Here is a 121,896-nt window from a genome sequence, read left to right as displayed (position 1 = left end):
GTTCTAGGAGACTGATGACCTCAGATGTTAAGTCCCATAGTGCTCAGAGCCATTTGAACTATTTGAAGAGGTTACAGTGTTAAATTTTTTTTATAATAAATTCAGTTGGGCAGGGCATACCACAGAATTGCTTAAGTACCTAAACAAGTCTGTATTTGCAGTGAGACTGATGTCAGCTGTAGGATATTTAAATATAAAAAACTTGGATGCTTTGCTTGCTTTCATTCTATTACGTCATATGGGATCATATTCTGGAGTAACTCATGAAACCGAGCAAAAGTTTTTAGGGAGCAGAAGCATATGTTAAAAATAATTTGTGGTGTAAATTCAAGAACATCATGTAAAAACCTGTTCAAGGAATTTTGTATTCTAACAGCCACTCCTCAGTATATGTATTCCTTAATGAAATTTGTTTTAATTCCCAACCAATTACATAGTATCAATCCTAGGAATAAGAACAATCTACATAAATATCTAAAATCACTTGGTCCAAAGAGGGGTCCAGTATTTGGGAAAACACATTTTCAATAAATTGCCAGCAACCATTAAAAGCTTGGTTTCAGATAAAGTTGATAGGCAACTCCTACTACTCTGTAGATTCGTATCTCAACAGAGACTGTTAAGACAGCTTAAGTAAAAATGTCTGTTAAATTTCAGTTTTGTCAGCACTTGGTTACGACAATCAAGATTAGGTATTTTGTGTATGATAAATTCATTAATAGTGCATAACAATGTTTCATTCTGGCATCATGCTAATTCTGTAAATATTAACTGTTCCAGATTACCATATTGTAGACACCTATTTCAACAATCTCCTGACAAATGACCAGGGTAGATTATATTATATTATATTAGATTAGATTAGATTAATACTGGTTCCATGGATCATGAATATGATATTTCGTAATGATGTGGAAAGAGTCAAATTTTCCAATACATGACACAATTAACTTAATTTAACAACATAATTAAGTTAATATAACAACTTTTTTTTCCTTAATTTATATCTAAAAATTATTCTATGGAGTAGAAGCAGTTGTCATTCAGAAATACTTTTAATTTCTTCTTGTTGGTTATCTGTCAGACTTTTGATACTATTTGGTAAGTGACCAAAGACTTTAGTGGCAGTATAATTCACCCCTTTCTGTGCCAAAGTTAGATTTAATCTTGAATAGTGAAGATCATCCTTTCTCCTAGTATTGTAGTTAGGCACACTGCTATTACTTTTGAATTGGGTTTGGTTGTTAATAACAAATTTCAAAAGAGAGTATATATACTGAGAAGCTACTGTGAATATCCCTAGATCCTTAAATAAATGTCTGCATGATGATCTTGGGTAGACTCCAGCTATTATTCTGATTACGCTCTTTTGTACAATATATACTTTATTCCTCAGTGATGAATTACCCCAAAATATGATGCCATATGCAAGCAATGAGTGAAAATATGCGTAGTAAGCTAATTTACTGAGATGTTTATCACCAAAATTTGCAATGACCCTTATTGCATAAGTAGCTGAACTCAAACATTTCAGCAGATCATCAATGTGTTTCTTCCAATTTAATCTCTCATCAATGGACACACCTAAAAAATTTGAATATTCTACCTTAGTTATATGCTTCTGATTAAGTTCTATATTTATTAATGGCGTCATACCATTTACTGTACGGAACTGTATGTACTGTGTCTTATCAAAATTCAGTGAGAGTCCATGTACAAGGAACCACTGAGTAATTTTCTGAAAGACATTAGTGACAATTTCATCAGTTAATTCTTGTTTGTCAGGTGTGATTACTATACTTGTATCATCAGCAAAGAGAACTAACTTTGCCTCTTCATGAATATAGAATGGCAAGTCATTAATATATATTAAGAACAACAAAGGACCCAAGACCGACCCTTGTGGAACCCCATTCTTGATAGTTCCCCTGTTTGAGCAATGTGCTGATCTTTGCACATTATGAGAACTGCTTATTTCAACTTTCTGCACTCTTCCAGTTAGGTACGAATTAAACCATTTGTGCACTGTCCCACTCATGACACAATACGTGAGCTTGTCTAGCAGAATTTCATGATTTACACAATATAAAGCCTTTGAGAGATCACAAAAAGTCCCAATGGGTGGTGTTCGGTTATTCAGATCTTTCAAAATTTGATTGGTGAAAGCATATATGGCATTATCTGTTGAAAAACCTTTCTGGAAACCAAACTGACATTTTGTTAGTACTTCATTTTTTATAGATATGTGAAGCTGCTCTTGAATACATTACGTTTTCAAAAATTTTGGATAAAGCTGTTAGAAGGGAGATCAGATGGTAATTGTTGACATCAGATCTATCACCTTTTTTATGCAAAGGTATAACAATAGCATATTTAAGTCTATCAGGGAAAAATGCCCTGTTCCAGAGAGTATTACACAGGTGGCTGAGAATCTTACTTACCTGTTGAGAGCAAGCTTTTAGTATTTTGCTGGAAATGCCATCAATTCCATGTGAGTTTTTGCTTTTAAGCAAGTTTATTATTTTCCTATTTTCAGAGGAGAAGTGGGTGAGATTTCAATTGTATAAAATTGCATAGGTATGGCCTCTTCCATTAACAGCCTAGCATCTTCTAATGAACACCTGGATCCTACTATATCCACAACATTTAGAAAATGATTGTTCAAAATATTTTCAACTTCTGACTTTTTGTTCATAAAGTTTTCATTCAATGTGATGGTAATACTGCCTTCCTGTGCTCTTGGTTGACCTGTTTCTCTTTTAATAATATTCCAAATTGTTTTAATTTTATTATCAGAGTTGCTGATTTCAGACATGATACACATACTTCTGGATTTTTTAATAACTTTTCTTAAGTATTATATTCATATGTTTTATGTTTTTATGTTATACTTTCTGACATGTTCCACACCAACAACAATCATCTCATTGTTTTGGTCTATGGAATGAAAACTGAATCTAATCTAATCTGATCTCTCTAGAGGGCCTGTTTACCAGAAATATTGCTTGAAATTGAGCTAGTATTGGTATTAGTTTTTTAGAGCTAGAGTCATTGGACAACAACCATTTTTTGTGCTGTGTTTATTGTCTATGTCAACAAGCAGGTCACTACGAACATAAAAAAAATGGTTCAAATGGCTCTGAGTACTATGGGACTTAACATCTCAGGTCATCAGTCCCCTAGAACTTAGAACTACTTAAACCTAACTAACCTAAGGACATCACACACATGCATGCCCAAAGCAGGATTCAAACCCGCGATTGTAGCGGTCATGCGGTTTCAGACGGAAGTGCCTAGAACCGCTCGGCCACCAGCAGCCGGCTACAAACATCAAAGACAATATCTAGGCTACCAGGTGGAGGTCTGTATAGGCCTATAATAATTAAGTTCTCTTTCCCCTCTTGTAATTAATTGCTGCTAGTTCTATTACACCCTCAATGCTGAAAGTACTTACATCTGTTACATCATAGTTACTACCATGCAAGATAGAGACCCAACAACCGTGTTTCTCTTTTCTACTGAAGGCAAAGCAAAGGATTGTGGAGAGTTGCTTACATACACTAATTAGCTGTGTACCAGTGTTCACTTATAACTAAAACATCAGAGTTCTCAATTGCTGCAGTCGTATCCAACTCATTGTGCTATTATGGTAAGACTTTGAAAGTTTTGCTGAATTAATTTGTGTGTGAGTTTGGATTTTTGAACACTGCTTGGAGGTGTTACCCTACCTGAGCGATTGTTTTTAGGACTAAAAAGTTCCCCTGTATGAAATTAGGCCTGAGTTCCTTCTGCTTGACCATACAGAGAGATTTAGAGCTAACATGCTGTCCAGCAGGGTTAGCACAGCAATGGAAGGGGCTGGGAGTAAAATTTCCATCTACTTTACCACATAATCTCTCCACACACAAATTTAGGCAGGTGATGTTATGGTGACTATAGCAGCTACACGTGCTCAGTCTGTGGCTCCTTCCATGAGGCTGAGCTGAGAAAGGCTACATACTTCACTTCCCCTGGTCAGAATCATACACTGCTGCTACAAGAGAGTTCCATGCAGTGCAGAACAGGGAAATACATTTGGGGCAAAAACCAGCAAACATGGTTAGAAAAATGCACTTTTTTACAGTGTGGCAAGATAAAAGTATTCCTGAAGTGCCATTTCAGCCGCTGCCCCCTGAATAGCTGCCCCTGTTATAGATTAGTTAATGTTGCATGTTCCAGTACAACAGCTTTAAGCCATGTATTGTACAGTCATTGTCTTAGTTGCTGTTGCCATTTAATTTGGGTCTGTATATGTCTCTGAAAATTACTCAGTCAAGTGATTCACTAGAAACAGTTTCAATTTGCAGCTTACGAAGTGCACTAATTATTGTTTCCTGTTGTTTATTAACTTGTGATAAACAAGAACAGGACTGTGGGGAATAAATCAAGCCATCACCACATGTTTATTTCCCTAACAGATTATTGTATCATTCAGTTGTTAATGAGACTCCCATAAACAAAATGGTACATTTACTTGGGTGTTGATACGCATGAACGAACTGCAAAGTATGGTATTGAAATTAAATTAGAATATAATTGTTTGTTAATAGCTATAGTCTATGTATCAACAACTGTCAATATGAAAACACTCCTCTCCTCACCTCTACGTTCCACCATTTTATTTCCTCTCAAAAATTCAAATAAAATTTTTGGAATAACAGTTTGGCAGCATGGAGATGATAATTTAATAAAATATTATTTACAAGTAATTAACTTCGTAATAAGTTCAGTAAAATGTATTCATCTATTGGATTTCAGTTGTTACTACAATAAAGAAAACAATTATATTTGTATGGTTTTGCAATGTTATCGAGATTTGAAAATGATGTCATAAGGTTTTGGTGCAAGATTAAATCCCCCAAAAGCAGTAGACTTCAGGTCAGTACCATCAGCAGGAACAAGTTGAAATTTCTGCAAGATTCCAGCAAAAATTTGAAATAAACAACATTTTGCAAAATGCTCCCCCAAACATCGATGTCGACCTGAAAGACAAATTAAAACTGTCAGATATGAGCCACAACTTATATTACCATAACTCTCTCTAGTAACAGTAACTCACCCAGACCAAAAGGTAAGAATGCATCATCCTCTCTAAGTAGTCCAGTTTCATTAATGAAACGTTCTGATCGATAAACTTCAGGATCACCTCAGTGTTCTTTGTCCATATGCAGTGACCAGTTGTTTACCAGTACAGTTGTATTCTGCTTAAGAATGCGTCATTTATTTTATGTTAGCAACTATTTAAGGTTAGAAAGCATAATAAATACCTCTGTTTATGTACACTTTATTGACAGTAGTATCACTTTTATTGAACTTATTTTTTGGGTTATAAAGAACAGTACTATTAAAATGTTGTGAGTTTAGAAAATTCCATTTGCGACATACATTATTCAGAAAGAAATAAGACACACAGAATTTACCAACCCAATAGTTACACTTATACAGAAATTTTTCTTTGTGCCGGGGACAGTGAAATCACAACACCAAGGCAAAAGCCATATCAGGTAGCAAAGTTAGTATGAGATGTAATAAAATTGTTTGCATACAATAATACCCAAAAATAAGAATTGGAATGTTTGCTGACAAACTGTTTGATTTGTTGCATTGAGCCGTTGATAACTTGATCACATGTACATTAACAGAAGACATTGAACTATCTCAAAAAGTACATGTTTATAAAAAATTTATAATTCCAATTTGTTTCTCTTGGTGGGCCACATCAAATGATGCCACACTCAAACCAACACCCTACAACATGAGTGGGCAGCAGGGGCAACTTCGTAATCTTCAATGGGAACCCCCGTTTTTTATTGCAGATTACAGTTCTGTGGCAAAATCTACATACATTTTGTCTGAAGCAATTTCTTCATTTTTCCACTGATGGCATTGTAATTGGTGGAATAGAAATGGGTACAAAATTGTAATTTATGACATGCTACTCAATGACTCTTGAATATCCAATGGCACATACCACCCTGTCTCCATAGTACAAGAACAGGACAGGCCAGTATTTTATTACTTCCAATTGGAAACCCCATTGTCAACATCATATTCCTCTGAAATTTTGGAGAGAGGTCTACTCAATGTGCCATACATATAACCATAATGTATCATAACAGGCAGTACACTGTGACCAGAGCTCACATATCATGAGGACATGGAACAGATAGCGGCTCTAAACATTACAATACTTGCACATTGTTTATTGCCTGCATACGTACCCATCATATAGAGAAAAGATGTGCAAGTGGACAATGAGTGTTGCAGCATAGAAGAAAATATTGAAATGATCCTAATTTACAAAGAATGTAGGAGAAATGTTGAGGCTGCTACTGCCCTATATGACAAGTGCTTTCCAGAGAAAGCTCACTCTCATTCACTCTTTTACAAGATTGTGGACAGACTTATGTTGGATAGCAGTGTGCAGACCAGCAAAACAAAATGAATTAAACGTGTTACAGGAGAAGGTAATGAAATAACTGTACTAGTTGCAGTGCACCACAACTCCCAGATAAGCACCAAGAAATTATATTACAATTCCTTTACGTTTGTAGGTAGCATTTTCACAATACGGCATCATCAAAAGTATCATCCACACCATGTGTCACTGCATCAGGAATTTCATGGCACCAATTTCCATAACTGGGTAGTGCTTTGTGAATGGGCACGTCAGCAAAATCCAAATGACACCCACATTTTTAGCTGAGGTACTATTTTCTGATGAGTGTATGTTCACAAACCATGGCAGCATTAACCGGCTTAACATGCATTGCTGGAGTGTAGATAATTCCCACTGGTTATGGTGAGCTGACCATCAATGTCCTTTGTCAGTTAACATATAGTGTGGCATCATGGGAAATTAACTCATAGGTCCGTATTTTATCAATGGCACATTCATTGGGAGCAAATGCCAAATGTATTTGGAACAGAAACTACTGGTACTAGTGCAGGATGTTGCCTGGACATTCAACAAGGTATGTGATTTCAGCACGATGACTCCCCAGCGGATCACCCAACTGAAGCATGGGAGTTATGAGACCATGTTTGCACTGGTTGGTTGATTGGCAGAGATGGCCCCATTAACTGACCTGCTAGGTCGGCTGGACTTGAAGTTTCTGTATTTCTTTCTATAGGGATATCTAAGAGATAAGGTGTACCAGTATGTGCCAACAGGCTGTGAAGACATGATTGACTTCATCAGAAATACCTGTGCTGACATTTTGGCAGATATGCTTCTGCCTTGTGTATGGTCATTTGAAAAGTAGATCACTAAATGCATTCAAGTTGGTGGTACTATGTTTGAGTACTTACTGTACTTGGAAAAGCTGAGTAGCATTCACCTCAAGCCATGGCCACAGTGGCACACCGAATGGTCAACTGTTTGATATGTAGCAATGAATGGGGTTTCCAATTAGAAGTTATAAAATACTGGTTTGTTCTACCCTTGCAGCATGGAGGTGGGGTCCCAAGTGCCATTGGCTATTCAAGGGCCATTTAGCAACCTGCCATAAATTATGATTGTGTACCCACTTCCATTCCTTCTATTACAGCACCATCTGTGGAGAAACAAAGAAAATGCTTCAGACAAAATATATGTAGCTTTTATCACAGACTCATAATCTGCAACAAAAAATGGTGGTTCCCATCGAAGATTTCAAAGTTACCCCGCGCCTCCCACTCATGTGTTGGGTGGGAGATTGAATGTGGTATGTCCCTCTCCATGACAAACAAATTGGAATTATAACTTTTTTTTTGATCAGATGTGTGATGTTTGACATATTTCATGTGTCCAGTTAAAATGAGCACCATGCATAGGCCTATTTCTCAGAGACCACGATCCCTATACTGGTATATGCAGTGCTAACATGCATTTGAATGTGAATGCTGTGGAGCAATCCTGACAGACATTCAGGAGAAGTTAAGCATTTGGGTCTTCCCTGCATCATCTGAGAAGATTCTGTCTTATTGTGGTATACAGCTATGAGTTTATTATGAAAAAATATGCTACCTGCTGCCTAAAAGATGAACTGTGGCAGATACAGCATCCATGCCTAGTGAGTGTAGGACATTGACTGAATAGTAGTCAGCCCAAATTGAAGGTGTTTCAATCTGCACATAGCCTAAGATTGGATTAAATATACTTTATGTTTCAATAGATCTATAGTGAGGAGATCCTCTAGGATGTAAAAGATGCCAGAAAAACAGAAATACGCAAAAAATATTTACAAAGTAAAACAAATATGCTAATTTACTTTCCACAGATCTCAATTGGAATGTCCTCACAGAAGCTGACTAAGTAAAAAATACCTTAAATGTATTATTGTTTGAAAGGTAATAAATAACTTGTGACAAAATATGTAAGTACTCAGTATACGGAAGTGCGTATGGTAATTTTTAGGTTATTGTAACCATAGATCATCAAATAGAAAAATTAATTTACAGCACATCTTATTTACAATGATTACTTTACTGCACTGAATTTGTGCTAAAGTCATATTACACTATTTTATATTATTTGTAACACATACACAACTATTAGTCTACTAAGCAATTCATCAATGGATTAGGAGCTGGCAAGCAATAACTCCTTTAGGCTTATTTAAATAGAACTTTATTTGTACCATAATTAAACTTTTTATGGTTGCCAGTAGGTTATTGAAAATGTATGTTTGGGAATAACAGACACATTTCTGGACCAAAGTAAGTGACTTAATATCTTTGTGAAGATTATTCTAGTTTCCAGGATTGATTCCATGAACTGAGCTGTTGGTTTAAGAAAAGAGATACATCTGAAAGACGAATTTTATTAAGGAATAAATATATTAGGAAGCAATAGTTGGCATCAATAGTTCCCTAAATTTGCCTCTACAGGATGTTCTTGAGTACACCACAAATAACTCTTATTACACATTTTTGAATCCAGAAAACTTTAACTTAGCTTGATGACTTACCCAACACAAAAATCCTGTGTGACATTATGGAATCAAAGTAAGCATAGTATGCTAACATTTTTATTTTTAGGAGGAACAGAAATGGTCTTAAATCTATGCCCATCCTACTCCCAACATGCATCTTGCTTGTCAATACTGATACCACCTCCCTCTGTACCAAGGTCCCTAAAGTACATGGTCTGTCAGCTGCTGAACATTTCCTCAGGCAAAACTCACCTGATTCCAAACCTATGACATCCTTCCTACTCCCCTTAATAACCTTTATACTTACCAACAACTACTTCACATTTGAGGGACAGACATACAAACAGATCAAGGGTACAGTCATGGGAACCAGGATGTCTTCTTCCTACCACAATCTTTTCACCGGTCAGTTGGAGGGGGCTTTCCTGGGATCCATAAGTCTTCAGCTCCTGGTTTGGTTTAGGTACATTGATGACATCTTTACCATATGGACTCAAGGTGAGGCTGACCTGTTAAAATTCCTGGAATCTCTGAATTCTCCCAATTAAATTTCAAATGATAGTATTCTGAATCCTGTGCCACTTCCCTTGATTTTGATCTCGTCCTCGCCAAAAGCCAACTACACACTACTGTCTTATTGAAATCTACTAACAAACAACAGTTCTTAATTTTGACAGTTGCCATCCTTTCTATGGCAAACGTTCCCTCCTGTACAGCCTTGGCATTCAAGACAAACTTATTTTTTCGGATGAAGATTCCTTACAGCAATACACCACCATTCCCACCTCAGCCTTTACTGGACGTAATTACCCCACCTAATTCAAAAGCAGACTTGCAGGGCCATCACGTCCCATCCTGGTACTGCTGTTCCCTCCAAAAAACAACTTCGGAACACATCACTGCTCACCCAGTGTTATCCTGGTCTTGAATGTATTAATCAGTTAATTTGACAAGGCCATTACTTCCTAAAATCATGCCCTATAATAGGATCCATTCTGTCTGAAATATTACCCATCACACCTGCAACAGCTTTTTGTCACCCTTGCAATCTCCACAGTATTCTTGTGACCCTACACTCCCTCTCCCATCTCCCTATGTTATGGCTCCCACCTCTTTGAGCATTCCCACTGCAAAACTTGCTTGCCCTCCTACAACCACCTATACCAGATGTGTAACAGGCAAAACATATAGTATCAAAGGGGGACCAACCTAGGAAATGACACACGTCATATAACAACTGTAAAGAAACTCTGTTTCGACCTTTACATCAACAGGACTACCACAAAATTAATATTTAGGATGAATGGTGTAGGCAGAGGGTGTACACTGGCAACCCGTAATATCCTGTTGCAGAGTGTGCTCCACATGACAATCATGACCTTGGTGCATGTTTCACCATTCTTCTCCACCAGACACCAGTGTTTCAGAACTCTGCAGGTGGGAACCAGCATTACTACATGACCTTGGTTCTTGCCACCCCTGCCCTTAATTTACATTAATTTCTCCTGCCTCAGCATTTCTTTACAGTAACTACTCCATTCTTCACTCCATTGTAGTTTTCTACACCTTTCATTTTCTTACCTGTCTATTTTTTGCCCCCCCCCCTCAACCACGATGTTTAAGCAGTAATCTCTGTCTTGCATATTACCCCGTCTTCCACCTTTAAGTTCTCAGGTTTTCAAATCTCATCTGGTGCAGTCCCAACAATCAGTCTTTCCTCCTTATCCTGTCTCGTAAGGTTGATCTGATCCCGGTTCTGGGTGACTTCCCCAAAATCTACCCCTTTTTCCTAAACCTCTCTCCAGTTCTTATCCTTCACCCCTCTTCCTTCCCCTTCAAAACTTCTGCCTGAAGAAGGTGCCACTGGCTCCAGAGGTTTATCTAATTATAATCTTTTATGTGTGTTTTCTGCTGTCATGTGGCGAGTAGATTTTGTTTTACCTGTCCAGTTACCTTATTTTGACAGAAAACTGTTCAATAGATGTGCTATATTTTATCAACATTCATAACCAAGATCCAAGTCTAACCTATTAATAAGAAATAAATCAGAAATCATGTGGACTAAACCACTTGGTAGTGCTAGATATGTGGTACACAATGTATTTGTTTGCTCACAACTACCTTTTTTCATCATTACACCGTACAAAACAATTTCATCAGTAAAGAATTCATGGGCATCATTTTATGACATTTTACAAAAAGCAATTTTTTAGAAAACAATGCATAGCAGTTTTTTTGAATTGTTCAAAATAATACCATGGAAGGGCCCGCTGGGTGACACTAATGCACAGGAGACAAATTTTCTGTTAATGAGCCTAACTTTGACAACTTACAGCATATAAAAACCAGTGCTTACATTACTTGTTCCTTTTTACTCCTATTACATGTTACAATCGTTTCATAGGAAACACCTACAGACATTGTATAACCATATAATAAAGCATAAGCTGTAATTGTGCATGCTATAAACTGGGAAAAAATTAAAATTGTAAGGGGATAGAAAAATTGCTTTAGAATTAGTATATTTAAAACATTGTCTATAAAATCTTCTATCGTTCTGTTGCTATGAAATTGTGTTTCTGTAAATAACAAGAACTGCAAAATGCCATGAAGCAATTAAAAGAGGGAAGAGGAGCGAGCAAGGGTGGATTGTGGAGGGAGGGGAGAGTGGGTTGAATTGGTAAACAGGATCATCTTGATATCTTTAAAAAATATTTTAAAACTGTTTGGAATCCTGTGACTACAAACGTTTTATAAAATGAAGATTTTTAATTAAAATAATATGAAAACACCATGGAACAGGCACAGTAGTGCTGTTGTTGGGAGTTTTCAGTTCGTATCATGTAGTGCCAAGAACTAGGTAATAACTTCTGAATATTTTATTGGCCCATGACCAATATGAGCCTATGACCCTGCATGTATAGTGAACAATTAGGCAATTAGGCTGTTATTCATCCAACGTAAAAAGAAAAACATGAGGGCAAGTGACACAGAGGTGCATAGCCTTGGGGGGGGGGGGGGGGGGGGGGACATATAGAAAGGTTTGGCATTTATCACAAAAAGAATGTTCTGTAGTGGCAAACTTTATTGCAGCACCAACTACCAAGAGCCTAGGTTGATGATAGAAATGTATCTATAAGTTTTTAGTGAAACCTATTTGTTCATTTAGTATTTCTGTTGAAAACTTGTTACTCTGAAAAAATTCCAATTTCTCTAGTGTATTTAACAATAGCCTTTTAGGTGTGTTGTGCCGAGTTTTAAGATTGCTTTGAATTCACTGAACAAGTGTTTTTTTTTGTAGAAGATGCCTCTTTACAGAGCCTTCATTGTTGTCATGTGTTTGGTCTCTAAAACAATTTTTGAAGGACCTAGCAGTCCGTCCTATACAAAATTTTTCATGAGTAATGGTATGAGATTACTGGTTTGTGAATGGTAGCATTGTACGCAAACAGAAGAAGGTGCATTCATGCAGATGCTGCATTAACTATTCATCTCTCATGCATGTTGAAGAATGACTGCATCACAGACAGACAGGAATTCTGGGCAGAAGAACCACTGGACAGATTGCAGTAGTGGGAGGCAAAGACATCCCTGTTGATAGATGTCCAGTGTGGTGCTGGTCTAGGGGCAACTGTGAGATAGGAGAGTTTCATACAACATCTAAAGAAGACGAAACAGGAGAAAAACTGGGTGACCAGCAGATACCTAGGGCTTACATACTAATAGTAAACTAAACTGGTCAAACCACATCCTGGATCTGTGTAAAAGACTGCATTCTGCAACGTATGCTTTGCACATTGTCTGCTCTTACAGAGATATGGGAACCATTATATCGACTTATTGTGGCTATTTTTATGCCATTATGGCATATGCAGTCATATTTCTGGGAAATCAGGCACATGGTAGAAAAGTACTATGTGCACAGAAAAGAGCCATAAGAATCATGAGTGGAGTCCACCCTAGAGTCATATGCAGAAATCTTTTTAAGGAACTTGAAATCGTCAAACCCATGGCATAGTATATATTCCGTCTGCTGTGTTCCATAAGAGAAAAAAAGTGTTTCAAGTTCAACAGTGTGCATCATAGTCTTGATACTAGAAGAAAAGATATTTTCCATGAACATGCAAACTTGAGTATGATACAGAACAGGGTCCAATTTTAATACCATCCCTTCTGAAATGGAGAGTTTAGTGGATAATGATCTCTTGTAAGGAAAAAACACCTTAATCCCATTGCAAGTGTCATTTTACCCTCTAGAAGAGATCCTGAACCATAATGAACATTACTTCTGTACTTGTAATACTCAGGTTCATTTCCAGATCTTACGTAATATTTATTAAACCGTGAAATTTATTTTTCTCTAATAGAACCAAGCTGTAGATACTTCAATATGAAACTGATTAATGCTTTTACATAATATTCTAACAAATTTGTAAAACTGACATATTCTATATGCTGCGAAATATTCATAACATGGATTCACTGATCACTGAAATTTGCAATAAATAAATAAATAATAATAATAATAAAGAAACAGTTATATTCTACAATGAATTGGGAACATTTATGTGGTTTGACAATACTATTGTTGTTGTTTTTTATTGCAGTTCTCCAAGTTAGCTTATCCTGTGAAAAGATATTCATTTCTGCATACAACTGTAGACTACATAATTTTGGACCTGTTTACCACAGTGAAGCCCAGTGAAGCCTTGGTCATCATCTACAGGCTTTCTCCTTCCCCCCCCCCCCCTGCCCCCCCCCCCACCACCCCACATATCCCTTCAATGTGAAACTGATAATTTCTTTATGTCTTAGGAAATCTCCTGTAATATGTCCTGTTCATTAATCAAGTGGTGCTGTAAATTTATTTACTACCCAGTTTCATTCAATACTTCTTCATTAGTTATCTGATCTAACTATAAAATTTTCAGCAGTCTTCTGTAGCATCACATTGTAAACACTCCTTTGTTGGCTGAACTGGTTAACATCCACATTCCACTTACATGCAGGATTACACTGAAGATAAATATTGTAAAAATGACATCCCAGTATTTATATTTATATTTGATTAAAAATAATCTTTTTTCAGAAATGCTTCTTTGCTTGTACTAGTTGACAGTTTGTATCCTCTCTACTTCAGGAGTTGTCACTTATTCTGCTGTCCAAACAACAAAACTCATCTCTTACTGCAAACGACCTAGTTTTATGTTAAATTAATACTGCAGTGAAATTGTAAGAGATGTTGGAATTTTTATGCTGTATTTCTACTTTAGAAACATACAAGTAAACTAATGATATGAATATAATAGAGGGAAACATTCAATGTGGGAAAAATATATCTAAAAACAAAGATGATGTAACTTACCAAATGAAAGCGTTGGCATGTTGATAGACACACAAACAAACACAAACACACACATGAAATTCAAGCTTTTGCAACCAATGGTTGCTTCGACAGGAAAGAGGGAAGGAGAGGGAAAGACGAAAGGATGTGGGTTTTAAGGGTGAGGGTAAGGAGTCATTCCAATCCTGAGAGCGGAAAGACTTAGTAACGCGAAGAGAGGATATACTGAAGGGCAAGTTCCCATCTCCGGAGTTCTGACAGGATGATGTTAGTGGGAAGTATCCAGATAACCCGGACGATGTAACACTGTGCCAAGATGTGCTGGCCGTGCACCAAGGCATGTTTAACAACAGGATGATCCTCATTACCAACAAACACTGTCTGCCTGTGTCCATACATGTGAATGGACAGTTTGTTGCTGGTCATTCCCACACAGATAGCTTCACAGTGTAGGCAGGTCAGTTGGTAAATCACGTGGGTGCTTTCGCATGTGGCTCTGCCTTTGATCGGTACACCTTCCGGGTTACAGGACTGGAGTAGGTGGTGGTGGGAGGGTGCACGGGACAGGTTTTACACTGGGGGCGGTTACAAGGGTAGGAGACAGAGGGTAGGGAAGGTGGTTTGGGGATTTCATAAGGATGAACCAAGAGGTTACGAAGGTTAGGTGGATGGCAGAAAGACACTCTTGGTGGAGTGGGGAGGATTTCATGAAGGATGGATCTCATTTCAGGGCAGGATTTGAGGAAGTCATATCCCTGCTGGAGAGCCACATTCAGTCCCGGAAAGTATCCTGTCACAAGTGGGGCAAGAAAGTGGCATCAGTGGTTACAAGGATGGTTTCTGGGGGTAACAGATTGGTAAAGGATTCCAGACGTTCGAGAAAGTGGTTGGTGTCTTTGATGAAGGATGGAAGACTGCATGTAATGGGTTGAAAGTGTTGATCTACGTAGGCAGAGAAATTTACAAAGTCAATCATCAAAGCCAATCATCCCGGCCGCCCCATTGTAGCTGGTTACCAAGCCCCCACAGAACGTATCTTGGCCTACGTAGATCGACACCTTCAACCCATTACATGCAGTCTCCCACCCTTCATCAAAGACATCAACCACTTTCTCGAACGTGTGGAATCCTTGCCCAATCTGTTACCCCTGGAAACCATCCTTGTAACCATTGATGCCACTTCCTTATACACAAATATTCTGCACGTCCAGGGCCTTGCTGCGATGGAGCACTTCCTTTCACGCCGATCGCCTGCCACCCTACCTAGAACCTCTTTCCTCATTACCTTAGCCAGCTTCATCCTGACTCACAACTTCTTCACTTTCAACAATTAAAGGGAACAGCCATGGGTACCAGGATGGCCCCCTCGTATGCCAACGTGTTAATGTGTCACTTAGAGGAAGCCTTCTTGGTTACCCAGGTCTGCCAACCCAAAGTTTGGTACAGATTTATTGATGACATCTTCATGATCTGGACTCACAGTGAAGAAGAACTCCAGAATTTCCTCTCCAACCTCTACTTCTTTGGTTCATTCAGATTCACCTGGTCCTACTCCAAATCCCATGCCACTTTCCTCAACGTTGACCTCCATCTGTCCAATGGCCAGCTTCACACTTCCGTCCACATCAAACCCACCAACAAGCAACAGTACCTCCATTATGACAGCTGCCACCCATTCCACATCAAACGGTCGCTTCCCTACAGCCTAGGTCTTCGTGGCAAATGAATCTGCTCCTGTCCGGAATCCCTGAACCATTACACCAACAACCTGAAAACGGCTTCGCATCCCGCAATTATCCCCCCCGACCTGGTACAGAAGCAAATTACCAGAGCCACTTCCTCATTCCCTCAAACCCAGAAACTCCCACAGAAGAACCCCAAAAGTGACCCCCTTGTGACAGGATACTTTCTGGGGCTGGATCAGACTCTGAATGTGGCTCTCCAGCAGGGATACGACTTCCTCAAATTCTGTCCTGAAATGAGATCGATCTTTCATGAAATCCTCCCCACTCCACCAAGAGTGTCTTTCCGCCATCCACCTAACCTTCGTAACTTCTTGGTTCATCCCTATGAAATCCCCAAACCACCTTCCCTAACCTCTGGCTCCTACCCTTGTAACCGCGACCGGTGTAAAACCTGTCCCATGCACCCTCCCACCACCACCTACTCCAGACCTGTAACCCGGAAGGTGTACACGATCAAACGCAGAGCAACGTGTGAAAGCACCCACGTGATTTACCAACTGACCTGCCTACACTGTGAAGCTTTCTATGTGGGAATGACCAGCAACAAACTGTCCATTCGTATGTATGGACACAGGCAGACAGTGTTTGTTGGTAATGAGGATCACCCTGTGGCTAAACATGCCTTGGTGCACGGCCAGCATGTCTTGGCACAGTGTTACACTGTCCGGGTTATCTGTGTTTTGATTGGCAGGAGAGCGAACACCATGTTACTAGAGGAGGCCGAAAGGCACGCGTTTTAGCTCACGCAGGCTGGCGTGAAGTCTGGAACAGGACAAGGAAATTAGAATTTAGAAAAACGGACGTAGCTGGTGGAATACTTAACTTTAATCCATTAATGAAGAACGTCGGTCTTGACAGTACATGATTCAATAGCAATAGTAACTGATAATGGCGCCTTGCTAGGTCGTAGCAAATGACGTAGCTGAAGGCTATGCTAAACTATCGTCTCGGCAAATGAGGGCGTATTTTGTCAGTGAACCGTCGCTAGCAAAGTTGGTTGTACAACTGGGGCGAGTGCTAGGAAGTCTCTCTAGAACTGCCGTGTGGCAGCGCTCGGTCTGCAATCACTGATAGTGGTGACACGTGGGTCTGACGTATACTAACGGACCACGGCCGATTTAAAGGCTACCAGCTAGCAAGTGTATGTCTGGCGGTGATACCACAATCTGGATACTTCCCACTAACACCAACCTGTCAGAACTCCAGAGATGGGAACTTGCGCTTCAGCATATCCTCTCTTCACGTTACCCACCAGGCCTCAAACTCCGCTAATTTCAAGTTGCCGCCGCTCATACCTCACCTGTCATTCAACAACATCTTTGCCTCTTTACTTCCACCTCGACTGACATCTCTGCCCAAACTCTTTGCCTTTACAAATGTCTGCTTGTGTCTGTATATGTGCGGATGGATATGTGTGTGTGTGCGAGTGGATACCTATCCTTTTTTCCCCCTAAGGTAAGTCTTTCTGCTCCTGGGTTTGGAATGACTCCTTACCCTCTCCCTTAAAACCCACATCCTTTCATCTTTCCCTCTCCTTCCCTCTTTCCTGACGAAGCAACCGTTGGTTGCAAAAGCTTGAATTTTGTGTGTGTGTTTGTGTGTCTATCAACAAGCCAACGCTTTGGTTTGGTAAGTTACTTCATCTTTGTTTTTTATATACAAGTAACCTAAGTTTGTTTAAATGCTATCAACAGATTTCATTCCCTTTTGCTGTCTGATAGATGTTTTGCATGAACAAGTAACTGGTTATTGGGCATTCAGATTGTCTAAAATGAAGATCAAATAAAATGGTGAAACATGTTCACCTAAAAACAAACATATGAAATTGAGATCTATCAATAATTAAGTTATTAATTAAAAATTTATTATGTCTTGTTTGAATGTGGTCATGTTGACTGCCTGTTCCTGCAGTGAATGCAGTTGTTGTATCCTTCAAGTATTTACTGTTCAAATGTAAAAGTTTACCTGAAGATGGCTGATATATCATGTGATGTGCTCTGTTACTATTCCCAGTGGAAAAACACTCCAGAACTGCATGACACACTAAGTTTCCATGGGGTAAGGGCTGATTTAAGGCCCAAGTGACACAAGCCATCAGTTGGGGCCCAAGATAAGATGGGCACCAGAGGTGCCACAGTTGTAAGATTCCTACATATGACATACCACAATTAGTACTGGCCTCTTGGGGTGCCAGTCTTAGAGGGGCATCAAGGACACCCAATATTGCAAGATTTGTATGCAATGTGTAACACAATTAGTAGTGAAAACTGACACAGCTGAAAGTGTACAAAGGAAAACTGGGAGGAGGAACACTAAATGACAAGTTGTTTGTGTGAAAAAATGTTCTTAAATCACTCCTGTATGGGAAGGATCAATGTGTGAAAAGTTAAGTAAGTCAAATAATGTTTTTAATTTAGTTTTCTTATTTTCAGATTCACAGTCACAATGTACATTACCTGAACAAAAATAACTCAATGTCTATGACACTAATGTGGGATGTGCCCAACCTTTGCTTTTTTGGAGGCTTGAGTTCTGCTGGGGACTCTTTTAATGAGACGTCTGAGCGTCTTTTGAATAATGGCAGCCCATTCTCTCTCAAGAGCCAAAACCAAAGAAGGTAGTTGGATGTTGTGGTCTGGAGCGAATCAACAATCCAACTCATCCCAAAGGTGTTCCAGTTCCAACCAGTGCAGGTCAGGACTCTTTATGTAACAGTCCATTTCTGGAATACTGCTGTCCACAAAATTTATTATGGGCATGCTGGTCTATGACAGGGTGCACTGTCATGCTGATAAGAATAATCATTGTCTTCAGACTGCTCTCCTGCTGCACATAATGCACAACATTGTAAAATATATTCATATTCTTTCACATTTACCATTCCCTTAAACACAATAAAGGGGCACATCCTAACCAAAAAACACTGTCTCCTCCACACTTCACTGTTGCCACCTCACATGAATGCAGGTAATATTCTCCAGGCATTTGCCAAATCCAAACCCACTGGATTGTCACATGGTAGTCCTATAGCATGTTCATCACTACAAATCACTTGTTTCCAGTCATCCATTGTCTAGTGGTCTCACTATTCAATCACCTAAAGTACTGTTTAATACTGTCTACAGAAATGTCTGGCTTATGAAGAGCTACTCCAGAGTTGCCCCCAACTTTGTAACTCCCAATGCACAGTTATTGTTGTAGCTAGATAACTGGAACCGCTTTGGAACTCACAAGTGATTCTTCCTGCTGATTTCATGTGATGCTTTAGTTGACTCCCTGAAATGCTCAATAGTCCATATCTGTTAGTACAAGAGGCCTGCCCTGGTCTTGGTTTAGCTGTAGTTGTTCCTTTGCATTTGCACTTCACAATTACATCTCCAACAGTTGAATTAGGCAGCAGTAGAAGGGATGAAACATCCTTGATGTAATTGTTACCAATGACTTCTCTGCCTTCAAAGTCACTGAGCACTCCTGACCAACCCATTCTGGTGTTATTGCCTGTTACTGACAACACAATACTCCCTTCCACCTTTTATATTGGTGAGCCCATCTCTGGTTATATCTAGTGGCCAATTCCACACACATTTGATCAGCTGGTGTATTTTCTGAAGGTCAAAACTATCTTGTCCATCATAGGCTATTTAATTTCCAGGAACAAGTACAATATTTTTATTTCAGCATTTGTGTTATGTACAAATTCACTGTGGCTTGTGATTTTTTTCAGTTGCAACTGTAACGGCCAACATAACAAACATCAAAATTCGATATTATGTATGCATATACAAGTGGACACATGCTGCAACTTCCTTTATTCTAAATATATTCTGAAGTAAGATTTCAGCTTGTTCCAATAAATGAAATTGTGTATGGTAGACAACAAGGTTTTGACGCTGAAATCAGTCATCTTATGATGAACATGAGCAGAATACTACTCTGATTGGGAAAACTTGTGATTTATCAAATGACATACTTCTGTCCCTCTAAACTCTTCACCTGTTTTTCCCATACTCTCTTCTCCAAAATATGTTCTTTGTTCCATCATTTGCTACTTTAATATATCACTGATATTAAATATGTTCTTTGTTTCATTATTTGCTACTTTACTATTTCACTGATATTATCTCTGGTTTGTGTTCACGCACCTGTTCTGTTTTATGGCAATTTGTGCCTTCTGGGATGGCATTTTCTTTTATTAACAGTTTTCAAAAGAGCTTCGCTTTGTTATACTTCGTGATTATGCCACCGCTCTGAGACTCGTAACATGTGTGGCAAAGATGCTCAACATGTCTTGGAGAGGGAAAATAGGTAGACAGGTCTGCAGGGGTAAGACATATGCTGTTCACATCCATGCTGCGTTCACAAGTTCCCAACCCACATCTACAAGTCTTTTATCCAGATCTGTTGATACTGAAATTCTGTAAATGGCTTTAACCTGTTCAGCAGGCCAGGGCTCTTACACTAGGCTTGTGCTTGACCTAAACTTCCATCCAGTGAAGTTGGACCTTTCAATTTACATTGCATGAAGTGAGCAGGTATAGGACAATCATGATGATCTTTTAATATAACATAACCCATCATATTTATGATACATTCTATAATTTACAGTTAGCTGTCATAATTACTGAACATGTTTTTTTGAAATATTGTCGGAAGTTTGTCAAAACATTGGGAGTCAGATGACATTGTGTTAAAAGTTTTCATTACATCTTGCATGCTATTGAATGTTAGTAATATAGTTCATTTGCAAAATTTGTGTAAATTCATCATAAAATATAGATACAATGACATTAATGTGCTACAATTCTCAAAGTATTAAGTGTTGCAATGTGGATTTGTAAAATAATTTGAGAGAAATGGTGATAGATTCACTGATTTTACATTACTCTGCAAACTACTGTGAAGTGTAAAGCAAATGGTAGTTCCCATTGTACCAGCTGTTAGGACATCTTCCCATTCCATTCACATATGGAGTGCAGGAAGAATAATTCCTTAAATGCCTTTGTGTGCGCTGTAATTAGTCTAAACTCATTCTCATGATCACTATAGGAGTAACATGTTGGGGGGAGGGGGAGTAGTACACTCCTAGATGTATCATTTAAGGTGGGTCCTAGAAATACTGTAAAAATTGTCTACAGGATAGTTTGTAACTGTCTTCAAATGTCTACAAATTCAGTTCTTTCAGCGTGTTCATGACACTCTCCCACAAGCCAAAAAAATCTATGACCATTTGTGCTGCTGTTCTTTCTATTTATTCAATATCCCCATTAGCCACACTTACTATGGGTCCCACACACTTCAGCAATATTCTAGAATGGTTAACATGAGTGTTTTGTGTGCAGTCTCATTTGTAGACTGATTGCATTTCCCTAACATCTTATCTGTGACCACAGTCTGCCTGCTGCTTTACCCTACAACTGAGCCTGTATGATTATTTATTTATTTATTTAGCAGCTTTGTATGTACGTACAATAATCAGATCTAAGTAGATATTTGCATTGTCAGTTCAACACAATAATAATCACACACAAAGGGGTACCCATAAGAAACTGAAGTTTTTTTTTAACTTATTTATTCACATTTTGAGAACAAACCTTCAATCCCTTTTAAACTATTCTCTACTTGCGCTAATACACTTGTCTAGTCTTTTATACCATTTTTCAAAAGATTGTTTAAATTCATCTTTTGTGGTGCTTAACAGTACTTCTGTAGTTTTCTTCTTCGCCTTAGCAACATCAGCAAAATGCTTTTCTTTCATGTCTCTATTCATTCTAGGGAACAAACAAAAGCCACATGGGGCAAGGTCAGTTGAGCAAGAGGTGTGAGCAACAGGGATGACACCATTTTTGGTCAAAAATGGTGTGACCAGGGCTATTGTCATGATGTAAAAACCAGTCACCCAACTGTCCCAAATCAGGCCATTTCTGCCATGCACTGTTGTGCAAGTTTTTCAAAAGTTGCAAGTAGAAAGCAATATTGACTGTCTGACCCTGCAGAACGAACTCTGAATGGACAACTCCTCTCACCCTGAAGTAACAAATCAGCACTGTCTTAATGTATGATGTCACATAAAGAGCTTTCTTGGGGCGAGATCAACTTGAAGTCTTCCACTGGCTTGACTGTTGCTTTGATTTAGGATCATGAGCATAGCACCCAGTTTCATCACCTGAGCTAATTTTTGAAAAAAAGTTCTGATCATTTTGGGACTCTTCTTTTAAAGTACAACATGCTTCCACATGACCTTACTTTTGTCCAGCAGTCAGTAGTCATGGCTTGAATTTGGCAGCCACCCTTTCCATTACCAAATCTTCTGTCACAATTTGCTGTTCTGAACTCCAAGTCACTCCCAACACAATAGCTCCAAAATTTCTTTAATGGTCTGCTGTCAATCTTTGTTGATGATTTCACAAGTGTTTTAAATATTTTTATCTGTTTGGGCCATGGAAGGATAACCAGAATGAGACTTGTGATCAACTGACATTTCAAAATTTTTGAAACAGGAAAACCTCTCAAGTATGTTTTCACCATACCATAGTCCTTGTATGCCATTTTCATCATTTCAGTTTTTTGTTCCACTTTTTCTGAGCAAAAGGCAGAATTTCACTGTCACATGTTGTTCACAAAAATCTGTCATTGCAAAATTTACAATCACACAAAACACTTTTAAAGACACTGTATATTCTGTTCAGTTGCTCTTCCAGGTTTTTTGCTGTCTCTGACAGAATGACAGTGTCATCAGCAAACCTAAAAATTTTTATTTCTTCTCCATGGACGTTAATTCATTCTCCAATTTTTTTTGTTTTCTTTACTTCTTATATATTACATTACACTATCCTACATGGTGTTCAATAAAACATGCTGAACACATTGGATAGTGATACTTGTTTCTAAAAGCAAATGTAGCACTATTTTCTAATGCCACTTGATACCCTTCTGTATCATTGTGGCATATGACAGCATCTGGTCACTTCTGTTGATGCCAGTTTTTTCCGTTATTATATGTTAGTATCACCACAGGTTTGGCTTCAGGGGACAAGCATGATGTGTAGTGTCTAAGCTTGATCACAGAATAGGTGCGTGTTTTGTCGATAGCATCCTAACATCATGAATATCCCTATATTTTAGCACCACAGTAACATTTTCATCTTCATGTGCTATCATTTCACCTTTCTCCAATGAGTACAATATGCAAAATGGAACATAACTTTTTCATTGTACCATGCTGTTCCAATGACATACATTTGCTAATTCATTGCTCATGAAGTTATCAACAAACAATCTTTGTCCTTCATTTAGCACTTTAGCTGCAAGGTCAATGCAGACATTTTTGTCTATGCCAACTACCTTCCTTCCACTGGTATGTCATCCAGAATAAACTTTGGCAGATCATGTACACCGTTCAGTGGATCACAGTTTAAAAGTTTAATCCATACTTACATGATTTTGTTGGTATGTATAGCCTAAACCTTAGTCGCCCCCTCCGAGGAACCATTGTTTTGTCAACTACAGTATCTTTAGCTGGTGAAAAGATGTTTTGATAATTGTCTGTCAATATCTTTAGTAATAGTAAAACTTTCCAAGTCTGCTACTCTCATCTATGATTTTGTTATTTGTGAAATGCAGGTTGGTAACAGTAATTCAAAATGACTATGGGAAATCCTGCTGCACAGAAATGTAAAGCTGTAAATGTCTGTTGACCAACATCTAACAAACAGTGTCTGTACTAGACATATCCAAATCATCAGCCTGAGGAAAGTTTGTAATTTCCTCAGGTGAGGCAGGTTTCCATCTGTTCAGTTGAGCATGTTCAGTCATTTCATGTTGATGAAATTTTTGTTCTGCATATCTATTAGTGTCTGTGACTAAAAGGCTTATTAGTCATCCAAGAATAGTAAAAGCACTTCACTTGTGCTAATATCAGATGGAAAATCCGTCAGAAGCAAATCTTTTCTGGTGAAGGGAAATGACTGTTACCTGTTAGTGAATTCATTCCACTGTATGTTGTCCAATGAATCTTCAACAGAGTGCAGCTTCTCTTCTTCATCTGCAGCAAGTTCTTCCAAAATGTCATCAGGATCTTCACTTGCTCATGATTCCTCTGTATTGGGGTTTGAACTCAATGAAATTCTATTTATCATTTTTCGTCTAAAATGCACTGCTTGGTCATCACTGCTCTCCTCACTTACACTGATTCTTTTATGCCACCAAGGAATATTTTGAGGACAAAAATACCACTGACATATGTCTCAAACACAGTATGCTTCTTGACTCAGTGACAGGTCTGGGATAAATGCAGTGAGACCACAGGTAGTCCTCTAGCTGAAGTGCTTATCACTTTCCCCATTTTAGAAGCAAACATTTTGTTCTTTGTAATGAGTCAAAGACAGTATTGCAGTAAATCACTGGTAGTGGACACCATGTGGGATAGTGTAATGTAATATATAAGTAGTAAAGGAAACAAAAAATTTGGAGTATGACTTACAATCCACGGAGAAGAAATAAAAACTTTGAGGTTTGCTGATGACATTGTAATTCTGTCAGAGAGAGCAAAGAACCTGGAAGAGCAGCTGAATGGAATGGATAGTGTGTTGAAAAGAGGATATAAGGTTAACATCTACAAAAGCAAACTGAGGATAATGGAATGGACATGCCTGTAATAACAGACACCGTATCCATAAAAGTACATATTTCTGGCAATACCAACCATGACCTTCTTCTGAGCGGATGCGCACATATTACCCGAACTCTTACAGGACTTGGTAAGAATGTCTTCCACAAGTAATGAGTGTGTTGGGTAGGGACACTACGAATGTAATGTGTGGACATATAAGGCGAGAATGTGGGTCTCAGGGGAGGCATGTGTGTGCTAGTCCCTGCAGTCGCACTATCCTCTGTGCCCTCGGTGGCTCAGATGGATAGAGCATCTGCCATGTAAGCAGGGGGATCCCGGGTTCGAGTCCCAGTTGGGGCACACATTTTCATGTGTCCCTGTTGATATATATCAACGCCCGTCAGCAGCTGAAGATATTAATATATAATTCTAATAATTAATATTGGTTGATTAATTGATGTTTTAGAGAATTTGATTAAATGAATCAAAAATTTCTCAAAATTCTCACCAGTTATCCACCCTCCATCATGACAGCAGAACTCTGATCCTGGAGGAGCACCAACTTTCATTACCTCATGCATTCTTTCTCTAGAGAACACTTATAACACAACAAATTGTCACTAATGTTCCCCTTCTGTCAACATGAACTTTGAAACTTGTTTCTGTCCATTATCGGAAATTTTCTTTTCTGGTTTCCGGGCTGTGCTCCCTCCAGTGTCTCAGTATCATAAATGCTTTCAGGACCAAAGGCATGTTTGTCAAAAACTGTACTTAAATTATCGAAGAACTCCTTCACTGTTATTTTGTTAAAAGCTGTTGCTCTTCCTGGGCTTGTAGCTTGTGGAGTTCACAGCAATAATTTTTTCCTCTGCAGCATGAAACCATAGAGCTAGTTATGGCTGGTTCAAATGGCTCTGAGCACTATGGGACTTAACATATGTGGTCATCAGTCCCCTGAGCTAGTTATAACTTGCTGCTTTATTATCTTAGCAGCTGGTTTCCTGGTACATTGTAAATATTGGATTAGATACATTGTTAGCATTAAAGTCAATTTCCTTATCACATTTTACATCTTCAGCATATCTTTCCATTGACTTTCTGTCCAAATTGAAATTTGAGGTTTCCATAAAAAAAGCATTCTGACAAAAAGAAATAGAATATCATTAAAACTAAAGTGAAGTGAAAGTATTTGTTGGGTCAAAGCTCCCTGACATAACCTCTGAATAAAATTCCAATATAAGCAATAATATATTTTGAAATATTTACAAAATTATTATATGAAACTACAGAGAAATAAATTGCATTTAATCCCATCCTGGTTAATATTAGTTTGACTTACAGGTACCTACAGGTTTCCAAGTCAAATGAGAAATATCCAGTTTATTCACAGTAAACGAATAAACATTAGCTGTTGCTATACCATTCCTCAAAATAGTTTCTTTTCAAAGGTAATCTCAATATTTACCACCAGAAAGTACCATATTTTTCTGTTCCAAAGTTGATAAAACTAGGGAGGGTCAAACCTGCCATATGGTCAAGCATCCCTACCTTCCCTAAACAGTTGTATAGTTTTATTACCGTATAAGCACTACTTCTTTGTAGTATAGTTGTGTTGTGTCATGGAACTCTTAACTTATACTATTTGATGGCCTATGGTTATCTGTTCTTCTTGCATTAGCCATTATCCTGATGGTTATTTTTTGCAGTTTGAAAATTTTTGCATCACTCTATTGACCCCATAATTCTATTCCACAAGTCATGACAGTATTAAAATATACAAAGGGCATTCAAAAAGTTTTGCACAATAGTCACTAATTTTTTTTATTTTTTGCAGGAGGAGAATGAAATTTATTGTGAAGATATTGGAAACATTTAGCTATACATTGAGCCTATTCAATGTAACCTCCATAAGCTGTGATGCACCTGGCCCAATGTTCTTTCTGTGATGTAAACGCACTTTGGTATGTGTGATGAGTCTTCTATGCTCCTTCTAGTATTGTTACTAAATAGTACTGTGTTAGTCTTCTCTTCATTGAGAACTAGCCTATTGGTTCTTAGATACTGAGTGATAGACTCAAGTATGAATTTGCTTTTTGTTATGGTATTGCATAAATTTATACCAATTGTTATGCTGATGGTATCAACTGCAAGAAACATCCCTTCAGTGTTCAGAGATGTAAACAACGGGGGTCCTAAAATATGCCTTGTGGTACACTATGACTTATTTATTGAAATTCTGGTAAATATTTCTTTCATTCAACATGTATTTCCAGTGTTAGTTTCTTAATTTGCACATACATTTTAGTGACACTGAGAGGTCTTCCTCTGATCCCTTAGTGGTAAGTTTCCTTATTAAGATATCACAGTCAACTAGGTTGAAAGCTTTCAATAATTCACGAAATACACTAAGAGGATTTTGGCCTTGATCTAATCCCTCTGAGATTATATTTATACTGTCAAATTCTGGTGAAACTGTTGATTTTCCATTCTGGAATCCAAATCGAATATCATTTGGATATGTCTTTCAAAATATGACATAAATCTGATGTACATTATTTTTTTCAGTAACTTTTGAGGAAATGGACAGTAGGCTAACTCGCCTGCAGTTTCTGGAGAACAGTGGATCTCCTGTTTTCTATAATGATAAAATTCTGGTTATTTTATTCTAGTTGGAAAACTATTTTATTCTATCCATAAAACTACCTTCCATCAGACATGAATTAACTAGGTGGCCAAGTGGTTTAGCCATTTCATTTTTCACTCACTTTAAAATTTTATTTGAATGCCCATTTATGTCAGTGGAGGTTTTATTACCAAATTTCTTTAATCCCTTTTGTTATCTATCGCTCTGTTGTAGGATACAAATAGCAAGAGTTAATGGTGTAGTCTTGCTTATTTGTAAGTGTCTGTAGGGCTTTCAGAGGATCACTTTTGATATTTTGTGTAAGTCTTTGGTACACATTGGTAAAATATTTACTGAAAGAGCTACTAACAGCTAAAATATATTCTATTATTCTACTGTTTACTTTAAGCTTTAGAAGTTTGCTATTATTGTTTGACAATTTTCCTACTTGTTTGTTAATTGTCTTCCATATGCTCCTGACCATGTTCAGTGACTAGGTAATCATGTTTCCCAAAAAATAAAAAAAATATTTTGCTTTCTGATTCTTCAGGTGTCTTATTGTAAACTTTTCTGTAAGCATTATAATATTTGTCAAAATGGTGTGGTATGTATGGATCTTTGCTAATAGAATAAATATATTTTAGTTTTTTACAGGACACAAGTAAATCCGTTGCCAACAGTGGCACATGCCCTCCCTTCTTCACTTCCTTGTTTTACTCAGTAGGCACTCTTCTATAGATTTTAAGTAAATATAGAGTAAAACATTGTATCTCTCATTGATATTGTCAGAAAGGTTCAATTCTGGCCAGTTTTCATTTTCCACTTCTTTCTTTAGAAATTGTGTGTTACATATGTCAATGTCTGTAAGAAGCCAGTAGGCCTAGTGAGTATCAACCTTCACAGCATCATTTATGGTTACTGACTGTAAAAAATGGTGGTCTGATAGACTCATTTAATTTATCAGACATCCATACATATTGGGTTCAACATTTGTAGCTATAAAATTCTTGTTTATTCTAGTAATGTGTGAAAACCATGTGTTCTAAGTAGAGCATGAAACTCTATTTTGAGTCCGTATCAAATGAGAGATGATCCCATGGCACAGTCAACACAGGTGGATGAAAATGTGTTGAAGACATAAGCTGGAGAAACCCCTGGTGAGCAGCTACAATAGAAGTCTGATGTCACAGGAATGGAGACAAATATGGAAATCAGCAGGCAGGTGGTACCAACAACTGCTTTTGTTCCCAACTTTCAGGACAATGTGGCTTCCAAACAGCATTAAGATTTGGAAATGGGTGCATGACAACACAAACAAAGGTCACCAAAATGGTGAAAGAAAATATGTTGCACACCCTCAGATGACTGCTTTCTTCATGAATGAACACACAGACAATGACAATGCCACAGTAGAGAGTGCCGGGGTCTCCAACGATGACTGACATTACACCAGCAAATGTGATGGCCTTCTCTACACTGGTGAGACCTTTAAGACAGATCCAAAGGAAGTTTCATTACTCAGGATAGTAGAGGAAGACATGGTCATAACAGCTGAGGCTGAGGAGGTCCAGCCACAGGATTCATCTTGGCAGAACTGGGCATATGACATTGAGGAAATCCAGCCACCTGCAACTGTGGGTATCACGGCTGAGGTGCCACCGCCACATGTCCCAACCCTCCAGCCGCCTTGATGACAGTGACAGCTTTCAGTCTCGCAGGCATACATTCAATCACATGCTGGAAGGTTTTTTAGGGAATGGCAGCCCATTCTTCATGGAGTGCTCCACTGACGCAAGGTAGTGATGTTGTTCGGTGACGCCTAGCATGAAATCAGCGTTCCAAACCATCTCAAAGGTGTTCTATATGATCCAGGTAGGGACTTTGTGCATGTCATGTAACCACTCTGCCACAGGCCGTGCATTATGAACAGGTGCTCGATCATGTTGAAAGATGCAATCGCCAATCCTGAATTGCTCTTGAACAGTGGGAAGTAAATAACAAGGGGTGCAATCCCCCTCCATGAAAAACATGACCACACCATAACACCACCACCTCCAAATTTCATTGTTGGCATTACACACACTGGCAGACGACATTCACTGTGCATTTGCCATACCCACATGCTGCCATCGGCTCACCAAATTGTGTACCGTGATTCATCATTCGACAAAACATTTTTCTACTGTTCAGTCATTCAATGTTTACACTCCTTACACCAAGCAAGGCATTGTTTGGCTTTTACTGGCGTGGTGTGTGGCTTATGAGCTGCTGTTCAACCATAAAATCCAAGTTTTATCACCTCCTGCCTAACTGTCATAGCATTTGCAGCAGATCCTGATGCAGTTTGGAGTTCCTGTGTGATGGTCTGGATAGATTTCTGCCTATTACACATTACAACCCTCTTCAACTGGCAGCAGTCTCTGTCATTTAACAGACTAGGTCGGCCTGTACGATTTTGTGCTGTATGTCTCCCTTCAGGTTTCCACTTCCCTATCACATCAGAAACGGTGGACGTAGGGATGTTTAGGATTGTGGAAATCTCGCATACAGAAATGTGACACAAGTGACACCCAATAACCTGACCACGATAGAAGCCCGTGAGTTCCACAGAGCACCCCATTCCGTTCTCTCACAATGTCTAATGACTACTGAGGTCGCTGCTATGGACTACCTGGCAGTAGGTGGCAGCACAATGCACCTAATATGAAAAACGTATGTTTTTGTGGGTGTCCAGATACTTTTGATCACATAGTGTATCTGCGTGATTGCCCTTCAGAGACAGAAGGTTGGTGTTGGTTGGTTTGTCGATTCAGGGGGGAGAGGACCAAAAAACGAGGTTCAAAAATGGCTCTGAGCACTATGTCACTTAACTTCTGAGGTCATCAGTCCCCTAGAACTTAGAACTACTTAAACCTAACTAACCTAAAGATGTCACACACATCCATGCCCGAGGCAGGATTCGAACCTGCGACCGTAGTGGTCGCACGGTTCCAGACTGTAGCGCCTAGAACCGCTTGACCATTCCGGCTGGGCAAACAACGAGGTCATTGGTCCCATTGGATTAGTGAAGGATGGGGAAGGATGTCAGCTGTGCCCTTTCACAGGAACCACCCCAGCCTTTACCTGAAGCGATTTATGGAAATCACGGAAAAGCTAAATCAGGATGGCCAGACTTGGGTTTGAACCATCATCTTCCTGAATGTGAGTAGTCGCTCAGCAAGCAGCAGGTGTGGCAAAGCTGTGGCCTAAGGAAAATTAATGTGGTGCACTTCAGAGCTCCAGAGTGTCACCATGTTATTGAAGAAATCTGGCAACCTTGTGAAAGCATTGAGAAATATACCCTACTACATCATGTTGGTGGTTGGGATGTACCAAACCGGTGATATGGTGTGCACTAACTGCATTGAGGTATGAATATTCACAATGGAAGTAGCAGACTTTAAACCTCTGTTTCACAATTTATGGGAATGTATCAATCATGGCCCCTCTCCTTAATGGCAGGCTGTGGTACAATGAGCCAAGGCAAAAATTATTGCTGTTATATGTTCTTATCTGGGAGGAGCAATGGTCTGCACAAGGACACTACATTGACTCACGGGTGAATACCCATCGCTGCACCTTATCATTCATGAACATAAGTGGTGCTGAAGAACTCTAATTACATACCACTGACATAGAGGATGTCATACATCTGACTACATTAAACTACATAGCAAATGTCTTAATTGTCTACTATATCTGACTATACACAGAAGAATATGAGCAGATGGCCCTACAAGACATTACTGACATACTTTTTATAATGCTCAGTCAAGAGGCAGTGGCCATAATACTGGAGAAAATGAATGAGGACAAAGTGTTAGAAGCTATAGATAAGAGGGGATTCAATAGTCGCTGGGGCTGGACGAAATACCATTGGAGTTTTATCAGATGTTTCAATACTTGATGGCTTCCTGTTGGACTGAAATCTACCACAAACTAATATTTCTTAACGTGTCTCTTCCAACTGCCCTCATAGAGGGGGCGATGATCACAATACCTAAACCGTCAGGTGGCACACGACTCAGAGACTACCTCCCACTGACACTACCTAACAGTGATTTTAATATTTTTACCAGATTGTTGGTGGATTGACTTACAAGATTACTGCACCGCGTGATGTCACTTGACCAGAGATCCCTCAGCGGTGATAGCAACATCCAGATAGGACTCATTGAATACTTCAGTTCAAGTGAAGGAAGTGAGGGAGGGAGGGAAGGAAGGGAAGGAAGACTGGGTTTAATGTCCCATCGACTTGAGGTCATTAGAAATGGAGCACAAGCCCAGATAGTGTCAAGGTTGTCCTCTTGAATGCGAGTCCATTGTGCTAACCACTGCATCACCTCACTTAGTCATGTGATTTGATCACATTGGTGAAAGCATTTCAACTACACAGAGCTCTGATATCCTCAGAATTCAATCAAGCTTTTGACAGGATCAGTCATACCTTCATTATGGGAGTGTTGACATAAATGAAGTTCCTGCAGCCCTAAATCATCATGGTGATGTGTTACCACATGGAACCACTTCTAATGTGCTTGTTAATGGGTGGTGGGCCAGGCACCTTACTATTATGAGACTGGTCTGACAAGGGTGATCCTTACCCATGATGATATATGCACTGGCTCTCAAACCACTTCTCAGCAGTCTTTGCCATCTCTTGACAGAACTTAACGAAATGGGGACACACTTCTCAGTGCAAGGAGTATATGGAGTATTACTGGTGACGTGGACTGGCAATGAAAAATTTTCTGCATTGGATTGGATCAATAGATGAGGTGCCGCTACAGATAAGGGTATGGACGTTGACAAATTGGTCGCCCTGAATATTGGTGCTGGACAACCTGTTACTGCGACACGGCCTTCCAGATACTGGACAATGTAAATTGTCTGGGGATAATGTTGACAAATGATGTAAGACACGTGGTGGTGATGAGCTTTAATGTGTTTCTCCTAGCTGTTGAGAATGGTGTCAGAGCAAATAGCTTGTGTGCCTTAGATAATAAACAGTGGGTCACCCACATGAGTACCAATTTTGGATCACATACCCACCTATGCACAGATTCTTCTGGTGCTGCAGACGTCACTCAATGTATGCTGGTAGCCTTTGAATACTTTGTCAGTACTGGATTACTCTTCAAGATTGAATACAGTGCCCTAACCATATCCACTGGAAGAGGAATCCTCAAACATCTACACATTTATGATCGCATGGTGGCACTTTATATCAGTCCAGTGTTGAAGACATGGATGGGATACACAACAGCCGAGTCTGTCAGAACTCTTGACAGACGAACTGGCACCAGCTTCCCTACTTGTGCCCATGATAGTGAAAAGCATTTCTCAACCATTTCATCATTTCAGAGATTTTATCCTTGAATATAGCTATGTTATGGCAGATCTGCTGGCCAATAGACTGATGACAGCACATGACATTTACTGCATATTCATAACCAGGCACCTTGCCAACCCTGTAGAAACATGGCACTTGTTGATCCACTGGCCACTAATATGCTGGACAATTAACCATGTAGCCCTTTACATGGAAAAATGGACAATGTTGTACCTTATAGTTAATGATAAACAAGTCACCAGATCCCACCTCCGCCGGCTGGTGTGTCCATGCGGTTCTAGGTGCTTCAGTCTGGAACCGCGCGACCACTACGGTCACAAGTTCGAAACCTGCCTCGGGCATGGATGTGTGTGATGTCCTTAGGTTAGTTAGGTTTAAGTAGTTCTACGTTCTAGGGGACTGATGACCTCAGATTTTAAGTCCCATAGTGCTCAGAGCCATCTGAACCATCCCACCTCCACACCATAAATATTCTCAACTCCTCATTATACCAGTTAAGTTAGGCTGGAGATGAAGACACTCGCAGTCTCATCTGTAGCCCACCCACAGAAGTGTGGCATCTAGTGACGAAGATGACTTCCTTTCTTCTCCACACAGGACAACAAGCCTTGGATCCTATTATTGTTCTTTTTTTTCAAAACAGAACCTACTAATCATGCATCAAGATGAATGTATGGCTATGAATTCAAGCAGTGCATTATCTGCTTTGTGATGGCCTGAAGAAAGTGGACTTCTGGAACCTCCTGCATGGATGTCAAATTGTAGTTGTGTACAATGCGAAATACCAACAATATTTTTCTAATTTTCTGGGGAGAATGCTATGAGCTCCTCCACACAGCTGGAACATCATGGGTGTGAGAAGCTGATGTTGACCATGATGAAGAGGCATATGTTGACCGTGATGAAACTGTTACCTCCTCCAATCCACTTCTACAGGATGATGTGGTCAGAGGTAGAAGCACTGAAGAGGACTGCTCTTATACTCATCCACCAGCAGGATTTTCTTTTCTTCTCTCTTTTCCTTAGATATTCAAGAGCACATACAATTTCCTTAGTGAAGAGTGCCTGGTGTATGATTAAAAAAACTGGTGGATTTTGCTTAATCTGAGTTGTTTTCTTTTCAAAGGTGTTTTGATTCCTCTTCTACTTTTGAGTTGAAGAAGATAATTAAAAAAAAGAAAACAAAGCTGTGTAACAGTGTTTGTGATACTAAAAAGATAAAAATAAAAATAAAAAAGGTTAACACGAGACCTGGGATTGAATCCTGGTCTGGTACAAATTTTCAACTTGTCCCAATGATGTAACCCTATGCCAATGGCTGCTAATCTCTTTAATTCATTTGTGTCTTGATCGAGCCTGCCACTGAGGCCGAGTGGTTCTAGGCACTTCAGTCTGGAACTGTGTGACTGCTACGGTTGCAGGTTCGAATCCTGCCTCTCGCATTGATGTGTGTGATGTCCTTAGTTCAGTTAGGTTTAAGTAGTTCTAAGTTATAAAGGACTGATGACCTCAGATGTTAAGTCCCCAGTGCTCAGAGCCATTTTTGTCTTGATTGACAGTGGCTGCATGATCAAACAGGTTTTTGTTCTTTCTGATGCCTCTGAGAACACAGCAATCACTCACATACATATATTCGTTTAAAGTTGAGCCATAATTCATCTACATGTATCTTCCCTTAGCTTAATGTTTCAAGTTCCTTGTAGAGACATGATGCTACCACCTCTTTGTCTAGTTTGCTGAAAATATGGATCTTTCGACTTGTTTTAGTTGGCCTTTGTACTTTGGTAATCACAGTTGCTACAATTGCTTCACGATCACTGATACAAGTGTCAATGAGGTCTTCTTTAATGTGTCAGATCTGCTTGTTGCCATTAGGTCCAATCTACAGGGGGCCCATATTTAGCGCCCCTGTTTCAAAACGCTGTAGAAAGAGAACCACTGCACCGAATGATGTCAAATCTATGAAGCATATTTTTGACACTGGGGTAAAAGTCATGAAACAAACAAAATTTGATTAAAATTTGACCAATAGATGGCACTGTAAGCTGTAAGCATCGGAATATACACATCATATTTGTTCCTCATTTTGTGTCTGAAACGCCTAACATGATTTTCTCCATAAAGGATTGTGTGCTGCTGGTACACCTGTTTATAAGAATGAATGGGGAGTGTCACAGATGTGGCCACAGGATTGTAGATGGAGTCAAACAGTGGTGTGCAAGCATGTAGTGAATGGGGAACTGAACAAACATTGGACATGACAGCAAGCACAGTGCATAAAATCCTATGAAACATCCTGCATTGCTATTCATACAAAATCACTCATGTTCAGCAGCTGCTTACTGCTGACTTGCCAGCAAGATAATGTTCACTCTGGAATTTCTTGTTTGCTTGGAAATTGACAATGAATGGCCATGGAACATTCTGTGGACAAACAAAGCCCACTTCCATCTCTAATAACATGTCAATGTGCAGAATTGTAGAATATGGGCAATGGAAAATCCGCATGCACATTAACTGATACCACTTAATTCTGCAAAGGTGAATGTGTGGTGCTGGTTAACAGCATCGTTTATTGTAGGGTCGTATTTTTTCAAGGAAGTGAGTCCTGCACGTCCGGTTACATGTACCATCTCGGGTAAAAGCTATGAGAGTCTTCTCCAGACCAACATCGTTCCAGCTTTTCACCAGTGTGTATGTGTGGTTAGGATCATTTTATGCAAGATGGCGCTTCTCCACACTTTGCACAGCCAGTGAAGTGGCTGCTGTAGAGGCATTTCAAAAATGCTAGATTATCAGCCATCATTTCCCTGCAGCCTGTACATCCAGATCACCTGAGTAATACGGCAAGGGTGGCATCATCCCACTCTGCATTGTTGCCAAATTTATTCAAAATAGCTGATCCAAGGTGGCGGCCATAGATGTGGCATTGTCACAGAGACATCATTGCGGGAAGTTCAAATTTTGGCAAGAAAATAGGTCGACTGGGCTACCTCCTCTAACCTAACCCCCTCCCTCATCCCCTGCCCCATCTGGAAATTGGTGGAAAAAGAACAGTATGTGCTGGGTTGCTGGATAGGGCGGATGTAATTCTTTATTTTGCCTGCATTTCTCCCCTCCCCTCTTCCCATCAGGAAATTTGCGGGAAAATGACTGATACTGTGCTGGGCTGCCAGGTGGGTTTGATGTAAGTATGCATTGTTTGTTTAAACAATTTGAGTTGTTATAGACAGTAGCTCTATCCAGTGTGTTCTCCATGAGGTCTGGAGTCCGAGATCTAGTTCACAGCAGAGCCACCAAAGGGCACTGTCTTCCGTCCCCCTCTCATCTCCCATGATATAATCCAAGATAGCGCTCTGGAGAAAAAATGACAGGAAAAGGACTCAGTCTGTGACTGGCTGCTGGATTGGGAGGATGGACATAACTGTTTACTGTATTCAACAGATGAGATGTCTGTGCTGGAGGAGGAGGAGGAGTATATTGGCATCTGAGGCTGTGTCAATAATAATGATACTTGTTGAAGACAAATATGCTTGATGAAATAATGAAGGCGGGGCTGAGTTACACTCAAAACTCATGCTGATAAATGCATTTGCAGTAACCATAGATCATTCGGTAAAAGTTGATTGAGTTGGATTGGACACTTATTGAGCCATCCACAAGTCCGTACCATAGTCCTTTATTGGTTGTCCCTAAAACAGAGGATAAATTTCGACTAGTTTTGGATGCAAGACAGATAAATAAGATTATAGTTCCTATCTGCACTCATTCAGAAAATATCGATGATCTTACACAGAAGTTTCACGGCAAGAAATTCTTTTCAACATGTGATCTCAGAACTTATTATTGGCAGATAATGCTAAGTCCTGAATCGAGGAAATTCACAGCATTTGTTTATGCAGAGAGAAGCTATCATTTTAAAGTTCTTCCATTTGTCCTAAATGTTAGCTCTGGTGTGTTCATTCAGACATTGGATGCTGTGTTTTGTCGATGATATTCTCATTACTACATCTTCTTGGGAAGAACACATTAACCTCTTGGCCAGAGTGCATTTAGTAAAGCAGGTGTGACAGCTAACCTAGGAAAATCTTATTTTTCACTTGAATTGATCCATTTCCTTGGGCGTATAACAGACAATAAGGGAAAAATGCTGGATTCAGCAGAGGTGAGTGCCATCAAGAATTTTCCCACACCATCAAACTAGAAGTAGTTAAAATCTTTCATAGGAATGACAACGTTCTATAGGCCATTTTTAAACAAAAAGTGATGAATGCAGAGCCCTTACACCAGCTTCTACAAAAAAACATACCGTAGAGGTGGACAAATGACTGTGAAGTTGCATTCTTGCTTATCAAAGACACTCTTGTGGATGAAAAATTGTTACACCACCCAGATATGACTTTGGAGTTTGGTTTGATGACTGATTCATCAAGCATTGGTTTAGGCTGCTGTTTGTTTCAAATCAAGGAAATCAATAATCAGCCAATGTTCTGTCCCATAGCTTACGCAAATTGCATGTTATCATGCTGCAAGTGCAACTACAGAACTAGAAGCTGTGGTTGTTGTGTGGGTGTTTAAAAAATTACACTATTACTTGTTTGGAGCATTCACTACCATGTACTGCAATCATCAAGGTCTCACATTCTTGCAGCAATGTAAACTACTTCATGCTCATCTATCATGCTGGACCTGGGCTTTATAAGAATATAATTTCAAACTTGTATATATAAAGGTACAACATAAACATAACCAGATTGCAGATGTTTTATCTAGACTATCTGGAGGTTTGGAGAAAATTAGCACTATAGAAGATGAGGAGAAGCAACATAGGATCTTACTGATGAAAGATTTGGAATCTAGGAGACATTATTTATACGTGGGTAGTAACCTATCTGTACTCCAGCAACGAAATGGTCATTGGTCTATAATTTTGAATAAACTGAGTCAGCCAGACCAAGGGCAGCTTCGAAGATTTTTCAAAGTAGTTGATAATGTTTTGTTGTACAGAAGGTCTGATACTTCAGATAAGTGTTGTGTATGCATACTGGAAGATTACGTGGAGAAGCTCATACTGCACACTCACTATGTTTGAGGACATTTTGGCGTACTTAAATGTGCAAGCAAGATAGGTAGCTACTATTACTTTCCGAATATTCGAAGACGAGTTCAGCAGGTTTTGAAGAAATGCAAAGCTTGTCAGCTGACTAAGCCTTCTAACAAAGGTACACAGGATGAGATGCACTCAATCATTTCACATAAGCCCTTAGATCTAATCTCTGTAGACATCTGTGGGCTAGTTCTGAAGGCAAGAGGAGGTAGTAAATAATAGTTGGGTTTTTGGATATATTTTCTAATTACGTGAATTTGTATCCAATTCGATCAGCCACCAGCAAATCCGTTATCAAGAAATTGTTTTCTGATTTTATTCCATCCGTTGGGAAGCCAAGAACGATTCTAACAGACAATGCAATTATTTTCATAAGTTTTACTTGGAAGAAGGCTTTATGGAAAGTAAATATTACACATGTCAAAATGACATGTTACAATCCTGGAGCGAGTACCATTGAACATGTATCTAGAGGGTTAAATTGTTTTATGAGGACCTACTACTCAATGAAGTAAACGAAGTGGATTGATCTGTTGCAAGACTTCACTGCAATTGTGAATAACCTACCACATACAACTACTGGTTATACTATGGAAGAATTACTCCTAAATACCAAAGAATATAATGAGAAGGTGCAAGCATTACCGAAGATACCCCATAATAGGATCTCATGGGAAGATAAAATTCGTGATACTTACCTCAACATGAAAGAGAAAGCTCTTATGAGTAAGAAGAGACACAATGAGGGATTAAAGAGAAGGCAACATTATAATGTTGGAGATATGGTACTATTGAGATCTCACTCAAGATCTTCACTTTTGGAGAAGAGGACCAAGAAGTGGCAAAGAATATACCATGGACCATATGTTATTATAAAACTACCACATCCAGGTGCATCTCTGTTGGCATATCCAAAGACATTGAAAATAAAGGGTGTGTACCCTCATAAGGATTTAAAAATGTTCTGTAAATAATTACGTGCATTTTTTTTTTTTTATATTTGTGTCCAGATTTTTGTAAAAATATGATCTGTAAATTGTAATGATTTAAGTATGCAATTTGTTCCCTATCATATGTGTTGATAATATGTCACCATTGTGTGCCATGAACTGGTGCTCTAAAATGAGTGAACTTTCAATCCAGATGTAGGGATATAACTATGTGATTTATTAATGGTTACTTTCACCATGCTTGATTTTCTTGTCTGTTGTTAGTACTTGTGTTTTTTGAACCTTCAGATCATTAGGCAATTTTTTTACGTGCTGTTCAGGTTATGAGCATATATATATATATATATATATATATATATATATATATATATATATATATATATATATAGTTATAATAGAGGGAAACATTCCACGTAGGAAAAATATATCTTAAAACAAAGATGATGTGACTTACCAAATGAAAGTGCTGGCAGGTCGACAGACACACAAACGAACACAAACATACACACAAAATTCAAGCTTTCGCAACTCATGGTTACTCATCAGGAAAGAGGGAAGGAGAGGGAAAGACGAAAGGATGTGGGTTTTAAGAAGAGGGTAAGGTGTCATTCCGATCCCGGGAGCGGAAAGGGACAGGTATACACTCGCACACACACACAGACAGACACACACACACACACACACACACACACACACACACACACACACACACACACACACACACATGCACACGCATGTACCCATCCGCATATATACAGACACAAGCAGACATATGTAAAGGCAAAGAGTTTGGGCAGAGATGTCAGTCGAGGCGGAAGTACAGAGGCAAAGATGTTGTTGAGTGACAAGTGATGTACGAGGGGCAGCAATTTGAAATTAGCGGAGGTTGAAGCCTGGTGGGTAATGGGAAGAGAGAATATATTGAACAGTAAGTTCCCATCTCCGGAGTTCTGATAGGTTGGTGTCAGTGGGAAGTATCCAGATCACCCGGACGGTGTAACACTGTGCCAAGATGTACTGGCCGTGCACCAAGGCATGTTTAGCCACAGGGTGATCCTCATTACCAACAAACACTGTCTGCCTGTGTCTGTTCATGCGAATGGACAGTTTGTTGCTGGTCCTTCCCACATAGAAGGTTTCACAGTGTAGGCAGGTCAGTTGGTAAATCACGTGGGTGCTTTCACACTTGGCTCTGCCTTTGATCGTATACACCTTCCAGGTTACAGGACTGGAGTAGGTGGTTATGGGAGGGTGCATGGGACAGGTTTTACACCAGGGACAGTTACAAGGGTAGGAGCCAGAGGGTAGGGAAGGTGGTTTGGGGATTTCACGGGGATGAACCAGGAGGTTACGAAGGTTAGGTGGATGGCAGAAAGACACTCTTGGTGGAGTGGGGAGGATTTCATGAAGGATGGATCTCATTTCAGGGCAGGATTTAAGGAAGTCATATCCCTGCTGGAGAGCCACATTTAGAGTCTGATCCAGTCCCAGAAAGTATCCTGTCACAAGTGGGGCACTTTTGTGGTTCTTCTGTGGGAGGTTCTGGGTTTGAGGGAATGAGTAAGTGGCTCTGGTTATTTGCATCTGTACCAGGTCAGGAGGGTAGTTGCGGGATGTGAAAGCTGTTTTCAGGTTGTTGGTGTAATGGTTCAGGAATTCAGGACTGGAGCAGATTCGTTTGCCATGAAGACCTAAGCTGTAGGGAAGGGACCGTTTGATATGGAATGGGTGGAGCTGTCATAATAGAGGTACTGTTGCTTGTTGGTGGGTTTGATGTGGACGGATGTGTGAAGCTGGCCATTGGACAGATGGAGGTCAATGTCGAGGAAAGTGGAATGGGATTTGGAGTAGGACCGGGTGAATCTGATGGAACCAAAGGAGTAGAGGTTGGAGAGGAAATTCTGGAGTTCTTCTTCACTGTGAGTCCAGATCATGAAGATGTCATCAATAAATCTGTACCAAACTTTGGGTTGGCAGACCTGGGTAACCAAGAAGGCTTCCTCTAAGTGACACATTAACACGTTGCCATATGAGGGGGCCATCATGGTACCTATGGCTGTTCCCTTTAATTGTTTGTATGTCTGGCCTTCAAAACTGAAGAAGTTGTGAGTTAGGATGAAGCTGGCTAAGGTAATGAGGAAAGAGGTTTTAGGTAGGGTGGCAGGTGATCAGCGTGAAAGGAAGTGCTCCATCGCAGCGAGGCCCTGGACGTGTGGGATATTTGTGTATAAGGAAGTGGCATCAAAGATTACAAGGATGGTTTCCGGGGGTAACAGATCAGGTAAGGATTCCAGGCATTCGAGAAAGTGGTTGGTGTCCTTGATGAAGGATGGGAGACTGCATGTAATGGGTTGAAGGTGTTGATCTATATAGGCAGAGATACGTTCTGTGGGGGCTTAGTAACCAGTTACAATAGGGTGGCCAGGATGATTGGGTTTGCAACTTTTAAGAAGTAGGTAGAAGTTAGGGATGCGGTGTGTTGCTGGGGTCAGGAGGTTGATGGAGTCAGGTGAAAGGTTTTGTAGGGGGCCTAAGGTTCTGAGGATTCCTTGAAGCTCCACCTGGACATCAGGAATGGGATTACCTTGGCAAACTTTGTATGTAGTGTTGTCTGAAAGCTGACGCAGTCCCTCAGCCACATACTCCCGATGATCAAGTACCATGGTCGTGGAATCCCTGTCAGCCAGAAGAATGATGATGGATCGGTCAGTTTTCAGATCACGGATAGCCTGGGCTTCAGCTGTGGTGATGTTGGGAGTAGGATTAAGGTTTTTCAAGAAAGACTGAGAGGCAAGGCTGGACGTGAGAAATTCCTGGAAGGTTTGGAGAGGGTGACTTTGAGGAAGAGGAGGTTGATTCCTGCTGTGATGGAGGACGGAACTGTTCCAGGCAGGGTTCAATTAGTGTCTTGGGGAGTTGGATCATTAGGAGTCGATCAGGATTATTTTTCTTCATGGCAAAGTGATATTTCCAGCAGAGACTACGAGTGTAGGACAGTAAATCTTTGACGAGGGCAGTTTGGTTGAATCTAGGAGTGGGGCTGAAGGTGAGACCTTGGATAGGACAGAGGTTTCGGATATGTGTGGATATCCATCCGCACATATACAGACACAAGCAGATATATCATACTCATATGTCTGCCTGTGTCTGCACACGTGCGGATGGACACCTGTGCATGCGCGAGAGTGTACATCCATCTCTCCCCCCCCCCCTAAAGGTAAGTCGCCCCGCCCCCGGGACCGGAACCACCCAACCCCCCCTCCAGCCTCCAGTCCTACACTAACAGCTTCACATCTAACCGCCTGACTAGTCATTGCCACCGACCATTCCATCCTGATGTCTTGCAGCTTCTCACCATCCTGTTGTGCCATTGGCAACATACCATCAATATCGTACCATTATCACTGCATCATCGACATAATATCCACGATCTTGTGTTGTGTGAATAACTCTGTTTTCAAAGACTCTAAACAGTTCTGTGAACATTAAATGATTTTCTGTATTTTTTGATCCCTTACTAACTGTGTAACATTTTTCTTTATTCATGCTGAAAACCAACATGTTTGATTCAAAATTCTGCTGTTTTGCTAAATATGATAATTACAACTGGTCTGGCGAGACCCACTGGGAAGTTTTGATCTAGGGTTTCCTCCACCAACCACAACTGAATGGGTGAGCCTCATTTCCATTGTAAAATCCATTCCTGAGAAAGTAAGTATGATCATTTATGCCAGCCAATAATGAGAGTTGCCAAGAAACACAATGATTTAATCTCTATGTGGTCACTTAAAATATTTTTGCAAATTAAATGATTTTAGTGACCAAGAGGGGCCATGTAATGTTCCTAAATAATGTAATATGATTTTAGTATTCCAGCTGCAAGTACCAATGATGATGTGCTACTGTAATTTCATACGACAACACTCTTTGCTGTGAAAACAACGCTCTTTGCTCTGATAAAAAAGAGCATCCATGTTTTTTTTGTAATTGTTAGAGATAAAAAATGCCAATTTGACAGAGTATTTTTATTTTTATTTTTTTATTTTTATTTTTATTTTTTTATTTTGTTTAGGTCAGATAAGTTTGCATATAGAAGTAATTCAAAGTGCATATGTCAACTTGTAACTGCAATTATCAAGAATAAAACATTTAATTTATGAAAAAGAAGGTAAATATCATTTACAAACTATTATTTGATGTTGGATCACTGGACCTTCACAAAAACTATTAGTGTGTTTAGCGATACAGTACATAGTGATTTCTTTGCGAATTAACAATACTGGGCAAATCTGCTACCACCACGGTCCAAAAGATGTGCATATTTTGCCATCAGCTTGTGTGTTCAAGACATTCTCTAAGCGGCCAGTTTGTTAGTCAGACGGTATCATACTGCCACTGTTGATCAATATCATTATTCAGAAAGTGTTTCCAGGAAATAAAATCTTATGGCGACTGTGAATATTGTAGCTGCTAAGAGAGACGGCGTCTTCATTGTGAACTGTACGAGTTTTCTCCAACTTTGCCTGGCGTTCTATGAGAACCAGAGAAGCAGAAACCTCCAACAGTCAATTCATCCTGTACCTAACTCATTCTCTCCTTACAGCAGCCACCAAGAAAACACATTCATCTATAGTAAAAAATTTTCACAGATTTTTTTGAATTAGACAGGAAATTTTTTTATAATGTATGCATCTAGGCAAAAAATTAAAAATAGAGGTTTTTTTATGCAGTACCTGTCTCATCTGTGTCAAAGACAAAAGCAAATTATTAATTAATTAATTAATTAATAATTTTCTTCATGATGCAGCAATTTAATTTTATTGGTTTTCAATGTATTTGTATAGACGTTGCATGCATTGTATGTGTCTTTTGGAACAGTGTGCTTCGATGTGTATATAAGGTAGTTTCGACAGGAGAGTTTGTGTGTTGTACCAAGAAACATGGCCAGATGTGTAAGCTGAGGCATCTGCCATTAAAGTTATTTATTTGAATTTTGTATATCTTTATTGGTCCTGTAAATCGTGTTTAGGTACATATTTTGCACAAACGATTTATGACAAGTCAGGCTGGTAGGGTATATATAACATCATACACAACATTATTTTGAGAAGATAAATAATTAAAAATTATCCAGTACGTGTTGAATATTGATGACAAAATTAATATAATGAAATAAAATGATAGATTGGTTAAGAATATTTGAGCAGTCACACTATACTTTTCTGGTACTCTAAAAAGTCAAAAACAGAATAGAAGCAGTGGTCAAGCAAGTACTCTTTCAGTTTCACTTCAAACTTTTGTAAATTTTGCATCTGTTTCAAATAAGATGGCATGTGATTGTACAGCATTATGCCAGTATGATACACTCCTCTCTTGCAAATGTTTGTACTTACTGTATTGACATGCAAATAATGCTTCTGCCCAATATCATGAGGGTGGAAATCACAGTTATACTTGAAGATATTTCCATCTTTTAAAATACTTCCTTTTGTGAAATTTAGTATTTCATACATATGTAAGCAAGGAAGAGGCAGTATATTGAGATTCTTAAATATTGGTCTTCAGGAGTCTCTGTACTTAGCATGCTTTATTATTCTAACAATCTTTTTCTGTAGCCTAAATGTTTTGTTTGTACCTATGGAGTTCCCCCAAAAGATAATGCCGTACATCAGCAATGACTGAATACTGCTATGATACATTGTGATCACTGATGCAGGGCTTGTATTTTGTGAGAGGATTCTTACTGCATATGTAAGTGTGTGTTAACTTTTTATTTACATGATTAAGATGTGTCTCCCATTTTAGGTAGTGCTAAATATGTACACCTAAAAATTTTGTGTGACTCACAGATGAGACAGTTTTTCCATCAATTTTAAAAATCGGTCTTGCAGGATGTAGTTTCTGTGAATTGTGGAAATTGACTGTCACTGTTTTCCATTATTTATTATTAGCTTGTTTGTTCTGAACCATTGTGTTCAATTTTGTATTATACCTGTGGCTGTTTTTTGTAGGCTTTCCTCATCACACGATTTGATTAGGATACTTGTGTCATCTGCAGAAAGTACTGTTGTTCCTTTAGTTATTTTTTCTGACAAGTCATTAACATAAAGAATGAAAAGAATTGGCTCAAGGACTGACCCTTGAGGAACTCCATATGTAATGTTTTGTGCATTACTGTAAAAATTACATTTTTTGTGTTTTTGTGTCTTTGTATTTATTTGAGTGATCTGTTGACGGTCATGAAGGTCAGAATGTATCCACTTGTTTGGCAGGCCTCGTATTCCATAATTACCTAGCTTCTGCAACAGAGTATTATGATCAGTTACATTGAAGGCTTTACTAAGGTCAAGAAATATGCCAGACACATGTAATTTATTATCTACAGCAGTTAGAATTTCATTTAAGAAGATTTTCAGGAATTTTGCCAAAGTCTGACAACACTGATACAGGTCCATAGTTTGCAGCTTCATGTTTCTCCCCATTCTTGTTTAGTGGTGTCAGTTTTGTCATTTTCAGACTTTTCGGGAATATAGCACTCATGAATGATTAATTGGAAATATCCGTTAATGGTTCTATGATGGATGTTACATTTGCTTTGGTGATAATATCTGGTATTTTATCAGTACCTGCTGAATACTTACTGGGTAACCTTTTTATAATGACAGATAATTCCTGAGGTGTTGCAGGAGACATAAATAGGATTCTTGTAAGAATTTTTGTATCTGACTGGATTGTATTGCTGTCTGGTTGTGAGTTGTAATGTTTGGTAATCAGGTGGTGTGCTATGTTAGAAAAGTAGTTGTTAAATTTATTAGCCACTACTATGGGGTTGATTATTTTATTGTAGTTTTCATGACATTCTATATTCTTGAGGGCTAATGACGTTGTACCTGTTTCTCTTTTTATGATACTCCAGGTTGCTTTAGTCATATTCCTGGAATTCTTTACTGTTTGTCATTTTCCATTTTCTTTGCTTTTGTTATAACTTGTCAAAGTATTTGTTTACATTGTTTAAAGTAGTTGATAAGTACAGGATTTGTGGTTTGCTTTGAGTATTCATGTAAGTTCCTTTTATTCCAGCATGATATTTTTATTCCTGTTGTGATCCATTTATTTGGTTTGTGTACAGAATTTATAAGTGATGTTTGTTTAGGAAAGGCTATTTCAAAAAAATTGTTTGTGCATGACCATAAATTTATCAAACTTGTCATCTATTTGTTTGAACTGTAAACATCAGTCTAGATTTCTCTTCTCAAGAGGGAGCGAAAGTAATCTATGTTTTCATTATTAAACTTCCTGAGAATAGCTCTAGTTTTCTGGGCTTTTGTGTTTCCTGGAATAGTGATTGTTAGTATGAGGGCATTGTGATCACTAAAACCAGTGTTTGCAGTCTGTATGTTGCAGGTATATTTATCTGTATTTACAAACACCTGATCTATGGTTGTTGCAGAAGTAGTGGTTATATGAGTTAGGTTAGTTATAGTTGGTTTTAGGTTAAAACACTGCAGTAAATCTTTGATTTCATCTTTAAATTTACTGGATTTGGAGAAATCAACATTGAAATCTCCACATATGATAATTTTTGTTTGAGGGTGTTGAAATCCTCTAACAGCTCTTCCATATGATTATAAAAAACTTTTTTATCACCATCTGGTGACCTATATACACAGATTATTACAGAATTTCTAGTTGGCAGTTCTACTATTGAGAGTTCTATGTCTCTTTCTTTACATAAACTGTCAAATTTGGTTATGTTAGTGAAGTCTATATCTTCATGAATGTGTATGCAGCTACCACCATGCCTGAGTACTTCTTTACAAAATGTGCCAGCTAATTTAAGCTGAGGTAGGTGTGCTAGTTGTATCATGTCTTTATTTAGCCAGTGCTCAGTAAAGCATAAAGCAGAAATATCACTCATATTATTAAGCAAGGTTTGTATTTCATTCAGCTAATAGGAAAGAGACTGAACATTCTGTTGGAACAATGTAAAGTATGAAGCAGGGACTATACTTTGTCTTGCTTGGCCACTTACCTCTTTTTTACATCTAGTATTGTTAGCTGTAAAAAATCCTCCTTGTTTTGAGTGTGGGTGGTGTCTTCTTGCTAATGGTTCCCAGGATTCTGGGCCCTGCCTTTCGTGTTCTGTGGTGCTTCTAATGGTAATCCAATAACAAAGAAGTAGCTTATTCGCCATTGGTTCAGGTTAGTCTATTAGAGGAAACTGAATCTGACAGCTGTCAAAGAACGCGATATTTGTTTACATGCCACTTAACATCATATTTCCACTCATTGATGTTTAGATGTAAATTTATCTGGGTTTAACTGTTACTGGTAAGCAAAATTATAAGATACTGTGTCATTATTTACCAAATTAGCTTCAGAGTGTATTACTGTTCCACTATCGAAGGATTTTATTATCAGAATTTGAACTGGATTGGGAAACTTCTCATATCTCATCTGGAGGTTTGGTTTTAAACTTTCCTGAAGTAACAAGAGTTCTTAGGATTTATACAAAATTAATTTACTTCATGCAGTTTTTCTTTAAAATTTTTCTGATTACAATTCACAATCATAGTACATCTCCAGGAACCGTTTTCTTCACATATGTCGACCATGGAGTGACAGGACAGGGTATCTGGTGATGTCTTAAAGAATTTGCAATCTTTGAACAAAGTTTCAAAGTTAGTGGGAATGGTTTGTTTGTGTTTGGATCAAATAGTAGACTAGGTGACTATAAAAGAGGATGAATGGGTAGCCAGTTTTAAGGTGTGGGGTGATGAGCAAGGGGAAAATAAAGAACAGGAACCTGCTACGGAAAGGGTGGAAAAAGATATAGTAAGTAAGACAGAACCAGATACTGAGAGGGAAGTGAGGGAGAAAGTACAAATAGAAAGTATGTTTGCTGTACTATTAGTGGAACTGAAAGATGTAAAAGAAGGATTGAGTAGAAAGATGTAAACTGTTAGGAGGGAGGTAGAAGGTGTCAATAAATCTCAAAGTATGTGGGAGAACAACTGATAAATTTAGATATGAAATTTGAACATAGGTTTAAGAATTTTAAAAGGGAACTAGATGATGGGATAGAAATGAAGATTTCTGAGATAAAGTCAAATTTAGGCAAAGATTTTGACAAATTTAAAGATGATGTTGAAGAGCCATTTAAAGAAACAGAATTTGAGCTGGTGGAAAAAGTAACAGAGATTCAGGGAGGAGGTAAATGGAAGGGTGGAATGCTCAGATAAAAATAGTGTAGCACGAGGTGAAGTGTGTGATAAGAGAAAGACAGTAGTGAAGAAGTGTTGTGATAGAATGTTGCAGGAATATAGCAAGAAAGCTCAACCAGAAGTGGAAGAAATCAAAGGGTCAACTTCTGTGAGTGAGAAAAGAGTAGGGACTTTGGAAAGAAAGATAGAGGATAGGAATTGCACAGCTCCATCTGTGGTGGTACATGTGAGAGATGGTAGTAATTTTAATAATATGGTGTCTGATCCTAAAGGCAATGTCCATCCAGTGGCTTTTGTGAATAGTTGAAGAAGTCAGTTTACTGTAGAGTGGATTGTGAAAAATAAATTAAGGAGGGCTAGTGATTGTTTGAAAGTTGAGAGCTTAGATTGGGGGGCAGATGCACCAGATCAATACGAAACTTTTGAGGATGTTGCGTTAGCTTTTCTAGCAGAGTACTGGTCGAAGGAGAAACAGAGTGATGTCATACAGGCTTTTAAGGAAGCACTATGGTATGACAACCAAAATAGGGAGAGTATGAGAGAATATTGTGAGAGATGGACCAACAGGTCGAAACACTTGGATAGTACTTTGAGTGATTGAGATACAATACAGGTACTGATGGGGAAGTTACCTCTCGATAGGAGATGTGGATTAATTGGGTTTAATAATAATCTGAAAGATTTTCTGAATAGGGTAAGAGATGTAAATAGATGACAGACAAAATGTTCATTTAATGAAAAAACAGATTCTTGGAGGTAGCAAGAGAACAGGGATCAGACCAACAAAGTGAATCAAGTAAATGTGAGAGGTAGAGGAGAAAGAGGTCGAGGAAATTTTAGGGGTAATAATAGAGGTTATGATAGGAGAGTAAGTTTTAGTATTGGAAACGGTACACCGCAATAGTGAGGGCCCATGCTGGGGCAGGTCAAGTGTCTGGGCCTTCTAATGTGGTCAGTTGCTACAATGATGCTAGATGTTTTGTAGTGACCAGCAATAGTAATGCTAATCATGGAGATAGGGGTTGTGAAGGTCAGAGCTTGGTGATTTAAGAGATAGGGTCCAAGGTTAAGTGTGGGAATAATGTAGAATCAGAGAATCAGGGGGGTTAATTTATGGAGGCGTTTTCCCATATGTGTTAAAGAAGATGGCGGCGTATATGAATGTAGTGGCAAATCGCTCCGTGAATATCGGTAAATTACCGTCAGTGAATTGTATGCTATGTGCAAAAAAAGTGATAAAAGGTGTTAAAATATGTGTAGTGGCGCATAAATGGTATCATTCTTGTTGTTTCGTGGAAGCAAATCTCGGTCAACATAGGCCTACATGTGACTGTGGAACTGAGTGCAACGGTCTTGAAACTGCATTTGAAATGTGCAACGCTGGACTCGAAATAAGTGTGAGGGAAGAACTGCAAAGTGACTTAAGTAAAGCTAGACAATATGCAGAAATGCTGAAAAGTTTGATCGACTATATGGACCTTCCCACAGATACGCAAACAGGCAAACGAGAGTGTGTATATACTAGGCCTAAGAAAATCTCTCGACCTGTCTTAAATACCAATGTTTTTCGTGTTCCACTAATGAATAAATACGATGTTCTAAGTGCAGACAGCTCAGAATCACGGACAAAAAATCTCAGTGTAACAGGTAACTGCTCGGAAAGATCTGTTGAACAAAAAAGTGCCAGCAGAAACACGTTACCATCAAATACTATTAAACGAAAAAATCGTGTGAGAGCAACTTGTAATAAAACTGAACACGAGACAAAAAAGGAAACAGAGAAGAAGAAGGAAGAAATATACATATTTTCGACGAGTCATGGCAAGGGACTGGCTACAATCATGTCTGATATGCAGTCCGAATATAAAGTGATTGGAATTTCGAAACCTGGTGCTCCTCTACGAGAAGTGCTGAAAAACTGTGAAAGTTCCGTGAAAAGCGACGTCAACTGTGTCATAATCGGAGGGGGAAACGATGTCTATAAAAATGAAAGCAGCCTTGCTGTAAGAACACTGAAAGAATCGCTAGGAAAAATTTCACAGGCGAAGGTATTTGTTGTAAACGTTCCCTACAGACACGACTTAACGGACGACTCGTGTGTAAACAAAGAAATCATCGCGACAAATCGGAAATTCAGGAAGATTTGTAGCGGTTTTGTGCACACAACTTTCATTGAAGCAACGAGTTCAGTAAGAGAGCATTTTACTAGACATGGACTGCACAGAAACAACCTAGGCAAGAAAGTGCTGGCGAAAGAAATTCTCCAGGTGATAAAGACAGCAGGAGTGGGTGCCTATGTAAAAATAGCACTACCTGCAACAGGTTTTCTGCCAATGACAACAGAAAAGAAAAGTGCACCAACAGCATATGAGGAAGAAACATCTGCAGATACACCCTATGATGAAAAAATTACAACTGTGCAAATAACAGTAGCATCAACAGCAGAAGTTTCACCAGCAACAGTAACTATAGTGCCTCTAAAAGGAGAAATGAGAATTGCAGCAGGAGAAGCAGCATCAAGTGTTACGTGTAGACGGAAAACAGCACCTCCTGTCTGTCTAAATGATTTTTTAGTGGAAGGCAGCAGGATGAAGCAGCCCAGGAGATAAGTAGTGTAACAAATTTCACAACACCTCACCAAAACGTTCAATCTAAAATAAACAACAATTATGATCTTAAAATTTGCTATCTGAATGTTCAAGGACTAATAGATAAAGAATTTATTGTAAACAGTTTTGGACTAGATAATAAATTTGATATTTTCTGTCTGAGTGAACATTGGGTTACTGAGAGTGTACTTACAGTTGTCAAACTTGATAACTATAATGTAGCAAATAGTTACTGTAGAAAACTGCATATAAGAGGTGGTGTGGCAATATATATTAATCAGTCATTCAGCTGCTCCATTGTTAAGTTGGACCTAGATTATTTATGTGAGGAACAGAACTTTGAAGCCACTGGTATAGTTATGGACAGTCTTAAGTTAGTAATAGTATCCCTTTACAGGTCACCTAAGGGTATCATCAATGTATTTCTAGAAAAATTGGACATGCTGTTAGATGTACTAAGAGGGACCAGATGGTTGCATTATGACATAGTAATTGGTGGAGATCTGAATGCAGATTTTGATATAACAACACATAAACGTACTGTGACTGAGTTGAAAAACCTTTTAAGACAGTGCAATTTGCACTCAATCAATAAGAGGCCCACAAGAGATAAAGCATGTCTTGACAATATTTTTGTCAACTTTAAAACTACAGAAGAATCATGTGCTGTTACAGCGTTTCCATTTTCAGATCATGACTCTGTATCTTTAAACTATACAAGTAGGTTCTGTATTGATAATAGTAATATTCCTAAGCCTGTCCCAAAAGTTATAATCACCAGGCCTGTCACAGATGACAAAATTGTTCAGCTCTGTAAGTCCATTGCTGAGAGAGACTGGTTCAACCAATGTCATGGTGACACAAGTTATAGTCTTAGTGCTGATTTGTCAGGGAAACTATTATTTGAGAGATTTTTTAAAACATTTCTGACACAATTTAATGACAATATCCCCATAAAGAAATGCAAATTAACTGACAAAGGCTTTACAAACAGGGCTACAAACAGACAAAATTCATGGTTCACTAAACAGTTATCAAGTATGAAAAACCAAGTTATGGTGTTGCACAATATATGTAGCAATCAGAAAACAGAACATGCCAGATTAGCCTATATAAAATGCAGGAATGAGTATAAAAAAGCCATCGTGGAAGCCAAAAAAGCACATAATTTCAATACCATTGATAATTCTACAAATAAGTGCAAAGCTGCATGGAAATTAATAAATGGTGTTGCTAAAGATGTAAGAAGCAAAAAAATTAATATAAGTCCCCAAAAATTCAATGATTTCTTTATTAAATCTGTTGAAAATGTAGGAAATACTATAATCAAACCTGATATCAATTCATCAGAGTTACTTTGTAAAAATGTTTGCAGAACACCAACAGACACAGGTACGTTTATGTTCTCTGAGGTCTCACCTAGTCATGTCCTAAGCATTGTAAAACGGATGAAATCTTCAGACAGTGTAGATATATACGACATATCCTGTAATTTACTAAAGAAAGTAATAGACTATATTGTGTACCCCTTAACATTCTGTATAAATAAATGCATATCTGAAGGATATTTTCCCGAAGAACTCAAAGTGGCTAGGGTAATTCCAATATATAAAAAGGGAGATATGGACTCACCTTGCAGTTACAGACCAATCTCCATAGTCCCAGCTTTTTCTAAAATACTGGAATGTGAAATTTACCAACAGCTATCTGTCTATTTTGAAAAATTAAGAATAATTAGTGAATCTCAGTATGGTTTTAGGAAAAAGTTGTGTACTGTGGATGCTATAGACTTTGTAGTCAAATACTTACATCAAGTGTTTGAGGATAAGGGCTATGCTCAACTCACATTTTGTGATCTAAGCAAAGCTTTTGACTGTGTAAAGCATAAGCCACTCCTAGAAAAACTGGAATTCTATGGCATTAGACATAACAGCCTTAAATTAATAAAATCATATCTTCAGAATCGTAAGCAAGTTGTTTGTGTAGGGAGAGAAATGTCGAGTATAGAGCAAGTCAAGGTAGGTGTTCCGCAGGGATCTGTGCTGGGCCCCTTTTTGTTCCTGATAATGATAAATGATCTGCCGTCATTTATCAAGTCCACCACTGTGTTGTATGCAGATGATACAACATTTCTTCATGCTAGTGAGGATTTCAATAGCCTTAAAACTTGTGCAGCAAAGACAATTGACCAAGCATCCTATTGGTTCAAGGCAAATGGATTCCTGCTGAATGAAAACAAAACACAGCAGATGGTCTGTAGTCTTAGAGACAAGCTTCTGTCAGACGATCCAAGTTATGTCAAATTTTTGGGGGTATACATTGACGATAAATTATCTTGGGGTCAACATGTACAATATATTAGTGGTAAATTGTCTATAGTTATTTACCTGTTAAGGCGACTTATGGATTGTGTTCCCGAAAAATATGTTAGAACATCCTATTTTTCATTCTTTCAGAGTATAATAACATATGGAATTATTTTGTGGGGGAACTCTAGCTGTGTACATGACATATTAATACTGCAAAAAAAAGCTATTAAGATAATTACTGGTTCTGCATATAAGGCACACTGTAAACCATTGTTCTGTGAACAGAAAATCATGACTGTTATAAACTTGTACATATACTATGTTCTAATTTATACGAAGAAGAAATTACCAGAAACAAAAACCAGAGAAAATGTACACAGCCACAATACAAGAAGGAATAGGTGCCTCTATATTCCTTACCACAGGTTGTCAAAGTCACTCAACAGCTATGAAATCATGGGGTACAAATTATTTAATAAACTTCCTCAATCTGTTCAAGAATTACCTGAACAATTATTCAAACAAACAATTCATGACTGGCTAGTCCTCCACCCATTCTATGACATAAGAGAATTTATCAACTGTAATATAATACTATAATGTTAACAAGAAACCTGTTGTTTCTTTCAAACTATTAATTGTATTTTAGTATGTATATGAGGTTGTCTATTGCTGTAATGGCCGAATGACAATAAAATTATTATTATTATTATTATTATTATTATTATTATTATTATTATGAAAGAGAACAAGTAGACAAAGAGAAAGAGAATATAGTGATACAGTTGGAAAGTAGCGGAAGTGGGGAGGAAGAAACAAGCAGTGAGAGTGGTGATAGTGAGGAGGAAGAAGATGAGATACAGGAGGACATATTTCTTTTGCAAAGTAATTTTCATAAGAGTGATGAGGGAGATTATTGAGGGAGGGACTTCTACCAATTCTTTGAACCATGGTATAGATACTAATGAGGAGGAGAAAGTTAATGAGTTTATTATTGGCAAGGGTGAGGGTGTGGCAACTTGTAGCAAGGAGGAAGAGAGTTTATGTGTAATCAGAAGGGAGTCAAAAGAAAAAGACAGCTCAGAGATAGGTTCTAGAAAGTGGGAATATGACAATACTGAAAGAGATTTGTTACATGAGGATGATGATGTGGGGGATATTAAGGCAGGACAACTTTTTGTGAAAATAAAAGCCTACGGTAGGGAGCAAAATGCTCTTTTGAACACAGGGAGTGAAATAAGTGCCATAGCTGAGGAATTCCATAATTCTATAAGGGAAGTAATGAGGTAATGGATGTACCTGTGTTGGGGGTGAAAATTATGGGTGCTACGGGCAAATAGAGCAAAGCTGTCAAGCAACAGATCATTTTAGAATTTGAACTTACGGCATAAGCTTAGTACAAAATTTTTTGTGGTTCCTGGCCTCAGGGAATTCACTACACTTTGGTGAATATGTGATATAGCATGCGCAGGGCCCTGAGGTGTAGTAGTGCAATTTCTTCTTTAGTTTTATGCACTGCTGCCTACTCTTTTACTACTCTTTATATCTATCAAAACAACTCCTCAGTTGTCAATATATCCAGGATTGGGAATGAGTAAAGATAACCTGATATGACAAGTTTTACCTGAAAGTGACAGTTTTCATGATGATGAATTAGAGAGATAGAAGAGTGCTTAGGAATCAATGAGTAGAGGAAAATTGTTTGAGAACATCTTGTTGGGAAATGGTAGTGGGATGATGTTGGAATATATCTGGTTTAAAGCGTACAATTTATACAGGAATAACAAGGAATTTTAGGTATTTGTTTCTGTGTAATAGAATTATTGATTGAAGATATGAAGGAGTCAGTGATGCATAATAAGTAGGAGTGGAGAGTAACTAAGAAGTATGGTTCTTTTGTTGGTGTGGGTGAATAAAAGTGTAAGGTGTGAGGGCTGAAAGAAGTCAGTAATTTTGATGAACAGTGGTAAGGAAAAATATATATTACATAACTGAAGAAATGAAAAAGGAATCAATGGGAATAATAAATAGGGAACGAGGAATAAGTGAAGTAAGATGAGGAATAATAATGTGAAAAGTAGTGTGAGTATCAGATTAAGATGAGTTGAGGCACAGTGTATAATTTTGATTTGAAAGACAAGAAGGTAAAATGGATGAATGGGTAGCTCAAGACAGTACTCAGCATCTAGATGGATGACTTAATTACAATATTGATGATGTAATCGAAAGATATGGTTGAAGAGGAATTCTTGCATGTAGGATTTTTTTGTATTGTGATTTGGAATAATGAAGAAGTAAGCTCACAGATGGGGTGAGAACCTTGGAAATATGATGAGATATTTAAATTAGTATTTTGATAATCGAGTTTGAGCAGTTACATTATATGATGAGAAGCAATAACTTCCAAGAGATACAACAAGAAAACACATGCAGTGACTGTTTGTAAAGTAATTTAATGACTGAGAATTCAAATACACAAAAAATGCTATAAATGGGACTTGCTGATGTAAAGCAATTAGTTGAAGCAGTAGTAAAGACACTCAAAGGTGTGATGAAAAGTGTTGTGTAATATGTATTGTAGGTAAAGAACTGGTTGGAGATGTCTTCAGTTTTAGAATGGAAATTTATGGTAATTAATTATTTTGCCTGACTATTTGTACCAATGCATACGTTCCGTGTTACTCTTTTTAGGATCATAAACCCAATAACGTGTTTAATTCTGGAACTTTTGATATTCTTCAGTAAGAAGATTGTAATATACTCTTTCATTATTAGTGGATAAATTTCACACTTTTTGTGATATATTGGACTATTGAGGCTATAAGTTCTGAAATATAATTTTAAAATTTAAATTGACATAATCGAAGCCCATAACTAGTGTTAGGTAGATGCGAATCGTCTGTGTCAAGGGCATTTTATCTTGTGAGGTTCTTGGGAAAATCTCATGATAAAATGGTGGGCACATGTGATGCCATGGCTTATAAAGAGATATAATTTTTGTCCTTCCTCTTACTACCTTGACTCCATAGATATATTTCTGAAGACATAGAATATTTTTCATTTGGTTATGTAGTGTAGAACATGAAGTGCTTATGACTATGTTTACTGTGCTATTTTCCACACGAGTTCCTTATGTAAAGACATAGATTTTTTTCTGGTGATATTTCAAATAGTTTGATTAAATGTATTGTGTGAAACGGAATGCAGTAGGCAGAAGTTTTGTAAGAACTGCGGAGTGAGAGAGGTATCGATAGTTGTCAGGTTAAACAGTGTATAGCAGACAGTCGCAGATGATGCATGAGCATAGTGATACAAAAGCAAGTACTGTGTATAGTAATGATGTGCATTTAATGTGATATTAATACCAGATTGTCTGTGTTAGACCAGTTTGAAATTTGACTTTACGATCGATATTCTAAATGGACGTTGCATTACGCAAACCTCTTGGTTTTTCCAGAATTATGCTTATGGCAGTAACAATGCACTTGTGAACAGAAAGTATTGTTGTTGGTTTAGAACTGAGTTGCATTACCTAAACTTTGAATTTAATATTGCTTATTTTTCTTGACAACAAAATATGATGTGTGCCAATACACTAACTGCCAATGTGGAAACTGTGAACTGTGTTGCTATGTAAGTGACTATTTTTGCAGGACAGTGTTATCATGAACCATGAATATTAACTGTAGATGGTCTGTCTAACTTCGCAATTGGCAAATTATAGCAACTGGAATGTTAATTTAAACACGTCATTTGGAGTGTGCCAAACTATCATGTGTGAAAGTTGCAGCTGAACTAATGAGACCTTCAAGTGCTGCATAAACAGTTCCCTTGTTCCAGTCAATGACAAATGGATGCTGCACAACTTATTACCACCGCCAATTGAAAAGAGGATACACTAATGCCAGGGACACGACTGGAGGAACTTACAGGATTCATATCAGCAACTTCAAACAGCTTCTACTGCCATCACCACATCATGCCGACCCAGAATAGATAAAACTTAAAGCTGTTCCTCTGTTCAAGAAACCCAATTGTAACCAATTTAATTTCTCTCTGTTTTGTAATAGACTTCCTCTTAACGTTTCTCTCTGTAAATAAAAGTAGTGTATTATAAGGACTGTTCACTTTCAGTGGTTGTGGAGCCCACCACTAACAGTAGTTATTGCAATCATTTATTTGTTTTTGCTTTTCAGTGTATTTGTACCAGCAGTTGCATGCGTTGTATGTGCCTTTTGGATGGGTGTGCTTCAATGTGTGTATACAGTAATTTAGACAGGAGAATTTATGTGTTGTATTGTGAAATGTGGCCAGATGTGTAAGTTGAGGCATCTGCCATTGAAGTTATTTACACTGATCAATTATGAAGAAGTAGCTTATTTGCCATTGGTCCAAGTTAGTGTATTAGAGGGAACTTTGAATCTGACAGCTGTAAAAGTACGCAATCTTTGTTTACATGCAACTTAATGTCATATTTCCATTCATTCATGTTTAGAAGCAAATTTATCTGGGTATAAATGTTAGCGAATGAGATTCAGAGCATTTTACGGTTTTCCACTATCATAGTATTTTATCATCAGAATTTTAACAGGATTGGGAAACTTCTCATGTAGATGTTTGCTTTTGAAGTTTCCGGAAGTAGAACAGGTTCTTGGGGTTTATACAGTATTAATTTATTTCATGCAGTTTTTCTTTAAACATTTTTTGATTACAAATTCATGGTCATAGTAAATCTCCAGGAACCGTTTTCTTCACAATCGCTAAGACTGGCAGCGACTAACACAGAACATGCGCAGGCCGAAGTCGACTGACTTCTACCGAGTCAGAACTAGGCAAGCCTCGTTGATCTCTTTGTTAATAGACTACACACAACGCAGTTCTGCTTCTGACGTAACATCTGTCTCACTCTAAGCCTCAACTGCCATCACATGCGCGCTCTATCATGAAAACCGTAATTTGCATTGTAAAATTTGGTACTGGAAGATTTGCCGCACGGAGTTAGCTGAGCGCTCTAAGGCGCTGCAGTCATGGTCTGTGTGGCTGATCCTGGCTTAGGTTCGAGTCTTCCCTCGGGCATGGGTGTTTGTGTTTGTCCTTAGGATAATTTAGGTTAAGTAGTGTGTAAGCTTAGGGACTGGCAGTTAAGTCTCGTAAGATTTAAAAAAAAGGAAAAAGATACGCACAGTACTTGGAACAAAACGGGAAAATTCCTTATTGTTCCGGCTAAAACCATACGTACGGAAACCCTAGCTGCGAGAGAGAGAGAAAAATTTCTAAGTCCTACAGCTGCTGTGGTGTTCCTCAAATTTCTGAAACAATGAGTGGGCTTACTTTATATTTGCTGCTGCTGGAGTCAGGGACGTTATTTTTTCCTCACTCTTCGTAGCACACACTGGTGTCTTAGCACAGACGGAAAATCGGAACAATTACACAAACAAAATTCGAAGCACTGTCCTACACACAAGAAAAATGGCTGGAATTTTCTTTGTCCTACAGTAGGTGGTCTGGACATGCTCTAAAGCCACAATGGCGGATAACAGACAGCATCCTGCCAGAGGAGGGTGGTCTGCTTGAATGTCTCTCTGAAACTTGAACAAAGCAGACATCACGTTACTCTCAGACGTCAGGAGACACCTTACTGCCGTTATTCTTGAACCAGTCTGTAGACCTTCTATGCTCCGCACAAGTGATGTCTTGTGAATGGAGTATTTTCATTGGGACGTACTGAATTTACTTGCCAAACTGATCCTTGTGCCGGTGTGGGAACACTGTCCGCCATTTTTTTCTGCATACAGACAAATTATGAGACTTTTAAAGGCAAAACTATTTAGTACACACCTAAAAAAAAACATACGGCAGTCATATTGCACTGACTGATAAATCCTGCAAAAGTGGTCTACAGATCATGAAATATGGAAATTACCACCAAAGACACTTCCTCAATTACACTGCTGTGCTACTGTCGAGGAAAGCTGGGATGTGTCAGCGGGAAGTCGATCATTAACCACATACCATATCGGGTTCCCGGGTTCGATTCCTGGCGGGGCCAGGGATTTTCTCTGCCTTGTGATGACTGGGTGTTGTGTGATGTCCTTTGGTTAGTTAGGTTTAAGTAGTTCTAAGTTCTTGGGGACTGCTGACCATAGATGTTAAGTCTCATAGTGCTAAGAGGCACATACCATATCGATGTAACAGTAAACACAATTTGTATCGTGCACCATAGAAAATTACCACTTCTGCATTGTGCATACAGGTACTGACCACCAGACACTCGTACATCTTCACAGAAAACAAGTATAAATTGAGGGAGAAATACACCGAAATGCAGGGGTACCTGCACGTCTTTATCTTGTTGCCACATATGACTTGTCCTGCACCAAGCAGAAGACAGTCATGTACTCCCACATTCAGTGTATTTCTCCCTATATTTATACATTTTTCCTGTCAATTTTTTTCATTATTTTATGTCGCTTATTCTGACGCCATCATGACATTACTTTGCACCACATATTCCCAAATTGCTTCTAAATGTAGTAGGTAGTACAGTGGTCAACACCCAGTGCAAATGAACTATTTTTCTGGTCTGATGGTATAGTATAGCACTATACTAGAATGCAGTTGCAGCGCTCTTGCTCTGTTTTCTGTATTTCTGTGTATCACAGATGGATCAGGAGGGGGGGGGGGGGAGGAGGTAGAGTGGCTTCAGGTCTGCTGCTGGCTTCATGTGGTCATGAAGAATGAAGGCTAAGGTATCTTCCGAGAGACAGGATATGTGCCTAGGATAAGCACCTGCCCAAGTATGCGCCCTGAGCAGCATCGCACAGACCGGCAAAAGATGTGGGTTGCAGGCTGGCAGACAGTGGGGCGCTATGTGACCTTACCTAAAGGGCTTTGTATGACGAGCAAGGGTGACTTCAGTACACAACTACAGAATGGATCACGAGTTTTACTCTGTGCAGGACTGATTAGGTGTTTTGAACCCTAACAAACAGTATTTACAATGTGTTTCTCCATACTCCCTGCCAATCACCAAACAAACAATTGCGTTATGGCAGCATTCTATTGTATTTCTATTGAAGTTATAGTGATACACACGAGTTGACTGCTATCTTTGATGCTTTTCTGGACAAAAGAGAACCCTCTGCCTCTAAACTTATTTGCATCTGCGTTGAAGGATGACAGAAAGAGGATGGAGTGGTTGGTCAAGATGGAGTTGTAACAAGGTATGATTTAATGGTAGATTTATGATGCGTTCTAGAGAGAGAGGGAGATGTTGCTGCAGGTCATTTAACCATTTTTTCCGTTGTTCTCTCGGGGCACATCAGTAGTGTGGCATAAACTACATTCTGCGCCTAACTGCATGTTTTGTGTGTGACTTAGAGCTCTATTTACTTGTGACCGTTAACAGCAAACCTCTCAGTCACAGAGGCCTTCCATGTCATGTGTGATCATGATGCAAAATGTCCGTCCTGTTACGGCATTTTCCTCTACATGAATGAAGATTTATGCAATGTACTCCATTCTCGTTCCGCATCTTTGGCATAAAATCGAGTGTTCAGTTTCATGACTACAGTGATTCTAAGTTAGCGCCAGGTGTTTGTGAGATACTGCAATCCCCATGTATACATCTGCTTGACAAATGTCCTACTTATGGGAGTAGAGGGGGCATGACTGCTGCTATGCATTTATCTGCTTCCTTGTAAGAGATATTCTTCATTACTGATGATCATTTTCTTGGGGTGATGAGACCATAGTATAATTTCTGAACCATGATCGGATGTGAACAGTGGGTGCTATACACCTCTGGGAAGCTACATTGTGCAAGTGTCACAAAGACAATGTTTTAAGAAAGTAGGTTTTTCATTTTACAGTTTGTCATCATGGTTTATCATAGACTGACTTTGCAAGGAGAAAGTATATCATGCACTGCAAATGTATTTCTTACATTGGAATATTAACAGTGTTACACTCCACACAACTGATAGGTCGGAAACAGCAACGTGTTTTAAGTGCAGAAGCGTGTAGCCTTAGGAGTGTGTGTGCTTATGTTCTCTCTTACCAATACCTTCCTGGTAATGACCTCAGACACTAGAACAATACTTCAGTATTGAAAGTGCAGTTGATCTACGTAAAATGCTTCAAACGCCGTCTGTTTGGAGCTCCATCATGCACAGAAACCGCATGTTTCTTCTTCTTAACCGTCTATTACATTTTCTCAACAGTTTCATATCTACTATACACCGATAATGGGTGCTAACCTCCTCGACATGTGCACATCTGTCGAAATCTTGGTCTCTTGGATAGGTAACAAGAGTGAGATTGGTGTGGAACAGTGGTTACAGACTAGGCTCACTCTGCTCCTTCACTAGACGTGGAATTTAGCAGTCTACTTCTGGTCAGCTGCAAATTTAATCAGTGACAGAGTTGCAAGGAAAGTTGGTCAAAGACAATGTGAGGAGGTCTTTCAGTCTCTAACTTTATCCTAAGAATGCTCTGTACTTCGACTGGCATAGAGAAAGAGTATACATCACATGCTATGATCAAAGTGCTGGAAATATGTAGTACGCTGTCTGGTATACTTTGGTGTATACATTCGAGAATTTACGATAAATGGACGTACTGGACATTTATCTATGTACATTCGCAGTATGTTATATGGCACTTGCAAAGTAGAGAAATGGCGGTTTAGCGATGATACAGACTCTGAGAAGCATGCTGCCGCATAATTGGGCTGTTTTGAAATTACAGTAAAATTGCTAAAATTGATTGCACTACCAACTGTGATGCTTATTATTACAATACATGAATGGTGTCTTTTCCACCCCATCCATTCACTGGGTACACTGTTGATTACAACATAATGACTGACTGGCATCGCTTGATTGAGATGGAGAAAGAGTCTTGGTGGAGGGGAAACACCTTCCAGGGATGGTTAGCATCAAAACAGTGAGCACGTGTATGACTGTAGTATGAGGAATCAATCAAAATGGAACACCGAGCCATCAGCTATCCCGTCACTGTGAAAGATGAGTTTAAATATGGAGGTCGTCAATTACCTTCAGACAGCTGTTTGGGAACGCTCCCCAACGCCGCAAAACTCTTCCATTTCCCATACATTGTGACTTTCTTTACTTCATATCATCCTTTCAGTTGATCCAATGGATTGAAATATGTTAATGCCAGTTTAGAACCTGACACAAACATCGGATTCGTGGTGGAAGAAACAAAATGTATGGCAGTGTAAAAGCTGTGTTATACGCTGTTTGGACATGTTACATAAGAAAAATGCAATGTATCAGACAACAAAATAGAGACTCTCTTTTGCAACTAATAGTCTGTGGGATATGGTCCTCCTATAGTACAGGCCATGACACTTTACAACGGTCTGTGGAAACGACTTTGATCACTGAGGGGATCAACACCTGTACATTTAATAGGGTCGGCACATATGCTCAATGCCAGCACACAGACGGTATTTGTTATCGGTAAATATATATCAGAAGACAGGGACATGGTAATATCTTATCGAGTCCTCTGTCTGATGAAGTTAGCAGAGTTTTTACAGTTTGCAATTTTTTTATTCTCTGTTGGATGGTGCATGATAGAGAGATTGTTTGGGTGACAGACGTGAATGGACCCTGAGGGACGCAGATTTGCTTTGGACTGCAGTATGTGTACGTAGTTCGGAGACGTTCTGCAATGCAGTAGCAAAATCCTCATTCTTCTTTTAGTTCCCATACTGTCTTTTTATACTACAAGCTCGTCTTACAGGAGGAAGCTCCGTCTGGCGCTAGCCTCAAACGTTGTACACGGTTGGTGGAGGTAGAACATGCCCCCATTTCCAAGTGGTCGAGACACGGTTCTGTTGCATTAACTCAGCTTACCCCATTTCTGCAGGGGTAGCGTAAGGTGATACATATAGCGCTCTCTGATTTCTGCTCAGTTCAGACCTAAATTAGAACGATCACATGTACAAAGCTAGAGGCATGGCAGGGTAGAGACTGACAAGTAGTTACTGTCTAAACCCACATTGGAGTTTTACTGTAGCAAATACGTTCGAAAAATGTTACTCGTTTCGAGATATGAGTGTGCCACAAATATGAATCAGTAGTGGTTATAGTCATTAAATGACATCTCCACAGGGTTCGACGCAGGTATGTGGTAGGAGAGACTGACTTGATTCCAAATCGCAGGCACCATTTCTACCAGAAAGATCTGAAAAACTAGTATACATTTCTTACGAACTCAGTCCAGCATTGATTTCTTTTAAAAAGTGATTCGTTGCATAGCACACCGTCTACTGTATGTGGCTGTTCTCAATCAGCCATCGCCTATAACGCAGTGGATATCTCATAGGACCTCTGACATGGCATTGAGATGGAATGTATTACAAATACTGGAGAAATATGTAGGAGCAGCATGAGGGAGTTGCAAATACTGGCTACATACCATGTTCCATAGTCGAATCACTTTATAAATTCGGTCATTTTATTAGTAGCTTACTAGGCAGGTGACATTGACCCACACTTTTGGTCTGTTAATACACACTGCAGCGATCACCATCTATATTCAATGCTGTGGTATTTATGTGGAAGACCACTTCATTTGGAAGCAATACCATATCTCGATTTATAAAGCCAGTATAGTTTCAAAGATAGATATTTGCATGTGTCGGTAGAATCAAGACCGCTTATGACAGTAACATAGTCGATACAATCGTGTCTTTAACATGTGGTGGCTTGTAAGACGATGACATCTCTCTTTCTAAGACAATGGCGCTATTCGCAAGAAAAACTTATGAGACATGTCCATTCAACGCGGATTTTCGCTCAGTATTGTTTGGTATCGTCAGCATTTAGCATTTAGTTACTGTGCTTAGTGGTAAGGCGTTGTGATAGGTTAGCTGTGGTCTTATAAAGTATGTGTGCAAAGAAAATGACTATGTCCTGTCATAGGGAAAGTACCGATTTGACATGGAAAACTGCAATAGTTGTAGGGGGAGTAAAAGACTTTTTTACGTGTAAAATTAGGTCCAGACATAAGAATGGTACAGATATAACTATTTCCAGGGCCACAGGTGACACGAGCGGGTATTTCCAATACTTCTCTCATTGTTGAATGTCGTCAAATTGGGGCTGCAATCGTAATATTTAATTGTAAGTAGAGTGATATATGTTGCTGCCTTCCTAGCACGAGTCTGTCTGAGGTGCGGCATTAGCTTGTCGCTGTAACGATTGACATTTCCAGCCTACGGTGTGAGCTGTCCAGAGTGGAGCAGCTGGCTGTGGTACAGGAATGTAGCTGACCCGAGGAAGTCACCCTCTAGACGGCTGAATAGCGAACTAACACTCAGTATGTGTTGGAAAACCTTCATGATCGCTTGTGTTCTCCATGCAAATTTGAGAAGATTCAGTATGCACAGGTGTTTGTGCTGAGCCATTGTTCCCCCCCCCCCCCCCCCCCCCCCATGTAAATACTCCAACTGACCACTTCGACGCTTTTCCTCGTCATTATTTGGTTGAGAGAACATCGATTGTTTTGCTTCCAGATGGTGAAAGACGGGTAGAAGACATGTTCACTGGCTCACTAGACATGAGAGACATCTTAGTTGACTTTGTAAAGTAGAAGGATGATTTGAAATCTGTTAAATCACTTACATCGGTATTTGTGAGTAGAACTATAATTTACCTCAATTTTTTTGAGTTGTCACAAAGATTTTCGCAGTTATTCGGTGGTTTTCAGCACGCTCCACCTCGCTGCACCTCACTAAAGTTTTGGGTTTGTAGAGAAATAGTTTGTGCTCTTTATCTTCGGATTTATACTGTGCAAGCGATCGGTAGCATACTGCTACGCGCTTGATATCGAGAACTACCGCGTAAATGGTATGGTATTCTGGCAAACCATACATGTGTTCTTGTAAATCCAGAATATGGAGATGGGTGTAGAAATCAAGAAAGGAACGACGTCAGGGCCACAAATGGTAATGCCTTTGTACCGAGGGGAACCGACCTAGCCTTTGTGCAACAATTCGGAGAGTGATCACAGTTTGCTGAGGGTGCTCTGATCGCATATCAGGCAAGTGTGTGTGGAGGCAGTTGCCTTGTAATGATTGACCACGGTGGATGACCGACCTACCTCGTGGGAAATATCTAGCGCTGTGAGGATTATATATAGTGCATTTGCTTTTTCTGTCTGTTTTCACAGAATACGTACGAGTGTTTGGTGGTTGATTGCTATATGCAGGATGTAGAAGTGATGATTTTGTATGGAGCAGGATACAAACTGTGTTTACTACTACATCGATATGGTGTGTGGAGATACTACCCAGTTGGAGTCCGGTTTAACACTGAAAAATACAAGCTTCCCTCAACAGTAGCAGAGCAATGTAATTGTGGACGTGTCTTTGGTGATAACTTCCATATTTTACGATCTGTACCCCACTTTTGCAGGATTTAACTGTCAGTTCAATATGACTGCCGTATGATTTTTTTTGGTCTGCCCGAAATAGCTTTGCCGCTGAAAATCTCGTAATTTGTCTATCTGCCAAAAAACTGCTGACAGTGCTCCCACACCGGCAGCGCATTGGTTTGGTGGGTAAATTCAGTAAGAGCCAATCAGTATAGCCCATTCACAAGACATCCTCTGTGTGGGGCATAGGAGCCTCTACAGACTGATTTGAACATGTCAGGGAGCCCGCAGCTCGTGGTCGTGCGGTAGCGTTCTCGCTTCCCACGCCCGGGTTCCCGGGTTCGATTCCCGGCGGGGTCAGGGATTTTCTCTGCCTCGTGATGGCTGGGTGTTGTGTGGTGTCCTTAGGTTAGTTAGGTTTAAGTAGTTCTAAGTTCTAGGGGACTGATGACCATAGATGTTAAGTCCCATAGTGCTCAGAGCCATTTGAACCATTTTTTGAACATTTCGGGATAAAGTGTCCATGAAAGTCCCATGACGTCTGAGAGTAACGTGATGTCTTCTTTGTTCGAGTGTCCAGAGGCACGTCCAAGCAGACCATCCTCCTCTGACAGGATGCTGTCTGTCATCCGCCAATGTGGTTTTAGAGCATCTCCAGACCAGCTGCTGAAGGACACCGAAAATTCTAGCTGTTTTTCTCATGTGTAGGACAGTGCTTCGAACTCTGTTTGTGTAATTGTTCTGATTTTCCGTCTGTGCTTGGACACCAGTGCGTGCTTCGAGAAGTGAGTAAAAAATAATGTCCCTGACTCCAGCAGCAGCATATATAAAGTAAGCCCACTCGATGTTTCAGAAAATTGATGAACACCACAGAAATTTTTCTCTCGCTCTGGCAACTAAAACTTGAAGTGTGGTGAGCGTCCTGTTTTTAGATTTACACAGATATTTATTTCGACTTCCAGATTTCATCGTTTTGGTGTGTAAAACCAGATATAGCAGCTGATATGGGTTTCGGAATCTGTTTCCCACAAAAGTATCTCAAGAAGTTTTTACAAGTGTGTGGCGATCTGTTTTTAGTCAGTGTTCGAATGTGGCGGTATACAATCACAAAATTGTAGCAAACTACTGTTCAGCTGTGTTTCTGGAAAGTGTATTTACAGACGTATTCAGCTGGATTTAGTAACTTCTGAAGCAGATTGTTCTGAAAGACAAGGGTATTTCCCACAAAAGCGCACGAAGTGTCTCAGGGACGGTTTCGCGAGTATGTCGCGATCTTCTTTTAGAATAGGTGTTCAAGTGTAGCGGTGGTGGTATTCCTCTGAATAAAACGCGTAATTGTCTAAATATTCTGACGTCATCCGCAAAGCTCTCTCTCTCTCTCTCTCTCTCTCTCTCTCTCTCTTTCTCTTTGTGCTGTGGTACATTTACTTACTGTGATATCTTTAAGTTATGATTGTGACAATATTCTGCAACACCAGATGCAGTAACTCCTGAAGCAGTTCATTTTAAGCGACAAAGGGTACCTGTGCATGGGGGATGGGAAGGAGGACAGCCTCGGGTATTTCCACCACGACAGGAAGTGCTGAGTGCATGGCCCGGCTGCAGCCATGTGACTGTGACATAAGCAGGCGGGCTACCTGCCCATGCCGTAAGCCGGCACGTTGCCTCTCTTCCAACTGGGCGTAGAGATTCTGTGGGTAAATTATAATGGTTGGTTGGTTGGATGGTTGGGGGAAGAGATCAAACAGCGAGGTTATCGGTCTCATAGTATTAGGTAAGGATGGGGAAGAAAGTCGGCCGTGCCCTTGCAAAGGAACCATCCCGGCATTTGCCTGGAGCGATTTAGGGAAATCATGGAAAACCTAAATCAGGACGGCCGGACGCGGGATTGAACCGTCGTCCTTCCGAATGCGAGTCCAGTGTGCTAACCACTGCGCCACCTCGCTCGGTAGGTAAATTATAATGCCTCTCACACTTCGGAAGTCTGACTGACTCGTCTTTTATCGAGTTATCTACGGTTACACCACACACATTTGTCACCATGAGTTGCAAACCATAACTTAGCCCCATCTTCATTATTTCATTAAGCGTATTTGTCTTCACCAAATTTCATTGCTATCGACTCAGTCCTCAGATGCTAATATACTCTTCTTTTTCCAGCACAGACATCTCGTCCGTTGAACACATAAACAATTATGTCCATCCCCCCAGTCCAGCAGCTAGGCACAGAGTCTTTCTCCCACGATCTGACCCCAGATCAAATGGCGAGAGGGCAAGGACGACAGAGTCATGTGGTGACAGTGCTGTGAACTAGGTCAGTAGGACTACGGACCTCATGGTGAATGCACTGGATGGAGCTATTGTCTATGACAACTCAAATTGTTTAAATAAGCAATGCATACCTACATCAGTCCTATCTGGCTGCCCAGCACACACTGTGTCCTTTTCCGCCAATTTCCAGATTGACCTTCAGTCAGCTGTTCGGAAACGCTCCATTATGCATCAAAGCAAAACAATCATCCAATTTGTGTGTTGTGGGAGGAAGCTTTGTTTGGCGTTGGTCTTACACATCATAATTTTGAAAAAACTCACTATATCCAGTTCTGTACACAGAATAGAGTCACACCGACAATTGATGTAGAATATGAACAGGGCTCAGTTAACAGGGTAGATTTCTCCAAATTTTTGAGTGTTCACATTGATGACAATTTGAACTGGAAGAAGCATATTACTGAGCTTCTCAAACAACTAAGTTCAGCTTCTTTCACTCTTCGTATAATCGCTAGTCTTGGTAACAAACATATCGGCCTCCTTACGTACTTTTCATATTTCCATTCAATAATGTCTTATGGAATAGTTTTTTGGGGTAACTCACCACTTGGACATAAAGTATTGATTGCACAAAAGAGAGCAGTGAGAATAATTGGTGGTGTTCACCCAAGCACGTCATGTAGGCACCTTTTCAAGGAGATAGGTATTTTGGTTCAAATGGCTCTGAGCACTATGGGACTTAAAATCTGAAGTCATCAGTCCCCTAGAACTTAGAACTACTTAAACCTAACTAACCTAAAGCCATCACACACATCTATGCCTGAGGCAGGATTCGTACCTGCGACCGTAGCGGTCGCGCGGTTCCAGACTGTAGCGCCCAGAACCGCTCGGCCACCCCGGCCGGAAGTTAGTTATTTTAACTGCACCATCAGAGTACATATATTCGCTAATGAAATTCGTTACAAATAATCCATCTCAATTCGCGAAGAACAGTGATGTTCATACGTACAACACTAGAGGGAAAAATGTCCTTTCCTGTCCTTCATTGAAGCTGTCAGTTGCTCAAAAAGGAGTACATTATTCAGCAACAAAAATCTTTGATCATTTGCCCAACAACGTAAAGTGTCTGGCAGGTAGCAGATCAAGTTTTAAATCTAGCTTAAAATCCTTTCTTTTGGACAACTCCTTCTACTCCATGGACGAGTTTCTGTTTCAGAAATGGTAAAAAAATGTACCTCTAAATGCAGTTGCATGTGTAGAACTAAAAATTTCAGTAATATTAATATTAGAACTATTCATATATATCATATCGATAAAATAATCGGGAAAATGATCTAAGGAACATGGCATAACTAAAACTAAACTTAACTATTGGGGAAACTACGACAACATGTTCCCATTTCCACCGAATCTTCAAACCACGGTTTTGTCGCACTAACTCAACTCACTCTGTTTCTACACAGGTTGCAGAAGGTGGTAGATATAGCGCTCTCTGACTTCTGCTCAGTTCAGACATAAACTGGAACGATCACATGGACAAAGCTGCAGAGACTGAAGAACAGCTACAAGATGCATAGGGGCTACCTAAAAACTACGTTGGAGTTTAACCATAGCAGATACGTTCAAGAAAGGTGACTTGTTTCGAGATATGTGAGTGCCACGAATATGATTCACTAGTAGCTCTAATCATTAAGGGACATTTCCATATCGTCCAATGCAGGTATGTGGTTGAATGGGAGGACTTGATTCCAAATCGTAGACAGCATTTCTACCAGAAAGCGTAACACTATACATCTGAAATGCCAGTGTATTGGTCATAGGATTTTGTCCATTTCTGACGACCACAATCTAGCGCTGCATTCTTTTTTTAAGTGATTCTCTGACGTGGCATCGAGATAGAATGTGTTACAAATACTGGAGAAATATGTGGCAGCGGAATGAGAGAGTTGCAAATACCGGCTTCATACCACGTTCCTTAGCCAAATCACTTTCTAAATTCAGTGATTTTATTAGTAGCTTACATCGCAGGCAACGTGCACCCACAATTTTGGTATGTTGATACACACTCCAGCGATCACCATCTATATTCAATTTCGCGGTATTTGTGTGGAAGACCACTTCATTCGGAAGCAGTACCATACCTCGATTTCCTTGATTTATAAAGCCTATATAGTTTTCAACTTGGATATCATTAGCAACACTTGTCTGCGCCGGTACAACGAAGACTGCTTGTGACAGTAACATAGCTGTTGCAATCGTGTTTTCTTAATAGCTGGCCTCTTATAAGACAATTACGTCTCTGGTCTTAAGACACACTGGTACCACTCGCAAGAAAAACAAATGAGATATCTCCATCCATTCCGCATTTTCACTCTATATTGTTTGGTATTACCAACTTTCAGTTATTAGCGAAGTATTGTACTTTGTAGGGGATGTGTGATAGATTTGCTATGATCAGCTGGCTTGTAAAGTATGTATGTTTTCCGACATAAGCAAAGGAAAATGACCATGTCCTGTAGTAAGGAAGGTATGGATTTGACGTGGAAAACCGTGACAGCCGCAAGAGGAATGAAAGGCATTTTTATGTGAAAAATTATGTTCAATCGTAAGAATGCCATAGATATTTATATTCCCAGAGCCACAGTGGTCAGGAGAGGGTATTTCCGATACTCCGCTCTTTGTCGAATGTCGTCAGATTGAGACTGCGTTCGTAAAATTTTATTTTAAGTATAGTGATAAAATATATGTGGCTGGTTCCTTAGGGTGATTCTGCCTGGCGTGCGATGAGTGAATATCGGCTGTGACCGGTGGCCAGAACAATCGACATTTTTGGCTTACTGTGGGAGCTGTCCAGACTGGAGAAGCAGGCTGGGGTACAGAAATGTAGCTGACCTCAAGCCGTCACCATCTAGGCTGGTGAAAAGTGAACGAACTAATGCTCAGTATGTCTTGGGCAGCCTTCACGATCGTATGTGTTCTCCGTGGAAATTTGAGAAGATTCATTGAGGGCGTGTGTGTATGTACTGGACAGTACAGCCGACTGCTTCTACACATATCCTACCATTATTTGGTTGAGAGAACATCGAGTGTGGTGTGTGTTGGGTGCATCTAGGTGGTGAAAGACAGCTGGAATACACGTTTGCTGGTTCTCTAGACATGAGAAACACCTTAGTTGACTTTGAAAAGTAGAATGATGATTTGCAATCTGTTATATCACTGATATCGGTGGAACTACCAATTTCCTCTTTTTTTCGGGTTTTCACGTAAAGGTCTTCGCAGGCGGGATAAGTTTCTAGTCACTCAGTGGTTTGCAGCACGTTCCACCTCGCTGCACCTCGCTGAAGTTTCGGGATTCTAGAGAAATAATTTCCACGCTTTATCTTCGGAATTATACTGTGCAAGGGATCGGTAGCATATCGCTATGTGCTTGACTTCGAGAGCTATGACGTAAATGGTATGATATTGTGGAAAACCATGTGAAAATACATGTGTTCTTGTAATCCGAGAGTATGGAGATGGGTGTGGAAAGAAGCATGGCAGTAATCTAGCAAGTAAGCAGGGAGGGTCGGAAAAATTAACGCCTTTGTGCCGAGGAGAACCAGCCCAGCCTTTGTACAACAGTTCAGAGAGTGACCGCTGTCTGTGGAGGGCGCTCTGATCTCTCATTGGGTCGATGTCTGTGTGGGGGCTATTGACTTCTGTTAGATCTGTTTGTCTTTGTGGTACATGAAGAGTACGAGAGTATGATGGTCGATAGCTGTATGCAGGATTCAGAAGTTATGATTTTGTATGGCACAGGATACAAATTGTATGTTTACGAAATCGATATGGCGTGTGGTGATATTGCCCGGTTGGAGATCGGTTTCATGCTGAAAAAAAGTTAAAGCTTTTCTCGACAGTAGCAGAGCAGAGTAATTGCAGAAATGTCTTATTTCCGTATTTCATGATTTGCAGACTACTTTTGCAGGGTTTAACTGTCAGTGCTAAATGACAGCTGTATGTTTTTTCGATCTGTACAAAATAGTTTTCCCGCTAAAATTCTCGTCTTCAGAAAATGGTGGACAGTGCTCCCACACTGTCAGCAGCAGCAGTTTGGCAGGTAAATTTAGTAAGAGCCAGTCAGAATGCTCCAATCACAAGACATCCTTTGTGCGTGGCTTAGAAGCCTCTTCAGACTCGTCCAAACGACACGGGAGAAACGTATCTACGGAAAGTTCTGTGACGTCTGAGAGTAACGCGATGTCTTCTTTGTTTGAGTATTCAGAGACATGTCCAAGCAGTCCATCCAGATTTGGTGGGTTACTGTCCCGCATTTGCCACTGTGGCTTTAGAGTATTTTCAGACCAGCAGCTATAGGACATAGAACATTCACCGAAAATTCCAACCATTTTTCTTGTCTGTAGGACAGTACTTCGAATTCTGTTTGTGTAACTGTTCTGATTTTGCTGTCTGTTATTACGCACCAGTGTGCGCTTAGAGAAGTGAGGAAAATAACGTCCCTACCTCCAACAGCAAATATAAAAGTAAACCCACTCAGTGTTTGCGAAAAGTGTTGAATTCCATAACAGCTGCAAAATTCAGAAATTTTTCTCTCTCTCTCTCTCTCTCTGGCAGTGCCTTCAAACAAGCAGATAGAGCTCTAAAAGTGGTGAGCGTTCTGTTTAGAGTATCAGATATATGCATTTTGACTTCCAGATATCATGGTTTTGGTGTGTAAGACTTGATACTGCAGCTGATATTGGTTTGAGGATCTGTTTCCCACAAAAGTGTGTGAAGTGTCTAGGCAGGTTTCACAAGTGTGCAGCGATCTTTTTAGAATCCATGCTCGAGTGTGGTGGTATACATCGCAAAATAGAGACAAACTGCAGTACAGCGATCTTTTTTGGAAGTGTATTTACAAATTTATTCAGTTGGATTTAGTAACCCCCGAAGCTCGTGCTCAAAGACAAGTGTATTTCCCACAAAAACATGCTAAGTGTCTCTGAAGCTGGTTTCACAAATGTGCTACGATCATTTTAGAGTATGTGTTCAAGTGCGGCAGTGGTGGTAATCCTTGGAATTGTTTACATATTTTCGCGTCATCTGTAGGCTCTTTCTCTCTCTCTTTGTACTGTGGTAATTTTGTCCCTGTGACATCTTCAAGTTATGTATGTGACAATATTCCGCAACACCAGGTATAATAACTCCTGAAGCAGATCATGTTCAATGACAAAGAGCATCTGTGCGCCGAGGATGAGAAGGAGGAAAGCTGCGAGTATTTTCAATGCGTGGTCCTGCGGCTGTAAGCCGGTGCAGGAACTATTGGGGCAGGGAGCCCGGAGCAAGCCTCTCTTCTAGCAGGGTGCAGAGACTCAGGGATGAGCATCTTGCCTCTTGCACTTCGGGAGACTGACTGACTGGACATATATCGAATGATCTACAGATACAGCACACGCATTTATCAGTATGAGTTGTGAAGTGTAGCTTAACCCCATCCTGCTGCATCTTTGTTATGTCATGAAACGCGTTCATCTTCATCTTCACCAAATATAATTGCTATCGACACAGCTCTCAGATCATGGTTACAACTAATATACTCCTTTTCCATCTCCTATATCACATCCATTGAACACAGTAAACAATTACGTCTGTCCTCCCAGTCTGGCAGCTAGACACATACTGAGTCCTTTCGCCGCCATTTTTTCCCCAGACCGCCAACTTGGATTACGTCATGGGAGGATAGAGAGGGAGGGCCGATGGAGCCCTCTGGTGATGGTGTTGTGTACTAGGTCAATTGGTGTCTGGACCTTATGGTGAATACACCCAGAGGAGATAGTGTCTATGACAACTAAAATCGTTTAAATAAACAATTCATACTTATGTCCATCCTATTCAGCAGCCCGACACAGACTGAGTCCTTTTCCCGCCAATTTCCAATTGGGGGAGAGAGGGGGTGGGGGGCAATGCATACAAAATAAAGACTTACATCCATCCAATCCAACAGCACAGCACTGACTGTGTCCTTATCCTGTCAATTTCCAGTTGAGAAAAGAGCGTGGGAGGGGAAGGGTTGGGAGGTGGGTTAGGTTAGTGGAGGTGGCCCAATTGACCTATTTTCCATCCAAAATTTGAACTTCCCACAAAATTTGAACTTCCCGCCATGACATCACCGTGTGTTGCTGCCATCTTGGACCCGCCATCTAGAATACATTTGGCAACAATGCAGAGTGGCATGATGCTGATCTTGCCCTACTACTCACCTGATCATAACCCATGTGACATTCGTCTGCAGGATTATCTGAAACATGTTGTCTTCAGTGCTCCATTTTCGAATGTAACTGAGCTGAAGGCACGCATTGCATATTGCATTCCTATCTGTTGTGGAACATGCTGTTTCTCGATTTCATCTTGTGGCAGAAAATGGTGGAAAGCATACTGAACATGTCTTGCACCAGTTTCATGACAGTTAGAAACCGTCGTCATCTTGCTTTAAAAATTGACGTCATTTTGCTTTTTATGCAGTTTTTTGCCTCAGGACCATTAAAACCAGATTTTTCCTATCCGATGTAATACGATCTTGGATAAGCTCACCTGTCTAGCAGCGCCATCACTGTTGACTGCTGAACTTGTGCAGTAATACACATTGAACAATACAGATGGTGTAATGTGCAACTACAACCACAGCCATCGTATTGCGAGTCATCGGTCACTTGTAGCCGACTCCGTTTACAGTAAGACTCTTACAGCGACATTTACTGGTAAAACTTTTGTTAATTTTTTTTTGTTCCACGGCGTTTCACCCTACATGAACAATATGATGTTGAAATATGACGTCATATGTGATGTGGTTCTCTTTCTATAGCGTTTTGAAATTGGAAGTTTAATTATGGACACTCTGTGTTTTAACCAGAGCGCGGTTCTAAACTACCTGGAACAGGTGGTTTACAAACAAGGTATTTAATAATGTTTAGCAGGATATATTGTCATGTCCACCATTAAAAATTTAGTAATGATGCTAAATGATTGCTGAATGATGAGTCTCCTGCAATTATTACAGTGTGCTTGAGGAATTTAGGTACTAATGAACTGAGGTTCGCTTTATAATTTTTGAATAAATCAGGATAGCGAGTCTGGCGGTCGAGAGAAGGATCCAGTTACAAATGTATACCCACAGACAAGTCTGAATCTTGCAAAAACATTCTCACATGCAATTTGCATTTCTGTCCTTGTGGGTTTGAGTTTCTTGTCTACTAAAACAAACGTAAACCTCTTTTCCCTAGAAGCCTGTCCCATTGATATACACTTTCCCACAAATCTCACTGCTGTCATTTTCAGGTTTTAATTAGATTTCTGTAGCTAGTATTATCTGAGCTTCACTCGTTTTTAGGAATGTTTCAAAATCTGGCACTTTGTTGCGAATGATACAGCAGTTAAGCACTAGGATTTTAATAATCTACCCTGAGAGGAGCCGGAGTGGCCGTGCGGTTCTAGGCGCTGCAGTCTGGAGCCGGGCGACCGCTACGGTCGCAGGTTCGAATCCTGCCTCGGGCATGGATATGTGTGATGTCCTTAGGTTAGTTAGGTTCAATTAGTTCTAAGTTCTAGGCGACCGATGACCTCAGAAGTTAAGTCGCTAGTGCTCAGAGCCATTTTTGAGAGGAGCGTTACTCTTGATCTTACGCTGATACTTCTGGGTCTCTTACAGCTCTTACACTGCAGAATCAATGAAACTGGTACACCTGCCTAATATCGTGTAGGGCCCCCGCGAACACGCAGAAGTGCCACAAAAAGACGTGGCGTGGACTCGGCTAATGTCTGAAGTAGTGCTGGAGGGAAGTGACACCATGAATCCTGCAGGGCTGTCCATAAATCCGTAAGAGTACGAGGGCGTGGAGAGCTCTCCTGAACAGAAAATTGCAAGGAATCCCAGATATGATCAATAATGTTCATGTCTGGGAAGACTGGTCACCAGCGGACGTGTTTAAGCTCAGAATTGTGTTCCTGGAGCCACTCTGTAGCAATTCTGGACGTGTGGGGTGTCGCATTGTCCTGCTGGAATTTTCCAAGTCCGTCGAATTGCACAATGGACATGGATGGATGCAGGTGATCAGACGGGATGCTTAAGTATGTATCACCTGTCAGAGTCGTAACTAGACGTATCAGGGGTCCCATATCACTCCAACTGCAAACGCCGAACACCATTACAGAGCTTCCACCAGCTTGAACAGTCCCTGCTGACTTGCAGGGCCCATGGATTCATGAGGTTGTCTCCATAACCGTACACGTGCATCTTCTTGATAGAATTTGAAACCGGACTCGTCCGACCAGGCAACATATTTCCAGTCATCAACAGTCCAATGTCGGTGTTGACGGGCCCACGCGAGGCGTAAAGCCTTGTTTCGTGCAGCATCAACGGTACATGAGTAGGCCTTCGGCTCCGAAAGCCCATCTCGATGATGTTTCATTGAATGGTTCACACGCTGACACTTGTTGATGGCGCAGCATTGACACCTGCAGCAGTTTGCAGAAGGGTTGCACTTCTGTGACGTTGAACGATTCTCTTCAGTCGTCGTTCGACCTGCCCTTGCAGAATCTTTTTCCGGACGCAACAATGTCGGAGATTTGATGTTTTATCGGATTATTGATATTCGCCGCACACTCGTGAAATGGTCATAGGGGAATATCCCCACATCATATCTACCTCGGAAATGTTATGTCCCATCGCTCGTGCACCGACTATAATGCCACGTTCAAACTCACTTAAATGTTGATAACCTATCATTGTAGCAGCAGTAACCGATTTAACGACTGCGCCATACACGTATCTTATGTAGGCTTTGCCGACAACAGCTACATAGTCTGCTTTTTTATCTGTCTCTGTATTTGAATACGCATGCCTATACCAGTTTCTTTGGCGCTTCAGTGTATTATGTAGACTGAATGGAGAGTCTGCTACACTAAAAGAACTCATGTGCATCCAACACATATTCAGGTACACTCATTCATCTACCTGGGTAGCAGCCTCTGATGTGTAGAGGATACCCAAACCACTTAGGGGGACCCTACATTTCTCAACGGTACGGGGCAAGTCTAAGAAGCAGCAGCCTAGCTTGTCACAGAACCTTCACAGGGACTGGATTAAACCTTCCATGCAACTCAGAACACGATGGCCATTATCAGTTCTGGGAACAATGATGAAGATTGTGAGATTCACTGAAAGTCTGTGAACAAAGTTGGTATTCTAGCCTTTTCTGCTGGTTGCTGGAATGATCTAAGTTAGACATCAGAATCCAGACGACAGACATCGTTTCCACCAACGAACGCCGACTGCCAGCTGCCGAAATAACTCTTCAGCATGTCGAATAACATCCACAGGTAGCTATACTGAGCGTACATGAGGTTATTTCACATCTCTTGCTGGTAGTTCTCTAAGTGGTAGCATTATGTGTCACATGTTTTTAACTGCCAAAGATTATTAGAGCTCTACCCTTTTATGTTTCCCTCCCTTTGACTCAGGATACAGGGTTTCCCAACAGATTAAGTGAGTCTTACTGGCTTAGTTTCTGTTTCAATGGATGACAGTGCCTCGAACTTGTTGCTTAAGGGGACTGATGTAACATTCTGAGTTGTCCCTGGTCCCCAGTCTCCCCTGTACAGGAGTTCACTGACATGCCTCTCACAATCAGATGGACAAGTAGATCCGATATTTTCCGTAGAGAAGACGCCATTCACAGGAGAGGATAAAATCTGAGGTATCATTGGTATCTCTGGTACATGAGTTCTGATACTCCTTCCAACACACCCGTTCGCAGCAGCTTCCAATCACATGACAATAGTCAATGTCATTACCAGCTGCTTACAAAGAGCAAGTAACTCATCCCACGCTAGAGAACAACAATATAGTGGGGTTCTATCATGGCACTAATACTGTCCTTTAAACTAATTTTTAGAGCAAATATTCCCAGATATACATGCGGATATCGGCATCGCTGTGGTATTTTATCGGCAAAGTAATTATTAGGGGTGTGGATATCCGGGTCAGTGCCGTCCTGTAAATATAGTAATTTGGTTAGAAAAACACAGTTTCATTTTTGATCAGTTACCAGGGCACCCCAGGGGAACTTGACAGTGTAAAATGGAAATATATTGGATTTCAGTTAGTCATAGATGCAACAACAGAGTGATCAGGAAGTACAGTTTTGGAAACGAAGTTGGTAAGTATGGCAAGCGGGAGGGGGAGGGGAGGAGGGGAATCATCATCAATGGCGGCTTTTATAAAAAATCGAGCTTGACAATAGTTATTAAGACAAAGTAATTAGTGGCTGATGTAGGTTTTGGTAGTTGTGACACATTAAATATACAAACCACTGGGAGTCTATAGCCGTGTAGCGTGGTGTCTTCGAGAACCCGCCGAAATCCACGTATTGGTAACACGTAAGACATTCTCTGTGACTCCATTAGGGCAGCTCTGGTGTAAACCAACCTAAAAATAATGAAAGTTTTTGCCATTATATTACTGCTATGAATTCTCAGGCTTCATTTTTATGGGAGGTGCATCAAAACATGTGATAAAGGTCAATGCCTAAGTTATTTATCTATCAGTTATATTCAACTAGACTATTGAAAAAGAATGCATTGGTAGAGTAGTACTTTCAAACAAGCAAATAAAAGTATTTCTAACTCAGGATGACTAAATATCGCATGTCGTATAACCATTTGAGTGCTATTCCTCGTAAGAATAAAGTGTTGTTAAGATGTTTATTGATCATGCCACCAAATCGCCAAATCGAAAGATGAAAAAACGGAGCCTGAAATATTCGATTCACAGCTCTCGATACTGCTTCTCCGAAGAAGATCACATCACAGTTTCTATTTGCGATCGTTGCATGGGTACAGAAATGACGTGTAGTGGAACTATAGCTCCATCTCAGTGAGGATAATCTGTTATAAAATAAGGGACCAGTAAAGTTTGTAGGGAGTATAACAGTTTACGTTGAAATCAGAATGAATGTCCATATTAACAATTAAGTGCAAGAATAGAAGCTATATCTTTATAAATTGTCATGCACCTATTAATTATGATAACAGAAGAAATTTTCAGAAAGTAAATCAGTTTTGGGGTCTTTTGGATCTGAAATCTCCAACAGACCTAAAAAAATGTTAAAATAATTCTCAGCGGCTTCAATGTGCAAGTTGGGAAAGTAAAGAAATTTCAGAATGCTGTCGGCGAATATCTAGCACACCTGAGAACAAACGGTAATGGCGAAAAACTGATTAGTATGTGTAAAATGTTACAGTTAAAACTTATCTCGACACATTTTTGCAACCTGTCCAGAATAGCCAAAACTTGAACATCTCCAGCTCCAACCTAAGAGAATTTCAACTGGATCACATAGCCATATCTAAAGGAATATCATGGAAATCATGAATATTAAAGTAATCAGAACTGGGGAATTTAATTCAGATCATTATCACTCTAAGATCAAAATCCGATTTTTCCCATATAAAAAAAGTACAGCCAAGAATATAATCAGATACAACTTCACTACAGTTAATATTACGAAGCAAAATATAGAAAAATTTAGAGACGAAATTGAGACAACAAAAAAGGTGATTGGCAAGAACTCCATGTACAAATTACTAAAACAGCAGAGAAAACTTTAGAACTGGACAAGAATAAAAAGAAAACATGGTGGAACAGAGAGGGAGTGAAACTAAATCAGACGGAAGGTCTAATCCCCCAGCCAAATGCTGCTTTTAACAAGAGAAGAAACCTTTTCACATCCAGCAGGATAGACGAACATCTCAGGAAAAATCTCATAAAGACGTTTGTTTGGAGTGTGCTTATGTACGGAAGTGTAACACGGACACATGATAAGCACAGAAAAACATAAAATAAAAGCCTTCGAGATGTGGTGGTACTGTAGAATGCTCAAGATTTCCTGCGTAGACAAAACATCAAACGAACAGGGGCTCCACGGAGCGGAGGAAACCAAGCCTTGTCTTTTGAAGTTCATCAGGCCCAGAAGGAACACATGGGTCGGCCATCTGTTGAGACATGATGGTATCATAAAAGTATCATTGAAGAGACAATAGAAGGGAAAAATACAAGAAGCAGACCGGGACTAGAATACATCAACCAGATCTTGAGGATACCAGCTGCACCATCTATGCAGCCCTCAAGGGGAAGGCCGAAGACAGAAATGCATGGAAAACTGCTGCTAACCAACCTGATGGCTGAAGACATGAGAAGAAGAAGAAGGTAGTGCTATTACCTCACAGTGGAGCACACAAACTGCTACATTGCACGAAATACAAACATAATTTTCCCCGATTTCTGAGCCCTGAACTGCCTTACTGACCCATGCGACTGAACACAGGTTTCGTCTACATAAAATAAAAAATAAAAAAATTAAGAAACGTCGGTTCCTTAGGTAGTGAACACGATCTTTCTTTCGTTGAGCAGAACCTTTCCGCTTTGGAAGAAACTATTTAATTTTCATATAGCAAGTTGCGTTTCACGGAATACAAAATCTCCACCTTCAAGAAGAAGTTTTTATAAGTTTGTGCAGTTCTCTACACAGATGAATTTCACTTTTATCATTTCCTCGCTGTACAGCAACCCGCAACTGCAGAGAAGCCAGGATATATTTGTTCATACGAAACGAATTTTAATTTCAAGTAGAATATCCTTTTTAAGATTTGCAGTTACAACTGTGTTTTAAGAAATGTAGGTCTTTTAGTTTCACAGAAGGAGATATTGTCAAGCATTATATTATTAAATAAAGAAACAATAAAACAATGATGAAGCGTTGAAGCAAAGAAGGAGAGTGAATTTATGGGCTAAAAGAGGAGATGAGCGGCCCATATAAAGAAGAAGAAAAAATAGAAAGTTGGCAGCGCACTCACTCGCGAAAGACAAACGTACCAGGTTCGAGTGCCGGTCCATCGTACAGTGTTAATATAAAATTTCATGCTTTACTATTGTAACTCAGATCAGGAAATATTCCTCATGATAGTGATTTTTTTAAAGATAGTGTATATCTTCTGTATTAGTCGTTCTTTTCTGACACACGGTTAAGTTTCTACTACAAACCGTCCTTCCTCGAATAAATATTGTAATTAGATGTATAGATAGTTGTCAGCAGCTTTACTGATACCCAAGACTGTAAGTTGAAGAATCAAGAAGAAAAACAAGAATTCTAGTTGTTTCACTTTCAGAAGATGATCAAAATAGAAGTATGGCATTGTAATATATGGGTATGGAAGAAGACTGTGAATTCAGTAATTACTAGGGACATTTCATAAGTAATGCTCATGTTGGTATTACTGTGGATTGTTTGACGTAACAACAGTGAAAATTACGCCACATGTAGCCGGGAGCTTGAGGAAGAAGCATGTGCTTTTGTTTTTTCGCTTTGCACTTTAACATAAAATTGCCAAGAGGCAGAAGTAGACCCTGCAGGGGCCTCGGGTACTGTGTCTGTTGACAATCAGGGGTCGTACATCAAGACAGAAACTTTACGTGGCCAAAACCCAACAGAAATCCAAAGTGCGTTAAGTGAAGTTTTTGGTGTATTTAGAGCGGACCGTAGTACAATTTCACGTTGGGTTAATCGTTTTAGTGGTGGTCGTATGAGCATAGATGATAATCCAAGATCTGGAATGCCAGAAACGCAAACAGATGAATGGATTGTGAAACTTGTGGCAGATGCTCAGGGAAGAGATTGCAGTGCAATTTGTGAGGAACTCTCTGAAGCCACGGCAATTCCCCCAACATCAGTATTTCGTATGATGACAAAAGATTTGAAGAAGAGAAAAATTCCTGCGAGATGGATCCCACACAGTTTCACTGCTGAAGAGAAGCAGAAACGTTGGAACCATGCTCAGACAACGATTCGTCCGTGAAAGTAAAGGATTCTGGTGTCGAATTGTACATATTGATGAAACCCAGGCTAGAGACTTTGAACCGGAGTTGAAATAACAGTCCAACGAGTAGAGACCTTCAAAGTCAAAGCAAGTAATGATCACCAAGGATTCATCATGACAGATAGAATCCCATGTGGAACAAGTGTTGCAGCTGTGTATTATTCTAACTTCATGCAAAACCTACGCAGAAAAATGCACAAAACCCACACCTCAGCTGCTCGAGCCACTCATTCTTTACGACAATGCTCGCCCGCGTATCGGCAATGTTGTTGCCCGAAAACAGTGCGAAAACGGGTGAGAACTGTTGCCGCATGCCCCCTGCGGCCCGTACAGCCGGGACATGAGACCAGCAGACTTCAACTTGTTACCGAAGTTGAAAAAACCTATGAAATGTCACTCGTATAATAGTAAACGAAGAGGACAGTCGTGGTACTGATGGTAGATGACAGAAAACTGAGATGCTATAAGAGTATGAGAGTATTTTTAAAAAAATAAATAACTGTACAGGTAAAGCAAAGCACACAACAAAGAAACTGTAGAGAACTGAAAAGCGAGACGACGTTTCAAAATTAATATTGTAAACAGTCAATGCTACACAGATAATGGTAAATCTCAAGTCATTTCTCGAAATGAGGGTTTGTGGGTTAGATATGTCACAAAATTGCAAATTCTAGATTTCAAGTCTCATCAGTTTTCTGCTATACGTTTAACGGTAAAAAGTTTATCCAAGTACCTGTCTTTGTCTTCGAGTGTTGGAGGTCTGTCAGTACCAACTGCTTCTTTTATCTCATTGTGCACTCGTTCTTGGACATCGGGATGCCGTAACATCATAAGAAAAGCAAATTGAAGAGCGCTGCTTGTTTCTTCCAAGCCAGCAACTAACATGTCGTATAACACCATGAGAAGCTGATCCTCTAGAAAATAAAGAACAACATAACAAATTGGTCGCGAAGAGATTATCTAACTAAAATTCCCAAGAAAAGTCTTGTAGCACTGGTGTACCTGTGAAAACATTTGGAATTAGATTCAAGGGGAGCAGTGATTGAAAGACCAGGCAATATGAAAATAACACAATAAAAACAAATTAGTAACAAAAGTACAGGCAATCCCTTGGAAATAGCACGTATGTGAAATCAAAATCTGCATCAGGCTAACATTCAATAACATGTTGCTGTTCACCACACATAGCAACATGGTTTGATCCACTTTGGCTCATTGTGCACGTTAGTTGCAGCTGAAGCCTATTTCAGTTTCCGATGGCAGCATCCCGAGTAAGATTCCCACGACTATGCACTGATAGTTTCAACTTGTTCCAAGCATGCTCAGTCGGATTCGTGTCATCAAATACCGTAGAACAGGTGTGGCCAAGATATCAGCTCGTAGGCAATGCCCGAGTCCGAGTGCCAAAGCGCTCAGCCTCACGTCACGGTACCCCCGCCGCTGCGCCGTGCCGGAGGACAGGAAAGAGGAGAAAACAGTAACCGCGCCGCATTGAAAAGGCAGTACAGTCGTGCTGCATATGACGTGGCCTTATGTTTCATATTTGTCAACAACACAAATCACAAACAAAACAAGTTTCCAGTGTAAATTAATTATTTTTGGCGCTCTGAAGATGTAATATAATTTTTATCTGGTAGAAACAGGCTGCATATGGACAAAAGCAGACAATTTCACAGATTTTCACAGTCAGTTTGCCACGTAACCGTGACTTTGTTTAGTGTCGAAAATAGCTCTTACACACAAATATGTCGATCGAAATACTGCAATGCTTTTGCAACTTCATTATGAAGTCTCGGAAAACCTACCTGAGAAAAGCAATTTAGATGTCCTGGACCCAGTTTTGACGTAAAAAGATTTGCAATTAAGAGTAGAATTACCTTTCAGTTTAGTCAGTTACATCTGCATATGCATAGGGGCTCTTCCAAGTGAAACGGCAAATGGTCTCTAAAACACGCCGAAAACAGTTGTAAGGTTGACAGTGTCGTCAAAAGCTCGATGGAGCCACAGCGAGTTCGTCAGACCACGCGCTTTCTTTAACGCCATTTAGTTTATGGAATTTGATTGTCTTTGTCAGGATGAGTAACTTCTACAATGCGATTTTCTTTTTAAATGCATCCTAATCAAATCAGAAAGAAGTTTTCTTGCAATGTCTTACTGTGGCCAGTGTGCAGTTAACTCCATTTAAAATGCGAGGTCTGCAATCCATTGCGGATGTTCTAATTTTCGTTCCTGCGCTCCTTTTTCCTTCATAAATTGAGCAATCTTCTTCCGCTTGATCCTTGGTCCCGCAGTTTCCGCAGGGTCGGCACTGTTACAATCGGATTTGACATGGTTAATTAGAAGGGGTGGCCAGATGCCCTTCCTGTCACCACCCTTTACTCCCTGCGACAGAATCAGTGTACCCCAGCTGTCTGCTCCTAGGGTAAATCGTGAAATAGTGTGGACGTGTTTCAGACGTCTGCGAGTCGTGGAACTGAAGCAGGACTTGGGGACCAGCCCGGTATTCACCTAGTAGGATGTGGAAAACCCCTAAAAACCATATCCAGGATGGCTGGCACACCTGCCCTCGTCGGGGCGGATTCGATCCGGGGCTGGCGCGCCTACCTGAGGCCAGGAAGCATCGTATTAGCGCTCTTTGCTTACCTGGCAGGTTTTCATAAATTGAGCAATAGCGAGATTTAAATCGAAACATCGTTCCAGGCAAGCCCCTTGACTTAACCAACTCAGTTTGCAGTAATATATGAAGTCCCCACACTCTTCGTTCATTTCCACTGAAAATTGTGGCAACTGATAATGGAATAATGGGTGTGACTTCAGAAATTTTACTGTTCATATCACCACTTTCTGAAAATGCTGTATGCATTCACATTTAGCACAAAGTGCTTTTTGATGTACAGAACACTTAATCCCGTTTGTCGATCGTAATAACTTTTGCTCTTTCATTGTCCTCTAAAAGATTAAAATCTCTCTGCGTGTTACTGTAATGTCGTTTCGTAGCAAATAAGCAGTACCCGTCGCTTATGCGAATTGAGAATTCTCATCCATTTCTTCTGTCATTCCCATTCATTTGAAAGGATTGTGACGATAGATCGCTAGACTGCTCCTCTTTGTGCAAATAGGCACTGGACCTGTGAACGTCCTTCACACCACAAACAAAAAGCGAACGGTAAACAGCGCTGATACTACCATTCTGCCGAACTCGAATATTTGTGCCGAACGCAAAATGCCGCCGCGCAATGTTAAATGAAATGTCGCGCTGTTCCGGGTACTTGCGAGAAGCGCTGAACAAAGCCGAGTGACAAGCTGGGCCGCACACGATGCACGCATGAAGTCATGAAGTTTGGTATGCCGCAGACCATTCCATTCAGTTGATTCCTGCTCCCAAAGAGCTGGGTTTATGAGATGGGTGCTGTATAGCGGCGCACTGCCGTCGTGTAAAACGAAACTGTGGGTCTGTCTCGATACAACACAGCCTCCAAATTACCCTCGATTGCGACGAGAAGCGTCCGAAATTTGTACCTGGTACCGGTCCAAAACAAAACTGACCCAACCCCCCCCCCCACCCCTTAATCCCTGGGACTACACGCATTGGTACCTTCGCGCCTCCTCACTCTTCGACGACGACCATCAGGTGTAAGAAAAATCCTGCAGTCATTGGTGAAGAGAACGTGATGCCGTTGATCCGCATTCAATTCCAAGTTCTACTTTGCCCAGCTTCATCGTGCATTAGCTGCTGAGGTGTTGGTACTACTGACCATAATGGACGTCTAGAGACCAAATTGAATGTGAGGAGACAAATGCGTACAGTCTGCCTCGATGCAATTTGCCTTCTAACTGTTCTTCATTAACTATTCTCCATGCCACCATTTTCCTCTTGGCCATCGTCGATTTTAAAGAGATTTTCGCGAGAAATTTAGAAAAAAAGGAAAAACCAAAGGTATTTGAGTCGTGAGAGTTTATAAGTAGATATTAAAGCTCGGTTATTTTTGCCGATTGATATAGGGCATTTCTCTGGTGTGCCAAAAGGGCGCTGGGTGAGAGGTTTATGAAAGGTGGCCTGTCACGAGAGAACTTCGTCGCTCATACGGAATCTGCGGTACAGAGAACAAACTTATGGTGAGCAAAAGCTGAATACGTGATATGTTCTCGAATGCGAATATTTCCTCGGTTGTCGGAAGATTCCAAGACGTGTTGTGTGGCTCAAGGTGACTGTTGCCTTTGAATTACACTGAAGAGTCAAAGAAACTGATACACCTACCTAATTATCTTGTAGGACTCCCGCGAGCAGGCAGACGTGCCACAACACGACGTGACATTGACTCAGCTAATGTCTGAAGTAGTGCTGGCGGGAACTGACACCATGAATCCTGCAGGGCTGTCCATAAATCCGTAAGACTACGAGGGGGTGCAGATCTCTCCTGAACAACACATTGCAAGGCATCCCATATATGCTCAATAATGTTCACGTCTATAGAGTCTGGTGGCCAGCGAAAGTGTTCCTGGAGCCACTCTATAGCAATTCTGGACGTGTGGGATGTCGCATTGTCCTGCTGGAATTGCCGCAGTCCGTCGAAATGCACAATGGATATGAATCGATCCATGTGATCAGACAGGATGCTTACGTACGTGTCACCTGTCAGAGTCGTATCTAGACGTGTCAGGGGTCCCTTATCTCTCCAACTGCGTACGCCTCACGCCATTGCAGTCTCAATTAACTTGAACAATCCCCTGCTGACATGCAGAGTCCATGGGTTCATGAGGTTGCCTCCATATCCGTACACGTCCATCCGCTCGATACAATTTGAAACGAGACTCGTCCGACCAGGCAACATGTTTTCAGACTTCAACAATCCAGTATCGGTATTGACGGGCCCAGGCAAGGAGTAAAGCTTTGTTTCGTGCAGTTTTCAAGGGTAGACGAGTGGACCTTCGGCTCCGAAAGCCCATATCGATGATGTTTCGCTGAATGGTTCGAACGCTGGCACTTGTTTATGCCCAACAGTGAAACCTGCAGCAATTTACCGAAGGGTTGGTCTTCCGTGACGTTGAATGACTCAGTCATCGTTGATCCCTTTCTTGCACGACCTTTTTCCGGCCGCAGTGATGTGAGAGATTTGATGTTTTACCGGTTTCCTGATATTCACGGTACACTCGTGAAATGGTCGTACATCCCCACTTGATCGCTACCTTGGAGATGTTGTGTCCCATCGCTCGTGTGCCGACTATAACACCACGTCCAAACTAACTTAAATCTTGATAACCTGCCACTGTAGCAGCAGTAACCAATCTAGCAACTGCACCAGACACTTGTCTTATATAGGCGTTGCCGACCTCAGCGCCATTATTCTGCCTGTTTACAAATCTCCGTATTTGAATACGCATACCATTACCAGATTCTTTGGTGCTTGAGTGTATAACGTTCTGCCGTGATAAACGTTCAGTCCGTTCTCAATGGAGGAGCTACAACATTGCAAAATAATATAATTGCATCTGCACTATCTATCTCCGTTTCTCCTTCACCGTTCACTAGCTGCATCCATGTGATCGCTGAAAGCTTCGGTTGTAATGTTGTTTAAGACGATATTTGTCTGTATCTGACGGTGGATTAATCTGTTGTAGTAGTGGTCAATGTTAAACGTAACTTCGGATTGTAGTGGTTTTGCGAGGGGCTGGTTGAGCCGCCATGGTAGGCTCCCTCGGCCAGATGTAATGAGAATGTGTAAGCCCACGAGGGGCTATTGGCTGTAATTTATATTCTGGTTCATCTTAATTTTGATACTAAGTAGATATAGCGTTATCTATTCAAGATTTGGCTGTATGTAACTGTACCTCCTAAGTTCATTTCTATTGGTTTCATGACTGTATTTAATGAAGTTTTCAAAAAAGTAATTATTAAAAATCTGGTATTGGCATTGTGATGCCGTCTCATATGAGCGGTTTAGCTCAGCAGTATGTAATGTGATAAATTACTCCTGAAATCAGCTAATTCCACAATTAATGATAACTCACTTAAAAATTCTTTAAAAATCATTATTATTGCTATTTTAGCGCTGTGTCTGCTTTGATAATGAATCATTGTGTCTCCGGACGAAATGTGTTGACGAACACAAAACTAAAGACTCGAGGATCGAGGTATGATCAACATCAGAGCACACATTATGCTAATTCGTCTCAGGCCAGTGTGAGGAGACTGGCCAGTGTATCATGTTATAACTCGCTTCTTTCCTTTCGACTCTTTCTTCTAGAGAATCACTCCACTGCCGTTCAGCCACTGACATATTACAAACACAGAAAGCTGAGGACCACACATTCACACAGAACTGACACAAATTAGAATATCCATACAAATTGTTTCAACTTGTTTGTCAATTAAATTACAAAATGTACTGATCCTGTATAAAAAAGTAGTCGTTTGCATTAGTAACAATGACTCAGTTGTTTAAGATGATTTGTTTGGTTTTTAACAAATTTTAGACCCTTTCTTGAGAACAGCTGTAATATTTACTTTTATTATGGATAGCAGAACTCTTTTTCACCGCTTTGCAAAACAACGCAGCGGACAAAGTACTAAGTCTAAATTCGTCGAGAAAGAGTGTCACCAAATCACTTTGGGTATGTTATATCCATCTGAAGTCACTATAGTCCGATCGACGAACGGTGACGGTTCGTGCAGGTCGATGAAAGGAGGAGATTAGCATTAAACGTCCCGTCGAGTATTACTGAAATAGATGTGAAAATTATGCCCTTTAAATATGACGAGGCACACCTGTTTTATAAAAAAAAGCATGTGCTAATATGCTGGAGCCATAGTGGCATCGTAAAATGCTAAACAGAAAATCAGTGCCAGCGTCACCACACATGTATAAATTACGGTATATACTATGGCCATCTCGTCAGCAGTGCAAAACAAACTGCCGTTAAGTAGCCGCAAAATGTTTGTCTCGCATGCTCGCCAGATGTCGCTACTGTACGTGTACACGTATTCTTCAATAATGAAATTATACGATGTAGAGTAAAAAGAAAAATACAATCGGTAAAGTCTGTAGTAGGCTTACCACGTGCAAAAGTCATTACAGTAACAAAATGCAATAAATTAAGACACGACAAAAGTTGGATTGTTAAAAAGGAAAAAGTTAAGCGATAATAATTCTGGTACACTCTAGTGGCGAATTATGGATGAAAATATAAAGGCGTAAGTAATAACCAGCTTACGGAGTACACAGAATAATATAAAAATGACAAAAACAAAGAGCGGAAGAAGCATACTGCAGCAAATAATCAGCGCCCTCTGTTGGCGCTACCTACAGAATGCCACATAGGCGAGAAGGTGTTAGACAGTTAGAGGAACGTAAGCGCCAGAGGTCCGCTCGTACCCTGTGACGCACCATTGCAAGAAAAGAATGATAAAACTCATTACCAGTCAATTAACAAGATTATCTAGTTAGTGAAAGATGTTATACAAACCGAGAAGGGAGAAGAAAACGCTAGAGTTATTCGCTCAACGTGAGAAAAACGAAACGAATTAGTAAAGCATTCTGTACTATGTCGTTTTAGGGCAGACGAAATTGTAGATATGTAATGTCTCAGCAGGAATTTGTTGCTGAGCAATATTCGTTAAGACGTAATTAACATTTTTAGTAAGTTTAACAGCTGGATTTGACAACTAAGTCAACGTATTTATGTGGTTACATAATTAGCTTTTCCATCTACGGAGTTATGTGTGGTAGTAGTAAATTCTTTGGGAATATTTTATCCGTTATCGTGTTCAATAGCTTCAGTAAAGTTGTGAATATAATTTTTATGTCATAACTAGATTTTTTCGTAGAAATTTTGTGTGATTTTGTGTGTGTGTGTGTGTGTGTGTGTGTATATCGATTTCTATTTCTTCTAAATAATCCATTTTTGAGCCCTTTGTTGTTGTGTGCAGAATTTGCATCGTATTTTCGATCTGGTTTGCACTGTGGTTTTCTGTTCGCATGTGGCTGAAGCCTGTGGATAGGTTTGTGTCACTGTTTCTGATATGTTCTAGGTATGTAATTTTGAAATTTCTGCCTGTTTCGCTTATACATAAATTTTCTTAATAATTACAATGTAAACCAGGTCGGATAGGCGAAGACAATGCTGCGCATAACACCGAAGAGGCCAGTAATGAATCTTTTAGAATAAATATAAATCTACATAAACACACGTAAATATCCCAACAAAATTTTTAACGAACGAACTGACTAAAAACATAAAAACGATATTCACAACTTTACTGAAATCACAGAACATGATAACGGATAAAACAGGCAAAGACAACAGCAACAAACATTAGCAAAGATTTACTACTACCATACATAACTCCATAGTTGAACAAGCTAATTATGTAACCACACAAAAGAGGTGACATAGTTGTCAAATAAAGCTGTGAAACTTACCAAGCACATTAAACACATATTAACGAATACTGTTCAGCAACAAATTTCAGTGCTGAGAAATTACATCTCTGTAATTTCGTCTGCGCTACACCTTAGATACGCAGCAGTACAAGGTATCAGACAGCGATAGACATACATAAAACTGTTATTAGTTACAAATAAATACAGATACATGCACTAGCAACTCCATATGTTTTGAGCTTGATAATGGCTACGGAGCCGAAATAAGCTTATACCCCTAAGAAATAACATCGTAATAAAAATTCTTTGAATATAGAAGCGTTTTAGCTTACTAAACATGTAAAATTCCGTAGAGCTACCAAACTGCAGTGAGGCTGATTGCTACGTTACACAGACTGTTCCAAATGGTCACAGACATTTTCCGTGCGATTAATACTGGATGATTCATAGGCCCAGTGGAGGACGCCTGACCCTCAAGAGTTCCTTAGCAAACCTTTTGATGAAAACAGAGTTTTAGGTATAATATTTTTGCCGTCCTGGAAAAACTTATACATGTTTCTGTTACGAATCATTCACGCTTAATAAAGGAATGTTTGCATCTAACTGTGATAATGGCCATTTTAGAAAATTATAATGATTGTAATTTTCAATGTCCGCATAGAGGAGAGAACTTCGGAGACTGTTTAAAGACTCTGAAGACACTTATATTAGCAGATGCAAAATCCGGCAGGGATGTGTAACATCCAACACCCCTAATGAACCATATTTTAAGTAGAGGTGTGAGATAAATTTTATTGCGCATTATGATGTGTCACCCGAACAAGACACAGCCAGGGCAAAAGCACCACAGGCCCAAAAATGCGAGCTGGTGCCAATGCCATAGAGACTCACCACTTGCTCGAGTTCCACCAGAGCCACGGGCGGCTCTGAGGATGAAGATATCGACTTCGCCTTGGTCAGTTGCCGGCCGAGTACAATCCGCCAATGACCGGACGACAACGTACAGAGCCCTACTTGGAAGATAGAAGAGCAGTTCTCGCCCACATGGTTATAAATCATCGTCCAGGGCTGACTTAGACAGGGAACTTCGTTTATTGAATTCTTGGAACTGAACAAACAGTTGTTTTAATTGCATTAGCTATGTACTGTGAAGTTTACCTACGATCATTAGCACTTAGCTATTTAGGGCCTTTTTGTGTTATATTACAAGCAGTGTTGGAGACTTCAATATTAAACTAGTCACAAAGATAAGTAAACCTTTCAACTCATCTGTGTGACTTTGTTACTAATTTGTTGGAGTGTTGTAGAACCTTCGTTCTCCTATCCTGTTACCTGACCCTGGGGCATAGCTGTGTAATACTGGCAGGGAGAAATTGTCTCTGCGGTGTACTGCACCAGAAGCCGTTTAACGAACTTACAGACTCGGCCTGCAACTGCAGTGGCAACTTGGCCTTCACAGCAGTAGCGACGAGGCATTTCCAAAACTGGCGACGAGGATTTACAAAACATTACTTACCCGTAAATGTTGTGTTATCCTCTTGGGCATCTTCTGGTTTTGCAATTTCATACAAATATGCATCTATGAGATCTCTCTTCTTCCCTGGAAAATATGTAGCCTTGTGGTCTTCGATAAGTTTCTGGAAAACAGTAAAGGATTTTTGTTAAATATAATTGCGTAAGTTTTTACAGACAGAGTAGTAACTTAACATAAAAGTTTCCTGAGTATCGTACCTCGTCATAATATGAAAAAGTATGCTGGAGGAACCAGAAGAGTGCCACTGTAAGCGCGGCCGAAACGTTGGTTTCTCCAGCATACCTTTTCTTTACAATATGGCGCGGTATGATGGTATGATACTCAGAAAACTTTTGTGTTAGCAGAGAATAAATAGTTGTCTCTGAGTACACAGTATCCACGCCAATAAGAGCAATAAGAAAATATCTTTCAGATATTTAATGAACGTATTTTTTCCTTTTACGTGTAACTGTACGGCCTTGTCAGTAACATCTGCGAGTTTCGTAACACAGTGTACAGTGAGCAATCATCTTCGAATCTTTCGTTTACCAGCAAACTGTTTCCCTTTGACGACGCTGCTATGTTATTATATCAAAAATCTCTCTTGCTTAATGCGAAGCAATGGTGATAATTTGATTTCAACAAGTATTTAGCAGTGAGAGCACTGGTTGCGACACCGGATTCGAATTCGGTTTAGGTACGGTTACGTACGTCGATCGCTCAGTTTTGTTTAGATTTTCCATTATACTTTTTCTAAATCAGTTCACGAGACAAGTAGGATGATTAAGCGACAAGTCCACGATCAATATATTACATCATACTTGTCCATTAGGGCTAGTGTCCAGTCTCACACATCCACTAGTCGAAGGTAGATGAAACCTGGGTAATTTCTAGAACTGCATCTGCATATTCTGCGGGACACTATCGGGAGGGTATGACATATAGTTCTTTTTATTGCTGTATTCTCAGATAGAGAGCGTGGAAAGAATGATTGCTACCATGGCCCTGTTTTCTTTATTATTATTTCATTCTCATATAGGGGCGGTCTGGTAATAGCTGTTTCCACTCTTCAGCCATAGGATTACAATTTAGTTAGAAGACATTACAAAATTAAAGAGTTAAATTAAGTGGCTAGGAGAAGTGACTCAGCATAAAAGAGGGGAAAAAGGATCTATTTCGGCAAGATTACTGAAACTGGATGTAGTATTTCACTAAAAATGAGATGTTTGTAATAGAAAATCGTTCTCTAAAAATGTATCTTTAACAGACAGTTAATGGACCAGAATGTTCTTAAGCATCAGAAACATTCATTTTAAGTTCAATAAAAGGAAATAAAGAAATCAGTGATACGGAAAGACACATTGTAGGGTAGATATTAGGAAGTAGAATGACAGTATAGAAATAGTCCCATACTCAGGGAATAAGTGTAGGGGAAGGAGATGCAGGAATCCTGCACCGCTGCTCATGGCAATGTCCTAGTGGAGGTGACTGGGCAAAACGACAGTAGTAACATTTAAATTAAGAATTAATATAGAAGAACGTAATCATGTAAAAAAAACAGACAAATTAGGAAAAAAAACTAATGTTATGTCGTCATATACAAAGAATGAGTCGTAGCAGACTGACAAGAAAGTACAGCATTCTGAAAAATTAAAAGGCAAACATAACTGGCTTAGCAAAGTGCAGATTGGCTTCAATATGCAGGAAACTGGAAACAGAAGAAAATGCAGAAAAAATTAATAGATGGGACAGTATCCAAGCCAAATCTGTTCCAAAAATTCTCGGAAGAAAATGGACAGCGGAAGAGGGGGAGGAAGAATGTGAACAGAAGGTGTACTGCAGAAAGCTCAAGCTAAGTTAGTGGCTTAAAAGTGACACTTAGCTGATCTGTACCAACAGAAGAAGAAGTAACCAAAAGATGATTGTTTAATATAAGCACTGTGCCATTTTTTGCGTAAGTTTAGCTTACAGTCGATTATTTTACGATCTGAATGCGGTGATGTTGAGGTTCTTCCTTGTTTCGGAGATGACGATACTAGTGCCGATGCTGGTGGAGACGGCGGTGCTTTTTTGTTGTTCATTAAATGAATGTGAAACAAGCAGCGTCATATTTTCGATACAGTGCAGAATTTTAACTACACCTATGATGAACAGTCTGTGGTGTGCGGCAAAGCTGTCGACCTTTGGAGGAAGACCTGCATACGATATTTTACAATTTCACGTAATTCATAGCCTGGTGCAAGAAAATAATAAAAGTAACCTGATGAGCTGGTTTAAGAACGGTTGAGTTGAACTTAAAATTACGCAGAGTGTTATTAGTATAGACACAAAATAGTATTGTTTTTGAGTTACTCTGTCTAACAGTACTGAAGTGCGAATATATATATATATATATATATATATATATATATATACACTACACCACTACACCAAATGCAAGATCACATCATGCGCAGCGAAACCACTATGGGGGGGGGGGGGCTGAGCTGTTAGCAGACATGAGCCATGTGCCCTGATACAAGTCCGAGGGAACACACATGCCTACCCATCTGAGGGATCTTCCTTTGTTTTCGCAGCCACAGTGTGGTGGCATTCCATTGACCAGGAAATTCTAGACTCACTTCCTGTCTGTCCACTTCCTGTCTATCTGTCTGTCTCTCTCTCTCACGGATACTTCCTGTTTGTGTGAACACCTGCATGAACCAAAATGTCCAAATATGCAAACTGAGGTTTTCATCCCTCCTCAACATACTGTGTTCCTATTGTCTAATGCCGAATTAGTGAACCGTGGAACTCAGCTCGCTCTGTTCCATCATGAGATGTCGAATTTAGTGGCTATAGTACCTTCTACTTCTCGTCAGTTCCAATTTAAATCAGAGACGCTGTTGCAAGGAGGGTTAGCCAAAGTCAAATATATCGCTCGTAACACTCACAGTGATTCTTCTTCATAATAAAACGTATTTTTAATATTTGAGAATCACACACTTAGATTTTGCAAATCTAGTAATTACATTCCGCCACAAATAAATCATAGTGATCAATATATATGAGGTCTTGTATACACTAATGTTTGAGAACATCCAAGCACCCTCCTTCAGATGCTGCCCTACTCTCCGCCACCACAGCGTTTCCACCTTACACTAAACATATCTGGCAAAAAAACCTTCAGATTGCCCATACACACGTGATCACCAAGCGCGTGCCGTCCGACAACTGCAGGAGTGCCCGGAGCTGCAGCCACCAAGGCAGGGAGAGGACTGGAATCGGCATGTGTGCCAGTCATGCCTGTAGTTATGTGCCATTCTCCCAGTATCCAAATGCTGGCTGTACCAGACTCTCAGAGACTGGAGAGGCTGTCACTGTGACTCCCAGCCAATAACCAACCAGTGCAAACACTCGCCATATTGAATCTTTTCAAATTTCCTCAGAAAAATCAGTGAATACATCCAACACACATGTCCACGTCAGTTTTCGTTCAGCCACTAAGAGGGTGCTGTGAGTGCCACCGCTGGGAGTTGTCCCTGCAGCTGTGGGCAAGAGCGAACTAAATGGAGCCTTTCTTTGTACCTAACCGCTCAGTACAGGCTAATCCATGACTTCTGATCAGGACTGGCCATGAGCGGGCCTTGCTAATCCTTAGCACACTGTGAAAATAGCAGGGGTAGATTGGGCGTAGAGTTCTAACTTCAAAGCCACCCTCACCAAAGAGTTTCCCCAGTTTAAGAAATCCGCTTTACCAAATTCGAGACAGAGATGTTGTTGTCCATATTCCTCGAATTTCTCACGCTGAATGTAGATTCCTTATTTGTATGTGTTATTTTTACTAAGCAAATTTGGTAATATAGCTGATTTTCTTACGATGGCCACCTCTCCCTGTGTAGGTGGGAGACTGAAATGCCGGGCGGAGTGGTCGATCGGTTCTAGGCGCTACAGTCTGCAACCGCGCAACCGCTACGGTCGCAGGTTCGAATCCTGCCTCGGACATGGATGTGTATGATGTCCTTAGGTTAGTTAAGTTTAAGTAGTTCTTAGTTCTAGGGGGCTGATGACCTCAGAAGTTAAGTCCCAAAGTGCTCGAGCCATTTTTGAGACTCAAATTTCGTTAAAAGATTTCGTCGCCGCGAAAAAACGCCTGATTACTGCGCTCCAAATACAGAATCGAATCTGTGGTATTCTTGCCATGACTTCCACCTGGATAGTGCCATTTCATTGATATCAAATTGATTGACTAATTCGTTAAGTTGATAATGAGACTCCTTCTGCATGGTGTGTAACTTTTTTCTTGCAGTCGAATTACTCTCGCCAGCTACCCATTACAGATGCTTCTGTGAAGTTTTCAGAGGTTTCCTATAGGCCTGTTATTCATTTCCTCCAATACCAAAATGGATGATAACTGTCATCAAATAGTTGAAGATCTTGTTGTTGTTGTGGTCATCAGTCCCAAGACTGGTTTCATGCAGCTCTCCATGCCACTCTATCCTGTGCAAGCTTCTTCATCTCACAGTACCTACTGCAATCTACATCCTTTTGAATCTGCTTAGTGTATTCATCTCCTGGTCTCCCTCTACCATTTGTACCCTCCACGCTGCCCTCCAATACTAAATTGGTGATCCCTTGATGCCTTACAACATGTCCTACCAACCAATCCCTTCTTCTAGTCAAGTTGTGCCACAAACGTCTCCCCAATCCTATTCAATACCTCATCATTAGTTATGTGATCTACTCATTTAATCTTCAGCATTCTACTGTAGCACCACATTTCAAAGGCTTCTATTCTCTTCTTGTCCAAACTATTTATCGTCCATGTTTCACTTCCATACATGGCTACACTCCATACAAATACTTTCAAAAACGACTTCCTGACACTTAAATCTACACTCGATGTTAACAGATTTCTCTTCTTCAGAAACGCTTTCCCTGCCATTGCCAGTCTAAATTTTATATCCTCTCTACTTCGACCATCATCAGTTATTTTGCTCCCCAAATAGCAAAACTCCTTCACTACTTTAAGTGTCTCATTTCCTAATCTAATTCCCTCAGCATCACCCGACTTAATTCTACTACATACCATTATCCTCGTATTGCTTTTGTTGATGTTCATCTTGTATCTTCCTTTCAAGACACTTTCCATTACGTTCAACTGGTCTACCAAGTCCTTTGCTGTCTCTGACAGAATTACAATGACATCGGCGAACTCAAAGTTTTTATTTCTTCTCCATGGATTTTAATACCTACTCCGAATTTTTCTTTTGTTTGCTTTACTGCTTGCTCAATATACAGATTGTATAACATCGGGGAGAGGCTACAACCCTGTCTCACTCCCTTCCCAACCACTGCTTCCCTTTCATGACCCTCGACTCTTATAACTGACATCTGGTTTCTGTACAAATTGTTAATAGCCTTTCGGTCCCTGTATTTTACCCCTGTCACCTTCAGAATTTGAAAGAGAGTATTCCAGTCAACATTGTCAAAAGCTTTCTCTAAGTCTACAAATGCTAGAAACGTAGGTTTGCCTTTCCTTAATATAGCTTCTAAGATAAGTCGTAGGGTCGGTATTGCGTCACATGTTCCAATATTTCTACGGAATCCAAACAGATCTTCCCCGATGTCGGCTTCTACTAGTTTTTCCATTCGTCTGTAAAGAATTCGCGTTAGTATTTTGCGGCTGTGGCTTATTAAACTGACCATTCGGTAATTTTCGCATCTGTCAACACCTGCTTTCTTTGGGACTGGAATTATTATATTCTTCTTGAAATCTGAGGGTATTTCGCCTGTCTCATACATCTTGCTCACCAGATGGTAGAGTTTTGTCAGGACTGGCTCTCCCAAGGCTGTCAGTAGTTCTAATGCAATGTTGTCTACTGCCGGGGCCTTGTTTCGACTCAGGTCTTTCTGTGATCTGTCAAACTCTTCACGCAGTATCATACCTCCCATTTCATCTTCATCTACATCCTCTTCCATTTCCATAATATTGTCCTCAAGTATATCGCCCTTGTCTAGACCCTCTATATACTCCTTCCACCTTTCTACTTTCCCTTCTTTGCTTACAACTGGGTTTCCATCTGAGCTCTTGATATTCATACAAGTGGTTCTCTTTTCTCCAAAGGTGTCTTTAATTTTCCAGTAGGCTGTATCTATTTTACCCCTAGTGAGATAAGCCTCAACGTCCTTACATTTGTCCTCTAGCCATTCCTGTTTAGCCATTTTGCACTTCCTGTCGATATCATTTTTGAGACGCTTGTATTCCATTTTGACTGCTTCATTTACTGCATTTCTTCTGTTACCCGAGGATTTCTACTAGCCCTCGTCTTTTTACCTATTTGATCCTCTGCTGCCTTCACTACTTCATCCCTCAAAACTACCCATTCTTCTTCTACTGTATTTCTTTCCCCCATTCCTATCAGTTGTTCCCTTATGCTCTCCCTGAAACTCTGTACAATCTCTGGTTTTGTCAGTTTATCCAGGTCCCATCTCCTTCAGTTCCCACCTTTTTGCAGTATCTTCAGTTTTAATCTACAGCTCATAACCAATAGATTGTGGTCAGAGTCCACATCTGCCCCTGGAAATGTCTTACAATTTAAAACCTGGTCTCTAAATCTCTGTCCTACCATTATACACTCCTGGAAATTGAAATAAGAACACCGTGAATTCATTGTCCCAGGAAGGGGAAACTTTATTGACACATTCCTGGGGTCAGATACATCACATGATCACACTGACAGAACCACAGGCACATACACACAGGCAACAGAGCATGCACAATGACGGCACTAGTACAGTGTATATCCACCTTTCGCAGCAATGCAGGCTGCTATTCTCCCATGGAGACGATCGTAGAGATGCTGGATGTAGTCCTGTGGAACGGCTTGCCATGCCATTTCCACCTGGCGCCTCAGTTGGACCAGCGTACGTGCTGGACGTGCAGACCGCGTGAGACGACGCTTCATCCAGTCCCAAACATGCCCAATAGGGGACAGATCCGGAGATCTTGCTGGCCAGGGTAGCTGACTTACACCTTCTAGAGCACGTTGGGTGGCACGGGATACATGCGGACGTGCATTGTCCTGTTGGAACAGCAAGTTCCCTTGCCGGTCTAGGAATGGTAGAACGATGGGTTCGATGACGGTTTGGATGTACCGTGCACTATTCAGTGTCCCCTCGACGATCACCAGTGGTGTACGGCCAGTGTAGGAGATCGCTCCCCACACCATGATGCCGGGTGTTGGCCCTGTGTGCCTCGGTCGTATGCAGTCCTGATTGTGGCGCTCACCTGCACGGCGCCAAACACGCATACGACCATCATTGGCACCAAGGCAGAAGCGACTCTCATCGCTGAAGACGACACGTCTCCATTCGTCCCTCCATTCACGCCTGTCGCGACACCACTGGAGGCGGGCTGCACGATGTTGGGGCGTGAGCGGAAGACGGCCTAACGGTGTGCGGGACCGTAGCCCAGCTTCATGGAGACGGTTGCGAATGGTCGTCGCCGATACCCCAGGAGCAACAGTGTCCCTAATTTGCTGGGAAGTGGCGGTGCGGTCCCCTACGGCACTGCGTAGGATCCTACGGTCTTGGCGTGCATCCGTGCGTCGCTGCGGTCCGGTCCCAGGTCGACGGGCACGTGCACCTTCCGCCGACCACTGGCGACAACATCGATGTACTGTGGAGACCTCACGCCCCACGTGTTGAGCAATTCGGCGGTACGTCCACCCGGCCTCCCGCATGCCCACTATACGCCCTCGCTCAAAGTCCGTCAACTGCACATACGGTTCACGTCCACGCTGTCGTGGCATGCTACCAGTGTTAAAGACTGCGATGGAGCTCCGTATGCCACGGCAAACTGGCTGACACTGACGGCGGCGGTGCACAAATGCTGCGCAGCTAGCGCCATTCGACGGTCAACACCGCGGTTCCTGGTGTGTCCGCTGTGCCGTGCGTGTGATCATTGCTTGTACAGCCCTCTCGCAGTGTCCGGAGCAAGTATGGTGGGTCTGACACACCGGTGTCAATGTGTTCTTTTTTCCATTTCCAGGAGTGTATAATCTATCTGAAACCTTCGAGTATCTCCAGGATTCTACCATGTATACAGCCTTCTTTCATGATTCTTGGACCAGGTGTTAGCTATGATTGTGTTCTGTGCAAAATTCTACCAGGTGGATTCCTCTTTCATTTCTTAGCCCCAATCCATATTCACCTACTACGTTTCCTTCTCTCCCTTTTCCTACTACCGAATTCCAGTCACCCATGACTATTAAATTTTCGCTTCCCTTCACTATCTGTATATTTTCTTTGATTTCATCATACATTTCTTCAATTTATTCGTCATCTTCTGTGCTAGTTGGCATACAAACTTGTACTACTGTAGTATGCATGGGCTTCATGTCTATCTTGGCCACAATACTGCGTTCACTATGCTGTTTGTAGTAACTTACCCGCTCTCCTATTTTTTTTATTCATTATTAACCCTACTCCTGCATTACCCCTATTTTATGTTGTATTTATAAGCCTGTATTCACCTGACCAAAAGTCTTGTTCCCCCTGTCACCGAACTTCACTAATACCCACTATATCTAACTTCAACCTATCCATTTCCCTTTTTAAATTTTCTAACCTACCTGCCCGGTTAAGGGATCTGACACTCCACGCTACAATCCGTAGAACACCAGTTTTCTTTCTCCTGATAACGACGTCCTCTTGAGTAGTCCCCGCCCGGAGATCCGAATGGGGGACTATCTTACCCTCGGACTATTTTACCCAAGAGGATGCCATCATCATTTAACCATACAGTAAAGCTGCATGCCCTCGGGAAAAATTACGGCTGTAGTTTGCCTTTGCTTTCAGCCGTTCGCAGTACCAGCACAGCAAGGCCGTTTTGGTTAGTGTTACAAGGCCAGATCAGTCAATCATCCAGACTGTTTCCCCTGCAACTACTGAAAGGCTGCTGCCCCTCTTCAGGAACCACACATTTGTCTGGCCTCTCAACAGATACCCCTCCGTTGTGGTTGCACATACGGTACAGCTATCTCTATCGTTGAGGCACGCTAACCTCTCCACCAGCGGCAAGGTCTATGGTTCACGGGGGGAGCTGAAGATACCCAAAAGTATTTACATTCTATCTGTCAGCTGCCTTGTCATGCTGCTGGAAGTAAGTCGCTTACAATCACAGTATACTACTCCCAATCTAATCCTGCTGAGACCTGTCAGTCCAGGGGAACATGAGAGGTTTCACTCTCTCCTCCAACCCTGTGCCACCTCCAGACCCATCCCTGCCACCGCCACCGGTTCGCTTGCGAACACTGGCACCACCGCCACCGGGTCGTGAATCTCTGCCCGCACGTAAGGTTTGTACTGTTACCAGCTGACCAGCCACTAAATACCAAGATTTTGAGCATACGCTTACCCTCTCCCACTAGCAAACCGAAAAGTTGTGAGGAGTGTTAATGTTGGAAAGGCTGACCCAGTGAACAATAACAAAATACCTGTCTGCTGACCACCCCTTCCCAAACGTGTATGAGCTTACAGACCCAGGTTTCTCTCAGAATACAGCTCGGAAGAAGCATTCCTAGTGGCTCCCGTCAAATTAGTGGGTGGTTGGGTTGGACGGCGATGTTCTTTTCGAGAAACGCTATTGGGAACCGACATTTGAAGATGAGTTCAGAAGGATTGCACTGCCACCAACATACATTTTGCATAAAGTCCATTAAGATGAGAAACGAGAAATTAGCGCTCATATGGAGGCATATAGACAATCTTTTTCTTCCCCTTCACCCTATTTGCGAATAGAATAGGAAAGGGAATTACTAGTAGTTGTACAGGGTACTCTCGACCACGAATCGTACATTGGCTTGCGAAGTACGCAGACAGATGTAGATGCAAATTTAGTCTACCTATTAAGATGTCAGTCCAACCATTTATTGGCACACAAATCTCAAGGAAGATTGTTGTCTCATTCTTACTGAGAAAACAAAAGACAGAACTTCTGTTGCTGCTTGTCTCTCGATCAAAATCTTCGTATTAGCCCCTACTTTCCCCACTGGAGTCTTGGAATCTTTAGCCTCATTCCGTTTACGTTTAGCAGACGTAGACTAAGATGGTGATTGGTTAATTGTGAGAAAATTCCCCATGACTGCCAATTTCTCAAATGGCTAGCTCACCTGCCTTTGGTGGCTGTTCACACCTCAAGTCACATCTCCTGAACCACTGACAAAGGGACCAATTGGCAATTTATGAAGGTAACAGTCCAGGCAATCATCCCTCCATGGGCCTGGCCTGTACCAGGAGGTACGTGCGAACCCTATCTGAGGAACCAGGGCTGGAAATTACGCGTTAACCACTCACCTGATACGCGTTAGATGCATGGGTCGGCCTTCATGAGGGCACAAGGAGGAAGAAGAAACAAAGAGAAAACTCAAACGCCGAAGCGGAGAAAGGACAGGAAATGGAGAACGAAGAAAGAAAGAAAGAATGAAAGAACAGTGAAGGGACTGTTCTGGTATCAGGCTACGAAAAATTTTTCAGCTACATGGATATTCTGCAAATCACACTTAAGTGCCTGGCAGAGGGTTCATCGAACCACCTTCACAATATATCTCTATTATTCCAATCTCGAACAGCGCGCGGCGAACATCTATATCATTCCGTGCGACCTCTTATTTCCATTATTTTATTATGATGATCGTTTCTCCTTATGTGTGTCGGCTCAACAAAATGTTTTCGCTTTCGGAGGACGAAGTTGGTGATTGAAATTCAGTGAGAAGATTCTACCTCAACGAAAAATGTCTTTGTTTTAGTGATGTCCACCCCAAATCCTGTATCATCTCAGTGACACTTTCTCCCATATTTCACGATAATACTAAACGTGCTGGTGAACTTTCTCGATGAACTCCATTAGTCCTATATGGTAAGGATTCCAAACCGCGCAGCAGAACTCCAAGAGAGGACGGAAAAACATATTGTAGGCAGTGTCTTTAATAGGTCTGTTACATTTGCTAAGTGTCCTGCCAATAAAACTCAGTCTTTGGTTTGCATTCTCCACAACATTGTCTATATGTTCTTTCCAAATTAAGGTGTTCGTAATTGTAATTCCAAGGTATTTAGTTGAATTTACGGCCTTTAGATTCGACTGATTTATCGTGTAACCTAAGTTTAAATGATTCCTTTTGACACTCAACTGGATGACCTCACACTTTTCATTATATTGGCTCAACTGCCAATTTTTGCACCATACAGATATCGTTCCTAAATAGTTTTGCAATTTTTTGTGATCTTGTGATGACTTTACTCGATGATAGACGACAACATCATTTGCAATCAACATAAGACGACTGATCAGATTGTCTCCTAAATCGTTTGTACAGATAAGGAACAGCAAAGGGCCTATAACACTTCCTTGGGGAACACCATATATCACTTCTGTTTTACTCGATGACTTTCCATCAATTGCTACGAACACTGACCTTTCGGACAGGAAATCACGAATCCAGTCACATAACTGAGACAAAAGTCGATAATCACACAATGCCACTACAAACCGCATGTGTGGTACGGTGTAAAAAACCTTCTAGAAATCTATAAATACGGAATCGATTTGAAATTCCTCGTCTGTAGCACTCAACACTTGGTTTGTGTAAAGGACTAGTTGTGTTTCACAAGAACGATGTTTTCTAAATCCGTGTTGACTATGTGTCAATAGACCGTTTGATCGTTCTCTTCGATGCAATTCACAATGTTCGAACACAATATATGTTCCAAAGTCCTGCTGCATTTCACCGTTAATCATATGGGCCTATAATTTAGTGGATTACTCCTACTACCCTTCTTGAATATTGGTGTGAACTGTGCAATTTTCCAGCCTTTGGGTACGGATCTTTCGTCGAGCGAACGGTTGTATATGATAATTAAGTATGGAGCTATTGCAGCACCATGCACTGAGAGTAAACTAATTGGTATACAGTCTGGCACGGAAGACGTGCTTTTATTAAGTAATTTAAGTTGCTTCAGTACTCCGAGTGTATCTATTTTTAAGTTACACTGTTCTTGATTAGAACTCTGGAATATTTACTTCGTCTTTCTTGGTGAAAGAATTTTGGAAGTATGTGTTTAGTAAGTCTGCTTTGGCAGCACTAACGTCGTTAGTATTTCCATTGCTATGAAGCAGGAAGGCATTGATTGTGTCTTGAAGCTAGCATATTTTACATACGACCAGAATCTCTTTGGATTTTCTGTCAGGTTTAGAGACTAAGTTTCGTTGTGGAAACTATTATAAGCATCTCGCATTGATGACCGCGCTAAATTTTCAGCTTCTGTAAAAGATAGCCCGTCTTCAGAACACATTCCCAAAAATATCCCAGACATGTGCCCCAATGAAGGGGAAAAAGAATAGTAAGACGATAGACATGCAGCACGGAAAAGGAAAAGTTGCTGCAAAGGCTGTGAACCCTTGGTGGCCAAGCACGAACTCGCCAAAGAGTGGTGAGCCTCCTTGGAGTCTGTTGATGCTGGAGGAAATATTGATAATGATTTAATTTGGCACATACTTGTTGGTTAATTGTCTCTTGATGTACGATCGTTGGATAAGCTTGAAAGAACTGGATTTGCTTTTAAATAAATACGCATACTTTGCATAAATACGCATACTACACATAGGCCCACTACCCTGATCGATATACTCTGCTCTAAACGAAATACAGCATCATGGTCGGTCCACTATCGAACATTGTGTGGGGGTAAAAAGTGAGCAATGCTGTGATTAAGTCCCGGGTCTCGCTCTACTCTTGCAGTAGTTCTGAATTATGCGTGGAAGTGTGAGGCTGTTGTGGCGATGTGGATGATTCATAGACAGTGTATTTGAAGCACAGTGAAATTATTTAAGTCTTATTATGGATGTACGCTCCATTTGAAAAAGGGTGAATTTCTCAGGCAGTGCCGTATTTCCAGAAGAGTAGTCATAGGAATACCATAAAGGAGATTGCCGTGCGGGATTAGCCGAGGGGTCAGAGGCGCTGCAGTCGTGGACTGTGCCGCTGGTCCCGGCGGAGGTTCGAGTCCTCATTCGGGCATGGGTGTGTGTGTTTGTCCTTATGATTATTTAGGTTAAATAGTGTGTAAGCTTAGGGACTGATGACATTAGCAGTTAAGTCCCATAAGATTTCACACAAACTTCGATAAAGGAGATTAAGGCACCTACAGTGGGATGTTTAGAGTCGATCATTCGATATTGACGAATTGCTCTTATGACTCTGAATTTCTTTGTGTTCCCCACATACTTTCTGAATGGTTGCGACTATCCTCTGTATGTTAGTGTGCTATGTTCCTCACTATGATAGCTTTGTACTTAGTTAGCGATGGGTGGAAGACTAGACAGCCTTCTGACTAACGGAATAGTTCAGCCGGAACATAATAGAATTTCAAGAGAATCAGCAGGCGTCAGTGACTTGGCGGGAGTCATTTCTCACTCTTCAAAATCAGGTGGATTTAAATGATATACGTAGAAGACGAGAAAATTAGTGAGAATATGGCAGGTAAGCGCTACTCTGAAGAAAGAGGATTTGAGAGGTGAGTTCCATACTGTTTCTGCTGTTGTGGACAAACATATTATAATCACTCACACACGTCTAACGAAGTGACTTCAGTGAGAAAATTAGGAGCCAATACAATGATTTTTACCAAGAGACAATCAGTAGCAGACGTTCCGTCTTCAGTTTTCTCGATAAATAAGAGACAACATTGTTCTGTGAGTTTTGTGTGACTATAAATGGATAGACTGATATCTTTTTAGGAAGACTAAATTTACATCCTCATCGAAATGCATATTTCACAAACCATCGTACGGCACGCGGCAGAGGGTACTCTGTACCGCTACTAGGCATTTCCTTTCTAATTCCACAGGTATTTTACATTTGTACATCCTGTCAGCCTCTTCTGCATAAACGCATCTCAGAACGTTTCAGTTTTCAGATGGGAGGAGCTGGAAGTATATTATTCAACATCTTGGTACTTACCTCAGTGACGTTCAAGCACGCAGTCTTGAGAAGGACAGGAAAACTACTGCGAGTCGGGAATACAGAGGGGTCCAAAAAAATGTACCCACTGTTTAAAAGTCCATGACTGGCAAACTAATTGACGAAGTTGTCTCACCTTTGGTAGTGTAATAGTTTGTAGTTCCGGCAATCAGCACACAAGCGTTTTATTGCGTTGTTTTGTTTTGTCAGATGACAGTCGCCAGATAGTCAGTGTTCTGATCTTAGTTGCACCTAGCTACTCGAGTAAACATGGCTGGCGCAAGGCTTACATTCGATGAAAGGAAGTCAGTTTTGAAGTGGTATTTTAAGTACAAAAACATTAATGAGGTTCAATGGCACTGGCGAAATGAGCATCAAACAGAGCCACGACACGTTTAACGATTCGTCGCATTCTAGACAAATTTCTACATCTACATCTACATTTATACTCCGCAAGCCACCCAACGGTGTGTGGCGGAGGGCATTTTACGTGCCACTGTCATTACCTCCCTTTTCTGTTCCAGTCGCGTACGGTTCGCGGGAAGAACGACTGTCTGAAAGCCTCCGTGATCGCTCGGATCTCTCTAATTTTACAGTCGTGATCTCCTCTGGAGGTATAAGTAGGGAGAAGCAATATATTCGATACCTCATCCAGAAACGCACCCTCTCGAAACCTGGCGAGCAAGCTACACCGCGATGCAGAGCACCTCTCTTGCAGAGTCTGCCACTTGAGTTTGCTAAACATCTCCGTAACGCTATCACGGTTACCAAATAACCCTGTGACGAAACGCGCCGCTCTTCTTTGGATCTTCTCTATCTCCTCCGTCAACCCGATCTGGTACGGATCCCACAGTGATGAACAATACTCATGTATAGATCGAACGAGTGTTTTGTAAGCCACCTCCTTTGTTGATGCACTACATTTCTAAGGACTCTCCCAATGAATCTCAACCTGGTACCCGCGTTAACAACAATTAATTTTATGTGATCATTCCACTTCAAATCGTTCCGCACGCATACTCCCAGATATTTTACAGAAGTAACTGCTACCAGTGTTTGTTCCGCTATCATATAATCATACAATAAAGGATCCTTCTTTCTATATATTCGCAATACATTACATTTGTCTATGTTAAGGGTCAGTTGCCACTCCCTGCACCAAGTGCCTATGCGCTGCAGATCCTCCTGCATTTCGCTACAATTTTCTAATGCTGCAACTTCTCTGTATCCTACAGCATCATCCGCGAAAAGCCGCATGGAACTTCCGACACTATCTACAAGGTCATTTATATACACTCCTGGAAATGGAAAAAAGAACACATTGACACCGGTGTGTCAGACCCACCATACTTGCTCCGGACACTGCGAGAGGGCTGTACAAGCAATGATCACACGCACGGCACAGCGGACACACCAGGAACCGCGGTGTTGGCCGTCGAATGGCGCTAGCTGCGCAGCATTTGTGCACCGCCGCCGTCAGTGTCAGCCAGTTTGCCGTGGCATACGGAGCTCCATCGCAGTCTTTAACACTGGTAGCATGCCGCGACAGCGTGGACGTGAACCGTATGTGCAGTTGACGGACTTTGAGCGAGGGCGTATAGTGGGCATGCGGGAGGCCGGGTGGACGTACCGCCGAATTGCTCAACACGTGGGGCGTGAGGTCTCCACAGTACATCGATGTTGTCGCCAGTGGTCGGCGGAAGGTGCACGTGCCCGTCGACCTGGGACCGGACCGCAGCGACGCACGGATGCACGCCAAGACCGTAGGATCCTACGCAGTGCCGTAGGGGACCGCACCGCCACTTCCCAGCAAATTAGGGACACTGTTGCTCCTGGGGTATCGGCGAGGACCATTCGCAACCGTCTCCATGAAGCTGGGCTACGGTCCCGCACACCGTTAGGCCGTCTTCCGCTCACGCCCCAACATCGTGCAGCCCGCCTCCAGTGGTGTCCCGACAGGCGTGAATGGAGGGACGAATGGAGACGTGTCGTCTTCAGCGATGAGAGTCGCTTCTGCCTTGGTGCCAATGATGGTCTTATGCGTGTTTGGCGCCGTGCAGGTGAGCGCCACAATCAGGACTGCATACGACCGAGGCACACAGGGCCAACACCCGGCATCATGGTGTGGGGAGCGATCTCCTACACTGGCCGTACACCACTGGTGATCGTCGAGGGGACACTGAATAGTGCACGGTACATCCAAACCGTCATCGAACCCATCGTTCTACCATTCCTAGACCGGCAAGGGAACTTGCTGTTCCAACAGGACAATGCACGTCCGCATGTATCCCGTGCCACCCAACGTGCTCTAGAAGGTGTAAGTCAACTACCCTGGCCAGCAAGATCTCCGGATCTGTCCCCCATTGAGCATGTTTGGGACTGGATGAAGCGTCGTCTCACGCGGTCTGCACGTCCAGCACGAACGCTGGTCCAACTGAGGCGCCAGGTGGAAATGGCATGGCAAGCCGTTCCACAGGACTACATCCAGCATCTCTACGATCGTCTCCATGGGAGAATAGCAGCCTGCATTGCTGCGAAAGGTGGATATACACTGTACTAGTGCCGACATTGTGCATGCTCTGTTGCCTGTGTCTATGTGCCTGTGGTTCTGTCAGTGTGATCATGTGATGTATCTGACCCCAGGAATGTGTCAATAAAGTTTCCCCTTCCTGGGACAATGAATTCGCGGTGTTCTTATTTCAATTTCCAGGAGTGTATATTGTGAAAAGCAATGGTCCCATAACACTCCCCTCTGGCGCGCCAGAGGTTACTTTAACGTCTGTAGACGTCTCTCCATTGATAACAACATGCTGTGTTCTGTTTGCTAAAAACTATTCAATCCAGCCACACAGCTGGTCTGATATTCCGTAGGCTCTTACTTTGTTTATCAGGCGACAGTGCGGAACTGTATCGAACGCCTTCCGGATGTCAAGGAAAATAGCATCTACCTGGGAGCCTGTATCTAATATTTTCTGGGTCTCATGAACAAATAAAGCGAGTTGGGTCTTACACGATCGCTGTTTCCGGAATCCATGTTGATTCCTACAGAGTAGTTTCTGGGTTTCCAAAAACGACATGATACTCGAACAAAAAACATGTTCTAAAATTCTACAACAGATCGACGTCAGAGATATAGGTCTATAGTTTTGCACATATGCGCGACGACCCATCTTGAAGACTGGGATTGCCTGTGCTCTTTTCCAATCATTTGGAACCTTCTGTTCCTCTAGAGACTTGCGGTACACGGCTGTTAGAAGGGGGCAAGTTCTTTCGCGTACTCTGTGTAGAATCCAACTGGTATCCCGTCAGGTCCAGTGGACTTTCCTCTGTTGAGTGAATCCAGTTGCTTTTCTATTCCTTGGACACTTATTTCGATGTCAGACATTTTTTCGTTTGTGCGAGGATTTAGAGAAGGAACTGCAGTGCGGTCTTCCCCTGTGAAACAGCTTTGGAAAAAGGTGTTTAGTATTTCAGCTTTACGCGTGTCATCCTCTGTTTCAATGCCATCATCATCCCGGAATGTCTGGATATGCTGTTTCGAGCCACTTACTGATTTAACGTAAGACCAGAACTCCGTAGGATTTTCTGTCAAGTAGGTACATAGAATTTTACTTTCGAATTCACTGAACGCTTCACGCATAGCCCTCCTTACTCTAACTTTGACATCGTTTAGCTTCTGTTTGTCTGAGAGGTTTTGGCTGCGTTTAAACTTGAGGTGAAGCTGTCTTTGCTTTCGCAGTAGTTTCCTAACTTTGTTGTTGAACCACGGTGGGTTTTTCCCGTCCCTCACAGTTTTACTCGGCACGTACCTGTCTAAAACGCATTTTACGATTGCCTTGAACTTTTACCATAAACACTCAACATTGTCAGTGTCGAAACAGAAATTTTCGTTTTGATCTGTTAAGTAGTCTTTAATCTGCCTTCTATTACTCTTGCTAAACAGATAAACCTTCCTCCCTCTTTTTTTTATTCCTAATAACTTCCATATTCGGGGATGCTGCAACGGCCTTATGATCACTGATTCCCTGTTCTGCACTTACAGAGTCGAAAAGCTCGGGTCTGTTTGTTATCAGTAGGTCCAAGATGTTATCTCCACGAGTCGGTTCTCTGTTTAATTGCTCGAGGTAATTTTCGGATAGTGCACTCAGTATAATGTCACTCGATGCTCTGTCCCTACCACCCGTCCTAAACATCTGAGTGTCCCAGTCTATATCTGGTAAATTGAAATCTCCACCTAAGACTATAACACGCTGAGAAAATTTATGTGAAATGTATTCCAAATTTTCTCTCAGTTGTTCTGCCACTAATGCTGCTGAGTCGGGAGGTCGGTAAAAGGAGCCAATTATTAACCTAGCTCGGTTGTTGAGTGTAACCTCCACCCATAATAATTCACAGGAACTATGCACTTCTACTTCACTACAGGATAAACTACTACTAACAGCGACAAACACGCCACCACCGGTTGCATGCAGTCTATCCTTTCTAAACAACGTCTGTGCCTTTGTAAAAATTTCGGCAGAATTTATCTCTGGCTTCAGCCAGCTTTCTGTACCTATAACGATTTCAGCTTCGGTGCTTTCTATCAGCGCTTGAAGTCCCGGTACTTTACCAATGCAGCTTCGACAGTTTACAATTACAATACTGATTGCTGCTTGGTCCCCGCATGTCCTGACTTTGCCCCGCACCCTTTCGGGCTGTTGCCCTTTCTGTACTTGCCCGAGGCCATCTAACCTAAAAAACCGCCCAGTCCACGCCACACAACCCCTGCTACGTGTAGCCGCTTGCTGCGTGTAGTGGGCCGAAGGCTGTGTTAAAGATGTACACAAACAACGACCTGGACGACGTGTAACAGTATCAAGTCCAGCTATCTCCCGTCGTGTGTTACAGCAATTCAGTCGCTCACCACAGAAGTCTGTGAGACATTGTGCCCGTGAAACTGAAGTCAGTCGCTCAAGTGTACGGCGAATTTTGAAGACAGCAAAGTGGAACTGCTACATCCCACGATTGCTACACGCAATGAACGAGGACGACCCAGATCGTAGAAAGGAGTACTGCGAGTGGTTTACTAACATGGTGCGCAACGATGAAGAGTTTGCACAGATGATTGTGTGTTCTGATGAGGCACAGTTCAAGCTCAATGGCCACAATTTCATCTACTGGGCCACCGAAAATCCGAACGTCCATGTTGACAAAGCCGTGAATTTGCCACGAGTAAATGTGTGGTATGGGTAGTCTTACCGGGGCTTGATTGGGGCATTCTTCTTTGACGGCTCAGGTACCGGCGAGGTGTACCTTCAGAAGCTTCAGACATCCATTTTACCTGCCATCCGAGACTTGTATGGAGAAGGAAGAGTTTACTTTCAACAAGATGGTGCCCCAGCCCACTACCAAAATCGTGTTAGGGCGTATCTAGACGAAAATCTACCAGGAAGATGGATAGGCCGTAGAGATGCTGTGGAGTATCCACCACGTTCCCCAGATATAACTCCTCTGGACTTTTACCTGTGGGGAGCACTAAAGGACGTCATTTATCGACAAAAGCCATGCACATTGGATGAACTTCGAGAATCCATCGTACATTCATGTCCAAATATCCAACTGAACACGTTGCAGTCAATAGTTCGTGCTGCGGTTCGGCGGCATCGTTTGTGTGTGGATGTTAATGATGACCATTTCGAACACCTACTTTAAGCTACACTTTAACCAAAAATGAGCCAACTCCGTCAATTAGTTTGCAAGTTATAGACTTTTAAACAGTAGATACATTTTTTTGGACCCCCTCTGTATTTAGCAGATGCCCAACACGGCCAGCAAACTGCAGTATCTGCCTCGGGTGGCAATTTCATGGGCCGCCAAATTCATATTCTTTAAGAAAAAATACTTGTTTCACAAAGCGCCTAGCATACAGCGCATGTTGGTCTATCGATTATTCATATGATTTTGAAACGCGTAGCTGTTGGTTTTTGAACATCTTTGAAGACATTCTAAGTTGATTTCCTAACGAGTGATAAGTTGATTTTTGAAGGCGTTTATAATGTACGTGATGTCACTGTCAGAGGAATCCCCATAACATCAAGAACTAAGAGACTTCCCCGCAGACAAACGTCGAATTGCAGGACGGAAGGCGGACAAAAAAAAAAACAAAAAAAAAACGCGTGGTTGGAATGTTACAAATTCACCGGCCATCTTTCCCCTGTACCTGCAACCAAGAGCCATTTCGGAAAAGACGGGGACAGCCAAGGGTGAGAGAGACAGAGGGACACAGAGTTGTAAGCCTTATAATGACTGGACATTTTAAAATGAGACGAGCTTTTACCCTCTACCTGCGGATTTGAGAGCAGCACTCGCGAGGGAGTGGGGTTGGCAGACGCCAGAGTAAAGTACAGTTTCGGACGAGCATGGAAACACTACAGCAGGGGTTAGAGGGTAGGATGCGTCACTTTCAAATGTAACGCATTTTCTCTTTCCCACTTCTATCGATTACGGAATGACTTCACTTGCCTGAGTGCTTCTCGAGGCGGAGTGAGTGGACTGGCGCGCGAGTGCTGGGCAGTGAGACATCCGGTCACTGCGGTAAGTGAGCCGTCGATTGCGACTGCACGAAGTCTTTTGCTGATCAGGAGGTTGGAGTTTAGGTCACGTTGGGCCGCGCTTCTGGCGCTTTCGCTTTTACTCATTTGAATTAGTCAAGTCAGTGAAACATTAGGAGCAATACTCAACGACTTATAACGACTCTGGAGCCAACAAAAGAAATAATAGAGTGTCCGTTCCCTGCCGCTCGGTATTGTTTCGGCACTCTGTCACCAGTGTTTGCAACAAGGGCTCCATAATTATCAAAGCAGCATGATCCTCAATTTCATCTGCAAGTTATACGAGTGACTAATATTCTTACCTCCCTGTACGTGGTGATTTCTTATTCCCCCCCCCCCCCCATCACACTAGTGTATTTCCGTTGTCTTTAGGGAGTTATTGTGTTAAGAGGACCATTGTACGTATTGTATTGTACGTTAACCGGAGACCTAGAAACGACGGAGAGGCTCCGCCCCCGCCGCAGCCGCAGTGGTCCACAACCCCAGGACAACTACCGCAATCCACTTCACCCCTCCGCCGCCCCACACCGAACCACTCTTTCAGGATTATTGTGCTGTTCGGCCCCCAGTGACCCCCCTTCCCCCCCCCCCCCCCCCCCAGGGAACGTCTCACACCAAACGAGTGTAACCCCTATGTTTGCGTGGTAGAGTAATTGTGGTGTACGCTTACGTGGAGAACTTGTTTGCGCAGCAGTCGCCGACATAGTGTAGCTGAGGCGGAATAAGGGGAACCAGCCCATATTCGCCCAGGCAGATGGAAAACCGCCTAAAAACCATCCACAGGCAGGCCGACTCACCGAACCTTGACACAAGTCCGCCGGGCGGATTAGTGCCGGGGACCAGGTGCTCCTTGCCAGTACGGAAAGCCATGCGTTAGACCGCACGGCTAACCCGACGGGCTAAGGAGACCATACTTTGCGCGTGTAATGTTTTAGTAATCATTTACTGTTTGCGACCTTGCCTTGGAGTTGTTCATGTGTTTGCAGCTAGTTGATCATTTCTTACGAAACAAAAATCGCTTGCGACACAGGTACGTCTCCCCTTATTGATGCTGAAGTAAACTGCCAAATTACTCCAAGCCATCCTCCGGCACCTACGCACTGGAGTCCGTTTAGGTTGCAGAATGTTCGATGATTACTCTGGGCCGCGATTACATCGCTAATCGTCATTTCTGAAGTGGCAGGGAAGGAAGATGGAATGAAGGCAGAACTTCAGCATTCCATTTGGCCCACCCCACTGGAAGCTATATTAAACACGTTACGTATTTTCAGTTAACTTTTCCTGATCGGATGTGTAGCAAAGACGGAACGATACGCTTCAAGTTAAAGTCTATTTTCCGATACTAGATTTTATTACTGTACGATATATATTTTTAGTGGCGACACGGGCAAAGTTTTCACAATGTGCTACATTGTGGTGGTCTATATCCTTTTGAATTGCAGGGGAAACCATCGTGACTGGGACAACGGCCTTTCCGCAGTGATAACACCCGTTCCCGTCAGATACTGACTCTAAGCTCTGTTGGGCTTGGCTAGAACTTGGATGGGTGACCGTCCGGTCTGTCGTACGCTGTTGGCAAGCGGGATGCACTCAGACCTTGAGAGGCAAATTGAGGAGCTACTTCATTGAGAAGTAGCGGCTCCGGTCTCAGAAACTGACATGCGGCCAAGAGAGCGGTGTGCTGACCACACGCCTCTCCATATCCGCATTCAGTGACCTCTATAGACTGAGGATGACACGGCGGTCAGTCAGTACCGTAGGGTCTTCCAGGACCTGATCGGACGGACTTTTTTAATTTCAGTTTAGTAATCGCAACTAAACTGAATATCTTAATTTTACGTGTATATTATGTTGGAGCATAAGATCGTAGCGTTTTTGTTTTCCATGTTGGTATTCCGGTTGCTATGAATTTATTTATCGATTGTCATTTTTTTATTTGCAGCTGACTTTGCTATTTGAGTTTATATATTGTCGTTTTGTCATCTGGAGATAGGGTGTGAAGCTGTGGACGCTAGAAAATGGAGTGCGATTTGGAGAAATTGGAAGATTTTCGACATATTCTTCTGTTTGAGTTCCGTAAAGGGGTGACAGCAGCGGAGGCAGCCAGAAACGTTTACGCCGTGTATGGGGATAATGCCATTGGACAGAGCACGGCAAGAAAATTGGTTTCTCGTTTTAAGGAGGATCGTTTCGACACTACTGACTCTTCACGATCGGGAAGACCTTCGTAGTTTAATGAAGATCGTTTAAACCCATTAATCTGCAATGATCCGCATCAGTGTTCTCGAGAACTGGCAAATGTGATGAACTGTGGTCGTACAGGCATCGTGCGACATTTGCATGCAATGGGGAAGGTACAAACCTCGAGTGTGTAGATACCGCATAAATTAAACCAGAATCATAAAAATCAACAGATGGCCATATGTGAATCTCTGCTTGCTCGTTATCAGTTGGCTTGTAAACAGCACCCACAGTTTCTTTCCTGTGTCGTTACTGGTGATGAGAAATGGTGTCTTCATCTAAGGAAAGGAAAGGAATGAATAAGCCCAAAGAAGGATTCCCCGTACAAATACCTGCGGGCGTCCACAAAAGATAATGTGATGCACCTGGCGGTGCAGCGACCCAGTGGTGTACTAGGAATTGCTTTCTTGAGGTGTAACCATCACTGGTGACATTTATTGTCAACAAGTGAGACGCCTTGTAGACGGAATCCAAGAACAACGACCAGAAGACTGCGTGAAGTGATACTACTACTCAATAACGTCCGCCCGCAATTCGCTATACTGATAAAAACACTACACAGACGATGGGTTGGGACGTCATTCAGCACCCACCTTGCTCACTTGATCTTGCACCCTTTGATTTTCATCTTTTCGGCTCTCTATCGAACAACCTCCAAGGAACTTACTTTCAGGATGAAAATGTGCGCCGAACAAGGCTCGGCGAGTTATTCTCCTCAAACTTACGGAACAGAAAAGTTATCCCACGTTTCCAGAACGAAATTTTCGCTCTGCAGCTGATGTACGCTCATATGAAATTTCTTGGTGCATTAAAGCTGTGTGCCGGACCGAGACGCGAACTTGGGACCTTGCCTTTCGCGGGTAAGTGCTCTGCCATCTGAGCTACACAACCACGGCTTGACCCGTCCACACAGCATTAATTCCGCAAGTACCTCGTCTCTTACCTTCCAAACTTCGCAGAAGCTCTCCTGCAGACCTCGTAAAACTAGCAGTCCTGGAAGAAAGGATATTGCGCAGACATGGCTTAGCCACAACCTGGAGGATGTTTACATAATGAAATTTTCACTCTGCAGCGGAGGTGCGGTTATATGTAATTTCCTGGCAGATTAAAACCGTGTGCCGAACCGAGACTCGAATTCAGACCTAGGCATCAGTCCTGAGTTCGAGTATTGGTCCGGAACACAGTTTTAATCTGCCAAGAAGTTTCTTATCGGAGCGTTGGCAGACTTGTAAACAGTGAAGTAGAGTATATTACGTATATCCGTTGTGTTTATTGAACTTACGGAAAAACTCACCAGCCTAATGAATTGTTCTTTTTAAATAATTTAAATTTTATAGTTAATCGTGTAATACTACGAGGAGTAAAATAAAACGAAAAAATATATTAGCAGCGGGATTCAAACCCGAGCCAGTGAATTGTCAGCCAGTGCACATGACCACTCGGCCATGGTCCTTTTACTCAACTACTCCTTAAGAATCTCTCATACTCTACGCTCACACAATACGTTACATACACTTTCAGAGAAAATACTGACCCACTGCTGTGAGTGACATAGCACTCATGGAGTCAGAAGGGATGACGTCACTTCGGAACATATGTGGTCTAACGCATAGCTGCGTCCCTTCTCTGAGTTGATTGTAGCGCATCTCACCATCATTTGAGCAATCGTCAGTGGTTTCTACTTATAACGGACAGAGCATTACAACACATGTTTTCGTCCATTTTATTTGTATACCAGCACGCATTCGAAGAGAAGTAGCATAGTTGTAGTGCGTTTTCCGACTCACATTCGAAGAGAAATTACATAACTGTAGTGCGATAGTTATAGTCTGATGTAGCACATTAGCACACGACAACCGGCCACCACGGCATGTCTTATATTTAGGTCAGACTGTACATACTGATCTTCACTCCTGCTATAGAGCGGTTTCTACGATATTCAATTCTGTTTCTTCCCGACAAATAGCTTAAGTTCTTCATGTCAAATCCCTTTACGATTTACTACTGAAAACTACGTCTATGTTCAAAATTTGCATCGCTGTCTCCTCTTGAGCTATATAGCTAAAGTGTATTTTCCGATACTGGTCAAGATTTACTGGCGATAAGTAATTTTTTTGTTCGTATTGTACACTCCAACACGCATTATCACTGTGCTAATTGTTTTTGTGATACTCTCCTCTTCTTCTTTCTAAGAAATTTTTGTCTTATTTTATATGCGACTGACAATAATAACTGCAAAGCAATGTATCTTTCCTCGATATACTTAATCCTCACAATGAAAACTGTCTGCGTTGTTCATGTTTCAAAACATCGCCAATGGTATGATGTTATAGTCGTCATGTTGTCTATATCGTGTGTCACATGTGTACTACGTCATCGCTCAAAGCTGACTGCTAGTATCACAGTTTCTCCTTAACCAGACTTTAGCACTGAATACAAAGAGAATACGTCGTTGAGCCAAAACATTATGACCACTGAACATCGCGAGGCTGAACGCTTCTTGGTGGCGTTGTGGCTACTTCACACGGTAAGGAAACTGTATAAGCAGAGCAGGGACTAACGGGGGACCATTCAAGCGACGATATGGGTCACAAATGCTGAGATGCTCTGACATCAGCGTCCTTGCCAATGGGCAGATTGTTATGTATATCTACACCATACTCCGCAAGCCGCCTAACGGTGTGTGGCAGAGGTTACGTCTGGTATCACTAACCGATCCCCACTTTCCTGTTGTTGGTAAGGCTCTGCATTAGCTCTAATTTTTTGAATTTTCTCGTCGTGGTCACATCGTGAGGTGAGTGTGGGATGAAGTAATATGTAGTCTGGCTCTTTTCGGAAAGTGTTCAGTGCAAATTGCAATCGTAAACCACATCATGTTGCACAGCGCATCTCTTGTAACGTGTGCCACTGAAGTTTGTTGAGCATGTCGTGCTGACTAAACGAACCCGTGATTGAATGCTCCATTCTTAGACGGTCCTCCTCTGTGCCTTCTATCAGTCCACCCTGGTAAGAATCGGTCGAACAAGCGCCTTGCAAGCCACTTCCCTCGCGGATGGGTTATATTTCCTTAAGAATCATCCTATGAACCTGGGTCTGGCATCTGCTTCTCATCTTCTATTTGTTTTATGTGTTTGTTCTACTTAAGGACGCTGTGGGTTGCTACTCCTAGATATTTTCCAGCAATTTGTCACCGAGCGAGATAGGCGCAGTGGTTAACACACTGGAATCGCATTGGGGAGGACTACGGTAGAAACCCGCGTCCGGCCATCCTGATTTAGGTTTTCCGTGATTTGTCCAAATCGCTTGAGGTAAATGATGAGCTGGTTCTTGGGAAAGGGCACGGCCGATTTCCTTCCCCATCCTTCCCTAAACCGATGGCAGCGATGACATCACTGTTTGGTTTCCTCCCCCGTGGAATCAACCAACCAGCAATTTGTCATCAATAATGTAGATACATTATAGTGGTTTTTTTCCTATGAATGCTCAATATGTGACATTTATTTACGTTCAAGGTCAACTGCTAGATCCTGCACCATTTATCAATCCTGTTATTGTTGTTGTTGTCTTCAGTCCTGAGACTGGTTTGATGCAGCTCTCCACGCTATTCTATCCTGTGCAAGTTTCTTCATCTCCCAGTACTTACTGCAACCTACATCCTTCTGAATCTGCTAAGTGTATTCATCTCTTGGTCTCCCTCTACGATTTTTACCCTCCACACTGCCATACAGTACTAAATTGGTGATACCTTGATGCCTCAGAACATGTCCTACCAACCGATCCCTTCTTCTAGTCAGGTTGTGCCACAAACTTCTCTTCTCCCCAATCCTATTCAATACTTCCTCATTAATTATGTGATCTACCCATCTAACCTTCAGCATTCTTCTGTAGCACCACATTTCGAAAGCTTCTATTCTCTTCTTGTCCAAACTATTTAACGTCCATGTTACACTTCCATACATGGCTACACTCCATACAAATACTTTCAGAAACGACTTCCTGACACTTAAATCTATACTCGATGTTAACAAATTTCTCTTCTTCAGAAATGCTTTCCTTGCCATTGTCAATCTACATTTTATATCCTCTCTACTTCGACCATCATCAGTTCTTTTTCTCCCCAAATAGAAAAACTCCTTCACTACTTAAAGTGTCTCATTTCCTAATCTAATTCCCTCAGCATCACCTGACTTAATTCGACTACATTCCATTATCCTCGTTTTGCTTTTGTTGACGTTCATCCTATATCCTCGTTTCAAGACACTATCCATTCCGTCCGCAGCTCGCGGTCGTGCGGTAGCGTTCTCGTTTCCCACGTCCGGGTTCCCGGGTTCGATTCCTGGCGGGGTCAGGGATTTTCTCTGCCTCGTGATGACTGGGTGTTGCGTGATGTCCTTAGCATAGTTAGGTTTAAGTAGTTCTAAGTTCTAGGGGACTGATGACCATAGATGTGAAGTCCCATAGTGCTCAGAGCCATTTGAAGACTATCCATTCCGTTCAACTGGTCTTCCAAGTCCTTTGCTGTCTCTGACAGAATTACAATGTCATCGGCGAACCTCAGAGTTTTTATTTCTTCTCCATGGATTTTAATACCTACTCCGAATTTTTCTTTTGTTTCCTTCACTGCTTGCTCAATATACAGGTTGAATAACATTGGGGACAGGCTACAAACCTGTCTCACTCCCTTCCCAACCACTGCTTCCCTTTGGTATCCCTCGACTCTTATAACTGCCATCTGATTTCTGTACAAGTTGTAAATAGCTTTTCGCTCCCTGTATTTTACCCCTGCCACCTTCAGAATTTGAAAGAGATTATTCCAGTCAACATTGTGAAAACCTTTCTCTAAGCCTACAAATGCTAGAAACGTAGGTTTGCCTTTTCTTAATCTAGCTTCTAAGATAAGTCGTAGGGTCAGTATTGCCTCCGTGTTCCAATATTTCTACGGAATACAAACTGATCTTCCCCGATGTCGGCTTCTACTAGTTTTTCCATTTGTCTGTAAAGAATTCACGTTAGTATTTTGCAGCCGTGACTTATTAAACTGATAGTTCGGTAATTTTCACATCTGTCAAAATCTGCTTTCTTTGGAACTGGAATTATTATATTCTTCTTGAAGTCTGAGGGTATTTCACTTGTCTCATACATCTTGCTCACCAGATGGTAGAGTTTTGTCAGGACTGGCTCTCCCAAGGCTGTCAGTAGTTCTAATGGAATGTTGTCTACTCCCGGGTCCTTGTTTCGACTTAGCTCTTTCAGTGCTCTGTCAGACTCTTCACGCAGTATCATATCTCCCATTTCATCTTCATCTACATCCTCTTCCATTTCCATAATACTGTCCTCAAGTACATCGCCCTTGTATAGACCCTCTATATACTCCTTCCACCTTTCTGCTTTCCCTTCTTTGCTTAGAACTGGGTTTCCATCTGTGCTCTTGATATTCATACAAGTGGTTCTCTTTTCTCCAAAGGTCTCTTTAATTTTTCTGTAGGCAGTATCTATCTTACCCCTAGTGAGACAAGCCTCTACATCCTTTCATTTGTTCTCTAGCCATCTCTTCTTAGCCATTTTGCATTTCTGTCGATCTCATTTTTGAGACGTTTGTATTCCTTTTTGCCTTCTTCATTTACTGCATTTTTATATTTTCTCCTTTCATCAACTAAATTCAATATTTCTTCTGTTACCCATGGGTTTCTACTAGCCCTCGTCTTTTTACATACTTGATCCTCTGCTGCCTTCACTATTTCATTCCTCAAAGCTACACATTCTTCTTCTACTGTATTTCTTTCCCCCATTCTTGTCTACTGTTCAGTTATGCTGTCCCTGAAACTCTGTACAACCTCTGGTTTAGTCAGTTTATCCAGGTCCCATCTCCTTAAATTACCACCTTTTTGTAATTTCTTCAGTTTTAATCTACAGTTCATAGCGAATAGATTGTGGTCAGAATGCATATCTGCCCCTGGAAATGTCTTACAATTTAAAACCTGGTTCCTAAATCTCTGTCTTACCATTATATAATCTATCTGAAACCTTCTAGTATCTCCAGGCTTCTTCCATGTATATAACCTTCTTTTATGATTCTTGAACCAAGTGTTAGCTATGATTAAGTTATGCTCTGTGCAAAATTCTACCAGGCGGCTTCCTCTTTCATTTCTTACCCCCAATCCATATTCACCTACTACGTATCCTTCTCTCCCTTTACCTACTGACAAATACCAGTCACCCATGACTATTAAATTTTGTCTCCCTTCACTATCTGATTAATTTCTTTTATTTCATCATAAATTTCTTCAATTTCTTCGTCATCTGCAGAGCTACTTGGCATATAAACTTGTAATACTGTGGAAGGCGTGGGCTTCGTATCTATCTTGGCCACAATAATGCGTTCAATATGCTGTTTGTAGTAGCTTACCCGCAATCCTACTTTCCTATTCATTATTAAACCTACTCCTGCATTACCCGTATTTGATTTTGTGTTTATAACCGAAGCTGGAATCGTTATAGGTACAGAACGCTGGCTGAAGCCAGAGATAAATTCTGCCGAAATTTTTACAAAGGCACAGACGTTGTTTAGAAAGGATAGACTGCATGCAACCGGTGGTGGCGTGTTTGTCGCTGTTAGTAGTAGTTTATCCTGTAGTGAAGTAGAAGTGCATAGTTCCTGTGAATTATTATGGGTGGAGGTTACACTCAACAACCGAGCTAGGTTAATAATTGGCTCCTTTTACCGACCTCCCGACTCAGCAGCATTAGTGGCAGAACAACTGAGAGAAAATTTGGAATACATTTCACATAAATTTTCTCAGCATGTTATAGTCTTAGGTGGAGATTTCAATTTACCAGATATAGACTGGGACACTCAGATGTTTAGGACGGGTGGTAGGGACAGAGCATCGAGTGACATTATACTGAGTGCACTATCCGAAAATTACCTCGAGCAATTAAACAGAGACCCGACTCGTGGAGATAACATCTTGGACCTACTGATAACAAACAGACCCGAACTTTTCGATTCTGTATGTGCAGAACAGGGAATCAGTGATCATAAGGCTGTTGCAGCATCCCTGAATATGGAAGTTAATAGGAATATAAAAAAAGGGAGGAAGGTTTATCTGTTTAGCAAGAGTAATAGAAGGCAGATTTCAGACTACCTAACAGATCAAAACGAAAATTTCTGTTCCGACACTGACAATGTTGAGTGTTTATGGAAAAAGTTCAAGGCAATCGTAAAATGCGTTTTAGACAGGTACGAGCCGAGTAAAACTGTGAGGGACGGGAAAAACCCACCGTGGTACAAGAACAAAGTTAGGAAGCTACTGCGAAAGCAAAGAGAGTTTCACTCCAAGTTTAAACGCAGCCAAAACCTCTCAGACAAACAGAAGCTAAACGATGTCAAAGTTAGCGTAAGGAGGGCTATGCGTGAAGCGTTCAGTGAATTCGAAAGTAAAATTCTATGTACCGACCTGACAGAAAATCCTCGGAAGTTCTGGTCTTACGTTAAATCAGTAAGTGGCTCAAACAGCATATCCAGACACTCCGGGATGATGATGGCATTGAAACAGAGGATGACACGCGTAAAGCTGAAATACTAAACACCTTTTTCCAAAGCTGTTTCACAGAGGAAGACCGCACTGCAGTTCCTTCTCTAAATTCTCGCACAAACGAAGAAATGTCTGACATCGAAATAAGTGTCCAAGGAATAGAAAAGCAACTGGAATCACTCAA

General features: G+C 40.9%; 1 long non-coding RNA gene across 2 annotated transcripts; it reads right to left on the bottom strand.

The window, feature by feature from the left end:
• Positions 1–4,778: 4,778 nt before the first annotated feature.
• Positions 4,779–91,487, bottom strand: LOC124796321. Of its 2 annotated transcripts, none has more exons than XR_007016746.1 (5): positions 91,350–91,487; positions 82,186–82,366; positions 77,889–78,006; positions 5,099–5,243; positions 4,779–5,021 (listed from the first exon to the last, which is right to left on the bottom strand). It is a non-coding gene; the product is annotated as an uncharacterized LOC124796321 (long non-coding RNA). The 2 variants fall into 2 exon arrangements; XR_007016745.1 differs by having other exon boundaries at positions 5,099–5,240.
• Between the last annotated feature and the right edge of the window lie 30,409 nt (positions 91,488–121,896).

This window comes from Schistocerca piceifrons, chromosome 4 (genome assembly GCF_021461385.2).
Source record: "Schistocerca piceifrons isolate TAMUIC-IGC-003096 chromosome 4, iqSchPice1.1, whole genome shotgun sequence".
NCBI classification, from domain to species: domain Eukaryota; kingdom Metazoa; phylum Arthropoda; class Insecta; order Orthoptera; family Acrididae; genus Schistocerca; species Schistocerca piceifrons.
Note: the sequence above shows the minus strand (reverse complement) of the source record. Positions and strands in the feature narration are given on the sequence as shown.